We start from the raw sequence: 140,113 nt of genomic DNA, 5'->3' as shown, positions 1-140,113 counted from the left end.
ATATTAAATAAAATAAATTTGAGTTAATTTTGATAAGGGCATGGATGGTGGTTGCGGGACGGTGATAAGGGCGGGGAAGAGAGCGATCGAAGCAGGGGCAGGGGCTCTTCATGAAGGTTCTGCTGCAGGGAGTGAGTCGATGCACGGGGACCGGTTGGGGGTGTCTGAGAAGTTCTTGGAGACAACTCGTGAAGCAAAAATGGGTATACATGGGCTGACTATTGATGAGGGGGCAATTGGGAATAAGGTGGTCATGGAAGCAGATGAAGGAAAGTCCAGAGAGAGAGAGGACGACAGAATTTTTAAGGAAGCACAACTCAAGGAATCGGAGGTTACATGGAATCTGGCAGTGGAATCCGGCGCTGTGTTATATGATGAAGATGTGGATATTATGAGTATTTTACAAGCTGAGAATGCAAAGATAGCGGAGAAACGGAAGCTGGCGAAACAAAAAGAAAAGGCAAGAAGGAGTCGTCCAAAGAACAAATGTAAGGTGAGAAATAATTTGGTTAAATGATTGTGAGTTGTTGGAATATTAGGGGTTTGGGGGGAGACGGAAAACTGAGCATGATAAAAACATTAAAGAAGAAATATAATGTGAACATGTTAGGCTTAATTGAAACAAAAAAGGAGGTTATTTTGAAATATGATGTTGCCAGGATATGGGGAAGTAGTACTGTAGGATGGGAGTTTGTGGAATCTGTTGGGGCAGCTGGTGGGCTTCTGTTGATGTGGGATGATATGATGTTTCAAAAAAGTAATTGTTATAAAGGGGAGAGGTGGTTGTGCGTTGAAGGCGTGTTAACAAAAAATAACTTCCAGTGTGCCTATTGTTTGGTGTACGGGGCACATGGGAGGGAAGAAAAGCGGGTGGTATGGGAGGAATTGAGTTATATTGCGGGTTTGTGCCAGGTTCCTTTCTGTTTGTTGGGAGACTTTAATGAGATTTTACAAGTGGAGGATCGCAAAGGGGGGATGAGTTTGTCGGTCTCGGCGGAAGAGTTTAAAAGTTGGGTTCAAGACATGCAGCTAGTGGATTTACCCCTTACTGATAGGAAGTACACATGGTTCAGGGGCAGTCTTGTAGCAGAATAGATAGGGTGATGGTTAGTATTGAATGGGTGGAAGAATTCTCTGACATTAGGCTGAGAGGTGGTCCAAGGGGCTTGTCCGATCATTGCCCGTTAATTGTGGATGATACACGGGTAAGAGAGGGTCCTCGACCGTTTAGGAGTTTGGATTCCTGGTTTACACATGAGGGTTTTCTACTGACAGTAAAGAATGAATGGCGAAAATTGGGAGGTGCTCCGTTCCTTGGTAAACTGAAGGCCTTGACGACACCTTTGAGACAATGGCATAAGGATAATTTTGGTGATATGGATAATAGGATTATGAAGTTTGAGGATGAGATAAGGAAACTGGATGATCAGGTTAGTGAAGGAATCTATGATAATACAACGGAGGCTAGACGGAAGGCGTTGGTGAGATTTTGTGGAAAGTGGTACGTTAGGAAGGAAATCCAGTGGAAGCAGTTGTCTCGGTCCAAACATGCTAGGGATATGGACAGGAATACCCGGTATTTTCACAACATTGACTCAGCTAGAAGGCGGAATAACAGGATTGATGCTCTAATGATACATGGGAGACTTGTAAGGAATCAAGTAAGGATAAAGCATGCAATAAGGGGTTTCTACAAGGAGTTGTATCGGCAGGAGCCTGCTCCTAGGATTGGTGTACGGGATGGGTTGTTGAAGCAAATTGGTAGGGATGAGGCAGACGCCTTGGAGGTCCTCCCTTCTGTGGAGGAAATCAGGAAGGCAGTTTGGGATTGTGAGTCTTCTAAGGCCCCGGGTAGTGATGGGTATAACATGAATTTCATTAAGAAGTGCTGGGAAGAGATTGGTCAGGAGTTCACTGAGGCAGTCATGGATTTCTTCCAAAGGGCTAAGCTACCTACAGATGTAAATCTAACTTGGGTGACGCTGGCCCCAAAGTTTGTGGGGGCTAAAGAGATCAAGGATTTCCGTCCGATTAGCTTAGTGGGATGTGTGTATAAGGTGGTTTCGAAGGTATTAGTGAGAAGAATGAGAGCGGTTATGCCAGGTTTGGTGGGTGAGACTCAGACTGCATTTGTGAAAGGCAGAAAGATTCATGACGGTGCCCTCATCGCCTGTGAGACGGTCCATTGGCTGAAGTCACGAAGAAAGAAAGCGGCAATTATAAAGTTGGATTTTCATAAAGCTTATGATAGAGTCGGATGGAGTTTCGTGGATATAGTGTTAGAGAAAATGGGTTTTGGATAGCGTTGGAGGTTGTGGGTGAAGGAGTGTCTTACTACGGCCACTATGTCTGTACTGGTAAATGGGTCGCCATCCAAGCCGTTTAAAATGGAGCGAGGTCTCCGACAAGGGGATCCCCTCTCTCCATTTCTATTTGTGCTAGTAGTGGATGTGTTGCATCGGATGCTGAGAGAAGCTGTCAGGAATGGCCGCATTGATCCGCTGTTGGTTGGGGGAAAGAATATCGCATTGTCGCATTTACAATTTGCGGATGATACGATATTGTTTTGTCCCCCGGTGACAGAGACGATTGTGAATTACAAGAGACTGCTGCAGTGTTTTGAGTTGATGTCGGGGTTGAGCATCAATTTTGATAAATCAAATCTGATATCGGTGAATTGTGAGCAGGAGTGGATAGATCATGCGTGTGGTATATTGGGGTGCCAGCAAGCAGTATTACCAGTTAGGTATCTCGGGATTTCCTTGGGAGCAAATCCGCATATGGTGAAGACTTGGAAACCGGTAATAGATAAGGTGGAAGAGAAACTCAGCCTGTGGAAAGCAAAAGTATTAAACAAAGCGGGTAAGCTCGTGCTCATTAAATCAGTGCTAAATAGCCTTCCAATATATTACCTTAGTCTGTACAAAATGCCAAAGGCGGTTGCGGATAAGCTGATATCCTTGCAAATGAGATTTATGTGGTGTAAGGGGGATGGTAAAGAGGGTATCCCGTTAGTCAAGTGGGAGCTGGTTCAGGCGCCGAAAAAAGTTGGGGGCTTGGGGATTGGGGATGCAGTGCTTCGAAACACAGCACTCCTGTTTAAGTGGTGGTGGAGATTTTCAAAGGAGGAGTGCCCCTTGTGGAAAAAGATTGTCTGCTCGTGTAACAACCTGAACCCTGATATAATGCTAGTAAATCAGCAGCTACCGGTTAAAGGAGGACCCTGAAAAGACATTTGCCATTTGAATATTATAGAGCAGCGAATAAAAGACAAAATGCTGACTGGCATGGCGATGGAGGTAGGTAATGGAAGGAGCACTATGTTTTGGGAGGATAACTGGCTGCACGGTGGACCCTTGAAACTGGCGTTTCCAAGACTCTATTCTATTTCAAACCAACAAGGAGCTATGATAGGGGATTGTGGGTTTTGGAATGGACTCGATTGGATATGGAATTTCCAGTGGAGAAGGGAGTTGTTTCAATGGGAGATGGATCTTCTTGGCCAGTTTCATGAGAGGTTAAGGCCGGTGAAGTTGGCAGCTGATGCAGAGGATAAGCTGGTATGGAAGTTTGAGAGTAAAGAGGTATTTTCTACCAGATCTGTTGTACAGATACTTCAATCAGAGATTCTGTCAGATGAGATAACGAGCTACAGCTTTACAAGTTCAGTATGGCGAGGAGTGGTGCCTTTGAGAATTGAGCTTTTTGGATGGTTCGTGCTTGTTGGTCGAGTGAATACCAAAGAGAGATTGAGTAGGCTAGGCGTTATTATGCCCAATGATAATATCTGTGTTCTTTGTAAGAAAGAGGTAGAATCGGTCAAACATTTGTTTCTTCTATGTGACCTCACATGGCAGGTGTGGTGCAGTTGGCTGAGGAGATTTGGGGAGGATTGGGCTATTCCTGGCACCATTAGGGAACTGTTTGAGAGTTGGACTGGTAGGCATAAGCAAAAACAGGAGCAGAAAAGGTGGCTTATTGGGTTTTTCACAGTGATCTGGAATGTCTGGGTGGAACGTAATGCGAGGATCTTCAATAATAAAGAAGCAGGTGTTGACATAGTAATAAAGCGGACATTTCTGAGCTATGAAGAATGGACCGATAGTGATCCTTTCGGTAGTTGACAGGAGTTGTATATTTCTATGTAGCACTTGTTATTAGAGTCCATTGCTCCACTATTCTGTGTTGAGCTTATTTTGTTTCAAAAAAAAAATTTGATTACTTTTTTTTGTTATTAAATATTTTTGATAATTTAATTAAGAAAATGTAAAACTAACACTTCTAATAAAAAATTTGGATTAAAATAGCACAATCTTATCAACCGAATTAAGTGCACCACCTTATGAATTGCCCAAATTTCATTGGTACATAGAAATAGAAATCGTATATCGTATATTTAAAATTAAAATTGAGTTATATTACATTTGTATTAATTAATAAAATATTTCAGCCATTAACCTCTACTTTTTATTTACCAACAATTAATAAGTCAAATATTAAGGATCATTTTGATACATGTATCTATTTTGTGTCTTTTATGTTTTCAATATTTTGTAAAAAAAAAAAAAAGAATTAAAAAATAAAAACCAAGCAAAGTTTTGAGAAAGAGCACGTGAGATTTGTTATTGGTGTTTGTGTGTTAGGGACTTTGATTTCATTTTGGACTGAGATTTCAAAGACATTGGCTTTGTTAATTTCAAACCAAACACAACATCACGCCTCAGCTACCAACCTTCCTAACACCAATTTGTTGTTCATTGACCATATTAACCTTCAAATAATACTTTTTTCTTTTATCAAACTAAAAATTCCTTCTAAACAAAAAAATTGTGAAAAATAATATGATGGAGTAATTTTTCTGAACTAAGAGAGAAAATAAATTGAAATTAATAATTTATAAGTATATTATTATTATTAACTATTTCTCGGATTTAAATCATTAATTTTATGAGAGATGATAGAAATTAGTTACTATTAACGATTTCTTAGAAAAAAAAAACAAAAATATAATTTGTAAGTATAATCATATATAGTATATTTTATTTTAATTTGAGTTTTTTACTAGTGTATTCCTATACTTAAAGTCATGTAAACCAAAAAAAAAATAAAATATTAATTTAATTAATGAATAAAGTTTGGAAAACTAATTTAAACATGTTTCCATTATTTTATTCTCAATACATATTATATAATAAATTTAAAGTCTAGTTTTCATAGGCTAGTTTTTTTGTATATTAAAAAAATTTTGGTGTAATATTCAATTATTGAATTTTATGGTATTTTTTAAAATTGTGGAAGTAGAACATACATCCTCCCTTATATTGATAATACGCTCCCTTTGAAAAATATCAATACAAGAGGGACGTATTGTCCTCCCATAATTTTCAGATTTGTGGTGTTTTAATTTTTTTTTGTTGATAACCACAAATATAAGGGTAGATTTGTGGTTTTAATTTTTTTTTAAATACAAATATGAGGGTCAGATTTGAGTTTTTTATTTTAAATTTTTTTGAATATACAAATTTGTAATTCTATGAAATCTGACCCTCAAATTTTTTACTTTCCCAAATCTGAGGGTTCGATTTGTTATTTAAAATTAAAAAAAAAATTAATTTGTATTTAAGAAAAATACACCAATTATTCTGATGAATTATACACAATTTTTTTTATATAAAAAAAAATTAGCCTGAATATTACACCAAAATTTTTTCAATATGTAAAAAAATAAATGGTTTTCATATTCCAAGGCATTTTTATAGATATTCCAAGGTATTATTACTTAATTATTATTTTTATTATTAAAAAAAGGTATTATTCATTATTTCCCTATTAAAAACCTATTAATTTTTCAACAATGCTAATTGTGTAGCTGCTCTTGTTTTCTCGTCTTTCCAGTGATTTAGTTTCACATTAAGCCCTTCAAGATCTCAGAGGTCAAAGGGCCATAACAATCGAAGCTCCTAAAAGAGACATTCTCAATTCTCATTTATATATAAACCCTGACACTCATAATAGGGTGTCTCCAATTCTGTTTTTGTTTCCTTCTTTTCTTTTTTCCCTTAAATTCTCAGCACCCCATTAAGATTCCCGTCAGAAAGTTTTGATTTTTAATCTTAATTTTTAATTAACGAGAATGATTTGCTCTTTGAGACAACCTAGTATAGGGATCACTGGTTCTGATGTTGTGTTGAGGCAAAAACACGCAACCCCATTTCAAGCATGTTCATTTTTACCTCCTTTGGCGTTGAAGAAAAAACCCCAGAAACATGTTGTTTCGGTGAACAAACCACTGCACGTTGCTTCTGTTAGTGTTGGGAATTTTGGGTCAGTGAAGGATTTGGAGGGTTTTGGAAAGAGAGAGAGTGATGATTTGGTGAAGTGTGGTGCATATGAGGCAGATAGATCAGAGATTGAAGCAGCTGGTCCATCAGAGGCTGCAAAGAAGGTGAAGATTGGGATATACTTTGCAACATGGTGGGCTTTGAATGTTGTGTTCAATATATATAACAAGAAGGTGTTGAATGCATACCCTTACCCTTGGCTCACATCAACACTTTCACTTGCTTGTGGCTCTCTCATGATGTTGATCTCTTGGGCCACAGGGATTGCTGAATCCCCTAAGACTGATCTTGAGTTTTGGAAGACTTTGTTACCTGTAAGTGTTTTTGATTTCATTTTCTTTGTTTTGTTTTGTTTTGTTTGTTTAGAAAAATGAATTGATAGCTTTGTTTTTGTTTGCTCTATATGCTTTTTGATTGATGTGAAGGAAAATAAGTAATAAAGTAGAGGAAATTATGTTCATTCACAACATGCAGCTGAAATTAAGTTGAGTTTAATATGATAGCTTTGTTTTTGTTTGCTTTCATGTCCTTTTTGATTGATGTGAGGGAAAGTAGATAGTAAAGTAGAGAAAATTTATGTTCATTTACACCATGCAGCTGAATTAAGTTGAGTTTAATATGAGATTTTGGTTTATTTATTAGCAAATTTAAAAGGTCTTGGCTTTTGTCCTTTTTACATATTTTGTGTATCATTTTGAATGGATGGAAGTAGATGGTTAACTGATCTTTGATGGTTTTCCTTCAGGTTGCTGTTGCACACACAATAGGACATGTCGCGGCGACTGTTAGTATGTCGAAAGTTGCAGTGTCTTTTACACATATCATCAAGAGTGGTGAACCTGCTTTTAGTGTCTTGGTTTCCAGATTTCTCCTTGGTGAGACCTTTCCCGTGCCGGTCTATCTATCTTTGATTCCAATTATTGGTGGATGTGCACTTGCCGCTGTTACCGAGCTCAATTTCAATATGACTGGTAATGAGAGATTTTCTTTGGAAGAACATTTTGCTAGCTACATTCTATTTCTTTGTCTAGTTGTTGAGAACAACAATAAGACTAATATAGGACAAAGAAATGGACTTTAACTTCGAATTTGACCCGATAAGAAGCAAATGTATTTAACTAAATTTGGTGATGGTGATATTCACTTGTTTTCAGTTCTTGCTTTGGTTAATTCTGCATTTAGAAGAGGTTGTTTGTGCAATACTCTGCTGACTTTGATTTTGATGAATCTTTTCTTTCAGGTTTCATGGGGGCTATGATATCAAATTTGGCATTTGTGTTCCGTAATATCTTTTCGAAGAAGGGCATGAAAGGAAAGTCTGTCAGTGGAATGAATTACTACGCATGCTTATCTATTTTATCCCTTGCACTTCTCACACCATTCGCAATAGCCGTCGAAGGGCCGCAGATGTGGGCAGCTGGATGGCAAATAGCACTCTCTCAAATCGGACCCCAATTCATATGGTAATTACAAGATTTTCCTCACTCTAGCTTAGTTTTCTTTAAGATATGTTAGTTTGCACAATAATGCATTTAGCTTATCTTTGATCTTGCATCTTATTTGTAACTAAAGATAAACGATAAATTTTTAATGCAAATAAGTATGATGGTAGTGTATCTCATTAATGCATATAAGGTTTTAGAACTTCTAGTGATTTCTTGAGTATTCGTTTTTTATTGAATTGTCTTTCTATTCTAAAATCTTCTTTACTTTTCTTCTTGTCGCTAAAATGTATGGCTGATAATTGTACACAATAGGTGGGTAGCAGCTCAAAGTGTGTTCTACCATCTGTACAACCAAGTGTCATACATGTCTTTGGATGAGATCTCGCCCTTGACATTTAGCATTGGAAACACCATGAAACGTATTTCAGTCATAGTTTCTTCCATCATTATCTTCCATACACCAGTTCAACCTGTCAATGCTCTTGGAGCTGCGATAGCTGTCCTCGGAACCTTCTTATATTCACAGGTATTTTTATCTGTTATTCTTTTGTTGTAAAATTATGGGTGTTGCACCTTGAATTTCTTGCCTTGTACTATTTTGAAGCTTTGTGATTGTTTTATTAGTAGTTGGACTTTGAATTTCTACCTAACTCCGATATGTGTAACTTTCAGTCTTTCAATTCAACCTACTTTCATTTACATCAAGTCAATTGTAACCTAAGTTAGTTTACCTTTAGAGCTTTTCCACCAAATATAAGAGAATATGCTTTGGCCTTTGGAGCATCTATGATATATTTAAAAGTAGTTGACATGTGGGACCTTGGAAAATAATGAAAAAGAAAAAGAGAGAAAAAGAATGATGGTGACCATAAATAAATAGAATATTGACTAAGATGACATGTTTGGGTTAGATTATACGTAACATTCTTTTGGAAAATAATAATTTTGTTTGGTGGTATTCTCATTCCTGTCATTCTATTTTTTTCCAGGCAAAACAATAGACTTGTGGGACGAAAAATTTCTGAGGATTTGTTTGTTATTGTTGATCATGCTCAATTTCTCAGCTGGAGACAGAAGTTTGATTTCGGAATATGAATTTTTGCAAGACTAGGATGATCTAGTTGTGAGCGCATCTTTGTAGATAATAAAAATAAGAATATTTGTTGAGGAAACACCACACGAATGAGTAGTTCTTCTCTTTGTAATTTTGTTTCTTAATTTTAAAAATGCAAGGAGTGGAAGAAATAAAATGTTCATATTCTTGAGGATGGTTTCTCAAAACAATGTTTTATGAGAAGAAGCATCAATAATTATGATGAGTATGATCAATTTGATGGTGTTTTTTTATGATTTATGAGGTTTCATTAAAGTTAGGTAATGCTTAGAATTTAAAAATGCATTTTGAGCTTTTCATTTTGTATGTCCCTTGACCTTTACTTGTGACTTGAGCTTTTAGCTTTGTGCAGTGAGAAAGTGATTCTCTACCTTTCAAAAGGACATGTTCCACCTTTGGCAAGTGAATAATAAAATTAACTACTAGTATAAGATGCATGATGAAATATAAAATATACATTTAAATTGAGTTAAATAAGATATATATTTGTATAATAGTGGTTGATTTTAATGTACAAATAGCATTTTTAATTATTTTATTAGCAGATTATTAACTATAAAAAGTTTATCCCTTAACAAATTTGACTATACAAATAACAAACAAATTTGTCGCTTGATCAAAAGTTAAAAAAAAAAAGCTTTTCTTTAGGATTAGAGAGGGATATGAACATATAAATAAAGACAACTAATAAGTGATGTAAGAAGAAATATTATCTAAAATCTTTACAAGTATTGAATTCAAATAAATAAATACTTTTCCTTCATCGTTAAAGAAGAGTTTATAATTCTTAAATTGACTATGTTATGCATACACTAATATCAACCATCAAAATCAGCCACCAATATAAAATATATATTAAAATACAAATATACATCAAAAGTAAATTAAACAACATATGTATTTATATACATACATTGGTGGCTGATTTTGGTGTACGAATAACATTTTTGTTTTTAATATATTCAACCAACCATCTAAGCTAAACCTAACAAAATAAAAATACGTTAGGCGGATTGGGATTTAAGCATCCTTTATCACAACAAAATTGACCACTTTGCTTAACTAGAATGAAAGCATAAAATTGTGCACATACATATACTTTGATTAGAATTTTCCTCAAAAGAATAAGGAAAGAAAAAAATTTGTTCAAAGAGTGTGAAAGGAGAGGGGTGAACCAGTTCAGCAGAGATTAAGATGTTGCATCCACAAAGGAATTTCCATGAGATTTTGTAGGCAGTTGGACAAACAGCAACAGATATGCATGGAGCTAGTAACCAAAACTTGAGTCAAATAGTCATCTATAAAACATGATTCTTTCATATTCATGAAAGAGTGATGCTATTTGAAAATCACAAACTTAGCATCAGGTCGGTTTCTGTTTTCATTTTCTATTTTTATTTTTAGTATTTTGTGAAGGAAAAATTGAAAATAGTGAAAACAGACCGGATTAAATACAAATTATGATCAATTGGACAATTAAAAAGAGTTTCTTTTTGCAAAATCTTGGCTATTGGTTTTGAGTGTGAAAAGAAGTGGAGAAAATAAGAGAAGATATAAGGGTATGTATATATGCATGGTTGCTCACTTCACATGAGCATGAAAGATAGTTTTCACAAGCTATTCTTTTAAGAGATTGCAAACTGTTTTCCACAAAACTCAACCATGCCAAGCATGGATAGGAATGAATCATTTGTAAGAGGAAATAGAAGCGTGTGAACTCATTTCAGCTAAAATTATTGTGAGTGACTATGGTTTATATGGGAATTTGTTGTGGATGATAATTTAGAGGTTGAGTTGAACCTCCCAAGGAAAATTTTTTGTTGTAGATAAGGTTTCAAACAATACTAGCCAGAAAATAACATATTTATCTGCAAAAAAATCCCTAATTAATTTGGAACACATAAATTTTCTCAGTTCATGGAATGGTCCTGCAGTTTTGGTGACTATTATTTTATTTTTTGGGGAATATATAGCCCTTGTTGAGAAAATTGGGAAAATAATTAGTATTAAGCATTTCTATCACATGGGGAAAAAGGGATATTTATAATTAATTTTGAAAATTAAAAAGATATAGAAACAAAACAAACCTTTGTTTTTCTCACATTATGTTCAAACATGTCTCATTATAATTTCACCAAACATGCTAAAATGAGTTCACTGAGTGTGCACCCCATCAAACCTAACATAGACAAGGTTGTTTAACCCTTTAGCTCCCAAAAAATTGAGTTTAATTATGTGCTAAGAAGATCTATTTTACACCATTTTCCAACCTTATATGCTGATATCAAATTCATCAAACAATTCAATGGTATAAGAAGATTCAGAAGAGTCCATGAAAGACTTTGATTGCATCTAACATTGAAAGTAGTTCATTACACACATTATAGCCATAGTCCTATGATGAAAATATATCGATATATATGAACGTTTTTAACTATAACTTGGATTTAACGAGAAAATTGAACCAATTCAATAACTATAAGTATGAAAAATGAAGCCCATTTCAGAAGCTAAACCATTGGTCTACAGAACAACGCGACACTTTCAAACCTTCAAGTACTTGATGGCGGTATGAACATCCTTGTCACCTCTGCCACTGAAGTTAACCACAACTTTGGCGCCATTAGGAAGAGTTGGACACACTTTCTCCAGATAGGCCAAAGCATGAGATGTCTCTAGAGCCGGAATTATGCCTTCGAGACGCGAAACTCTCTTGAAAGCTACAAACAAAAAGCATCCAAAGGTAAGATACTAAAACAAGATTTAACAACAATAACATCTAACCATACAATCAATTTTCTATGTTAGAAAGAATGAGAGAGAACTGGAGAGGGAGTAGAAATCAAGAATATTGTTTGTATAAGAAATCGAGGTTGTAAGATCACTGTGAAGTCGTCAAGTTCCAGAATAATATAGATAAAAACAATGAGAATATAAACTATTTACCAAAATCATGTTGATATTGATATAAACTGCTTAGGACACATCATTATAGGCAAGTCAAGATTACTGAAATAATAATAATATATGTTCGGAACAAGTGACCAAAAAATGAATTAGCATTCTCATGAAATAATTTCAACTAATGAACTAACAATCATAGTGTAAGCCAAAGCAAACGGGGAAAGAGAGAAATATTTTTCGAGGAATGCTAGGGAGCCAGCAATTTTTGTGATTTGTAGCCATCAAATAGCCATCAAGATGGTTTTAATGGTGTGAGATTGGTGTAAGATTTCATCTAATGGCTCACTTTTCTTTGCTGGTTACATGCTGGCCAGAATTTAACAAAGTTACTGGCCCCTAGACTTTTCCATATTTTTCATACGTAGTTGTGTAACAATTTGTTGGATGAAGCAAGAAGCTCATGCTATCATACCTTCTAGTGCTTCTTCATCAGTGATGCTATAATATTCAGCGCGCCCAATATCTTTCAAAAAGCTATGTTCCGGTCCTACACCAGGGTAGTCCAAGCTGCACAGAATATTTTCGAGACATGATTACACAAATCTGAGTTGATATAAGGAAACTTATAACACGATATGAGTCAAATGAATTACCCTGCACTAATTGAGTGAGGCTCGACAATTTGTCCATCATCATCCTGCAGCAGATAACTCATAGCTCCATGCAGAACCCCAACTTCTCCCTTTGTTAATGTCGCAGCATGCTTGCCACTGTCCAAGCCAAATCCAGCAGCTTCCACGCCAATTAGTCTAACGTCTTTGTCATCGACAAATTCATGGAAAAGTCCCATGGCATTTGAACCTCCTCCGACACATGCAATCAGAACATCCGGTTTCCCTCCCCATTTTTCCAATGCTTGTTTTCTGGTTTCCTTGCCAATCACGGCATGGAACTCTCTTACCATCATTGGATATGGATGCGGCCCAGCAACCGAACCCAAAATATAATGAGTTGTCTCCACATTTGTCACCCAATCCCTTATAGCCTCTGATGTAGCATCCTTAAGTGTGGCAGTTCCAGAATGAACCGGTCTCACCTGTATTACATGATATACTATTAAAATAAAACCAACGAATCAATTGCGTTTTCAAATGTACATCGACCTTACATTCAATACATAGCAACAAAGTATGGACACATTATGCTCACATCACAACACCTTACCCGATGAAAACAGTGCAATGTATCAATCATAACTTTTTCTTTATTCGTAAATGATTTGACACAGCATCTAAATCTATTTTAGTCAAATATAGTTAATTATAATAATATGGGGTTGAAGCTTTTTCTTTGCTTACAGAATTCTCATTTCACTTTCTTGTACTGTCCAAACCTATAGTTCAGTGCTTGCCATGCCACATCATGCATCCATTAATGTCAATACAAAAAATCATCTCCAGAACACGGCATATATCAGGAGTAAAATTTTATCAAGAACAAAGTCATGAACATCGACAAGCTAGTTTAATTTTTGTTCAAATTCAGCAGCAACTTCAGCCAATTTGCAAAAAGTTCATCGGCACATTAGGAACAACTGTCTTTTCATGCATAAATAATTATAAATGCTATATCAGAAAATCTTTACATCAAGTTCTAAAATTTGATATGCAAAAAAGATACCTGATTTTCACATGATAAAATTAGTTCAGCTTATGATTGCAATTATGTAGCTAAATAGAAGAGTATTTTATCCAGAGTCAAGTTCTAAAGATGAAATAAGTCAATCCTGAAATGATATTATCACAAGAATCAAGATATATATAAACAGATTGGAAGCCATTCATCAGAAATGCAAAAATACAAACGCACAATTCATATATGATATAGAGAACAATTAACACAAGCACATTTTTGTCTTCAGCAGACAATCATTCTACTCATACAAAATCATGGAGAACAATAAACACAAGAACATCATACTCTAACAAGAAGAAATCTTTTTGTATCCTTTGCATTTTCATCAAACGAGGAAATCTCTAAGAACAGGATATTTTTCCCAGAGAATAGAACATAGGATATATCTAACTGAATTAATGTAACAACAGTAATAACTAATATACCTCAGCACCGAGAAGACGCATTCTGAAGACATTCAGAGCCTGCCTTTCCATGTCCTGTGCCCCCATATAAACAATGCATTCCAAACCAAATCGAGCGCATACAGTAGCAGTTGCGACACCATGCTGACCAGCTCCAGTTTCAGCAATAATTCGTTTTTTCCCCAAACACTTGGCAAGCAAAGCTTGAGCAACAGCATTATTGATCTTATGAGCACCAGTGTGATTAAGATCTTCCCTCTTTAGGTAAATATGAGGCCCTTCACCATTCGCCCTCTTATAATGCTCTGTCAACCTTTCTGCAAAATAAAGAGGACTCTCTCGACCAACATAATCTCTAAGAATACCAGCCAGCTCTTTCTGCAATTTAAAATATCAACCTCATAAGATTTCCATTATATCTCTTATAGGAAATTAAACTGTGGTTGTTGAAGAGACAAAGAAAGATTTTTTTCTCTCTCTCAGTGGAGTTCCAAGTGCATAGTTCTATTTGGAATCGAAGAAACCAAAACCTAGATGTATTAAGGAATAATTGATATTCATACACTTTCAAATTGGCAGAAAAATAGTCAAATGCCAAAATTTGAAGAAACATCAGAAAGGAAAAGGAAAAGAAACAATTAAGATAGCACTTTAAAACATTAAAACATAGCTCTACCATCAGTGCTACATTCCAACAAGCACCTTGTGTGCAAAATTAAAAAATAATAATAATAAAAAAGATAAAAACACTATAACACTCCATCAGTTTCAAAATATCTGCCACTTTGGAATTTTGGTACATTCAAAACTCCATGTATCTTAATATAATTCATATCCAGAATTTCAGATACATTAAGTTATCAATGTACCAAAAACAAGTTATCAGCATAATCCCACCTTGAAAAATAAGAAGCATCTGTAACTAAATCCAATGAAAAAGCATCACAGAACATCAAAAATCAAACAAACAAATAAATGGTATTTCATATACAAACCAAATAACAAAACAATCATCAACAGAACAAACAACCTGAAAATCTTCATCAGCAGAAAGGGAATGAAATGCAGCCTCAAGCTCGGTGAGGGCATGGATTAGAGTCTCAGGGACATATTTCCCACCAAACTTTCCAAACCTCCCAAGGGAATCTGGTCTCTGAAAGAGAACTGACCCATTAGAGAGCTTTGACTGCTCCTCCAATGGCAGAACAGAAGGGTCCCTGGTGAGAGAGCAAGAGATATAAGAGGAGGCTTTGGAACCTGAAGCTGAAGAAGAAGAAGAAGAAAAAGATGCAAACTTTGAAAAGTTTAAGGTGGAATGGGAAGTGGGTTGTGATTCTCTGGTAATGGGAAACAACCTTGAAGAAGAGCTTGTGATGGAGGAAGCCATGGTTTTGAAGATTTTCTGAGAACTGAGAATGGTTTTTTGGGTATTTGGAATTTATATATGGTTTGTGTGAGATTTGATGATTTTGTATGTAATGGAGAGCCAAGGTCAGAGGCATATATAATACAAAAATTAATTAACTTTCTAATTTCTACATCACAATTTATTTACCTTTTTTTTCTTGGATAGATCACAAAAATTATTTATAAATAAAAAATTTGTTTATTATATTTAAAAATTTTATTTATTTAACAAATTTGCTTTAAAAATGAAGAGTATTTTATTAGTCTAACATAATTTTTTGTATTCTTATTATTAGTATAAAAGTTAGAGTAAATCACACAAATAAATTAAATAGAATTAATATTACACAAATATCTTAAAATAAAATAGTTTACTTGTATGTCCGATTTTATTTTTATGAAATCAACTAAATTCGATTAATACTTTTTTAATATAAATCGAATCTAATTGATATTTTTGTAGTATATACATGTAAATCAAATCTAATTGATTTAATTTAGTGCTAATATAGATTATTGACATCTAGTTTATTTATTTTATATAAATTTTAAAACATAAATGTTAATAAAAAAATATTCTTTATTTGGATTCAAATAAAATATAAAAAAATTAAAACAAATAAAAATAGAAATTCAACTTTTGTATTTTAGTTTAAATTTAAAAAAATTTACATTTTTATAAACTTATAAATGTAAAACAAAATATTAAACAATTTCTGAAAATTCATTAAAAATCATCATTTGACTCATTAGTATCTAAAAAATTATTATTAGCCCTTGAAAGTAGAATAAGAGTTAAAACTTAATGTTTTCAGAAGTAACAGATAGTTATATTATATATAATGCTAATTATATTTATACAATATATAATTTAAAAAAAATTAAAATACCATATAATTAAATTATCATTTTATTTGTAAAATTAATATAAAACTTATTGTTTTGATGACATTTTTTTAACTTAAACTTAAATTTTTTAGAATATAAAATCATCAAAGCATAAAAAATTTATACTTATTAACTAGATTCGATTTAATTAATATGAGATATATAGTAAATCGAATCTAATTGATTTAATTTATATTAAAAAAATAATTTACATAGATTTATTTTAAGATATACATATAAACTAATTCACTTTAGAACATTAATGTATTTTTAATCTTCAAATAATTTGATAGTGTGAATTATCCAAAAAAATTATTCCCAACCTTTTTTTCCTAAATAATTTTGATGATTAATTCATTTGTACATCTAAATAAACTGTAATTATTTAAAAATTTAATTTTAATATATTATTTATATAAAATAATTATTAATCATACATGTAAATTCAATTATATTTCGTTAGGTAAACAAAAAAAATTATTTTTTATATTAATTATATAAATAATTATTTAAAAAACAAATATAATTCATCAGCGATATAAATTCGTTTTACAATGTTCAAATATCAAAATTCAACTTTTTATTTAAACAGTAATTTAAGTTCTTCTATCTTTCAACACATATGGAAGTAAAATTATACTAGGTTCAGCAATATCACAAATCACAACCAATGATGATTGAAAACAAGAAATACAACCGTCGGAAAAAAAATAAAAAATAAAAAAAAAAGAAGAAGAAGAAGATGAAGAGATGGAAGAAAATAAAAACATTGAATATGATAGATTCTGCTGATCTACTCCCTTTAATAATAATAGGTGTAAAAATCCTTCTGTTTTCATTTTTTGCTCAAATATATGAAAATAAATAATCATATTTTAAAAGTACTTAAAATAAAATATTTTAAAATTAATTTATACTCATCAAAATTAAAAAATGTAATATAATTTTATATATTAATTAATTTCTAAAATAAACTGTTATATTTATATTTATTATATTATTTTCAATTTTAAAATATATTTTATCAAACATAATTATCATTATTTGTATTTATTAAAAATTATTTTTAATTTGATTTATCAAGTAGATATTATAATTTTAAAAAATTATTTTTCAAAAACTAACTTGTATAAACTGTTTTTAAAAGATAAAAATTTTACCAAACTAAATTTATATCTTTCCAATGAAAATATATTCATAATTAAATTAAAAACTACTTTATTTCTCAAATAATAATTGCTATATTGACAAACGCAAAAAAGGATTAACGTATATAAAAGAAAGGTTATCTTTAGATATATGAATTTTATAGAATTTTATTAATGTAAAAACTATCTGCTTACGGATTTAATCTTTGTATATAATAATAATAATAATATATTTAGTTGTCTATTATATTGGATAAACTATTAAACTTAATAATCTGCTATTTAAAAATCCTATAAATGAAAAATGTTGAATAATAATCCGAAACTCTTGTATCTTCATAGTAATTAAAAAATGAATATCATTGTTGAATTTTGATGGTATATTAATTATTTTGTTGCCTATAATTGCTTTGCCTTCTATATTTAAATCGTTACCAAGATACATCGAACACGAACAGGTTCTGATATGTTCAAGCCTTTTATGTTTTATCTACGTAAGAAAATATAATTTCATTCACTCTTTTGTTAATATATGTAACTTTTTTTATTATTACTTTGTGTTTTTTTTTCTAAAGATAGTAAATTATATTTTATTAATTATTGAAAAATAAAATATAAAAATATCTAAAAGTAAGACAGCATAATAAAAGGTAAAAATTTTTAGAAACTATACTGAAGATATTCATTTAACGGTGCATAGTCGAAAAACGAAGAATAATCTTAAAAAAAAAGGAATGATAAATCAAATTGAATGAAACTAAATTTTTTTTTTTCTTTTTTACAACAACAACAATAATCTTTATCATTGTCTCCTCATACTTTCTCTAATAATAATAATAATAATAATAAGATTTCCCCAAAAAAAAAAAAAAAGAAAAGTTCGTTTCCACTTTCCAATATTCAAATATGAAATTACTGGTCAAAGGATCAAAATAAGTATCATCTTAATCAGTACTAATTACTAAACGGGAATATTATTATATTATTATACTGTTATAAAAAAAAAGGAATTATTTAAGATAACAGGTTTGATTATTTTTATTGTCAAATATGCGATTATTTTGTTAAAAATACATAAAATATGTATGAATATATAATTATATAATTATTAATTTAATAACTGATTTTTAAAATTTAATAAAGTTTTTTTAATAAAAGAATAAAATAAGTAGTGCATCAATTATCAGTTATATAAACGCAAAATCAATAAATCAGATTCATAGAACAAGAATTTCACTTATTTAATCTGCCATATTTAAAATTTAAAATCGCTAGAGTCTATATAGATAGGGTGCTTCTGTTCTTCAGTCTGTCCAACTTTAATTCAGTCTTTGTGGCGGCTCACTTCAACACGAGTTGCACGACGTACTATACATGGTTTCAAGTCTTTCAACTTTCTTACTTTTTATTTTTGATATTGAGTTAACAATTATAATTTTTTTTAAACGTTAATATTAGAAAAAAAAAATAGAATTTGTCTTATTTAGTATCCATTAATTATTACAATTAATAAATAATAAATAAAGTAAGTTATGACTATTTTTAACTAAATTTTTTTATTATCAAATATTTTTATTTTTTAAATTATAAATTATTAGGATATTAATTTTACAGAAAAACTCTATCTCTATGTAATTTTTTTATCTAAACTATCCAAATAACTTCAATCAGACGCGCCTCCCCAACTCTCTTACGCGTTTGTTATACACGCATCTCATATAATATAAACCTTGTTCTCTTCTCGCATTTTCGTTCTTCTTCTTCTCTCTTCTTCTTCTTCGACCTAATAAAATTCGTCGTTCTCCTCTATTTGCATTTTTCTTTTCTGTTTGCATTTTTCATTATTGATCTGCATTGAATTCAACGTAATCAGCTCCGTCGTTCTTCTTCTTCTTCGTTTTCTTCTTTGATCTACACTTCTAAATGGAAACAATGAATGATTCAACTTCAAATCAGTTGAATGAGGTTATTACGTTGAGACAGCTATGAATGATTGCTGCATGCTATCACAACAATCTTAAACAGTTAATAAAGTAAAAGGAGGCCACCGAACCGAACAACATTCATTTGGTGAATCAAAATCACAAAGGCCATCGAACCGAACAATGTTCATATAGTGAATAAATGGTGATCAACTTTCAATCAACAAGAATAGTATTTCTCCTCCTCTTCCTCCTCCTCCTTCTTCTTTCAAATTCGCGCACGTAGGTTATTCTTCTTCTTCTTTCGTTATAATCATCACCAACAACACCAACATTTTGCTCGGTTAAGTGGAGTTACTCATTTTGATTCACTTGATTGTTAATGTATTTAGTTGAGTCCTTGTGCATGCAGAAATATTTTTCTTACTGATTGAATGTTTATCACGTTTTATTCAGCACATGATTGGTGTTCGATTCAGTGGTGTTGGTCATTTCAGTTCATCTGATTGTTATGTGTTCAATTGACTTCTTTTGCATGGAAAAATGCTATATCTTGATGATTGAATGTTTATGACGTTTTATTCAGCACATGAATGTTGCTCAGTTCAGTGGAGTCGCTCATTTTGATTTACTTGATTGTTAGTGTGTTCAATTGAGTCTTTGTGAATGTAAAAATATTTTTCTTTGATGATTAAATGTTTATGACGTTTTATTCAGCACATGAATGATGTTCGGTTCAGTGGAGTTGGCAATTTCGGTTTATTTCTATTCTACACAATTTAAAATTCTTCCTCCTCACCTTCTAGTACTTATTCACCAGAGAGAGAAAGAGGAAAAGACAAAAAAATACAGCAGCAATAACAACAAAAGAATGAAGATAAGGAGAAAACGCGTGAAGAAGAAGGCGAAAAAGAAAGAGGAGAACGAGGAGGAGGAGGAAGACGAATCTTTGTTGCTGTTTTCGTTCCTTTCTGGTTGTTCCTTGCCAAATCTTCTTACGATTTTTCTCCAGTAGTGGTTTTCGCAAAGAACGTGACTAAAGTTTGAATGATTTTGAGAGAGATTCGAAGAGAATGAGCGATTTTGTATTGATGAAAAAGTAACGTTTTTTCATAATGAGCGCAAAATAACAAAAGGTTTTTGAATGCGTGTTTTCACTCGTCATTAACGTGTGTGACTCTATTTAGACTTGAACCAACTTGGTTACATGGTTACATGAATGTGTAGCGCGCCCCTTAATTTTAAATGTAAAACACTAAAACGGTTTAATTTGGATGTAAAAATTGAACCCTTTAATTTTTGAAAAATACAAAAATTATCTAATTTTTAAGATACCAAAATCGAATCCTTTAAATCTAAAATTAGACTCTCTAATTTCTATTTAAAAAAATAAAAAAATTAAGTTACACAAATCGAATCTTACTATTTTGGTATTTTTTATAATTTTAAAAAATACTAAAAATTATAATATTAAAATATATCACTCATTTAATTTTTATGGAAAAAAAACATAAATTCACAACTTAATAAAAAGGAGGAGGATTATAGTGTTGAATTTGGCATGTCATAAACACGTTTTACTTCTGAGTTTAAAACACACAAAGTTAAATACAAAAATAATAATATTAAGAGTAAATGTCTTTTTAGTTTTTAACTATTTATTCGAATGATAAAATAATTTTTTATAATTTAAAAATTCATATCCAATTTTTAACAAATCATCGTTTACAGATATTACTTAAACTAATTATTTAAATAGTTGAAGACTGATTAAATCAATTACTTGAATGATTAAGGACCAAATACAAAATTTTAAATTATTGAGAGTCGCTGTATCTTTTCCACAAATGATTAAAGAGGAATTTTATATTTTTTATATAATCTTCCTCAATAATATAAACACGTATTTTAGAGCACATATTAGTTAAAATTTTTAAAAAATTCAAACTTATTATATTCTCTAGACAAAATTTTTTTAGGATATCTTTTACCTGAATCTATAAATAAAAATAATGTAAAAGTGAGATTAAATATATCTATTACTAACAATAACAACAAAGTTTATATCCTATCATTACATTCTAACATTATGTATCATGTCTAAAATTGTTTATACATAGATATTTTTATCATGTTATATATAGTTTAAGTTTTTCTATAACTCTCGTTACTTTTCTAGTTTTCTGTCTCTCTTTAAACTTCACTTAATTAAATATTCTGTCGATCTTTTTTCACATATCTAAGTTATTTAAGATTTTGCCGTCTTGTTAACAATAGGTGGTATTTTAACATTTTATATCATTATCCAAATCATCCATTATAGCATTTTCAATTTTTCATTTTGATCATTATAAACTTATGCCAATACTTATCTTTTGCATATAGCATAACTTTCTTAATAGCAGTGTGATAAAATTTATTATTTTAAAGGTATTTTTGGTCATTTGTAAATCATCCCAATTTTACCATTTTGACAAATTCGCTTGAATCATGATTTACATTTTTCGTGACTTTTTTTCATTTTCCTAAATAATACACTCAAAATACTTGCACCGCTTTATTTGGGAGAGTATTTTTCAAATTTACACTTCCCTATTAATATTTTCCCAACCACTTATTGCAACTTGCATTCTATAGATTTTGTCTATTTTCGCTTTATGGACAAGTCATACACCTCTAAAATTTTCTCCACAAATTTAATTTTAAATTTAAATTTTCTCTTGGTCCCCTGCAAAGACTATGTCAATTACAAAAAATATACACCACCATACGTGTTTTCATAATAGTTGTCTCATTATATATGTCGTCAATTGCATGAACATATGCAACCTTTATTTTCCAAAATCTTTCAAAAAACAAGTTAATAATTATCAGAGTAAATATTCAACTTGGTCTTTGTCTATTTTTACGAAAGACAAAGCGATTTCTGTCAAAAAAAAAAGGGACACTTCGACCCTCAACTTTTTTATTTTGGAACAACACGATTCTTCTGTTAAAAAATTCGTTAAATAATAACAAAAATTAGTTTTGTGGGAGTTTTATTTGTATTTTGTGGGGGTGTTAAACCTCCACAAAATTCTTTTCAATAATATAACCAACTAACCAATTATTACCACTACTACTACCTTCTTTATCCTCGTTATTATCACTCCTACCTCTATTATTTTTATTGTTTTATCATCATCATTATTTCCTCTACCGTCATCATCATCAATATCAATATTATCAATATTAAAGTTCTCTTCTTTTATTTCTTAGTCGATGTTATTTTTTTCATTTAAAATGTATTTGTACTACAATTACTTTTTTTTGCGGCATCATTTTCATCAATAGTTTTTCTTCACATAACCACCATTGGTAAAGGAATTTTTCAAAAATAAACTTATTAATAGTTTGTGGAGGTTTGAAAATACAAATAAAACCCCATCAAACTAATTTTTATTATTATTTAATGAATTTTTTAACAGAAAAATCGTATTGTCCCAAAATAAAAAAGTTGAGAATCGAAGTATCATTTTTTTTGACAAAGATCGCTTTATCCTTCATGAAAATGGACAAGAACCAAATTGGGTGTTTACTCTAATTATCATATGTAGATCTTTTTTGTTATTCTAATACCTCTATCATTTGACTTAATAAATATATAGCCTTGATGATAGCTTTACCCAACATAAAACCAAACTAATTCTTTGAAATCTATATCTCCGGTCGCAAATTCTATTCTACCACCTTTCGTAATTTCATGATCTGATTCATGAACTTAATTCCTTTGTAATATATTTAAAATTATCAATAGATATATAATATATAATTATAATTAAATAAAATAATATATCCAAATTTAATAATTTTACGCAATTCATTTATCTTACGAATGAATTCTTTTAGAGAAATTGAAAAAAAAAAGTACACAATTAATTCGCTAATAAATATAATAAGACCACTAGCAGTTAATATATTAAGATACATCACAAACAGGGACCACCCTCATTTTATCTTATTATAACTATGGAGACATTCCAAACTTAGTAAATGAAAAACAATTGGCAAACTACTAATGAAATAAGTTAAACGCAAAAAATTAGCCAAAAATAACCAAAATTTATCTTATTTAATATTCATTAACAATTAGTAAATGCTAAATACAAGTTCTGATTTTTTTTTGTCTCCCTAACATTACCATTAATTAAAAATTCCCAACCCAAGTTCAGCTGAAACACGAGGAAGGCAGGAACAAATCAAATCTACGAGAAAATATCTTAAATACCCTCTTCTATTTTTTCCTATTCTTTTCTTTTTTGTTCTTTTGTTTCCATTCAAAAAGTAGAAACCAACTTATTAGGCTAATCAATGTTGACATTGCGTCATTGCCTATGGATGTAACATGACATTGAGGTCGAGACATGAGAATATCTTGCACTCAGAAAGTGATAGCAGCAAGTCACGTTTTCAAGGGTACAAAATTCTCATGTTAGCCCTGGGGCCTCAAGATGATTGTGTATAGTACAAAGTGTGCAATATACAATGTGTCCATACCCAGAAATAGAAAAATATCCAATCTGTCTTGTATTAATATCTAGGGGACTTGTAGAAAACTGACCTAAAAGCTTCTGAAAAGTGAGAATACACAAATCTAGGGCATAACTTAGACGAACTCTGATGGTTCGATGTTGCTTTTACTTGCTTCAGATGGAGCGGATTTGGAGGTTAATACAATTACTGAACTGAGTTCTCATGTAGTAATACGTATTCTCGGCTGAAACAGTAGAACAAATATGTTAAGAAGCATTCAGTCAATCATAACAGGAAGTATTAAGGAACAGCAATTCACAATTGCATTAGCATTATGAGAAATAAAATCATTATATATCGTCCATTGGTGAGGGTGGTCAGAAAATTTATTGCAATAACATTCCTCCATTTCCTCTGTAGTCTCTTTAGAACCACTTCCATACTAGAGGCTTAACTTTCACAATCAATAACAGGCATTCCTAAAATTGGATGATTAAACCTTTTATATGAAGGGAGCCATAAAAATTAAGTTCTTCTTTTGAATGGTAAGTGCGGAAACATTTGCTGAACGTTCATATTAAATCATAGAAGAAACATTCCTAACCCTGCCTAATAATTTTTAATCAAGGCCACAAAATATGTTGCATTTTTAACATCATTTAGAACAATGAAAACCTGTCCACTGAAAAAAAAAAAAACGTACTTGCTACTCACCTACTATTACCGAATTTAATGGTGTCCTTCTCCCTAAGTTCATAATAACGTTGTGGTTCAATGGGACTATCCTGCAGAAGCAGAGGGCAACAGATAGATTCAACAGAAATCTAATTTAACTAATTAATTGCTATCACAAAAAATGAACACACAAGGAGAAATTATCGAACGCATTCAATGGCCACTCACATTTACGAAAGTTTTGTTTGTGCTTCCGAGGTCCATTACATAAGGCCTAGTGCAGTTCATGTACCCATTAGATTTCAGGTATGCAGAAACCAAAGTGAAAAATAAAATAAAATAAAATAAAAAATAAAAATGCATTACCTTATTTGCTTTGATATTAAGCCATCAGGTTGCTCCTTTTCAACTTGCCTAAGAAAGGAAAATGAAAGGGAAAAAATTAACACAATCTGGATTAAAATGTAAAGCACCAACAAAATAAACAACTCCATGAGGTTGCTTAAAAGATAAAACAATGAAATACCGGAATTGAATAACAGCATGTTGCTTGCTGCAAGAAGGATGATCTGTAGGGATGTCAGCAACCCTTCTTTCCCTTCCAAAAAGGTAACAACTTTGACGATGGATGTAAAGGGGCTCTGTCAATCACATACATTTTGTTTAGTAAAAATATGTACAAACAGATAAAAGTGTCTGCTCACAGACATCATTGAAGATTTTTGCTTTAGCACAAGAAGAATAGATAAAGCATGATCAAAACTCAGAGAAATTACTAGATAAACTATGAAAATTGTACAAATGAAATCATAGATTGAATAGAAATACAACAATGTATAAGTAAAAAAAGGGAAGCAGGTAGAGGAGCTGTCTAATTATGAAAAGCTCACCCCAATAGCTATGATAATAGATACTAATATAATAAATTACAAAGACAAATATATAGTAATAGTAGTCGTGATTTTTTCTTAAAAAAAGGGTAGTAAGTAAAAGCAAATACTTAATGGTCTTAAGCAAGCAAGAAGGGCTTATTCTTATAAGTAAAGCATATTTCTACACGTTAAAATTTTTTTTTTGTGGGGGGGGTAGCAGGGCTAGGGACATGAGAAAATTGTATTAAGAATAATATAAAATAAGTGCAGAAGTTATGCAGACTAACCATTGAGGACTTCACCATTCTTGAAAACATAAAGCCTCCATTTAATGTCAGGTTTTCGAGCCTCTGGCGGTTCATTGAACAACAAAGTAACACCTGACCAAGCACTACCATTTAGCATATATTGAAAATGAATAACAAAACTACTTAAAAATAAATTGATATTCATCACAGTGCACAGTGAAAAATAATGGGTCTCTCACCTCTGAATCGATTCGTTTCAGCCGCAAGCTTCCCAGATAGTTCAAATGAAGGTTTTTGCTGCAAAAGGCAGAGGATTTCAGAAACCAACCAGAATGAATCACTCAAAACCTATTCTTTATCCTCCCTTGAAACTAGAAAATATGATTTACGGATAATGTGTGACCCTATCTCTCAAGAACTAGCTTTTGGGGGTGGACTTGAGGGTTCCCCACTCTCGCATATCATCTTCCTTCTATTGCAATGCAACTTGATTATATATAGACAGTGAGAATGCCCAAACATACGTTACAGTAATGGTTATGGCAGATTATAATGATCGTTAAACCTTCGGTTTTGACTAACCTTGCATTAGAATTGGTATCAGGAAGAGAAAGTGGCTGTATTACTGTCATAGGAACATTGGCAATATGCCTAGAACTAGAAGAACTGCACTAATTAACTTAAGAGTGAGAGCTCCTCTAGTGGCTAATTTACTGCAAATAATTAACCACACCTAACTAACCCTTCTCCCCTTTATTTTTAGTCATTGATCCTAACTAATAGGGTCTTAACACGTTGGTTAAGTTTGACTCCTCTAAGACAATCTAAATGGGCGAACAAAAAGAAAAAAAGATAGCATTTGGAAGAACATTTGTAACACAGCATCACCTCAATTCTCGCCAGATTTGCAAAACAGAACTCTCAAAAATCATAGCATGCCTCAACAGCTTGAAGATCAACAACAAAATACAGGACAGAAAATGTCCCAAAAGTTAACTTGGATTAAAGGGTTCTTAACTCTATCCCACGGACACAACGAAGATACACAAGACTACAAAAGTATTAGAGGCATGAGATTCCTACCCAACGAAAAAAAGAAGCACATCATTACCTTTGTTTTTTCTTCCAGAGCCTCCTCAGCAGCCTTCATTTTTGAAATAGAATCATCCTCATCATTCCTGCCAAAATAGCCATCAACCTGGCATCACAAGCTTCCCCAACAATCCCCAATATATTTGAAAACATTGCATTCAAATAGAAAGAGAAAGAAGCAGAGAATATAAGGACAAACCAGAAGACAAGAAAATACTAATGTCATTTTAGATTTTCCTATCACTAATCTGGCATTTTCAACATCATTCAAGTCAATGTGCAGAAATTCCTAAACTCAAGAAACATACATTTTTAATCCATAATCTTATCTATCCAATGCTAAATGTTACAAACAACCAACAATAACATGTCATATCTTGCCACATGCCACAGATAAATCAATGACACTGGGCCACCAGAAGTATAGTGTTTGATAAATGCCAATCCAGCCCCTTGCACTGCATTTCAATGTAGTGATCACTAGGAGAAAAAACCCCACCCAGGAATGATAACTTCAGATTTAGATGGTTGTTCAATTATTTTATAAATTTATGCAACAGCTACCACCTTCCCACAACTCTCCAACTTATCAAACTTTGAGTACACTACATCTATACAGGAAAGCTGCCTTTCTGAAATGCATTTCTACAAAGCTAGATTTGGCACAGGTTGAAGGAGAATCATCACTCCAGGATGCATGAATAGAACTCTCATTAAAAGATTTGGCTTCAATGAAACTAAAATAACATCAAATAGCATGAACACCACCAAGATCAGCAACACGTCAATATAGAGTTCAAAGTTCGAACAGCAGCTTACATCTGTTCAGCTCCTCTTATGTTAGTCACCTGCAAGCATTAAACAGCAGTCCAAATAAGCATCAAGCTGGAGAATATTTAATCTGAAAAAAGCAGGAATGGAGAGAGCATAATAATGGGGAAATAAATGCCAAATGTTTGGAAGAACAAATAATTAAAAATTTTGGAGAACCAAGTGGGGAAACAATAGCCCTGAAAGAGAAACAAGACAATGGAATTTGGAAGTAACACTTCAATGCTAAACTCAGCACACAAAAACTGTTTGCGCTTGAATCCTAAATGTTATCTCTAAACAGTCATATTGACTTGATTAAACCTCCCACCTCACCCTAGGAATACCTCAGGAACATAACTATTAAACATTATACTCTCTGAGAACTAAGATAGAAAGAAGTTAAATAATTATAAATTCCTCTTTTCCCCTATCAGCGTGAAACAAGGATAGGAGATGTTTAAACAAAAAATGCAACAAATAAATTAATCTTTGAATGAAAACAAACACCAGTAGTCCAGTACGCAAGAGTATAGTTCTATACTGTCATGTTTCCACATGACTAGCACCTCATCAGTCCATCAATTGTCATTTCCAACAAAGTATTAAGACTGTGACTTCACCTGTCACCCTTATCAACAAAAGTTCACAATTTGAATATACTATTCACATAATTATCATGCTTATCATCACTTATCTATCAACTGAAATGACTGAAATGCAACATTATAGCCTCCAGCCCTCCACCAACCCAATACTTCACAAACTTCATCTTAAATCATGTACAATCTTCAACACAACATATACCATACAATTGTCCATGTCATTGCACAAGACAACATGATAAGAGCTCTCAATCTCTCATAACATCCTAATTGGAACTATTCCCCTAAGAATCAAAGATTTGGATAAAACTGTTGTTATTTTAACAATCATATACTGCATTAAACATCTCCTCAAAGCCACCTGCCTAACCTTTGAACACACTCTAGGATCCTAAGGTTCAAAGGCACTTTAAATTAACATACCCTAATTCAAATTCCACGTGCATTAGCAAAGTCTCCTACTCTCCTAGTCACTTAAAAGTCAGAAAGCTTTGTTTGCCAACTAATTCAAGCTCTACCCCTCAAACCTTCAAAACTGCTTCAACAAATCATCTACGCTCGTCTTAGTACACCATGCTTGCAGTTCCAATCCAACATTCATGATTTCATGCCATCTCTTCCATCAAAGCCAATCATACACTAATATTATGTTCCAACTAATGTGGTGATAACACTTGCACGGTTACACTAAAGAATATAAATCCCAAAACAGGAATCCAATCATAAACTCAGAAAATAACAGAAAGGAACACAATACCATTTCCTGACCTACATCCAAATTCTTCAAATTCCAACAGCATACAAGAGATTTTAAGTAAAATAGAAATTAACAGGAACATGAAGCAATATATTAAACATAGGGTTGGATATCACCGGACACCTCATCACGAGGCTTTGCAGAGTCGTGACGGCGATGTTGGGAAGGCGGAGACTGCGACCGGTGGTGCCTGTTCCGACCATTGCGCTCTTGCTCCGGCGACCTCTCGTGCCTAGACCTCGACCTCCTTCCGTTCCTTCCGTCGGCATCTCCATCGCCGCGGTCATCGGCTTCCCTCCTCTTCTCCTTCTTCCGCTCCGCCACCTCCCTCTCGGAACGCCTACCTCTTCCGCTTTCGCCATGGCTCTTCTCGCTCTCACGTTCCAATTGAGCTTTCTTCAATCGCTTTGTCCTCGGCGATGGAGAACGAGAGCGAGACCGGGATCGAGGAGGAGGATCCGGGGAACCGGAACTGGTTCGAGCCTGTTTTTCTGCGTAACGGTGTTTGGTGTCTCGCTGAGGCGGCGGAGAGATGCTTCGGTGGCTCCGGTGGCGGCGAGAGGAAGGAGAATGGTGATGGTTTGTGGAAGAGGAGTGACGGCCCATGGTTGTGAGCGTGGTGGTGACCGCAGAGGATCTCGAGAGTTCCAGTAGAGAAACTCTAACTAACTAACTTACTAACTAACAAACTGAAACCGAAACTGCCACTGTACTGCATTGCTGGTTTTCTTTTTAATTTTGAATTTATTTTGATTTGTGAATGCTTCCTTCTTCCTTGTAGCGGTGAAGATTCAAGTTCAGTTTAGGGTTTATCAGCTTCAACACTGAGTGGCGATTTTTCAGTAATAAATAAAATAAATTGATTATTTACTCAAATGTGGTTTTTTAGATGAATACACATTTTTGTTATTAATTTATTATTATTAACGAAATAAATAATACAAATATAAATATAAATAGGTATTTTAAGAAAATATAAACATTTTTTTAATGTCTCAAAAATCTAAAAAATAGGATCAACGTTTTCTCCAACATGTTTTAACAAAAAAATTGTGTGTATGTTATAAGAACTTTTTATATTTATTTTATAATTTTTTTGTATTTTTATTTTTTAATAAAATAACTTTTTGAAACTTAATTAAAAACCAATTCCACCGGTAACCAAAAGGGTCCTGCTAATTCCTGTTAACTTCTATTAGGCCGGACTCCAGATCTCATTTAAAAAAATATATATGTCTAATCATCTATAGTAAACCTAATTCACCCCCAATTACTACTAGTAACTATAATTAACTCTATCTTTCACCGTTCAAGAACAGCCTCATCCTCCAACTCCGATGGCTGCCCCTTTCCAACCTCCCTCCTCCATTCTTGGATGCGTTTCCATCGCCGACGTCAACAGTGGTTAGTGCCGCCCGCCTTTCGTCGGCAAGTAACCATTGGTCTTTGGAAGTGTATCTGAGTGCCGCCATTGCTGTACAAGACACCTCTTGTACAAGACACATGCATAAGAAGACACTTCCTATACAAGATAGATTCACAAAAGACACTTCTGTTTAAAAGACACATCCACAAAAGATACTTTCATTAGAAGACACATGTATAAAAAGACACTTGCTAAAGACACATGCATAAAAAGACACTTCCATTAGAAGAACATTCAGAACCCACATTAATGGATGATGCATTCGTGGGTATAGATCCTCTCAATTGTTAAAAAAAATTGAGTGTAAAGTGTGATCTTTAACCTTCCATTGCTCTCTCTCTCATATTTATTTTACTTATAAAATTAATTGTGAAAGATCACACTTTACTTCCTCAATTGTTAAAAAAAATAGAAAGGATTCATTCCCATGCATTCGTTCCTTCTTCTCCAAATATACGTTCCATCGACGAAGTCGTCGAAGGATGCGGGACTTTTGTTCGCGGCTTCGGAACGACGTCGAGGAATACGCGTTCAATGGCAATCGAGTGATGAAGCACGCACGAGTTTTCGTGATAACAGGTTTCACCGTTACGAAACGACAACGCACCAATGAACCGGCGACGCAGCAGTAATTGCGGCTGGAACCGCAACGCACCACAGCGGCGGCAAATCGACACCTGGCAAGAAAGATGACCGCAACCTACAATATAAAAGCTTCTGCCGGAGCAAAACAGTCACGCACCAAGGAGCCGGTGACATGGTGGTTGTGCAGTTGTGACGGGAGCGCGCTGCAGCGGCAGCAAAGCGGCGCTGTTGGCGAGAAAGAAGATGTCGTGATGATAGGGGGGAGACGGACGCTGATCACAGTGACTTTGCGGACGGTTATTCAACACAATCTTTATTATTCAAATTTATTAAAATAATTTAAAATTATTAATTGAGTCGTCAAAAATGGACAAATTGACTATTGGTATCCAATACTTTTCTATTAAAAAAATATTTATTCACCTAACAAAATGTCATTCTTATATACTTATCATCCCTTTCTATCAAAAATAAAAAATCAAAACCCTAACAAAAAATATACTTAAATATTGGATAACTAAACCATTACACAAACTTAAGTTACTATTTTTTTAGTGATTGAGTTTTTTCTTTTGGAATCCCGCTATGGAGACAATGAGAAATCTTGATAATGGGTACAATGTGTTAGTTATTTAGCCCAATAGAAATAAATAATAAAAATCACTCTACAAATTATTTAAATTCAAAAAATCTTATTCAATTATTTCACATCAAATTTCAAATTTTAAATCCACCAATTTCAAATTTCAAATTATTAAAAAATCTAATTAGTTATTTTAAAAAAATAACCATATGAAATCTTAATTTACAAAGCATTTCACTCTAATACTCTCTTCTTTTTCAACCGGCGGCCACCCCACCTTCATCAATAATCATCCTATTTCACCATCGCTGCTTGGCTTGCCACACGCCACTCACCCTTAGTAAAAATAACCATCCACTTAAGAATAAAAATAATCATTCTCATACCTAATGAATTGAACATCCAACATATTTTAATTATATATAACTAAATTCAATCTAATCAAAATAATCATCTACATAAAATTAAAATAACCATCCGCATACCTACTAAAATGACCATCTTAAATTGACCATTAAAATAGAAGAAGAAGGAGATGAATAAATAAAAGAAACAACTGTGATCATCCAACAATTTATTTTTTATTAAAAAAAAAAGAGAAAATGTATAATTTGACACATGAGTCTTATGATTTGATGTAACTATAAAACTGGATAAACAAAAAAAAAGCTTGAACATAGGAGAAGACATGAGTGAGAATCAAAAGTAAGCGAAGACATGAGTGAGAATCAAAAGTAAGCAATTGAGTATTTGATTTGATATTGCCTTTAAACACGCATGCGTTACATCTACCATACTCACACAATTAATTCAAACAGTGACGTCATTGAGTTTTTGGCGACATATGCCAGAACCCGTGATGGCGTCGGCGGCACAGTCGGCCGGAGGTTGCAGCGGCGGAGGTTGCTGTCCATGATGATGGCTGCCGCGCGAAAACAGCAGCAGAGGATGATGCGCGTCAGGCTAACCGGCGGAGGTGGAGACGGTGTTAGTGGAAATAACCGTACGTAGTGTGAATGAATTTAAATACTAATCCTAATTTTTCAAAATTTAAAACTTGAAATTAAATAATTAATAATATATTTTTAGTTTTAGTTTTATTTTTCTTTTTTAATTCTATTGCGCACATTGTATACTAAAATCATTGTCTCGCGTACTTTCTCTTTTCAATAACCCTATCTTCAAGACCTATACAATTTGCTCTTAAAAGTTAAATATAGGTGTTTATAATTTATGTCACATATTATCATTTAATTTTAAAAAAGATAAATTTTTAAAAACTAAATTAACATACGTCTAATTTTTTAGAAATTATTTTGACCATTAATACGTTAAAATTGCTCAATTAAACCCCAAAAAAAATGTACATAAATTGGTTCACCATGAGTGTTGAAAATTCAAAAGCAAAAAGGATCTTTGTCAATGCAATCTACCTTTCTATTTCTCATGTTTTTACTCAGCTCCTTCTATACCTCCTATAAGTTAAACTTGAATGGCTATGCTTTTAACCTTAGCCATTGCAATGGAACATTGAGGTAGAAATGAGGGTGGAAGAGAATTCAGTCACACCCATCTCACCTTCTAAGATTTAGTCAAAGTAGCCTCATGAGAACAAAAAATGTCACCCGGACATAACAACCATATCATAGAAGACTGTATCAACTACTCTCATCTACCACTAGACGAGAATATATCGATACAGTCTCCTAAAATTGTTATGTCCAAATAACATTTTTCGAGAGGATATGTAATTTACTCCTAACAAGAGTGGTTACTATGTAAGGTGAGAGTGTTGGCGAATCATGTTTTTTCTTTTCTTTTCTTTTCACTTGATGTTGTTGTTGTTTTCCTCTATGCAACTATTTACATTAGCAAAAAAACATATTTCAGAAATCAATAATGGGCTCTCCCAAAGTCAAGTTTCTTTCTACTGTCCATGGCAAGTTAAAGAGCTTGGCCATTATGAACTTGAAGATTTTGTTCACATTAATGTTGTGAGTTGCACTTGAGAAGAAAAGGGTAGCTTTCATTGCCCTTGCATAAGCCCTAGCCTGAATCAAGAAAATAAATGCACTATTATCACCAAGTTAAAGTTGAACTAAAAGTTTCAAAAACAAATAAACAAAATGTTAAATAAGTTTTTTCATTTTATTTGGTTGCCTACGGTATCCCCCAATCCGATCCGACAGGTCAAAGACTTATCCGTCGCAAATCTAAGCTCCATTTAAGGGTCTATCGCTGGCCAATGGGTTGTTACATGTACAAGACGGAATTCGAACCCTCGACACTTACTTAAGCGAGTGAGTGAACTGACACTCAACCAACCTAAGTTGGCTAAACTATACATTTTTTCCGTACTAATCTCTAAATTAATTTGTATGTTGACGATAATAAGAACCAACTTAACCTATTTTTGAAAATTTTTGGACCGAAACTAAATTAATAATAAATAGAAAGACACAAACCACAAATTAGGACTAGAAACTTCATAAACCCATAAATAAATAAATAAATGAAAATAATATTTCAAATCAGTCTCTAAGAAATTTTGTGTCAAACACTATAGTTTCCGGCAAAATTTAATTACAAAATCAATCTCCAAAATTTTATTTCAAAAACAAATTAATCCTCACATCAAATTATTTGTCTACATAAAAAGACTAATCGAATAATTTTAGCGATGCAGACTCATTCACATTATCCAACTAAAAATTTTTCCAAAACCAATTTGGGATATTTATTATTCATAAATAAATAAAGCTAAGGCATATATAGAAAGTGACACTTTATCTAAAGGAGTAAATAGGGGAGCATTGGATATTGCTTTAATCAATAAGTAGGAGTGTAGGACCCAAATTTTAGAAGCATAACGCGGAAATATGGCAATCAATGAGTGTTATGTTTGCATCATATCATATATGCATTTATTTTAGAAAATGTCAAGACAAAGAAATCAATCACTGGCACAACATAAGTGATTAAGAGGATAGAAAGAAAACGGAAATGTTCAGTAACAAAAAAAAATAGCCAAAAACAGTCAGAACTTGTCTTATTTAGTATTCATTAATAATTAATGAATACTAAATAAGGCAAGTTCTGTTTTTTTTTTTTTTTCAGTCTCTCTAGCATAACCGGAAATAAAATGTATGGATTATCTTCTACTTTTGCATAAGGTGCAATAAATAATTAGTTATTTACCTGTGTTACAATGGTCCATTGCACATTAGGGGGAAGTTTAACAAAATCATCAAATTTGGTTCCTATTAGAATGGGAATTGCAGTCTGCAAGTGGAAAAAAAAATGGACTTCAAAAACTTCAAATTTGAATGATTGAATGGTATATGACATATAGAACAATGGAAAAATTTCAAGTGTACCGGAAAACACCGGTGTTCCAGTTGTTTTAACCGTTGATTTCAATTAATATATATTATATATATTTTTTATAATTCAGATTAACGGTTAAAATAACTGGAACACCGGTGTTCCTGGTATACCTGAAACTCTTCCTAGAACAATTACTAGATAAATCACCTTTATGCCTTTTTATCAACAAATCAGCACCTTTAATTTCTTTGTATAGTTTTTATGACAAATTGAAGTCGATTATTGATCATAATGGTAAATTAAAGTTCCATCTTTTATGAACAGAAATGCATGTATGAAGTGTTTTCTTTTGTACCCTTTTAAAAGCTTTTCCATGTAAAAAGCATTTGGAGCCAAAGTTTAATGAGTGATGATACCAATTTATTGATTTCACCAACAATTAATCCAACTAAATTTGAAACAATAGTTTAAGAATTCAATTTGAATGCAGTGTCAGTATAAAGAATTTTTTACACAGACAACCAATCGTGTATTGACACATCAGCAAAAGGAACTACTTTTCAAACCCACAACTTAAAAAAATCTAAAAGCATAAATCTGATTGAATAACAAGTGTATCAAATTAAACTTATAGTTTAGGAAAATTTTCAAGTGTGCCGTCATACCGGTGTTTCAGTAATTTTTAACCGTTGATGTTAATTATAAAAAATATATATAATATATATAATTAAGATCAACGGTTAAAAATTACTGATACACCGGTATGACGATACACTTGAAAATCTTCCTATAGTTTAAGCCATTCTTAAAAAACTAATGTTTTGGTACCTGATTCCACTTTCTTGCTTCACTATACCATCCAACAACACTGCAAAACAAACCCCAAAAAGTGCAAAAACTCAAAACTCATTTCTGCAATTGTTACTAAAAAATCCCAGTAGAAAACCTAACAGATAGATAGATTATGAACCTACCTATTTAGTGTGGATCTACTTGTGAGATCAAACATAATCAAAATTGCATTTGCATCTTTACAAGCCATGGGAATTTGATCCAATGACCCTTTGTCACCTACATATATAGACCATAAAATAACTTTCAATCAAGACCCTCAAAATCCAAAAAGAGTTTAATTGCAAGTCAAACCCTTAATGAGATATTTGTGTTAAAAAACAAAAAATTTCAAAATAAATAAATAAAATATGAATTAAAAGATAGAGAGAAAGAGATAAGGAGGGAAATTGAACCAAATCATCATCACCTGCAACATCCCATATACTAAACAAAATTCTAGCTCCATTAACAGATAAAGTTTTGTCCATCAGATTAAGTCCCTTCATATTCAAGCTCCTCTTTTCTTGCTCATCCCCTACATACTTGATCTGAATGAAAAAAAAAAAAAAAATTACTTTCTTAAATTCTTACTCACTATAAATTAAGAGGGTAACTAAAAATCAATATCTTTATTTGTTTTAATTTACCCCAAAAAACAAAAACATTAAAAATTTAAACTTTTTACTAAAACAAATGAAACCCAAAATTATTCCAATGAAAAAAACATGCAACCGCAGCAAAAACAAAAAAAAAATTTACTTTCTTAATTCCTACTCACTATAGATGAAGAGGATAGCCAAAAATCAATATTTTTAATGGTTTTAATTTACCCCAAAAAATAAAAACATTAAAAATTTAAACTTTTTTACTAAAACAAATGAAACCCAGAATTTAAAAAAGAAAAAAAAATTAGAAAAGTGTTCTTAAGATATATATATACATAGTTACATACCACAAAGCTAGTTTTTCCAATATGGCAATCACCAAACAAACTAATCTTGAGATTCACCAAATCAGAATCTGAGTCATACCCACCACCACCACAGCTCCTTCTTGTCCCCTGCATGATCCCCTCACCTCCGTCGTCGTCCACCGGAGACTCACGGCGGAGGGAAAGTCTCTGGTAACGTGAAGAAGAAGGAGGTCTTGGTGGTGAACTTAGAGAGCAAGACAAGATCCTGTCCCAAACAAAGTGGAAGCATAAACGACCAACAAAGGAGACTTTATTGAAGAAGAAGCTCCATTGAAGTTCGATTGTGTTTCTGAGCTGAGTCATGGTCGTTGCTGTGTCGTGTGTTTTGGTTCTTGTTCTTCTGGATTTTTGTCTCAGACTCAGAGAAGGTCGTAGCTCCATTTTTTCTTCTTTTTTTTTTTTGGGTTTTTCAGTTTCTTCTCCTTGTTTTGGGTCCCATTATTGTTGTTAAGTAGGCATAGATTCTTATTATGCCGCCCAATATGTTAGAACTTAGAATTAGAACTTAGAAAAGTAGTCTAATGAGGATTTGATTCTAAATTTCCAAGTCTACGTCTTCTTTTAGGTAGCGTTTGTTTTGAGGGACTGACATAGAGATTGGAAAATTGAAATTTAGTATTATGTTTGTTAGTTCAGAGATTGGTACTAAAATTTTTGTTTCTGTTCTCAAAATTTTAGTAGTTCAGTACTTCTAAAAAGTAGACATAGGAGACTAAAATTTTTAGAGATAAAAACTGAAACTTTAATAACATTTTTATACTTAAAATACATTCATTTCAATTAATTAATTTCAATTTTATTCTTTGTACAAATTAAATTAAAATTTCATTCTTATTTCAATTTCTGTCTCCTACTTTTTACCAAACAAAAATACTAAAATTTATTTCAATATCTGTCTCTTAGTCTCTGTCTCTCAATCTTAGTTTTTCTATCTCTGTCTCTCTACCAAACGCTACCCTTATAAGTATTGTATTAGTTGCACACACAAAATTAGTTATTAAATTAATTAATAATAATAAAAATATATTAAAAATTATATAATAAATATTTATATAAAAATATGTAATAATTAATTTAATAATTGAATTTTAATATACACATAATATTTTTATTTTTATAACGGTACTAATAATATGGAATGATCACCCTTTTATATTTATAACAAGTTATATAAATAATATAATTAAGTTTTATATTAAAAATTTAAAATGTAATTAGATTTATTTTATAATTGAAACAAAAATATTAATATTAAATTATATTTTTTGTATTTATAAAAAAAATTGATCATGTTATTATGAGAAAATGTGATATTTTATTACAACAAATTTAATTATTTTAGAAGATAATAATTATTACTTTATTAAAAAAAATTAAAATAATACTTATATATATATATAATGATTTAGTAATAAATTTTAGTATTTATACAATGTTTTTATAATGTCAAGATACCAATAGTGAAATACAACGACTAATCTCAATTAATTCTGTGTTGACTAGTTGGAATTTCAATATGTGGAATGTTTTGAAGGTTTTTTCTTATTTAAGTTGATAATTATTGAAGTTAATCCAAATATATATATATATAAAGAGAACAAACTATTATTTTGACTTTCAAATTTTGTAGTTTTTAAAATAAATAAATAATATTGTATCCTCCTAAACTAACTTCATCCGACAAAATTAAAATGTTAAACATAATTATATGATAACTTAAAATTTGTTATTGAAGTATTTTAAAATAACTTCCTCCATAAGCATGCATGTTTTTAATGTATAATAAGACCGAAACAAATACATACAATAGTTTGATGAGCTTTATTTTCTTCGATGTCTTCGAGGCTTCCATTGTGTTATTCTAATGGATGAAAATAATAGATTTTATTTTATAAAGTACAATGAGACAAGTCTTGTGGAAACCAATGTCACTTCTTCAGTCCTTCCTATCACCTTCCATGGCCAAGTGGGAAGACCACATGTCCACATCTTGTGGGGGAAAAAAAAGAAATACAAACCCATGCATGTATTAATTAATTTAGATTGGATAAATAAATAAAGATTTAATTATTCTCTCTATCTGTATAATTTATTGAATTTTTAATTAAATTTTTATATATTTTTTTTAATTAAGTCTTTATATCATATTAAATTTTGTAACTAAGTGTTTACCGTGACAAAAAATTAAAAACGTTACAGAATATTCTATTAAATTATACAGAATATTCAATTAAATGTTAGGTATATTCGTTTTGTTTAATGAAATATTCCATTAATTCTATCATGTTTGTTACGGTAGGGACTTAATTATAAAATTTTATATGATATAAAGACTCAATTAAAAAAAATGTATACAAATATAATTAAAAATTAAGTGAAATTATAGTGATTAACAGAATAATTAAATCATAAATAAACTAACTTAAATTAATCGAATAATCAACTTATTCGTCCACTTAAATAAATGTCGAGATTTGAATTTTAGTTCTTTGCCTAATAGTGGGCAACCAAAAAAAGATTGGATAAATAATTGAGATTATATATATTACGTCCTCCTAATTTACATTATATTTTATTAATAAGCATAAGGAAATGTGTAAACTCAAAACAAAAATATTATACATAATAAGTAGGACATGCAATTAAAAGGCTATATATTTCCAAGACTTTTATCTCATTTTAATTAAAATGTTAACAAATGAATAATTATTTTATTTTAGTATGAAATATATTTTTATTTGTGATATGTTACATGCTGTTGTTGTTATCACCATTAATGTCTAATGAATCAAAATAAATTCAGTTTCTCAACAGAGCCTTTTCACTAAAAAAAATGGCGATTTTAAATGTGTGTGTTATTTTTTATAATGTATTTTTTAACTATACTCTATATTATCAGAATCGAACCGATAATTGAACTGATCAGACTACTAGATTATTGAGTTATTGATTCAATTGGTGGGTTACTGGTTGAACTGATTAACCCGGTATTATATAAATAAAAAATAAAAAATAATAAAAAATTTAAAGTTAAAATTTAAAATACAAAATTTTAAAAAATAAAAATAAAAATAAAACCAGAAATATAAAATAATTAACATGTCCTCTTGTAAAAAATAAAAATAAAATGCTACGCCAATTTCTTGTAAAAAATACAAATAAAATGCCAAATAAAATTTTTTGCAACTATATTTTAAAACTATATTTTTTATACTTCTTGTAAAAAATAAAAATAAAATGCTACGCCAATTTCTTGATATATATAATTTTTTTTATAATATGAATTAATAAATATTCTCTCGTCAGAAATAGCTCTGACAAAATAAAAATAATTCCACTTAGTTACAAGTAATTATTATGTGATCTCTGTCGTTTATAATAATTGAGTAAGATTAGGATGCAGATAAATATTATCCTAAGTCATCAACTAACAGCAATTATGTGTACAAAAATGTTTGTGCAAGGTGTTGATGGCACATGTTGACAAACAGAATAAAGAAAGTGAAAAGCACACGGATTTCAAAATTGAATGATGCTATTCACAAACCATTTAGTACGTGTAAACTGTTTAGTATACTTGAGTGCTAGTATTGTTCTTTGCATATTGACTTTATTTGATCTATGGATAATTGGATGTTATTTTTTGGAAAGTTAAGTTAACTTTGAAAGTTAGGTTTTGTGATGTGGAATTGTGTTCACAAAATTCTATAAGACATGTCAGATGTATGAAAATGCAATATAGGATATTTATATGATTTAATTACTTAAATAATCTTCATAGTTTTATTAAATTTTTAATTAAACTTTTATACTGTTTTTAATTTTGTAATTAAATTTTTTTATATAAAAAATATTAAAATTAATAGTATATCACAAAAAATATGTGATATAAAATTTAATTAAATTTTTAACTATGTATACTTTTAATTTATGAAAAAATATTTAACTCTAATAATTTTTACACTAAAAAAAACCTAATTATAACAGTATACGAAACTAATTAAAAAAATATAAAAACTTAATTATAAATTTGATAAAATTATAAGAGCAATAAAATAATTAAATTTATTTATATTTAAATGATACTCTATCAACCTCATTTATCAATGTCAAAAAAATAATAGATTTTATTCCACTCCTTGGTGGTGATCCTCTAAGCAATCATTGAATCAACATCTTGAATTGAAAGACATTCACATGGCATGCATTTTTTTCATATCATGAAAAAAATATATATATTTATGGCAAATTATACTCCATCTCTAAAATTTAACTTGATCTTTGTCTATTTTTAATAACAAACATTGATCTTGCTCTCATCAAACAATCCATTCAATACTTCTATATTTTATAAAATATAAAACTAAATGTCCTTTTAAACAAAACACTATCCTCCTTTAAAAGAGAATTTAGAGAAGGTCAATGTCACACGCACAAATAGGAAGCGGTTGCAACTAATGCATAAAACCTCAAGAGATATGAATAGAGTTAAGTTTTAAAGGGTCCATCAAAATGATGGGATATACTAAAATAGTCTCAAGATTCAATTATACCAATTACGTCCTTGAAATTTGTAAAAGTACATTATGTTAATCCCTCAACCCTTTTCTATCAAGTGACTCATCAAGTCGTTAGAAAATAACATAGTGCATTTTGACAATATCAGATACGTAATTGATGCATTAGAATCTTAGAGACATTTTAGCGCACACGATCAATCTCAAAGACTACTTCAGGACTTAACTCGAGATGAGTGTAATTAGTAGTCTAAGCTTAGTCATGAGTTTATAGATACTAAAGACTGATATGGATTAAATGCTTAATTGCTTGTGATAAATGGCTAAAATAATACCAAACTAGCACAGTTCAAGAGTTATCATAGTCTGAAAAACTATGCTGGCTGAACTAGCATGGAATGGAAACAAACTACTCATCATGCTCTTTGCACTGAAAAATTAACAATGAAATCTTTGATTTCATCACTAGCCCTATCTAGCGCCGTTCGACCATCGGCGTCTTTTACATCGTATTTCGCTCCGGCTCGCAGGAGTTCCTCGATTTTAGGCTTGTCACCTTCTGAGGAAGCTAAGAGCAGTAGGATGTCCACAGGGTGGATGTTTTGGTTTAGAAGAGCCTCCATTTTATCATATGTTCCTTCAACCGCAAGCATCCCCATATAATTGAAATACTGTAAAAATGTATTATGATATGAATATCAAGTTTCTTACTAGTGTAAAAGAATCCTAAAAGCATTTCTCAATCACACACAATTTCTGTTTCAAAACTGTTTTTTAGAGTCAAAAGTGGTACACCCTAAGTCCAATAGTAACTAGGCTCTAATTAGAATTAGAGCTATAATGGGTTATTAGGGATTAATTTCTTGATTAGGTCTATAAATATATGGACTACCCTAATGTCTTATCAATGGAGATTGAAACTTTAATAATATTTCTTTTCAAAAATACCCTCATTTGATTTTTCAAATCCCAAATCTACCCCTTAATATCCATATTTATTTTAAACTAAACATAGTACCGAGACATAACTCAGTCCAATACATTTTACACCAAACACAATACAGAGACTTAGTTTAGTCTCTGTCTCCTAGTCTCATTCTCCCTTACAAACGCAGCCTAAGGGCATTCTCTTGTGGAGTCATGGACCGACTCAAAGAGGGGTCTAACACAAACCTATGAATATCCGAAATCCACTAAACTCTAACTAATCTTAGCACTAGATTTCCATCTAAAGTACTCAAATCTGAGTCCTTATTTAAGGGACCAGGTGCCGAATAACTTGCAATTACCAAAGATGGTGCTTCCAAAAATGAATTCACAAAACACAATTAAGAATATGACAGTCAACAAACATTAAAGAAGGTGGAAAAGCATATTAACAGCATATTCAGTAATAGTGTTGTCCTAATTATAAACTCAGAAAGGTATTAAAACCATTCGAAATAGTAGAACAAAGGAAATAGCGACGAAATGGCATCGAGTTAAACATCAAGATCTTCCAGTGTAGAGATAGTAGCTGGCCCTGATTCTGATTTCTGAAGTCCTTACAAAAAATATATATGTATACTCAAATGCAGAATTGAAGAGAGAAGATTCTAAACAAAGTTGCAATGTTTTTATTGGATTTACCATTCATGTGCCTTTAAGGCTTTACCTAATAGCTTAAGCTTTTGAGAAAAATTGTTTCATGGAAACCATGCATATCTTATCTTTACTCACTGTATGTAAGTCATCTTAACAGAAATTTGACAGAACTATGCAGTGATTAAGATGCAAAATTTTCAAACAAGAAGTCATCATATATATTATATCCCAAATATGTATGATATAAAGTGTCATCTAACATTCTCACTGCAGAGTGATTTTATCTTTTTATTGTTTATTATCACAATGTAAACCAACAAATCCATTTTTATTGTGATCTAAAAAATGGTGCTTTTAGTTTGCATTTTCATTCTTTTCTGTGTTTCATTATCAGTGTTTTTGTTTGTTTAAATTTTCACTTCTACCATTTCTAACATTCAAAAGGATACAATCTTTCATGGTCGGAAATGGCTATTTACTCTTCACAAAATCATGACATCAGAAAACACTGAAAATCAAAATAAAAAAAACAAAAATTTTCAATCTTTTATGTGCATTGCCACAACAATTATCATCATATTGGACCAAGTTTACTCAAGTTTCTCTTTTGCTTGTTATATGACATTGAAATTGGATTAAAACTGGCATCATTATTTATTACACAAATGACATAAAAAATTGGATAAAAGTGTATATAGAAATGAAATGAGATGAGAACCTGTTCAACATCATCTCTATCAAAATCATCACGGCTCTGGCTACCATAAATTCCAGCACCTTCAGCATCAACACCATTCTTACCAAACTTGAACCAGCATGTGGATTTGGAACCATTGGAGGGTCCAATCATAATAATAGCAGAGTTTGTGACTCTCAACCATCCAACCCTTTTTCTGCTTCCAAGAAACTCACAACAACCCAACCTGTTTGTGGAAGCCAAACAGGACTTAGACTTAGAAGAAGAAGAAGAAGAAGTGGTAATGGGTTGGTGGGTGATGCATGTGATAGAAGCCATTGCTGTGTTCAAAGTTTGTCTCAAGAACTAGTTTCACTTCTTCTGAGTGTGTTATCCATCCACATGTCAGAAACTGAGAGAATCACCAACAATCAAATGATGTTTTTTTTTTTTTGTTTTTGGGATTGATGTGAAAAAAATAATTTTGGGCCCTTCACATTTGATTGGTTTTAGTATCTGAATCCATAGTTTTTGTTTAGATTTTTGTGCAGCCTTAAAACTATTATTTGGGCCAAAAGATCTTTTGTACTTTTTTTTTTTCCTCTTTATCTGAATCTCAAAAATGAGTCACACATGGACACATCACTAAGCTGGCATATTTGTACTTTCCAATAAATATAATAATAAAAATAAATAATGGTTTGATTATTATTGGCTATAAAAAGTGCAAGATATAATCACTTGTTAGACACATGCACACCACTGATTTTTCTATAAAGAATGCAAATAGCAGTTGTTTTGTCCTTCATAGTACTTTACATAACTACACTGACGATGTTTATTTATAAGTACGAGATACTATTTTTGTTTTTTTCAAAGATAAGAGATTCGAATCCGCAACCTCTTAATTGAGTATGGGGAGATTATGCCATTTGAACTATTACTCATAGACAAGTACGAGATACTAATTAGAGATATAGAAATATAAAATTATATTTGATAAATAAGATATAAATAAAGATATTATATATAGATATATTAAATTAGTATATTTTATATTTATTTTAATAAAAAAATACAGCAATATTAGTAACAGACATAACTTTTTTATTTTTTTTATATTTTTTTATTAATTTTTTATAATAATTTTTTTATTATTATATTTTTTTCAAATTTTTTAAATAAAAAAATTAATTAAATTAAATTTTTATAATTTATTTTTATTTATTATCAAATAAAATATAAAATATTAATTTTTGTATTTATATATTTTATGTCTTATTTTCAGTATCTTGTCTTGTTTTATTTTTAAAACTAAACGTAGGCTAAATGATTATGTGTTTACATATGCAACTACAAACCACTAATTGATCCAATCTACTCCTACTTGAAATTGTAATTCTTTAACTTCAGCGACAAAATTATGCAAAAATATTACACTAAACATTCTTATACATTATAAACCAATAATGTTATATGTATATTAAAAATTAATTTTCAATTAGCTACCGTCTAAATACATATTTGGCATCTTATAAATTTTTTATTATATTAATGTAAAAAAGTTTAATTATTCATCTATCAAATGTTTCATTATTCTGATAGTTAATTATTTAGTTGAAAAAAATACATAAATAAATATATAATGCCTGAATTGGCGGATGAATTTTAGTATTGGAAAAGTCTACGGACCAGCAACTTTATTAAATTCTGGCCAATATGTAATCAGCAAAAGAAAAGTGAATAATCTCACACCATTGGATGAAATCTCACACCGTTAAAAATATCATTAATGACTACTTAATGGCTACAAATCACAGAAGTTGCTGGCCCCTAATACTCCTCTTTAGTATATATGAAGTGTTTTTTATTATAAATCTAGACATAAACTTTCATTGTATTTTGTAAATTATGACACTAGCACCTGTTTTGGAAGCAATGTGTTGCCACAAAGTTATATAATTCAGATTGCCACAACTTATGAACATAACTTGGCAAGTTCATATGAAACTAAATGTTACCAAACCTAAGAAAATGCCTTACAATCTGCATGCTCCACCCTTCCTCAATCAGAAGACTCTTCATTCTCCTTTACACAACAGAAATTGCTGAATTTCCTCCTTACAAAATTATAGGCACCATAGGAATATTTGGGTTTCTTAGAAAGCAAGAAATCAAGTACTTTAGCCGGCTCGAATCACATCAATCAGTATTGGTCTCAGACAAAGTGTTGCAAGCTTCTCTATCAGACAAATTGGGGCTTCAACTTTTAGACAATGCTCTCCGAAAGCTTTGAGAATCCGAGCTTCTTGAGCGAATTCGATATAGGATTACCCCAAGCTTTATTGGGATGGCCACATTTAATGTCCACCACTTCAACAATGTTGGATCTCTTCTTGTTATTTCTATGCTTAATCGAAGTTCTCTCTGCCGGAAAACCATCCGAATTTAGCATTGGTATTCGATGTCTATTATGCCTACCATTGAGTCTTGTTTTCGTGGCAATCCCAGAGCTTCCGCTGCTGCTGGCTTCATCTAATGACTTCCTTGGTTGTAGTTGTTTCCCAGGATTTCCGGCTGCAACCGAAGTAGACAGTTGTTGAGGCTTACTTAGCGAAGAAGGTATCTGCTGGTTTGGTGCAGCAGAGTTTTGATCCAATTCTTTCATCATCAGTGAACTGATTGTGCCTGTAGTTCCTACTTTGATTAGTTCTTCTCCATTCTTGATCTTGATACCTTCCATTGATTGTGCCTTATCTTCTTCCTGTTAGCTTCAATAAAAGATCCAAAATGCTCAATGTTTTTGAAATGGAGATTCCCACTTCACTGTCCTGCTATGATCAGATTTTTCACTAAATTAGTAAGTAATTAGAATAATCAATTTTACAATGTAAGATTGAAAATAAAGTGCTATAACAAGAACCAATGATTGGTTTGTTCATGTGATCTATACTTGTTTCCCTTAACTAAGTCTTGAATTCGAGTATTGTGTAATGTGTTTAGAAAAAAGGGCAAAGTTTTACTCCATAGCCGACACCAGCCCGACTCGAATCAAATTAGTCGATTTTGATAAGTCGTTGTTCAAGCCATAGAATTAGCTACAGGTACAATTATCAAAGGCTGCCTACAACCTACCATTTCATCCTTTGGTGTGACCTTTTCCCGGACCTGCGTTAACATGGAATGCTTGTGCCCAGGCTGCAGTTCTTTTTTTCTTTTTTAATCTATCATATTACTGGTCATACGCGATTGGATAGAATAAGGAACGAAGATATAAGAGAGAGAGAGTTGGAGTAACACCTATGGTGAAAAAGATGGTAGAATCGCCTATCAGGTGGTTTGGACATATGAGAAGAAGACCGACAGAGCACCGAGTCAGGAAGGTGGATGAGATGGAAGATGGACAAGAGGTGAAAGGCAGAGGAAGACCTAGAAAGACCATCCATGAGGTGGTCAAATGAGATCTACATGTAAACGGTCTCTCTGTAGACATGATACATGATAGAACTCAATGGCGTCATTTGATTTATGTAGCCGACCCCACCAACAACAAAGCCTTGTCCCACTAGGTAGGGTCGGCTACATGATCAAACGACGCTATTGAGGCCTATCATGTATCACCTCTGCCACACTTAACTACTACATCTTTTTTTTTTTCTTTTAAATACAAACCAAGGATAAGCAAACCAATTTTCCGGAAACACCAAAACTTAATGAACTAAGCAGAAAAAAAAAAAGATAAGATTTATTTCAGAATGCATGATGTTCTTACTACAACCATACATAATATGAGGCTGAGAGTAATATCAACAACTTATTATCTTTAAGCAACTGAGTCCAAAGTGAAAAAGAAAAGGGGAAATAACAAATTTTAAAGAAAAATGAAATAAAAAGGAAATGCAACTGATCCAGAAAGCAGAAAAACACTACAATCACAAAAGATAAAAAAAAAACCTACAAGCAATGCAAAACCACTAACTTCAACTTAATCAAATAGCTTCAAATTATTACACAGCAGAAATGTCATAAATTTTTAGATGCAGAATGTAATACAGTTAATAAGATTCAAAGGAAAATGAAAAGAAAGCTAGGTTATGTTACCTACAAGCATTGCAGTTCAGAAATTCACAGCTCCATGGTTTCAAAGTTGCAGATTTGAAACAAACCCAGATAATATTTTTCTCAACATTATTATAAAGTTGTAATCTTTTTTGCAAAATCCTGTGTGCTTAGGGAAGTTGGCATTAAATGCAAGAATGTGAAACTTCCCTTTGTTTTAGGCAACTTTTTTTTGGACCACATAGGCTCCAAACAAAAATATTATTTATTTATTTATTTATTTAAGAAGAGTTTTAAGTGCATTTTTGTTTCAATTGTTTTAACAGTTGATTTAAATTATAAAAAATATATATAATATATATTAATTGAAACCAACGGTTAAAACAACTGAAATACCGATATTTTCAATATACTTAAAAATTTTCCATTTATTTATATTAATTTACTTAAAAGTTTAAAATTCAACTAAACAGACAAAATCATATCTAATCCTCCAACTTTGGACAAAAGTTTTGTCATTATTTTTCATTTTGAACCCTGTCGGGTTCATTGTAGGTGTGGTACGGCGAGGTTAATTTTCAAATCAAATTTCCACGTGCTTTTAATTTTTTTTTAATCATTTTAATTTGAGCTCTCTTATTCATCTTCAGAGCACAAAAAGCGATTGAAAGATAGTAATTGCTATGGCCTGAGAATAGAAGAGGATTTTATATTGTTGCTGAATATTTTTTTATTAGACTTTTTAATACAACTACTTAAAGTGTATAATAAAAATTAATCATTATTAAACAAATTATCATCATAAAATATATATTAAAAATGGTGATAATATATAATGTATCCACACCCAACTAAACTATATTCAAATGGCTCGATAACATCAATATTATGAGTTAAAAATAAATTAGAATTTACATCCTAACACAATTAAGTCTACATATAGCTTGGGTTAATCATGGAGAGTTAAAAGTTGGATAGAAAAATATTTCGTTTAATAGAAATTAGTGAATAACATGTTGAAAGCAATTGATAATTCGATATAATTAATAGATAATAGTTTTTTTTTTCTTTCAAATTTTTAGTTCATCATTGGATAAGGATATTTACTTTTAGTTTCATTAGGTGGGGATGAGAACAGAATTTGTATTTTAAAATTGGTCTTGAGAATGAAGAAAAGAGAGAAGATTTTGAGTGATTCATCATAGCCAATTAGCCATAACACTCATAACTAATTAGTTTTTCTCCAACAATTTGAGTTGAGGAAAAACTGAAAAACCAATAATAATAAGTGATTTTTCTATCAAACTACCCCCCTTTTTTGCTTTTGATATTATATTTTATGTGAATGAAACCACAATCAACATGTTATAGTCTCCTATTTTTTTTATTATTGTCTTGTTTTTGTTTTTATTCTTATTTTTTTGTCCAACCATGAGATTATAATTGTTTCAGATGTAAAATGGATAGATTTCTCATCCCAACAAATATGACACGTTTCTTTAATGCAGATTACATATTTTAAGAAACCGATTGTTACATGCGATGTTCTCCCAAACTAAATTAAAACTAGTGTTGCTTATGATAATTAATATCGTGATATTACATGCGATGTTCTACTAGGAATATGAGATATCATTAAACATATCATGTGAGCTTTAATATCTCATGAAGTTTTGTGTGCAGTTAGTAACATGGTTGATATAAGTTAGTAACATGGTTGATATAAATTAGTGGACATTATATTCAACAAACGGATTTTTTTGTGTCAAGAAAATTAGAGTATATACCCAAATAGATTCCTAAGAAATTGTGTCTGGACGTTTTCATCCTCAATTTACAAAAATAAAACATATAAATCCCTGCTATAGTCAGAACCGTTGTTTTTACTTGGACAAATAGGTCCTATGATGAAATGGCCTATATGTCTTACTTTTGTAAAGTTCAAGAACCTCTGTAATAAAAATTTCTTAGGGACGAAAACGTCCGATGTAAATTTTCTTAGGGACCTATTTAGGTATATACTAGAAAATTATTAACTTTTATATACATTGTAATATCTGTTATCCATAATTCCAAACAAAAGATCAAACTAATAGTTCAAATCAAATCCATTTGACTCCTACCTTATCATTCCAAGTACTATAAATATTTAGCAATGAATAATCTCTATTCATAAATTTAGAATTCGATTCTTGAATTACAAAATTGAGCAACTATAAATATTTAGCTATAAACCACAACTCAAATTGGGTCATGAATGAAGTTCACATGATACAACAATCGAAACTCACAAAAGGGTATGGGAGATGTGATTGTTAACTTCTCACATTGATTATCCACCAGTCACCATGGTAACACAAAATCACCAAAAGGCAACAATTAAAACTCACAGGTGGTAGGAGCTGCTCATTTAATCACCTCCATTGGTGACTGGATATGGTACAAGTCTTATGCCTTTGCACCCATGTCAGATTAACAATAAGGTCTTGCATTGCAGGTGCATTTTCATTCCATGAACACATTTTTAATAAGGATCGTTAGCCTCAAACTACCTGCGCTTGTACCTGAAAAAGAATTTGAATGAGATATTGAAAGCAAGTATAAATCAGGATACAGAAAAACTACCAACGTTAGAAAGAAGTTAATACTTTATGACTCAACCAAGATGAAACTAATCAGATGTAAGATATGGGATTGATTTGAGTAAATACCTTGACTTGCTCTTGAACGAACTCTTAGATTTCTTTCCTGCTCCAGCACCTCTTCTTTTCGGCTTTTTGTCCTTCATGTCAGCCTGGAATAGCTCCTGCATCTCCTGTGTCCTTGAAGACGACTTACGTGAAGGACGATCGGTATTCTTTTTGTTCTTCTTCACGATCTTGCCTGAATCCATTGCCTTCTTGACAGCCTTCACTGCTTTTGCTCGTCGATAAGCGACATCAACAAGTGAAAGTCCACCCTTTTCTTTCTTATTTGCCCCCTTAGCCTGCAGTTCATGTATTAAAGTTCAACAGAGGTTAAGGAATACGAATTAAATTACAACCTTAAATGCAAACAGGAAGTGCATACTTCTGGTTTGTCATCATCTCCTTCATCTTCCAACATCTCTCTAGCCGCTTCCAATTTTCTACGCTTCTTTCTCGGCAAATTTTTCTGCATTGGTTAAAAATCCATGCAATTACTGAATAATGCATGGAAACAAGTTTGAATATATATCCTAATAGGTACAATAATAAAAAAGCTGCATGCAAAATAGGGGGTCCCCTCTTACCTCTCGCTCTCGCTTCCTCTTTTCCTTCATTTTGAGGTCTTCGGCTTCCTGAGCACTTATTACCTTTCCAGAACTCTTGTCGTTATTAATAGATGCCTGATAAGAAACAATTTAATAGAAGGGAAAGAGCCAACCCTATTAAAATGCATTATAATGACCTCACAAAAAAGGGAAAACTAATTGCTTGTAATTTGAGGAATATCACAACAATGAAACAAGAAATTTTACCTTTGCTGCCTTTGCAGCAACCTTCTTTTCTGTCTCTGTTACAAACCAGGTTCTTTTGGGGCGGGAAAAGATCTCTTCCTTATGAGCAATCAAGTTTTCAGCCTGCCCATTTTATAAGAGCATGATTATATTTGAATGGTAAATCTTAGGAATGAGAAAATGCAGTGTGTGAATGGAAGGTTCAAAGCCACATAATACAATACTACTATTAGGAAGTACTATTTCTTAAACAATAATGTGAAGTGAACACACAGAATTGTAATCCAAGGCATCCCAAAACTCCAAGCAAACAAAACAACGAATCGCTGATCTATACCTTTGTGGCCTCCATTTCAGCTTTTCTTAGGGCTCTTTCTTCCCTGGACCCCAAAAAGAAGAAAATTTGAGAACTTGAGATGTAAAAATACAGTACAGTAGTTAAAATAAGAGAACCATTAACAATCAAAAACCTCTCTTCTTCAAGTACTTCTGCAATTTGATCCTCCAATTGCTCAATTATATGAGACCATTTATGTATGGATTGTTCGGCTACAATTCGGCTCTTCAGCTTTGAACCAGCTCTCTTTGCCTAATCAATTGAAAACCAGCGTTAACAGAAAGATTATAAAAAGGATAATAAAAATCACTGACTTTCTTTTTACTCTTTTAGTTTCTACTTCAATTTTGTCTAAGCAAAGAATCAGTAAGGTATTCAACTAGGAACATCCAAATAACTAGTATTAAGATCACGCATCAGCTTGCATAACTATACTATCTTAAAAGACATGAAGAAATTATGAAACTAAGCTGAAAAAGGGGAGTAAAAAATTAACAATCATGGGAAAGAAACTCACAATTGCTTTTAGAAGTGACCGGTCATTATCAGTCACAAATGTGACGGCGCATCCTTCTCGGCCAGCTCTTGCTGTACGACCCACTCGATGAACATAGCTTCAGAATAAATGTATTGATTAAAGTTAACAGGAGACACAGAGAGAGAATAAAATGATGTTAAAGGCAAGACCATTAGACCAGCATGAGATATTGTAATAAGTAACAATTAAGGTAAGCGAAACAAACTGAAGGATGGAAATCGAGAGTTGTAACACATGAAACGTCAAAATTTTATTCATCAAAAGCAGAGTTGACAACAACATGAATCACAGACTCTACCTGGTAAGATCGCGAGGACATGCATAGTTGATAACTGTTTGAACACCTATGATGTCAAGGCCCTATAAGTAAAATACGTTGACAGGGGTCAAATATATATCCAAAATTCCAAAGGAAAAAGCTAATAAGACACTATGACAACTTTGGATGTTTCTATCTAACTGAAGCAAGTTCACTATCCTTATGTGTCCCAATATAAAGGGTACAGACAAGGCAACGGAATGATTAATACTAATGTGGCACTAATAGCCAAATAAAAGAAAAATGAACTTTAATTGATTCTTACACGAGCAGCCACATCAGTTGCAATCAAAAAGTCAACTTCTTGCTTCCTGAATTGTTCCAAAGCCTATCAATCATAAGCAAAAAAATCTTAGCATAACACAAATATAAATATTAAGCAAACCTTACTGCCAATTTATTAATTTAAGAAACATACTTCAAGGCGCTGGGCTTGAGTAAGATTTCCATGAAGCTCAGCAGCTTTCAGACCAGCTAATCCAAATATAATCTTCAACCTATGTGCAGCTTGCTTTGTTCCACTGTACATAGAGATGATAGATAATCAACAAGTTAGAGAAAATAAGACTAGCAGAATGAAGTCAGTGCAAATGAAGGAGCTAGGACGTATACTTAAATCTAAAAGGTGGGAATAGAGATTTTTGGCTTATTTTTTCATAAACATGTTCCAAATGGAGGAAGAACCATCATTTATACATTGAAATAACTGAATGGATGACTAATCACCAGTGGTTCACACATCACACACAGTAACTATTAATCTACATATGGATAATGTCACTTTAGAGCAGCCTTCTCCATTGATATGAATACTGGAGAAGCAAATTCAACGCCAGATTACAGTCAATATCGCTAACAATTAAATAAACTACATGTACCAAGAAAACTATTATTCAAATAAGCAGGGAAAATGAATATAACCTGAAGATGATAACTTTAGAAGTAAAAGTTTTGGAGCACATTGCAAGAAGAACTGCTTCCTGATTTGCTTCACGCAATCTTCGTATCCTAACCACCCTGAAAAAGAAAAACAACAGTTAACTTTAAGGGTCTCCACTCTCCACTCAAATATAAAACTGTGCTAACTTGAAATGAGTTAACTTGAAATGAGTTTCACATGATAAATTGATAATTTGCATAATCAGTATTAGGGGGAAAATAATATATTCCACAGGAGCATGAATATGACATATAGAGCCAACTACCATAGTATAGAGTACAGAAGTGGATGGAAATGAATGATGAAATTATTATTAAATATAAAGGGAAAGAAAATGAAGAAATTACTCCTCAGTCAAGGCTGCAGGCCGTTTAGCAGATGGATCAGCAGAAAGACGCACGGGTTTTGTTAGGGACAACTTAATAAGGTCATCAACCTCCTCAGTCATTGTTGCTGAAAATAGCATTGTCTGCCTTTTCTTGGGACACATGCGAACCTATTAAATAACCAACTGTTTTGACATTTTCTTCCAAAAACTGAAAGCAATTAAAATTTAAAACAATATTTGGATTTAGTGATCATTGCATTGTTGATCCTAGTAAAACATACAAGTTCATGAATTTCAGCACTAAATCCAAGCTCTAAAAGACGATCCGCCTCATCAAGGATTAGCACAGCAAGATCATCCAAATCCACTGACATAGAATTACGTAAATGGTCTATCATACGTCCTGGGGTAGCAACAACAATGTCTGGCATTGATCTCAAAGCAGCTTCTTGCACCTAGAAAAAACAAATGACCGCTTCTAAGGTATAATAGCAAAGTACACAGTTTTCCTCACCAACTAACTCTATAATAGGGAAATATTTAAAAACAATAAAAAGGCATATTGCGTTATCCTCCTGCAGACATAATTAGAAACATACAAAGGCAAAACGTGAAAAAAGCACCAAAAATGAAATCATTAACTATTTGGTTATCAAATGCATTGCAGAATTACATGTCTTTTATATTAACGTAATACACTTCCAGCAGTGTAGCAGGAAAGAAACTCTCAGTTGAAATCCATAATTGATTATTCATGTCAAACTAACAGGAATGGCCCATGACATTTTTCAGAATTATACAAAAAGCAACCAGGCTATTGATATTTTTCCAAACAGGTACCTCAACATCTGCAGGAGTGCAGATGACCTCTATTTGCCCTAACAGTAAGCATATGAAATTACAACATCATGAAGAAACCAGAATCAAACCTTCGTTGACAAACCCCCAACAACCAGGCAACATCTAATATCAGTAAATTGAGCAAGCTTCTCTATCATACTGTGAACTCTGCCAAAAAAATCAGGAATAAATATATTTAGAAAGATTACATATGTATATTAAAAAAGGTGCTACCATATTTTACATCTATAACCTTCTACCACAAGTACTTGATTCATTATAATTAACTAAACTGATGATTTTTTAACAAACTACAAAGCATGCCCTTAGCCTTAATATGAGAATTTATGAGATCGTATTTAATATTACAAGAGAAACCACTTCATTATATGAATACATTTGTCATTTGATGACGGAAAACCAAAAGCAATGTTCACTTCGATCCATCTAGTTACAAAAGTGGTCCATAAACAAATACGAAAATACTTACTGTACTGCTAACTCTCTGGTTGGTGTAAGAATAAGGACCCTTATTGCATGCATGCGTTTAGGACGGAACAACAACCTCTCTAATGTGGGAAGTGCAAATGCAGCTGTCTGCATTAAAACACAGACGATACAACTCAGTTACCAAGAAAAGAAAAGTGGATAGTGTCAGAAGGTAACAATCATCCCAAGAACAGAAAAAGAAGCACTACCTTTCCTGACCCAGTAATGGCACTTCCACATATATCACGACCATTCAACGCCAATGGTATACAAGCTGCCTACCATCATTCAAACCCAAGAACAAAGTAAATTTTTCTAGTGTTCGACAAAGCATGAAATCATACAACAAATAAAAGTGACGATAGTTGGCTACTTGCACATGTTTTATACTTGGAAACTGTTCACACATCAAAGTCTAAGGTTGATTCATCTAGAGATTCTAAGACCATTCAAAATAGAGTTGCAAACATACAACCGCACAATGGATTATGATGAATTTATGAGTGTAAGTATATGCAAGCCTCGCAAGAGTAAATTAGTAACAAAAACCACATAATCAAAATGTAAAGATTCAAAGACAAACAATAACACAAGGTAAAAGCAAACCTGAATTGGCGTTGGTTTAGCATACCCCAAGGCCTCACAAGCCCTGAGCAAAGGCCGTGACAAATGAAGCTGCAAGAACGAATCCGCATGGAAAGATGCTCCATCAGAAGGAGCGAAAAAGGACTTGCTATCACCCGCATTGCCCTCCTCTTCATCTTCTTCATCTGGTCTATAATCTTCCTAAACAAGTCCAATCAATTAAAAAAGAAAACACAAACAAATAAGTTCCTTTTTTCAATCAAATATTAAAAACAATTTAAACAAATTTAAACAAATAAGCACTTATTTTTCTGTCATGATTCAACTTGAACCTATAAGACAATATCTTGAAACAAGGAATTAAAAATAAAGAGCATCTTATTCTGCCATGAATCAGCTAAATAAGCTAGTGAGAAAGTTGTCCTTGAAACGTTCATTTAAATAATGAAAAAAAAAAGTGTGAGCTAGTTTTACCTGTTTATCAGGTTCGGAATCTGATGAGTCGTCAACGTCGTTGTTTTGCGAAGGAACCGCGAGAGGTGTTGAGCGCTGTTTTAATGCTTTGGAGATTTTTTCATCAACGGAGGTTGTACTCCGGCGAGCGTGCTCCTCCGCAACTGACTCAGTGTACTTGGCGAAGTCCCACGGAGACTGTGTTTTCTTCTTCTTCTTCTCCTTTGAGATTCTAGAAGCTTCTTGTTCGTCTTCTTCTTCTTCTTCTCCTTCTGATTCTTCCGGTTCGGATCCTGGTTCTGATTCTGGTTCGGATGCTTCTTCTTCTTCGGAGTGTTCGATCTCTTCGTCGCTTTGGGGTTCGAATAAGAAGGGAGCCATTGTGTTTATGGTTCAAGTTTTACGGGTTCGGTACTTTCGTTCCTTTTGCCGCTACGAAGAAGAAGAAGAAGAAGAAGACAGGGTTTAGAAAGGGTTCTTATTCTTTCCTCCTTCTCTTAATCGATGGGAATTCTTGTTTATTGGGCCGGGTCGGGTTGAATGACAAAAAAGTGTATGATCTTGTTAGGCCCAATAGATACGTTGGTTGGATCTAAGTAATGGAATCTTTTATCTTTTATATTAAACTAAACCGAGGTTAATTTGTTTCTGGGCCCTCTTCTAAATCTAAATTCTAAAAGAGAGTATTTAGGTAATATAGTAGACAAACGGGCCCATCAAAAGATACCTAAAATTTCCTCATATCCCTTCCCTTGCAATTCACATAAACAAAAGGGAAAAAATATTATTGAAAAAGAATTCCAAAGCAAAGATTACAATTATAATGTTGATGGTGATGATAACTAAGCCCAAACAAATGTTATATTCTTTGATATATATGCTAGTAAACTAATCACTAAAAATAATAAATTTGATAAATTAATTAACTAATTACTATTATTATAAAATAATTTTACATAAATAATTAATGGTGTATTATTGTATCTAATTAATTTTTAAATTTATTATTTAAAAAATAATTAGAGAAAAAGTCTATTAGCAATAATAAACTCATTATTAGTGAAACAGAAGAATATAAGATATAGTAAGTAAGTATATTGTAAAAATGAATTTAAAATGAAACAGTTCTAAAGATTTGTTTATTCAAAATGATGTCTCTCTTAACTGTTATGATGATCATTTTTTTCAAAAAAACTCAAGCTTGTATCTTTTTTCCCTCACTCAGGTCACGCTCATCTTCGCCTTCTTCTTCATGTTCCTAGATCTAGAATAACGGTTGAGCTTTTCCTTTCACTCTCACCAAAGCAACCTAACGCACCCTCCAAAAAATCTGAAACTCCATTCACCAACATTGCATTTGAAACTAGACACAAAAACAATGAGTTCCCAGACTCATACTCGAACCTCTAAACCCACAACAAAACCCTCTCAACAACAACACTCTTCATCAAAAACACCACAATCACACTCACACTCTTCTTCAACGCCTTCAACAACAACAACAAATGCTTCGTCTCTATCTACCCACCTTGCTATGGTGGAACTCAAGCAGAGGATCCTAACTTCCATTTCCAAGCTCTCGGACCGAGACACACACCAGATCGCAATCGAAGACCTCGAAAAGACCATTTTGACCCTCTCCCCTGAATCAATTCCAATGATACTCAACTCCCTATACGACGCCGCATCAGCTGACCCTAAACCCGCCGTCAAGAAAGACTCTCTCCGCCTCCTCACCTTTGTTTGCGCTTCCCATCCCGACGCCGCCGTCCCTCACCTTACGAAGATCCTCGCTGCCGTCGTTCGCCGCCTCAAGGACGCTGATTCCGGCATCCGTGAGGCGTGCCGTGAGGCAGTTGGAGCACTTGCCGCTCAGTATTTGAGAGGAGGAAGCAATGGCAATGGTAATGGTGGTGGTGATAATGGTGCTGGAGCTGGTTCGGTTGTGGCGTTGTTTGTGAGGCCGTTGTTTGAGGCGATGGGAGAGCAGAACAAGGGAGTTCAGGCTGGTGCCGCGGCTTGTTTGGCGAAGATGGTGGAATCCGCCGGCGGCGATGGTGGTGGTGGTGGGGCGCTGGTGCCGGCGTTCCAGAAGATTTGTCCAAGGATCTGTAAGCTGCTTGGAAGCCCTAATTTCTTGGCGAAGGCTGCAATCTTGCCTGTTGTTTCCAGCTTGTCACAGGTTTGCCACATTGCCTCTTTTGAGTTTTGAGCCATTGTTTTTAGATGAACTTGGAATAAAATGAAATGAAATGGTCTAGGTGAATGTGTTGATTGATCTAAATTGTGGAGTTTGGAGTGCGTTTTTGTTGTCCCTCAACCCTGTTTTTGAAAATTGGTATAAATAACTTGGATTTAATTGCTTGTATGCAATAATGGTTTATGATAGAATGCAATGGTCTCATTTGATTCTTGAATCTGAACTTAGATAGTGGCGAAATGGCTTAGTTTAGTAGTAGCTGTAGTTGTTGGTCAATTGTGTTTGGAACTTACGGTTTATATTTTAAGGCTGACATTCAGCTATAGACCAAAGGGTATGTTTGGGCAGATAGGCGAGAATGTAGTGTTTATTTGTTATACTTGATTCATAGGATTATATAAAACTGAAAAAATTTTGTTAGACATTCAGTTTGACATGGCCGTATGAGACTTGTGTTTGGAATGGGGTTTTATGAACTGCACTGGAAGATTTGGCGCCATTGTTTATCAGCTTTAGCTGGATGAAGTAGAGATCAGTGCAAAAAATATTCATATTCTTTTATTTTGGATCTGTCAATTTCTTGTTGCATTTGTCCAACTTTTCAGTGCTGTTTTAATTCTGTCCTTGTCTTCATTTAATGAAATTGAATAAACAAACTATACTTTTATGCTAGTAAAAGACGAGAAGAGATCTAGTACGAAACCTGAGCAGTAATTGAGTTTTGATTGCAGGTTGGAGCAATTACACCACAAAGCTTGGAACACTTGCTTCCTAGCATTCATGACTGCCTTACCAGTACTGATTGGGCAACACGTAAAGCAGCGGCTGACGCATTAAGTTCCTTGGCTCTGCACTCTAGGGGTTTGGTTGCCGATGGAGCAGCATCTACGGTAGCAGTACTGGAGGATTGCCGGTTTGACAAGGTATTTGAGTGAAATTTCTTATCATAACTTGTTGAACTTGCTTCTTGGTATCCCATTTCTTCTCTCTCTCCTCTCTCTGAAGATCAGAACAGAAGATCCACGCTATCATTGCTTACATTTTTTTTTTCTTTAAAAAAGATAAAAAATTTCTAGGAAGGAAATCTTTTAATAATGACATGGACACATGTTGCCCTCAAACCAATACAGGAGCTTATAAAATAGATTTTTTCCATTGACTTTATTTTATTGCTGGAATTCTATTGTGTCTTCTTTAAATATCATGAAATGAATAATGTATTGCCCACAGAAAGTTTATAGTAATTAGTAAATGTCGTGTTACTGGGCTAGCAGGTGTCAGTTATGATAGTATTATGTATGCCTCTTGTATGTATGCGGCTGAGGGTTATTTGTCCAAGCATGGTAGAATAGCTGATGCATTTCTTTTTCTGTTTTTTCATAATATATTGTGTATGTAAATAACATTTTCCTGATATTCAGATAAAACCTGTGAGAGACAGCATGACGGAGGCATTGCAATTGTGGAAAAATATTGCAGGGAAAGGAGATGGATCCCCTGATGATTCAAAGCCTGTATCTGGTGGTAGGTATATGTGGATTGTCTGCCAGAATCTATTTTTTAGTCACTTTGTCTTTGTTCACCTTACTGACAACTGTTTTTGTGCTTTAGATGGTGACAAATCTAGTGCATCTCCTTTACCAGAAACAAGTGCAAAATTAAATCTTGGGGACAGGAAGATTGATCCTTCAGCAAAGGAGTCGCCCGCAGGTACTTCAGATGTGGATTCCACTGGCAAAGCAAAAGCAGCTGGCATCTCAGAGAAAGCGGTTGTAATATTAAAAAAGAAAGCACCTGCCTTAAGTGATAAAGAATTAAACCCAGAATTTTTCCAGAAACTTGAAAGAAGGGGTTCGGATGATTTGCCAGTGGAAGTAGTTCTTCCTCGGAGAGGTCTCAATTCTTCAAGCTCAAACAATGAGGAGGAATCTGGGGCTAATGCTAAAGATTCAAAAGAGAGAAACATCCCCAATCACATGTTAGACAGAGGCAATGATAGAAATTCCAAACAACATAGTTTTGATGATTTTGCACCTGATAAGAGGATGAATGCAAAAGAACTGAGGGCAAAAGCATTTGATACTGATGATAGAACTGAAATTGATCAAAGGGAGGGTTCTTCAAATCTTGCCGGTCAATCAGAAGTATCCTTCTCCAATAACAGGGGAAACTGGTTGGCCATCCAGAGGCAGCTACTGCAGCTAGAAAGGCAACAGGTTCATTTGATGAACATGCTGCAGGTATGGTCTACATGGCCTAAAAATATATATATAGTTCTGGCATATGTTATTTTTAAGTGATAAATGTTTTAAAACTTTGCAGGATTTCATGGGTGGATCTCATGATGGCATGGTGACACTAGAGAACAGAGTTCGAGGTCTAGAAAGAATTGTTGAAGACATGTCACGTGATTTATCGATATCATCTGGTCGTAGAGGTAGTAACTTCACAGGGTTTGAGGGGTCCAGTAGGCCTTCTAGCAAGTATAATGGTTTTAATGACTATTCCACTGCTAAATATGGAAGAGGTGGTGATGGACGTACTCCATTTAGCGAAAGATTTTCTCAAGCAGATGGAAATGCATTAGGTATGAGGGGAAGAGGGCCATCTTGGAGATCTGACACGTCTGAGGGATGGGATTTTCCTGGGTATGGTGCTTCCAGAAATGGGCAGATTTCCACACGGAGGGCTTTTGGTGGTAGTTCTGTTGATGCGAGATCACCAAAATCAGTTCCTGAAGGTGATCAAGGGGGCAGCAGGAGAGCTTGGGATAAAGCAGCACTGCCCATTCGGCTTGGAGAGGGGCCTTCTGCAAGAAGTGTCTGGCAAGCTTCCAAGGATGAAGCTACCTTGGAAGCGATTCGAGTTGCTGGGGAGGACAATGGAACAGCTCGAGCAACAAGAGTTGCAATCCCCGAAATGACTGCAGAAGCTATGGCTGATGACAATGTTGGACAAGATAGGGATGCCATCTGGACTTCTTGGAGCAATGCAATGCATGCCCTTCAAGTGGGTGATATTGATTCGGCCTTCGCAGAAGTGTTATCCACTGCAGATGATCTTTTGCTTGTAAAACTTATGGATAGAACGGGTCCTGTAATTGACCAACTTTCAAATGAGATTGCATGTGAGATTATGCCTGCCATCGGACAATTCTTGCTGGACCAGAACCTGCATGATATCTGTTTCTCTTGGATTCAACAGGTATGACTTCTGTTTAGATTACCTTTCTTTGAGCCAGAATATGCAAAGTTGCTAGTCGTAAGAACTTTTCTCCCCTCATTTAAAATAAGAAAATAAACACACTTTCCACTTCCCAAATTTAGTAGGTAGGGACAGATGATATAGGAGTCCTGAGTAGTTTTCCAGAGCCTAAACTGGTGGATCTATCTTCTTTAGAAAAATAATTTTAACAATAAAATACCATTATCTGTGGATTTCACTAACTAATTTATAATTATTTAGAAATTCAAGAAGCGCCACAAGATCAAATCTCATGATGATTTTATGTGACGGTTAAAATGTCATATTTAGGCTGAAAACAGTTCTGCCTCTGCTTTACTTCTATCTGCTTTATTTCTTTCATTGAGGCTTAAATATTGATTTCATTGTCATAATTCAGTTGTTGGAGATAGTGTTCGATAATGGTCCCGAAACCTTTGGGATTCCAATGGAAGTTAAGAAAGAGCTCTTACTGAATTTGCATGAAGCTTCCTCAGCTGACACAGCTGAGGAATGGGAAGGTATGCCACCAGATCAACTTCTATTGCAGTTGGCCTCGGCCTGGGAAATCGATCTGCAGCAGCATGACAAATAGAGAGCATACAATGTTATCTGTTAAATTCTATCATAAGTTGACTTTTGAATTGGAGTGATTTCCTCGAGTCTCCACCGGAAAAAAAAACCAGCATTACAATGGAACCTATTGATGCTATATTTCTTTGAGTTTAGTTAATGAGAGAATTTGTTAAAGTTTTGAAAATAGTAAGTTTTCATGGAAGAAATAAACTTTTTAGGCATATGATAAGCTATATTTGGTTATCGGATATATCATTACAAAGAGGGTAGTGTTTGGTGGTGAAGAGGTGCTCAACTAGGCTACTTAAAAGCATTGTATAAAATATAAATCGAGACAGATGAACAGATCTTTTCATGTAATTATTATTATTTGTTGTGGAATTTCTCTTGGACTACATACACTTATCTCAGTTGCAGTGTTCATAAGATTGAAACCCTAAAATGTGAGCATTAGTCTGCGGTTAGAATCTGGCTGCAAAATCTTTTAATTATCTACCAAATCTTTTACAAATATGCCTAATGTGTTAAACATAATATGGAACATTTGTAGATTAAAGCTTTTTAAGCTTTTTAAACCAATTTTCTGCCTTTTTTAACCTATTAAAACTTCATTCTTTTTTTTTTATCTGGTTTTATTTTAATTTTTCAATTTATGTGTTTGTTGAGTATTTATCGAAAACCAAGCTTTAACATGACATTTTCATTTTTATGAATATATTTATATTGTTGTTTCTTAAATTTATTAGGAAAAATGGTAAACAAACAAAGACAATTAGAACCAAAGCAAGAACTAATTAGCCTAAGACAATACGGATCACACTCATAATTTGTAAAAGATAACAATTCAGTAAATGTCATTCTCTATATACAATACAAATGATACAGTTTACATGAAGATCCGATATACGCCATATTTGTACATTTAAAAACAGTAATAAGAAGTAAGAACAGCTAGCTAATGCAGTTGATATAGGCATCTTTGCTTCATTTTTTCCAAGTTAAAAGCTGATTACTCACGTTATCTTCATGTGAAAATAATAGGTAAAAACCGTTAAATGATTTGATATATTTGACTAAATTATCATCTAATGGTTTTCACCTATTATTTTTGTATGAAAACAACTCCATATGGATAGCCACCAAGTTAAAACCCAATTCTTTTGCATCACCAAAACAACACAGCAGAACTACAGTCACAAAGATCTTCCTAGAAATCAATGAAGGGCATATATAAAGGCATTGCCTCCATAGATCTTTAGATTACAAATTTACAAATCACCAATAGAACCTTAACAGAAAATACTCCCTGAAGGTTTAACACCTCTCTCCCAAAACAAGCCATGGATTTGTTAACAAAGGGTGCAAAGTTATCCCACCACACCGCCAACGCCTGACCTTCTATTTCCCGGCATACCAGTTTTGAGCACACTTGGCGTCCACAGAGAGGCCGACTTTAAGAATATTCTTGCCATTAAAGGGCTTTGACATGCATTCAACCACTATGGCTTTCGCAACCTCAGCCGACTCTGTTGGCCCTTCCAATATGACTTCATCATGAACCTGCTTCGTCATTACACATGCTTGAGCATATATATGGAACAAGAAAGTTTATAACCAAATCTTACAAAACTAGATGAATGGATTCTTCTTCATTATAGCAATCCAATACTAAAAACGTCGTCGATTTTCTCATGTTATTCGACGAAAGAATCCATAACCTAACTTAACCAATCCCATTTTCTTCAACATAAGTAGAATATATTATTATAATTTTTAAAAAATCGAAACTCAAATTGATGAAACTACTTGAAAAGAACTTAATAAAAAGATATAAGCACATACTGTTGTACAAAAAAGGGAGAATATTCAAGAAATAAACACTAACCTGTAGAAGTAACTTCCATCCAAGGTCCTTCAACTGTTCATTATTCCAAATTTGTAACATAGCACACATGGCAACATCTGCTGCACTACCCTGTTGCATTCAACAAATAAAGAAAAGTAAGAAGAGAAAGCTCCGTAGATAGAGATCGATCAGTACGCGTTTCAAGAGTATTATAACTGGTCTTCAAACTTGAAAGTATAGTAGAGTACTACAGCATTGATGCATTTTTAGAGAATTAAGGACCTGCACTGGAGTATTAATAGCTGCTCGCTCGATGTGACCTTTCTGATAGTTGGTAGCTTGGTCAACCGAAGGGAACCGACGACATCGCCCAAGCAATGTGTAAACACAACTAGACTCGAGAGCTTCTTTCTTACGTTCCTCTTGCCATTTCAGCACCTCTTTTCGATCATTGTACCAAAGGTCAACTGTTTTCTTCGCTTCTTTCACAGAAACCTAAGAAAAATATGTGCAATCTTGTTAAGATAATCAAACCACTCACCCCATGTAAATCCTTTACAGTAAGTCAGAGTTTGGGGTACCTTCCAATCCTTAGAAAGCCCGATTGGCGTCTTTCCATATGCAATCGAGAAGTTAAGCATTTTAGCTTTCCTTCTTTCAGAAGCAAAGGCATCCTGAAATGAAATATGTCAAAATAAATCCAATAAGTCAAAATGAAATGCAAGGTTATTAGCATCGACATGTTGAAAGTCGATTTACCTTCAGGAGTGGAACTGGGGGTTTGTCTTCACCAGGCTGAGGATGCCACTCAAGAAGCACTTGCTTCTCGTTAACTGCATCACAAATATACGGGTACATATTCATTGCAGTTCTTGAATGGAAATCTCCGCCAGCTTCAAAGGCTTCCAACATGCTCTTACAGTTAGCAAGATGTGCAAGGATCCTAAGTTCCAACTGAAAAAAAAGAAAGAGAAACCTACATCAGTTGAATGAATTTTCTTCTTGTTTGTTGAATTATAATGGGAACGTAAACTACTAACCTGACCGTAATCAGCAACTATGAGAGAATTCCCAGGAGCAGCTATGAATGCTTGACGAATTTTGTAACGGTCCTTTTCCAGAGCGGGTTGATTCTGATTACGAATTATATGTGAGTCGGATTAAACATGTTGCATTAAGAAAGCCAATGCTCAAACTAGTCCATGAGATATCCATATTTGAATGTTGGTTCAAATATTCATAATGCATCTACCTAATTCTAAGCTCAAATTATTGTAATAAATTTGCTGAGAATGCAACAAAACCAAATAGCCAACAGCTAAGTGTTGTCCCACTAGGTGACATCGACTATATGAATCAAACGATACTAAAACGACCTATCATATATAAAATATAAAACATTTAAAAAGAATCTTGTAAGTCTAGGGAGTGGAGTTAGAAGAACCTGCAGACTCGGCCTTCTTGCTGATAAGCGTCCTGTCTCGGTATTGATATTTATGGAACAATGAATACGGTGGTCCTTTCCTAATATATTGCGTCCCTGCGACGGAAAACAAATGAAGCTAATGCATAGAAGATATAAAAAATAAATAAAAAATAACAATTGTTCCAAAAGAGTTCAAGATACACATACAATCTATGAATGCTATGATATACCATCCTCTCGAAGATATGCAAAAACAAATATGTACTAGCCTTCGGATACATTTGAAACAACTTTTACTGGGATAATTTGATAAACAAAACCAGACTAGCAAAAGAAAACAATACAAAAATTTTGTAAGAAAAAAGAGAAATTACCTGCAAGGGAAGGATGAAGTTAGAAATCAGAGAATCAATTGAACAGACTTCACATAAAGAAGCAATTGCATGGCAGGCTTCTCTCCCTTCTTCCATTGTTGGAAAAGCAGCAAGGGCTGTTCCGTAAGCAGATTTTTCTATTTCTACAGGTTTAACTTCAGTTTGATAAGAATTTCGAAAATCATCATCAAGTTCCAAGTCACAATCGTCATCAAAGACATCAAAGTCATATTCCGCAGAAACTTTGCCAGCCAAGACCTTCAAAGCATCACCACTAACTGAGGGCCAACCACTACTCGTGTACATCTCAGTCCGCAGGGGATAGCCAATGCTAGTCAACTTAATATCACGATATTTTGTTGGAGTCTTCTTTCCTTCTTCAATCACTTTATCAACATTGGGAATTTTGAAAATCCGCTCAGTCGGGATCATCTCGTCATGGTTTCTCCTGTAACGGATAAGCAGCAATGAGACAATGAATTTTACTAATGTATATAATTTAACCAGTTGATTGCAAACAGCAAAGAATAAAAAAGAAATGCAAATATTTTCTCCTCCAACAGATGAGTCAGAGAATAAGTTTGGAGTGACTTCTATTCTATGGAAGAGTAATGACACCAAATTTACATGAATGTAAAAGGTAGAAAGCAGACTTTAGAGAGCATGGAAGTAATAATTTTATAGATTTCAATTGAATTATTTCAAGAATTCAAGCTAAGAAGAATGAGGTAAAAGCAGTTATGCCCCAAAATAAGAAACTAAGGAATAGAAAATTTGACACAATTATGATGATATTAACAAAACAAAGATCTCTTGGTTCTTCAAAACTTAACTGTATGAGAAAAATTTTCAAGATCCAAATTCTCATTTTATAAGGTAGAAAAAGTGCTGCACAAGAGATTTATATAATGTGCACCTGTTAACCGTGCCACCAAAGAGCAGTATCCGCAACTGTACATCACTCCCCACATTCATATACTTGGCATCAGGGCAATATCTAGATGCCCATTTTCGGAATCTATTAACAGCGGCCTCTTGCTGTGCTTTAGCCACTTTTTCAATCTCTTGAAGATGAAACTGATCAACTAGCACTCCCTCAGATTCCATTTTCACTAGAAGCTCACCGAATGGCTGCCAATATTCCTTATAGAAATCATACATAGTTTTATTTGAAACACATACTCCATCGAATTTCCAAGGCATATCCGATAGATGATTCTTTAGACTCTCATAAAGCTTTAGAGTGCTTCTAGCATCCAAGGATGAGTAACATATCCAAGGTATACGTTCATCTCTTTGAAGCACTTCAACGGGAGCAATATTAATGATTTTACCCTCTGAACCATCTTTCTTCACCTTTTTCTGACCAAATATAGTTTTCATTGACACCTTACCAATCAAATCCTTTTCACAAGTCAGCGTAGTCCTAGACATGACCTCTTTGTCACCTGTAAGTGCTTCAAGAGAATAACCACCGACCCAACGTCTTGATGAATCCCACAGTCGTGCCATGTGCATTGTGTCAGCATAAAATCCAGAAACCTTAAATCCGTAGTTCTCTATAACATGACAATCAAAGCTATAGTTATGCCAGACCTACAAAAAGCACCATTGACTTAGACATTTCAAAATTTATTTTCAACATAAGTCACAAAGCCAATGTGAGTTTGTGATGCAAGATCTGTTGTATCAATTTTTTATGGAATGAAAAATGCTTCACTAAAAAGGCATGAACCCTTCTACATGAAACATGAAAAGATAAAGAAGAACAATCGTTTCACCAATTACTTAGTTCATTACAGAACAAGGGATGAACACTTGCAAGGCTGAAAATTTCTTCACATGGTTCATCAATAAGAGTAGAGGCGCACGGACTGCACTCACTTGAACAAGAGGATCTGATATCACATCAAGGATCAATTTATCTTTAAACTTGGGCTATCGGATGGGAAAAGGTATGGTTTTATCTCTCTAAAAGAATCATTTACACAGGTGAAATCAAGCCATTAAGGCTTACGAGGTGCTACATGTCGAGAAGAGTAATAGGGTAAAGAATATAGACAGAAGGCAGGACAATATGAAAGAAAAGTTCACCTTTTTTATGGACGGATCTTTAAAAAACTTCGCAAATTTATCAAAAATCTCTTGGCCCCCACCATCAAGAACATCTACCCAGATACAGGATTTTCCACCTCCAAAATCAGCTTCTGGTCCTGAATATATACTGAAGCATATTATCTCTCCATGATCTACAGGTGTTTCTTGCTTGACATCTATCTTGGCCACCTATGAACCGAGAAAAAGAAAATATTATGTGCCTAAAAATTGTGAATACAAATTGCCAAGAAACTCGTACAATTTTTAATGTGCAATGAATTGAAGAAAGATTATAATAAAATGATAGGAAAATTTCCAATGAATTTATGTTCAGAGTATACAGGTGTTAGAAAAAGATGAAATCATGAACACCACTGCAACCAGGGAACGACCATAACAAAAGTTAGCACAGTCAAGGTTTATACCTCAGTATCACAAGCATGAATAAGATGCCTGTAATTTACTGTAAGCATCTTTGCTACTTTCTCTGCAAGAGAAATGTTATCAACAACCAATATATCTTCGTAGATACTACAAAGCTTGTCTTTAAGTTTCGATTTAGTGGTACGATATTCCTGTCTAGTAGATGTTGTGTTAGCTGCAGCCTTCGCAGTTGTATCCAAGCCATGATTGCCGTTAATTATAGGAACAGCCGCTTCAGCTGTATCAAGTGAAGATACGATCGACTGGGTGCAAAATTCTTCAGTGTCTACAAAAACATTTGAATTGTTCAACACAGAAGGCGAGGCAGGTCCACCGCGACCCTGTAGCTCAATATTGCACCTCAAATTCTTCGGAACAGCCTCAAAATCATTGGAAGATAATGTATTAGATTCATAACTAGAATTGCTCTGGTGAAACCTGTTCAGTCCATTGCATATCATTTTACTTTCCTGTATCTTATTTGTTGCCTCTTCCCACGCCTTTCTACTACGAGCACATATTTTGCTATCAGCAGAAATTCCGGACAATCTCGGATTCCAAGAAGCCAAACCAGCCGTTGACGCAGTTGAAAATTTCCTTGATGAAATATTAACTGGAATCTTGTGTAGAAAATTATGGTTATACTCCATACTGTTACATTTATTCGACCCAAAATTCCCTCTCTTCTTACAGTATGAGTCTTTCAGAGAGTTCCTATATGAAGTGCTGATTTGGAGAATATTGTTTTTTCTCCTGTTCATATCATACAAAGAAAAAAAAAGTTACCAATAAATACAATGTAATAGCCTATTCAACTCTTCAGTTTATCACGAAGAAGTTGCAAGACAATAACAATCACCTAGGGCAAACAAAACAATACCAAAAACCGGTAATGAAACTGGAAATTAGAGATTGCATAACACCACAAAGAAAAACAGAAAACCAGATTGATTTTCCAAACTTGAACTCTTGAAATTCACCATTGACTCTCTTAAAGATTCAAATTGAAAAGAGAAACCAATCAAAGCCAGAAAATAAAAAGATATTTCAGCTCAATAGTAGTCCAAAACAGACCAAATGCTTCCATGAATTCAATTCAACTAATCCACTTCCTAAGAAGAGATAATAAACAAAAACAAATAACCAACACAACTCAACATTCTATGCACACCACTCACACAAACCAACACAATGCACAAGACTACTACCTAGTGCAATGTTTAGAAATTAGAACAGAAACTTCCCACCTCTAATTCACAAGCTAGCAGCATTAGACTCACCCTATGTTCTATACATTATTCAGCAATCATAAGAACAATATTAATAGTGGGAAAAAGAAAACCAGGAATATTAAGCAAACAAACAAACAAACAAACAAACAAACAAACAAACAAACAGAAAGAAAAACAGATGTGACTTTCCATTTTCTATCAAAATCCCAACATTACATTGACAGAGAAAATTCCTTTTTTTTCAGTATTATAATAATTTGAAGATACCGAATGGGGAAAAGATGAGAACTTTGGTAATGAACCTGTTGTGGTGTGACTGAGAAGCAAAGAAGGAGAGAGCAACACGGAAGCAAGAAGGGCAATATGGTCTTATCAAAGGGGTTCTGTGAGTTGAGAGCCCCATAGCCATAACAACAGCTACTTCAACAACAAACCACTCTCAACTCAAGCTATAACCTTGTGGTTTGAAGCAGTGGCAAAAAGGGTAAATATGGGAGTGTTAAAGGGTTATTTGAGGTGAAAGAGGGAAGAAAAATAGAAGAGAAGAGAAACAGAGGGTTTTGTGAGTGGAGGCCATAAACCCTGCTTCTTCACTTTCAACCGGAAAACAGAGAGAGAGAGAGAGAGAGAGAGAGAATGAAGAAAAAAAAATAAGGCTAATAAACGGAATATTCACGGTCAACGTGTTTCTTGTACTCTCTCTTTTGGGAAGTAAATTATTAGTATTATTATTAGAGATATTCTTTGGGAAGTAATTTTTAATATATTTTATTATTATTATTATTTAATCAGTATAAATATTAAATTATTTTTAATAAATAAATTTTATTAATTTATATATATATATTGAAAAATATAAATATAAATTATATTAATTTATGTGTATAAATTTTGATAAATATAAATATAAATTATATATTTTTTATGTATAAAATTTTTATAAATATGAGTGAAAATTTTCTAAAGATAGGAGTGAGATTCAAAAAGTTATAACTCGTTAGTAAATATAAGTGTAATTTATTAATGTGAATCTGGAGGCAGAGATACAAATAAACGGATCAAGATTCTGAAAATCGGTTCGAAGAACAATTTTTCAGATTTTCCACCAGATTTTCTACCAGCCACTGGTGAACTAGGGAATCTGCATTAATAAAATAGTTTGATAACAATCCTAAATACAATCTCAAATGGGAAGAAATTCACATTTTCTCTAATTTAAAGTTTCGTCACAACCCACAACCACAACCACAACCAAAGCCAGTGAAGACTCGGACATATCCGATTTAAGCGATCGAGGCAAATGTAGCAACAAGAGCCTGATTAACGGCATTGTGAGCAACCACAAGAACAGACCTGCTATCATGTGCTAAGATTTTAGTCCAGCAGTTCCTAGCATGTTCCCATAGCTCTCTCACTGGATAATGACCATCGATGATGAAATTCGCAGCATCCAGCATCCAACACGTTCCCATATTTAAACTCATTGTGCTATTTTACAAATGTCTTCATATTCTACAGCTTTGAGTACCCTGCCATCATAGGCACCTTTCTCTATCTGCAGCTTTGCACAAAAATGATGGTGGAACAGAGCTGCACGATAATGAGGGTGGCTTCAAAGCTCGTTTCGGCGACGGCGGCGGGAGATGGACGGAGATGAGGGAGTGAGATTGATGACGGAGAGAGGAAGGAGGAGCTCGAGGGTGATGGGAGGGATGGGTTCACGTTTAGCCGTTGTGTGGAGCTAAGTTGCTGGGTTGGGTAATTGGCTAGGGCATCCCAGCAAAACGATGGCGTCTTGCACGCACAGTGAGACAAATGAGAGAGATCGAAGAGCAGAGAGAGACAGAGAGATGATAGGAAGAGGAGAGAAGATGAAGAAGATTGAAACTTTCAGAGGCGTGAACCAGAAGGTTTCTGAACCCAAATAAAGAACAATTTTGATTTTTTGTTTTTTTAATATGTTTTTGTTTTGTTGTTTCAATTATTTGAAACTATAAAATTAGAATTAATTGAATTCTAAAATTTGATTAATTTAAAAGGATATTTTTGTTTAATCAAATAAAGGAAGGATGTTTAAGTCTTTTTATAAAATTAAATAAATAAATGTTTTTTTTATTTAATTAAAAAGGTGTTTTAGTAAAAGTTGTGATATACTATATATTTAAAAAAAAAAAAATTAAATGCTGACGTGGAAAATAAATTTCACACATCTTATTGTTATTTGTCTATATTTTAAACATATCGGTACGTATAAATTTATTATCGTACCATAGCAAACATCTAGTATCAAAATGAAATTCTATATTAAATACGTTTTTTTTAGGAGATTCGAGCGTGTGTGTTTTGATCAAAGTGTTAGGGCATGATATAATTGTGTGTGGGTGTGTAATAGGGATTATAAATTTACAAGTATTATAGGCATGCTGAAATACGAAGAATTATATATGTTTGTTATGAAATAGACAAATGAAATTTATTATATGATAATAACTGCCTCATAGATGATGAACAATGTTAATAGTAGTCTATCATAAATTATCTTTTTTATTATTGTTATTTTATTATTAATCTATATAGACTAAAAAAAATATGACACCAAAAAAAATATCTAGAACTATAAACGAATTCTTACACAATCCACATGTAGGGGTTTAAAAAAAAAATAGGTTTGCTTTGACTCCAATCAACGGTAATAAAAATTGTTAATATGACATTCACGATATTATAGAATGGTTTCGTCTCTTCTAAAAATTGTATTTCCTTTCACTATTCTTTGTTTCTTTTAACATCGTCATTATTATCGTTGTCGTCATTGTCACTATTATTATTAATATCTTTCTCTTCATCTTTGTCTCCGTTTTCGTCTTGGATTTTATTCTTATTATTATCACCATCGTCGCCATTTTCATCGTCATTCGAGTTGTTGTCTCCACTAAAATCGCCACCTTGAGTACAATTGTCATTTAAGGAAGCGTCTCCATCCACCTTCTTGGTTGCTAAAAAGGAAAGAGCAGTAACCACATCACTGATCCATGGCCTTGTTTCAGCTTCCTCTTGAAGACACATTGCTGCTATTGCTAGAGCTTGGTACAAACCCTTTATGGGGTATTTATTTTCTAGCAATGGATCTGCTATTTGTACAAATTTTCTTCTGTCTCTTAGAAGTGGTTGTGCCTGAAAATATATGAGCACAATCAATCACTCAATGTTAAATCCTCAAAAAAAAAAAATTTTGTGAAGAGTATAATTAAATAAAGAGTGAAGATTCTCACTAAATTTATACAAAATGTGTGCATTGTACATTATCTTTTTTTTACCTATCTCTTATATCAGAAATGTTAGGAAGACAAAAAAAACAATCAAAATTTGTTTTATTTAACATTCATTAATTGTCGCGATAATTAATGAATACTAAATAAAGTAAGTTCTGACTGTTTTTGACTAATTTTCTTTGATTACCAAACATTTCTGTTCTTATAAAAAAAATCAATTTTACTCTTGATTAAAAAAGAATCTTCATCTTAGCATATCCATATAAATATTGATAGCTAATAGAAAAAAAGTTTCAAAACATACCCAAAGGACTAAGTTTGCTTCCTCTGTTTTTCGCGAATTATCAATGACTCTTCTTCCTGTGATCATTTCCAAGAACACAACTCCAAAACTATAAACATCTGATTTTATAGTCAATTGTCCTGTGGATGCATACTCGGGTGCGCAATAGCCATAGGTTCCCATGACCCTTGTGGATACTTGTGCCATTTCATCACCAAGTATACCAACTTTGGCGAGTCCAAAATCAGATAGTTTTGGATTGAAATTTTCGTCTAAAAGAATATTTGATGCTTTAAAATCACGGTATATTACCGGAGGATTTGCTATTTCGTGCAAGTATTCGAGTCCTTTCGCTGCACCTTCTGCAATTTTTATTCTAGTTTGCCAATCCAATGGTGTTCTGTCTGGATCGATGTCTGAAAAATGAAAATCATATAATATAATACATATTTAGATGATAATTAATTTCTAATTTTAGTGTTAGCATCTTACTAAAATAGAATAATAATTGAAATTAATTTTTGATATGCAAGAATTATATTTACTTACCAAGTAAATGATCCTCTAAAGAACCATTAACCATGTATTCATACACCAAAATCCTTTGTTCACCTTCAGCACAATAACCTACCAAGTTGACAAGGTTAGGGTGTTTCAAAAGACTCAAAACCAAAACCTCAACAAAAAATTCCCTATTCCCTTGAAATCCATTCCTGTCAAGTTGCTTCACAGCAACAACCTACATTACAACACACAACACTTTAGAACGCTATAAATCGAACGATCGTTCATTAATAACAATCAGATTAACGAAATTGGTATATCAAAAAAATTAGTATATTCGAACATAAACTATGTTCGAATACATTAATTTTCAGATATACCAATTATTATCGAATGAAAGGAGTAACACAATAATTTTTAAAGTTGAAGTAATTACTTGATCTGTGCTTTTAAGGTATCCTTTGTAAACCCTACCAAAGCCTCCTTCACCAATCACATTGGAAGGGTGAAAGTTTTGAGTTGCAGCACAAAGTTCTCTAAATGAAAAAGCTTTTGAGGTAATATTCCCTTTTCCAAGTCTTGCTATCTCCTCTATAAATTTTCTCTTGCCACTATCTACAACACAAAATTTGTTCAGATTTTCAGCAAATTTTTTTATGAAAATATTTGGTAAACAAAGAAAATCAACCAAAAACAGTCATAACTTGCCTTATTTAGTATTCGTTAATTGTTACGACAATAAATGAATGCTAAATAAGACAAGTTTTTAGCTGTTTTTTTTGTCTCTCTAGCATTACCCATTTTTTTATAAGTAATATATGTGAATTTGTGGTATTATCTAACATTTAATTTAATATAAAGCACAAGAAATGATACATTAATTTGCATGTGATGATGTGAAAATAGGAGATACATTATTAATTGCTGAATCCCCTAAACCCCTCAAAGCCCATGAATAAGAAACTAAAAAAATAATAATAAAAAATTTGTTGAATAATTAGAAAGATTAATTAAAATTTATTACCAGTTTTAAAAGACATGTTGGCAAATGCTGCAAGAGTTTTTCCTCCATGGTAATCCCCAATGCTTCTCCTTAATGACCTCTTAATCCTTGGGTCTGATGTATTACACCATGCAAAGCAACTCATTTTTTTTGTACCAAGAAAAAAAATTATTTTGATTAAAAAAAAATACCAACTTCCCAATAGAATTTCAAACTTGGAGGACTTGTTCTTGGCAGAGGAAATAAACTTGATGGATTTTGTTAATCCATAATATTTCTCCAAAAACATTCACTCTTTAAAATCCAGTGCTATGGAAATTAAACAATGTACACAACAAATTCATGAGTTCCCCAAAAAGTTTGTTATGTATGTCTTTGGAATCAAAACCTTGAACAAGAAAATACCAAGTTGATTTGTCTGGATTTTGAGAGAATCTATGTAGTTCCAACTTGGTTTTTTCTCTTTTGCTTTGTCATTATTCTAAAGCCCTATTTGAAATTTTTTTAAGGAAAACAAAAAGACTTGGTCAAGTTTGCTAAAAGTGACTTAATTTTTGTTTAATTATGGTTCCATTATCTGTCACCTAAATGTATGATTTTCATAAATATATCTTATTAGACATATTCAGGCTAAAAATAAATAATGCTAATAACTGTGCTAACCAATTTTTTTAATATATATATTTTTGGGTTTGTATATCAAACTGGCATAAACTATTATAATAACTTGATTTTAATTAGAAGTTTCGTGTAAAACACGAACTAGATTTCTGAATTTTTAGTCACGAATTTAAAATAGAGAAGAAGAGGTGGAGTTCTCCTTAAACCAAAGCTCTTGCAATGCTTGGGAGTGAGATTTTTGAAAGGTGCGGTGGCATTTTTTTTAAAGACATTATATGTGGCATTAATTTTGGTGTTAATCATTAAAAAAAAAAAAAAACATGATACTATGAAGATTGAAGATGTTTTAAATGAGTCATATCACCAAATTTTATTTTAATAGGTTGTTGAAGGACAAAGATCATATTCCAACGTTTGAGACTTATTTAAACGAATGAATTTTCGATTAATCCAAGTTGATTTATATCACTAAATTTTTCATGCTCAGAAAACTATTACACTTGAATAATTTGATAAACTATCCTAACAAACTCTATAAAAATATGCATTTAAGCATTTTTTAAATAAATAAATTATTTATTGATATGTGTTTTTAAAATATGTATAATTTGTATTAAATTGTTTATAAAAATTTAAAATTTGGAATCGATATAATTCAGTTTGAAAAAACGAGAAGTTAAAATTATTAAACTTCAAAATATTTAAAATTTAGATAATGTATAATTTAAGTGACAAAATTTTAAAATTTAAAATTTGGATGAGATATAAATCATACAATTTAAGTCAATAATTTGAGTCAAATTAGATTAAATAATTAATTCAAATTTAATTGATACAATATAAATCGTAATTTTTTAATATTAATTTTATTTTCTTTATTTTTTTTCTAATAAATTAAGATCTGAATATTGATTATATTTCAATTTTGTTTGAAACTCCATTCCTACTAGCCCAAATAATTTCATTTATAATTTCATCTATAACAGAGTAACATAATAATTAGTAATTAGTAGTAGGTACTAAGTTGATCCACTGAGCATTTTCTTAGGTATCATTACAGATCAAAATCCTCTAAAATAAGAAAATTGGTAAAGTGATAAAATAAAAAGTTAATCACTCTTAAATTAAAATAGTAGCCCACATATCTCGTAAAAATTACAAAATTAATGATGATTAATCCTTTATTTTATTACTTTATCAACTCCCTCACTAATTTAGAGATAGGATTCAAATTCCAGTGACACACATGCTAGTTGCTGCTCCATAGAAATTGGAACTCATAAATCCACATGTGTAAAAGTTGTGTTGGCTAAATCCAAATCCAAATCTAACCTCAACCTCTGCTTGTGTTGGAGCAAGAAATAAAGAAAGAGTAGTAGAGTAGTAGTGGCTAATATTATCTTTTCCTTGTGAGTCACAAAATTCCATTCTCCTATCATCTGAATCTCTTTTGAGCCACTTGTTTCTCTCTTTCTTTTGTCCACTCTCTTTCTCTCTCTCTCTCGTTCTAATTCTTGAATTCCCTTAGAAGCTTTTCAATAAGTAAAAGCATGCACCATCCCTCATTGGATACATAACAATACTCTTTTTTTCTTTTTCTTATCTCTCTAACAAGTTTTGGATATTCCCATTCTTTTCCTTCTCTGCTGCACCCCCTTTTGACTTAATTGTTAGTAATGTGAATTATTCTGATGGCTTCATTTTTCAAAATTAGTTCATGTATGAATTTTTGTTTTCCCTTTTTATGTAATGTAATTGTCCAAGTATGTGTTGGTTAATCTGATTATAGCTTCGTTTATTCCATGTAACCAACTTTTTTAAGTCTAGCTTTCTAAGAACATGCTATAACTTCGAGGTCACGGGTTCAAATCTCGAAAAGATTCTCTCTACTGAGTTAGAATCTTGTGCACCAGACTATCCTTTTATTGATATGACATGCTTTTGCAGATGGGAGACGTGGCGAAGGACCTCACGGCGGGGACGGTGGGAGGGGCGGCGCAGCTAATATGCGGCCACCCCTTCGACACCATCAAGGTAAAGCTGCAGAGCCAGCCTACGCCAGTACCCGGTCAGTCTCCAAAGTATTCAGGTGCAATTGATGCTGTGAAGAAGACAGTAGCAGCTGAAGGTCCAAGAGGCTTGTACAAAGGTATGGGGGCCCCACTTGCAACCGTTGCAGCCTTCAATGCCGTGCTGTTTACGGTTAGAGGACAGATGGAAGCATTGGTCAGGACCCAACCTGGTGCTCCCCTCTCAGTTAGCCAGCAGTTTGTTTGCGGCGCCGGCGCCGGCGTTGCTGTTTCCTTCCTTGCTTGCCCCACTGAACTTGTCAAATGCAGGTTCTTCAATCTCATTTTCTCCGTTTGTAAGACTTAATTTTTAGGTGAATGCTATTCTATCATCTCTAAAAGAACATGTAAGTTACTCCTTTTCTGATGTGTCATATTTTAATTGGATGTTACTTTAATCTCATGAGAGTTAATAATATCTTTGGAAGACGGTGACGGCCTAACAGAAGAAGAAAATGAAATATCCAATAAGACGGTGATACTTAGGAGGCACAATGACGATGACAAATGAGTAGGGAGGAGTAAACACAATTAGAGAGAGTTGGAGAAGGTAACTCAATTTAAAATAAACACCCAATTAAAATATGACACATCAAAAAAGATAACTTACATATTACTTTAGAGAGGGTAGGATACCATTCACCCGTCCATCCTACTTAACTAACATTTTAAAATATATGTTCATCTGATAAGGCTGCAAGCACAAAGCGCACTTGCTGGGACCGGAACAGCGGCGGTGGCTGCCGTGAAGTACGGAGGACCAATGGACGTGGCGAGGCAAGTTCTAAGATCAGAAGGCGGCATGAGAGGGCTTTTCAAAGGTTTGATTCCGACCATGGGCCGCGAGATACCGGGAAACGCCATAATGTTTGGTGTCTATGAAGCAATCAAGCAAATGCTTGCAGGGGGCCCTGACACTTCCGGACTAGGCAGAGGATCTCTGATTCTAGCCGGCGGCGTGGCCGGAGCCTCCTTTTGGTTCTTGGTGTATCCAACCGACGTTGTTAAGAGTGTGATCCAAGTTGATGATTACAAGAACCCAAAGTTTTCTGGCTCCTTTGATGCTTTTAGAAAGATTCAAGCTTCCGAAGGTTTAAAAGGCCTTTATAAGGGTTTCGGCCCGGCCATGGCGCGAAGCGTTCCGGCCAACGCCGCCTGCTTCTTGGCATATGAGATGACAAGATCAGCTCTTGGATGATATTCAATTCTCATGTTTCTTGTTCTTTAAGTTATTAGCCAAACACAAGTTCATGTTCTCTTATTTGCTTTAACAAATTAAAGGAATCATTATTCTTTTAGAAGTAGTGACAAATATTTTTTTTAGAATAATTTGATCTATTTGCAGTCTATTATGCATTACGAATAAATCTATTTAAAAAAAAAAATGAACAGTCCTATGATTCATGGAGTTCATCTCTCATCAATGTTAATTAAATAGATAGTATGTCACCATAAAAGGCAATTATAACTAGGTGAGTCTATGGTGGGCAGACCAAAACAGTGTCTATGGTGTATTTTGAAATGGAAATGTTTGGTAACTAAAGAAAATCGGCCAAAAACAGCCATAACTTGCCTTATTTAACATTCATTAATTGTTGCGATAATTAATTAATGCTAAATAAGACAAGTTCTGACTATTTTTTTTGTCTACCTAACATTTTGAAATTGGTTTCAAACTTTGCTTTGCTAGTAAAGGAATATCAAACAAAAGGATGAAAACTACTAATTAAGTTAGTGTCTCCCCTAATTTAATTTTACTGCCCCCAAAAATGAGTTTATCCTTATCAGCTTCTTATCGTTAAATGCTATATCAGTTTTGCAATTTTTATTTAACCATAAATTATTGCAGAATTTGTACTTTTTAAAATTAAAAAAAAAAAAGTGAGCTACAAAATAAGTTTCTAACATCATTGTTACATTTTAATTATAAAAAAATCTATTAAAATGGTTTGATTTTCACATATCTCTTTACAAATTAATTTAAAGATTATTGTTTGTGAAATACGATGGAAAACAGGATTATAAGGATTTTTTTTCTTATGAATCAATATATTCTTAAAAAAAAGTTGATAATAAAATAATAAAATAAAAAATTAATTACTCTTAAATTAAGATAATAACATATACTTTTGATGGAAATTGTAAAATTAGTGATAATTAACTTCTCATTTTGTTATTTTACTAAATTTTTTACCTTAAAATATTTAAATTTTTTTATATATAAAAAAATCATTATTTCTTAAAAAACAATTACACGTGTTTTTTGTAATTGAATCCAATTTTATTTATAATTAATATAAGAAAATTTTGTACTAACACGGATTTTTTAGGTTTTTCAATTCAAATTTTAAAGAACTATTTCGTTTTTTTAAATTTCATAATTAAAAAAATCTATCAATCTAATCCTAAAATAAATAAAACTCCCCTTCTTTATGTTTTTTTTTCTCTCTACATTGCCCTCTCCACCTTAGTTTTTAATTCATTTCTAAAAATCAGATTTATTCTTTGCTCAACCTATTTTTTGGACATTCAACTATTTTTTAAAATAAATGTTTTTGTCCACTCACACTTTAGCCGGCCCATGTCGCAGCCATTTTTTTTAAGTCAAAATTCCTTCACTGCTCCTGCAATAAACCTCACAAACTTAAAGCGCTCAACACTAAGAGACCCTTTTGACGCGTGAATTTGGATCGTTTAAATTTTGAATTTTTATTTTAGAGAGTAAAGTATGATCTTTTATTTTTGAATAATTTTTTTTTTATGTTTTTTTTTTGTCCTACCTATAAAATAAATGATAAAATATCATATTTTACCCTCTAAAATAAAATTCAAAATTTAAAAGATTTAAATCTTTAACGCATAGTTGATGCATTTATAGATAAAACGCACCACTTACCACATGTCAATATGTCATTAACCAGTCAAATATCAGTCATACTTAATCACCTAAAATTATGCCACCAGAAAACTCACCTTATAACTATGTATAAAAATGGTGTTCTTAACTGTGAGGGAGGTATTGTATGTCCTAAAAAGTGTAATTGAAACTAAAGATTAACTCTCTTCATTTATAACCACACAGAGACTGTACATCAAAGATTTAATCAGAACCAATTGAATATATTATCTTTAATATTAAAGAATAAAATTGGAGTGAGAACCTTTATGAATAATTTTGATGTGTGAAATTATAGATCCTACCATACACATCCTAAGGGTATTCTAGTTAGGGTTGATTGATTGTAATAATGTGTACATGCTTGTTAAGAAACTTTCGATCAAGAACAAATTAGAACTCATTAAAGATGATACATGATCAAAGAGAGTTTAGAGTAATATAATAATTGAGTTGTTTTTATATGACTTTAAAATTATCGTTTAATCGTAAAAATAATCACTCATGTAATTGTTAGATTAGACTTTATATATTACACGAGTATAACTCTTCTTCGAATTTTGTATTAACGCGAAATGCTTGTGAACGGAGAATATGTCTTACCTTTAAAGATGTTACTTGTGATCTATCATGAGTACTATATATAATAGGAAAATTTTCAAGTGTACCATCATACTGGTGTTTCACTGATTTTTAACCGTTATCTTAATTATAAAAAATATATATAATATATATAATTAAGATCAACGGTTAAAAATTACTGTAATACCGATACGACGGTACATTTGAAAACTTTTCTATATAATATATGTAAAAGTAAAATTGGTCGTCTACTTTTTTTTTTAGTAAAGTGACAATTGGATTGTTAAAGATTTTAATTTTGAATTAATTAGTTCTTAAAGAAAAAAAATATTAATTTAATCTTTTAAGATAGCAAACGATAAATACGTTATGTATCGTCATGTAGATAACAAATTTTAAAATAAAATTATACCTGTTTTAGTAGAATTTATGAAAGATAAAAAAGTAAAAAATAGTTGATAAAAGTTATATGAAAATCTAAAATATAATAAATATTTCATTATTTAAAACTATATTGTTTCCATATTCGTATGGCAGCAATGGGATGTACACTACTGTAAATAACTAAATACATGGACAATTCAATTTCGTTTCATATTATCTATTGATGGAATGATATATATGTTCACTATTTACTATCATTAAAAACCTAATTAGTACTTTTCTTTCTTCAAGATAGGGATGGCAAAATTCCCCGAGACGCGGGGATCCCTGCGGGGACTGCCCCGAATGGGGATCCGATTGTGGGGAATTTTCCCCGCGGGGATGGGGATGGGGGACAAAATTTCCCCGAAGCAGGCGCGGGGACCCGAGCGGGGATCCCTGCCCCGTCCCCGCTATTCCCCGAAGTTTATGAATTCCTTGAATTATCCTTAATAGTTTATTTCTCATATATGTTTTTTAGTCATTTCTTACACACACATATATATAGAAACCCAAAACTCCTAATCTTTATTTGCATAACCTCTCTTCAATTCAGAGATCCCTAAAGCTGTCCATACTCCATCCAACCTCTCTGCAGCCACCCCCTCGTCACCCTTCTCACCGCATCGTCACACCTCACCGTGCCATCATTCTTACCGCGTCGTAATTTCTATTTGCGGCGTTCCTTTAAGTAATTCTTCCGTCGTGTCTATTCTCCTCTCTGTTGTCGCGTCTCCCACCTTGTCCACTGCTTTTTTCTTTAGCTCGTCGTTGCGTCTCCCCATTGCGTTATTTCAAAAGAAGTCACCATCGTGTTATTTAGACTTTTTGTATAAAATCTTGCAGTTTTTGTATAAGATAGATACTTGTAGCTCTATTAATATGAAAATTAAAAATTTGTTAGAACTATTATGTAGATGGGGAATGGGGTCCCCGCGGGGAATGGGGCTCCGTGGGGAATGGGGATGGGGAGCAATTTTCCCCCACGGCGGGGAATGGGGCGGGGATGGGGAGTAAATCTAAGGGCGGGGATGGGGAGTAGGGAGGCATCTCCCGCCCCCGCCCTGCCCCATTGACATCCCTACTTCAAGAGCTAATTAATCCGACGAAATTGAAATATTTAAAGATGTAATTGTCATTCAATTTTTTTTTTCTTTAGGAGAAAAAAAGCTCTGTCATATTCATTTACAAAACCAATCTATGATGAAATGTTTAGAAGTTATTGTAGTTAAAACTAATTGTGTTCTTTAAACTTTATAAGTATTCTTATCTTCAATAAAAACACTTCAACACTAGACACCATTTCATACAATACACAATTCTACAAAGTTTTGTCTCCAGTTTCTTTTATTTATATCCCAAGCTCTTAAAATTTTTTTTTTTAGACATACACACTCTCACACACACATTTTCACTCATACACACTAATTTAACTATAGCTGAAAATCGATCCTGGATGTGGCTAACTATGAGGCAAATAAATTTGCCACTCACACACTGCCTGAAGCTCTTAAGAGTTTAAGACACTTTTTGTTGTCACACATGACATGGACACATTATTTTTTCATAAGTATCATTTTGACCACTATACCCAATAATTTTTAGTATAGGTCTCAATTTCAAAGTTTTCATAACAAAATTATACGATAGAGTTTGTTTTGAGATACTGAGATGGAAATTAGGAGATTGAGATTCAGTATTATATTTGTTGATTCAAAGATTGGTACTAAAATTTTTGTTTCTAAAATTTCAGTATTTCAATACCTCTAAAAAATTAGGACATAGAAGACTGAAATTTGTAGAGACGGAGACTAAAATTTTAATAACATTTTATATCTAAAATATTTCTATTTCAATTAATTAATTCCAACTTTATCTTTTGTGCAAATTAAATTAGAACTTCATTCTTATTTCAATCTATGTCTCTCATTCTACACTAAACACAATACTAAAACTTATTTCACTCTCTATCTCTCAGTCTTTGTCTATCAGTCTCAGTTTTTCAGTTTCTATCTCTCTTCTAAATGCTAACTACATACATCTTAAAAAAATTTCACCTAAAAGAATTTATTCTCCAATAAGGAAGTTAATAATAATTTATTTCACCACCAATAACATTTTTAATACAGAACTTGTCCTTGATTCCTATCAATCACACTTTCTCCAATGGTCATGGAATTAGATGCTGAATACCCCTCTAAAATTTATGCTAGAATAATTTTAGTTACCTATGTACTCAAACAAATATTCAATATTATTATTCATGCATTTACCTACTAAAGTATATATAAATATGACTAGGAATGACAATTTTTCCTAGCAAGACGGATATTCGTGAAGATTTATTCGCCGAGAGATAGGTTTGGGGGCCAATTTCTTCTAGTGGAGGCGGAGAACGGGTATCCGTTTAGTAAACGGGGTAGGACGGGAGTAGAGATACCCACCTTGTGGATACCCGTTTAATACCCATAAATATCAATTTACCAAAATATCTCCGGTATATACATATATTTTTAACAAACTCTATTCCAATTTCCCATTTCACTCACGCTCTTTGCCCGAGCCTTACTCTCAGATCCTTTCTTCATCACTGCCGCCACCTCCGTTGCTCACTTCCTAGACTCGTAGGCGAGCTCTTCCTCCTTCGGCGATGTCGCCTCAACTTTCCTCTTCCTTTTTCCCCTTTTCTTATCAAGTTCTGTCTTCCCTTTTCCCCTTTTCTCATCAAAGCTCCTCTTCGCACATCATCCCTCCTCCTTCTCGTTAGATCATCAGCGCCACAGATGTGCCCATCGTCGTCTCTGCCATAGATTTGTGCGTCGCTATCTGCGCATCGTCGATTTTCTATCGCCGTCTACTCCATCTCCGGGTCTGCTCCTCGCCACTGCTGACTGCAACTGCCTCGTCATCTACAGATTTGTGTGTTTTAATTTTTTTTTTTAAATCTATTGTTAATCTGCATTGTTATGAAATCTGCATTATATAAATGATAGATCTGGGATTTTTTAAATTGTTCTTAAATCTGTATTGTTAATCTGCATTGTTATAAAATTTGTATTGTTTTTGAAATTTGAGTTCTTTAAATTTTTTAATTTTTTTTAAGAAAGATCCGTGGAAATATCCGCGAAAAATGGATATCTAGCGGCTATCGGGTATCCATTACTCGTCGCGGATACAGGGCAGAGACGAGAGACTTTTTAGAACCATGGAACGGGAATATCTCCGTCCTCACCGAGATCCGTTGCCATCCCTAAATATGACATTAGAGCTTACAAACGTTAGAAAAAACTTAATGACATCAATAATGGACTTTGATGAAAATGATGAAAATTTTTTAGAATCAATCCAATAGTTGTTCAAGATAACCACTAATGATGAAACTTTGAAAGTTAACGATATTTCATCAAATCCAATTTGACCTTTACTGTGGGGCGGGGGGACCTCACCATCGTATTATATATAGCGTATGTATTTTTTAACCTTGATATCATAGTTTTTGCATTTTTTTTTCAAATTAATGGTACGTTTTATTTGTATTTTTATTTTTTTTAATTTCATAAAAAAAAGAAGTGAAAATAAAAAATAAATTTTTGTTGTTTTTGCTATTTTTTCTTTTCTCTTTATAAAAAATCTTTGAAACAAAAAATACTAAAAATAAAAACAACAAATATAACCTAGGCATACGTACTAAGATGGCGTGTATTTAGCATTTATACTATATTTTTCATAACATAGAAATTTTATTTTGACAACTCTACTAATTATCTAAAGTTATTTATAGTAACAATATGAAAAAAATGTATTTTTTATTATAAAATAATCATCTTTATCTTTTGTAATTTTCTCTCACTTTATTATTATAAAAAACTTTTAGATATATCATATAGAGTCGTCAAAATATTTTTATTCATAGCTCTCACTTAATCCGACATGTTAGTATTTAATAGGAAAAAAAAAAACTATCAATAGAAATCAAAATAAACAAAAAAATTATAAGTTTTCATTTTAAATAAGGATCAAGCACATCATAATATATAATTAGGGATCTAGATGGATAGATGAAATGTATAGATAGAGTATCACAAAAGGGTAGTAAGCTTTGCTTAGATGGAAAATAAAAAATGTGTGGCATGGTGTCACTTCCTAACTTTTTTTCTCTTATATTTATTATAAAAATATTAGATGACCAACAGGATTTATTAATAAAACTAAAATATTTAGTATCAATTAAGATTTTTAATTTTTAATTATTATATACAATTTTTTAAATAATAAATATATATTGAGGAAAAAAACTTAAAAAGTTGTAATACTTTTATACCATATATAGTTTGTAAAAGCGTCTAATATTTGTATTATTTTATACAAGGTGATGCCTGATAAAATAAATAAAATTATTGTATTATTTATAACAAATTTTAATATTACATCTGTTCTAGTCATTTTAGATTTTGAAAGTAATTTAGTTTCAACAGATATTATATTTTTGCGATTTCTAAACCACAAACATGTGTCCTACTCCATAATAATAATAATAATCTCTCTCTTACATTGAATGATTGAGATTGGTTTTATATAAAATAAATCATACTCATATTATTTTAGTAGGATGTTATGTATTATGTTTTGAAATAGACAAAGTGATCAAATTATTTATCAACAACTCATGTTGCATTGTTTTGGTTTTCGGTGATGAGGAATAATATAATCAAATTAAATTATGATAAGATTTTTTTTTTTTTTTTACGATATTTTTGAGAGTTTTACTTAAGAGTTTATTATTTATTATTGATCAATAAATTACTATACACATTAAATAATATTTAAATTTTTAATACTTGTTAATTACTTAAATAGACGAATTATTTAAATTTTTTATACTTATTAATTAATTAAAAGAAAAGGATATGGAACCAAAATGTGACCAGTCAAAAAATAAACAAAACCGCTTAATTAAAATTACTTTTTGAATAATATGTTTGAAAATCGCTCCTGAGATCACAGAGCACAAACTAAAACCTAATTTTTTATAGAATCCAAATACATTTTGGCTAATTTTTAACTAATATACTTTTAGTTTTCTAATTATTCTTTTAATTAAATAAACGAGTGAATTGATAACTCAACCAATTCAAATTGATCAATGATAGAACCTACTTCATTTACATCTATTTCCTTTGTATATGATATCCAATTGAGCAATCAATGTGGTTGCAATTATTATATATTGTGGGGTCCATATTAAATATTAGCGGTGAAGAACGCCCCAAATGCTATGATGAGAGGTGCATGGAATTGGAAATGTGTAATCAAGATTATTATTCCAATAGAGGTAAGTTATAAGCTAAATTAGGTATCATTTTTATTAATTAGGTTAAATGATTAGTGAACACAATCAGAATGTTTTTATGCTTTGTAAACACGCACGGATGCAAAATGGAGTGTATGTGACAAAAACCAACCAACTAACATGCTTTTTGGAAATATTATTTTCAATATATATATATATATATGCTACTTTTAAAAAATAAAAAAAATGCGAAATAATTAAATCACGTAGCGTGAGTAATTAATATGAATATGTGATATAATTGACACAACTAGAACTAGTACAACCTCTCCGGAGCGAATCTTCTTCAGTAAAAAAAAACTGAATATATGGTATGTAGTATTTAATCTAATTATTAATTATTTTCTCTCTTATTTATTTTTTGTCTCATTTAGAGAATTAAAAATGAGAGATTACACTGAATTATTAAGTGTTAAAAAAACTGAAGAAGATCCATTTTTCAACCTCTTCCAATCTAGTAATACTCGCAAAACAAGGACTAAAAAACATTTTGGTATAGAAAAATGTTTAATTTTGGAAAAAAAAAGTTAATGTCTTAATTTATTTATTCTAAAAATGTAAGTTAATAAATGAGATAAAATTTTGTGTATATGTTTTTTTTTTTTTATCTTATATTGATTTTTTTCTTTTAAGAATCAACGTATGTAACAAATTAAAAACTAAACTATAATTTTTTTCGAAAAAACTTATATATATATATATATATATATATATATATAAGAACTACTTATTTAAAAAATTTATACCGAAAGAATTAAAGACACGTAAATGATTATAATCAACACAAATAAAATCTTAATTTTGACGTTAAAAGGTTGATTCAATTTTGACGTTAAAAGTTTATATTGTATTTTTATATATTTAAATATTTATTTTTTTTTGAAAAAATTTATTATTTTATTTATAAAATATTTTATTATTATTTTGTTGTAAGAAATTTAATTATTTTGTTAAAAAAATTAATTATTTTAGTGATTGATTTTACATATGAATAAATTTAACTATCCATATATTATGGTTGTATTAAACTAATCTATGTAAGTGTGACTTCATGCCTCAATAATGTAAGTGACAAATGTGTCCTAGCTAAACACTGTATTTTAATTAAACCATTAAAATAATACAAATTGGTAAATATTTAGAGTGCGTTTAGTTTGTGTTTTTTTTTTATTTTTAATATTTTTTTTTGAATTAAAATACAAAAATATTAAAAATAAAAATAAAAATAAAAAATACAAACTAAACACACTCTTAATTTCTCATAATTAAAAAAAAATTCTTCCGATCAAAATTAAATCCTAATAAAATTATATTCCTTAATCCATAAGTCATGTTTTGTGTTCATTCATTTTTTTTCCATAGTCCATATATATCCCGAAAAAAAAATTTTTGTTTTTCTTTTATATAAAAAGCAAAACCTAAAGAAATGACAAAGTCGCATTCCATTTTCCATTGGAACATTATATTTTGCAAGTATGCCAGAGGCCCCATTCTTCTAAAATAAAACACCAACCAACAAAATTAATTTCTCTTTTTCTTTTTTATCTTTTAGTCTTCTAGACAAAATCACCATTTAGTCCTCCGAAATGTATGGTCTTGATAATTCAATTTTTTATTCTTGAATGCATATATTATCCTTTAAATATAAACAACACTTGATAAAATTTCTCAATATCCCTTCAATTGTTTAGCTTTCGAAATATTTTTATATTTTATCATATATTATTTATTTCTAAAGAACTGCAAACATATTTTTCTTAAAACTAAATCATTAATATTCTAATCTTTAAAAGCTAAATCAGCTTTCTTTTGAATATTTTTTTTTGGTGTAGTGTTCTAGTAATATTGATTAACATAATCAATATATTATAATACTACTACTACCAAAAGAATAAAATAAGACTATCTTAAATAAAAAATATATATTGAAAATAATTTAAATAACGGATAAAATATATTTTTTATTTGTGAAGTTTGTTAAAAATTTTTAAAAATATTTTTATTTTTTTATTTTAATTTTATATTAAAAAAATTTTATTTGTATTAAATATATCTCTAACGATTAATTTTTGAAAAAATTTAAAATTAATTTAGTAATAATTTTATAAGAACAATTAACACAAATAAATCAGACATAATTATTATGTATTATTGTTAAATTTATCTTAAATTTTTTAAAAATTGAGCTATTAAGAATATATTTAATACAAATTAAAAATTTATAGAATAAAATTTAAACAAAATAAAATGTATAAATTTTTTTAAATTTTTTTTACAAATTTCAGGAATAAAAAGCACAAATATATTGTGATTAATTTTTTTATACATGTAATATTTTTTTATATAAAACCCTTTTCCTTATAATATCTTTAATCAGTATTGCAACATTTTTTTAAAAAAAATAAGAAGTTAGTTAAAACTTAAAACTACTTGTTAAATATACTAAAAATAAAAAACTTGACTCTTTAATATATTTTTTTCCCTTGTGTGTTGCCAAACCTTTTAATGAAAGAAAAGTTAATTTGATTTGACCCCTTTTTATCACATTTATAATTTGTTTATTTCCCATCGCTATCCACACACTCACTCTCTCTCTCTCTCTCTCTCTCTCTCTCTCTCTGAGAGGAAGAAGCAATGGAAGAAGAAACACAAACTCACACAAACATAAATCACGCAACCCCCGAACCCGAACCCGATACACCGACCCATCACGACCTCGCTCTCCCCGCAGGTCTCACCCAAGAAGAATTCGAAACCCTAAAACCCTCAATCGCCACGCACCACACATACCCACTCTCCACCACGCGCCGCCAGTGCTCCTCCCTCCTCGCGCAGCGCATCCACGCGCCGCCGCACGCCGTCTGGTCCATCCTCCGCCGCTTCGACAAGCCCCAATCCTACAAGCACTTCATCAAGTCTTGCCACGTCAGCGAAGACTTCCAGCTCGCCGTAGGCTGCACCCGCTACGTCGACGTCATATCCGGTTTACCGGCTAACACCAGTACCGAGAGGCTCGACGTGTTGGACGATGACCGACACGTCATCGGGTTCACTATTGTTGGGGGTGAGCACCGCTTGAGGAATTACCGGTCAGTTACTAGCGTTCACGGGTTCGAACATGATGGGAAGATCTGGACCGTTGTTTTGGAGTCGTACGTTGTGGACGTTCCAGAAGGGAACACCGAAGAGGATACTCGTCTGTTCTCGGATACAGTCGTTAAGCTAAACCTCCAGAAACTCGCGTCTGTCACCGAAGGGAAGATCACCGACGGTGACGGTAAGTAACACTTTGAGTAATTATAAAAAAAAAATATTCATGTTATGGAGTAAGGGGGAAAAAAGGAAAAAACAAGTAAAAAAGGTTCCATTGGTAATACGTTATTGGGGGGAATTATTTTTCTTTGTTTACTATTTTTGGGGAGTCATTTTGGTTTATGATTAAAATTTTTTCCCTTTGTTGTTGTTGTAATTTTGGGTTTTAATTTTTTTTTTGGATATTCACGTTAAATTGTAATTGTCTTGATGTGAAGTTAATAATTAAAAATGGTTAGACTAATAATATTTAAATATCAATTTTATATAAAAATAACTACAATCATCCATGTATGTTTATTTTTAGCTTTGGTGGATTTGACTAGGATGCTCTTTCCCATGTTGGAACTTGATTCTTGTCTTAAAATAGAGAGAGAAAAAAAAAGTAAAAAAAATGGGGTTATTTTTTACTAGGAAAGGAAATGATAATAAAGTATTTATTTATTTTGATCATTTAATGAACTGAACTTGTATAAATGCATTTGAATGTGTATTTTAGATATTATTATGGTAAAAAGTGTCCTTTTTTTTTCAATTAAATACACAATCATAATGTTTTATTAATACCTCTTATTAGTAATTAGTAATGTAATTTTTCTTACCAGTGTAGTTTAATAATTGCAAGATAGCTAGAAAGTAGACAAGAGTTCTGTTCCACTGAATGAATGTCTTTTGGATTTGAAGGGCACTTTGGTCAACACATGTTGAGGCATCAAGTGTTGACTTATTATGGTCTATGGACCATGATCCATGATACTGATATTGATATGTTTCTACGAATAACCACTGTGTTGAAATAATGTGATATGATATGATTACAGGGCTTCCTTGTTAGTTCAATTTATATTTTTTTTTTCATTATTTATGTTATCTTTCTAGTTATTGCCGTTTCTCCCTAAGAAGATGCCCAATAAGATCTTCTTTATGCCTTGTTCTTCATTGGTGGAGAAATTTAAAATTGGGGAATATTATGGCCAGCCAAAAATTCTTGGAAAGTTATAGTTTCTACTTTGGGATGATGGAGTATTTGAGTCATTCAGTGTAAGAAAATGATGGCTAATAAAATGCCTAGTTCTAGATCTATAAATATAGGAAATTCAAAACTCAACTACTAAATTAGTTATATATATATATATATATATATATATATATATATATATATATATATATTTCAATTATTAAAATATTAAAATCTATTAGAATAGAATAATTAAATTTGCAATAAATAATAGTTAAATTTATTTATGATAGTATAATAAAAAATTTTATGAGATGTCAAATATATATATATATAGTGATTCATTTTTAGTGTGCATATATATATATGTATTAGTATTATTTAATAGTGTAAAAAAATGTATACTGATTTTTAATTTAGGAGTAATTGAATTAAATATCTTATTGATATGACAATAATAATGATAATAATATAATGGTCGTATAAACTTTTTACTGGTACATACAAATTAAATCTTTAGTAAATGTGCTTTGTTTATATAATAAAAATAACAAAGGTTGTTGTTCATATTCTAAGGTCAGACCCAATAAAGACACAAGGTTTACTTTAAGGGATGGTTTTTATCGGATACCCAACCTCTTTGAGAGATAAGAGATCGGACATGACGAAAGGAACCGATTTGTACTTATCTAAATAAGTAACTGTCTCTCCAAATCTCTCATACTATTTCTATTTCATCTAGAAGATAAGATCTCAACAAATTCATACTATATAAGATAAGATAGAGCTACTGCCTCTAGGGAGGTTATCAAACTTTACTATAAACATACTGGTACCCTCAGGTATAACTTATGTTCTACTCTACTAAAAATCTACTTAAAACCCTTGCTAACTTAAGCATCGGAGTCCCTTGCAGGTACTACCCCCACCTTCTCAAGAGGAACTCGGACATGTTGCACATTAACACCAAAAAGATCGGGCGCTGTCATCACAAGAGATCTGGACCTCACGTTCAGACCCAAACCAACGTTTCAGGTAACCCTCGGAACATTGGCGTCGTTGCCGGGGACCTAGAATTCATCCCATAGTGATGGCGGACAACTAGCACGAAGACGGCTACACAGCATCTGAATCCGAAGACGAGTCCCAACTAGAGAGCAACGCCATTATACTGCCTCCTCCACCTCAAGCACAGGGCCCCCAAGGGGAAGGGCCATCGGCCAACCCTAACCCAACGAGGATCCATTCGGAAATCCATCATCCCGAAGAAGAAGAACTTCCACAAACCGCTGAAATACTGGGTCTCGTCCGAGGCCAAAGAAAATTCCCGACTAAGGGAACCTCTTCCTCTGCCAAATTTGCCCTACCAAGCCCGAGAGATGGAGAAGGGAAGCTGGCTGCTAATTGGAAAGGACCCTATAAAATAGTAGAGATCTTAGGCAAAGGTTACTACAAAGTGTCCGACCTCCAAGGGCGAGAGCTCCCGAGGTCCTAACACGCATGTAACCTAAGAAGGTACTACAGCTAAGCAGTGAACCTTGTGCAGAGGTGCACTCTTTTTTCCCGATCTCAGGGTTTTTAATGAGGCACCAGCACGGGGGTTAGGGGCACTCAATCCCCTTGCACATAGATTTCTGTAAAGGAGTTTTTTATTTTACTAATAAAAATTCATATTTCTTTCATTCCTATTTTTCCAAAAGTTTCCTACTTAAGACGCATTAATTTAAGCTCGACAAAATGCAAAAAATTATTGTCCGACCTAAACCTGGTCGGCAAGATGAAGCGATGAGGTGCAAGTTAATGTAAGAAGTTATATAAACAACTCGTATGAAGCGATCTCAATGTGATCGGATAAAAAACGAGTTGTAAAAATAACTTGATAAAGGCCGATTACTCGAAGTCGAACCTATGAAAGGAAACTCAACATCTCAAAAGGCCTATCTCTATTTTAAAGGCAAAAAAGTTTTTTCGAAAAACACAAGAGCAATTTGAGCACTATTTATAAGAGTTACAAAGAACAAACGTTTAAATTTTCAAACGGGTCAAAAACCCAACCTCCATAGAAAGGAGCACCCGACGTCTAAGCAGAAGCCACAGAATGCTCGAACCCAACCTATGTAAAGATCAAGACTCAAGCAGAGGCACTGTTCATACCCTGACCAAAATTATAAAGCCAGACCCAATAAAGACACAAGGCCCACCTTAAAGGATGGCCTCTATCGGATACCCGACCTCTTTGAGAGGTCGGACACGAAGAAAGGGACTGGCTTGTACTTATCTAAATAAGTAACTGTCTTCCCAAATATCTCCTACTATCTCTATCTCATCTAGAAGATTATATCTCAACAAACTCCTAAGATATAAGATAAGATAGAACTATCGCCACCAAGGAGGTCATCAAACTCTATTATAAATACACTGGCACTCTCCAGGTATAACTCATGTTCTACTCTACTAAAAACTTGTTTAAAACCCTTGCTAACTTAAGTATCAGAGTCTCTTGCAGGTACCACTCCCACTTCCTCACGAGAAACTTGGATAGGCAGCACCTCGACACCAAAAAGGTCGGACGCTGTCATCACAAGGGATCTGGACCTCACGTTCAAGCCCAAACCAACATTTCAGGTAACTTTTGGGATAGTTGTAAAGGTAGATAATATATAAATAAAGATGAACTTAAAAGAAAAAGAAAATGTAGTTTCGAATAGCTAGATTAAATATGCAATTCTGTGAATGAAATTTGTTAGCAAGATGAGAGAGAGGAATAGAAAAAAAATTTGTGTCTATTCAAGTTGTTGTGAAGTGATACAATATAGAAGAGTATTTGTAAGTGCTAAAAGAATTAAAATAATAAAAACGTAATATTTTATAATAAACATTTAAATATATTAAATAATTTTAATGAAACAAAATTGAGATGGTGGAAGTTTGAATATATTATCAAAGATAAGAGTGACAAATTTTTTTTAAAGATGATTTACCATATATGGCTGTTATAAGGAAGAAAAATTTAAAGTAGAGGACAAAGGCATGTTGAAAAAAGCGAGATGAAGAAAAATGCAATGGCTTTTAGTTTTAACACTAATTATATTTTGAGTGAATATTCAATTTGATTTTCAATAATTAGCTTAAATGCGTTTTTGGTCTCAACAAAAAACTTGTTCTTATTACTTTGGTTCTCGTATTTTTTTTTATCTAGTAAAATTTAAAAATGATATTTTTTAGTCTATGTTGTTAGTCCTATGCCCCACAGCTATATATTCCATTTTCTTTAGAATCTTTTAATGACCTAATATTATATACATCACAAAAATGAAAATAAAAATAATTATTTCGTCAATTTCCAACCACACAACAAATCCAATGGATGACAACTAAGTGGTCTATAGTCTATACTCTATGGCGTGTATTTTTTTGTCCCAAAAATTGAGACACTTTTTTATTTGGGCCCAATCTTGTTAACTTGAGAATTAACGACGGTGGCCCACTAAATGAGTTGCCAGATTTTTGTATGCATTTTGGTCCCTGAGTCCATTTTGTTTTAGGTTTAATTACTCTCTTGTTCCATATAGTTTTACGAAATATTCAATTAGGTTCTTATACTTCTTTTTTTTTAATTGAGTCCTTACACTAATTTTTTTTTAATTGGATCCCTATACTTTTTTTTTTCTTTTTATTTAGGTTCCTACACTAATTTTTTTATTTTTAGTTGGGTCCCTATAAAATTAAGCCGATTACTACTAAGAGGGACCTAATTGAAAAAAAAAAATTGGTGCAGAGACTCAATTAAAAAGAAAAAAAGTATAGGAACCTAATTGAAAATTTCGCAAAACTATAAGGACCAACAAAGTAATTAAACCTTTCTTTTATCTTGTTAGGATAGAATTGATACGAATAAAATTTAAATGAAACGCTAACTAATTTGAGTTGGTCGAGTGGTTAAACTTACTCGTCTCACTTATTTTTTTTGTCATCACTATTTATTAGCCTCAATTAACATATTCTCTTTAATATTCTACCAAAATATGCCTCAATTAACATAACCTTTTATGTTTACTAGCACGTGATCTATTAGAATGGCAAATTCCCCTTCCCAAAAATGCTTATAACAAGAGAATATCCATCGTTCTAAAAATTATATGTATATATAAGCTTTCTTTTAGTATACATTTTAACTTGGAAAAAAATCTTATAGGTTTCTCATACATTATATAGTCATTTAATGTTATTGGATCTCTTAAATTTCTCATATTGTCAATATATATATTTTTTTGAATCCCTAAAGAGTGTGACGTCTTTTCTACTTAGAAAAACTCTAATTATAATTAGTTAAGAGTTGTGAGTTAATGATTTAGTTAGATTTAGTCATTCTATACCTTTTGGTTGTCATGTCCCAAAAACTAACCTTTTTTAATTTTAAAAATAAAAACATACATTGTTTGCTCTAAAATAATTATTGCATAATTTTTTTGTCAATTAAAACAAAATCTTGAATAGATGCTCCTATTGTCACATATGCATGATGATGTTATTTAATTTGGCTAATTAGATGAACTTACTTCTATGTGATTATATCTTTGAATTTTGTGATTTTTTTTTTGTCGAATTTATTTCAAGCTAAGTAAAAAGATCTTAATATCTTACATTGTTTTCTAGAATTTTTAAACTTCTACATTTTTAAGCAGAAGAAGATTTGTAAGTTTATTGCGTATCTACCATTTTACCAATGAGAAATCTTTAAAGTGAAGCATATTGTAAAAACATTATTTAACTAAGGATGATAAAAATATCCGACCAATGTGGAGTATAGAAGTTTTTTCATTGATGGATCAATTTAATATGTTTTATCGGTCAAATCGCACAATTAATAGTCCTAATTTGAAATATGCTAAAGATATTTATCTTCCTACTCATTATTCTTAAACATTTTTTGAATTATTAAATGGATATAAAATAAATTCTGATCTGTTTTAATTAATATTCTAAGACAACAATAATTATATCCATTTATATGTAATATTGATTATTTATTGCATTCATTATATTTTTTCCGTTAATTTATATAGTATTCAAGAGAATGTTTAAGATGAATAAAGTAATAATATATTTTTGCTTTTCCATAATATAATATCTTTGGTCTATTTCAAAAAATATATCTTCTGTTTTAAAATAACTGTATTTTAACTTTTTTGAAATATTAAAGAAATCAATGTACTTAAACATAAAGTAAGTCTAAATATATTAATTTTTAGTGTATAAAAAAAAGTCAAAGCGATATTTATTTTAAAATAAAATGAGTAATAATTAGAGGTGTTTATGGATCAAATCCAATCCGCATATCTGTGGTATTTATTCAAATTCGATAAAAAATTTACAGATATTAATTTGATCTGCATACTAATAGAATCGTATTCGAATTTTAGGTAGGTATCTACATATCCGTAAAAATAAATAAATAATTTTTTATATTTTATTTCAACTTAATAATTATCATATATGTTGTATTATTTAAAAAAAGTATATTTAATAATATTTTAAGGATAAACATATTGAAAAGAATATAAAAAAAGGGATTTTATTGATTTTTTTAATAAAAATAAACTTTTAAAAATATTTTTATGTTTTGTCGATATATCCGATATCCGATCCGATTATGTGGATCGGATCCAAATTTAAAAACTGTAAATATTAAATCTAATCCAATCCAATAATTTTAGTGCGAAATTTTGTCTATATTCAATCTAATTTGGTCCACCTTTACTTTTAGTAATAATTTCACAGGTAAGTAATAAATCAATCTAATCTAAAAAATGATAAAAGATCAATTTAAATGAGTCAAATAATCAACCCATATTTAATTCATTGTTAAGGATTCAAATCTCAATTTAAGCATTCAATAATCTATTGATTAAAGTTAAATTTTTAAATAGAATTTCAATCCATAACTAATTAATTCTTGATTTGCCTTAAAAAAAAGGAGAGAAAAATTAGGCCGGAAAGACATGAAGCACGAACATGCAAGTTGCCATGTTGGAGCATTATATGTTCCATTCAATAAAATCAAAGAAATATGCGAACGTGTAACACAAAAATTAAAGGGATAATTAATAATCATCCACTAGCTATCAATGGAGAAACAGAACAAGCTAAGTGGACGACAACTCTACCCTTTTTCCATCTCATCTTGCGTTCCCATGTTTCTTAGGCATTGAACTTCAGTCAATTTCCAACCTATAAATATAGGTGAAAACTCAGGTGCAGTCGACTTCACGTGAAGTTGATAGCTAAGAGTCGTTAGATGAAAATTTAATCAAATCAGTCAAATCATCTAACGTCTCTTAGTTATAAACTTCACGTGAAGTTGACTACACCTGAGTTTCCACCATAAATATAGAATTTTGTAAATTACGTAAAGAAATTAAAACTCTTACAATTTTATCTTAAAACAGTTATATATACATATGTTGGACATAACATAACTTAAAGAATTGACTTAAAGGTTTAGACATCAGAGAGCGTACTTTTTTGTTATATTTATTTTTACGGTAATATTTAAAAAAATAAAAAATAAAATAAAATGTATTTTATTTAATATTTATAAATTATTATTAGACAAATTTTAATTATTTTTAACTACTTTTTATATTACCAAATATTTCCGTTATTTTTATCAGAAGTTTGTATATATTGACTTCTTTTGTTTTTTTTTTTTTTATCTTAGCATGTTATTAATTATATATTATATTATATTATTGTCTTTTCATTCCCTCTATTCAGCAATCTTCCACTCTGTTCTCAAGATCTTGTGACTCTTGTGTATTTAAACACAAAAATATTTAATATGAAAACATTGTTCTATAAAGATTTAACCTCAACTGATATTCTTCATTTTAGGATTAAAAATTGTCCAATCTATTATTAAAATAAAAAAAAAGGATTTTCCATTATTCTATGATGAGATGAAAGAAAAGTGAGAACAAATTTTTTTTTTTATTCCTAACCAACTAATAAAGAGAAAGTCACAACACAAATAACTTAATTAGCATGAATGAGAATAATTATATTAAGGTGGTCAGAGGAGAATACTTATGATAATTTTATCTTTATATTTTATAAAAAAGGGATTTAAGTGTTAAGAAATAAATTCATTAAAAAATTAATTGACCAAAAATTAATTATTTACTGATAATATATTGTCAATATGATCAAATTTTTTGTTTTTATTTATAATTAAAAAGAATTAAATTTTGATACACCAACAATATAAAATACTTATATATATTTATTTATATATGTTCTTTTAAGTGACAAAGTTCGTTATTTTACACTAATATATATAAAAATTAAATCCTTAAAAAATAGTTAAATGGAAAAATTTTGAATAAAAATTTGTTTATATATTATTCTTTGACAATTGACATCATCTAAGAATAAAATTATTCTTTTAAATTCTATTTGTTAAATTTGATATCAGTTAATATGACCTTAATTTTTGTTAAATTTCCCTGTTACCATGAATAACCAACTAACCGTGGCATGACTTGGAGTTTTTCCCCCTCCATCTTCTGTATGCATGTTCTTATTAGTCATCAACATACATATGGCTGGTGTGGTATTAATAAAATATATAATAGTGTTAAGTGTGTAAAAAAAAAAAATGGCCACCAATTAATTACTGTGAAGAAAAATATATATTTATTAATGGTTTAACAACGCTCATTATTAGAGCAGTTGGCTGATGCATTCGCATCTTGAGTTGTTCTTCTTTTAAAATTTTATTCATAGACTAATAATTCTTGTTAGAAAAGTAATGATTTCATAATTTAAAGAACATTACTTTAAATTAGTTTAAATTCATTTGTTATAGTTGGGCCACTCTCAGAAGCCTTAATTTTCTCACCAAGTCCTCTAATTCTCCAAATACTTAAGTGATTAATTCAAGGCTCAACATAAACCCATGAAGGCAAGCATTAATCGCCAATTGTGGAGAAAATTAAAGGAGCTTATCTTAAAGGAAAGATTCTAGGAGAAAACTTAATTAATGAGATTTGATTTGACTTAGTTTCCTATTTTGAATTAGTTTTGAATTTTGAATTTGTTTAAGGGTTAATATAAAAAGAAGAGAAATCACATACGTGAAATTTTTTCTGCAGTTTTTACAATTCATAATTTTAGATTTTCTTTTTATCATGAGCAACTAATCTCCTCTTGTTAAGGTTAGAAATTCTGTTTATTATCATGGATTAATGTTCTTACTTGTCTATTCTTGAATTATGCATTGATGTTTTCTTAAGAATTTAGTTTTCGTTCTTCATCTCAAGGGTTTGAATATATTGAAAAATAACTTAAATCTAAATTAAATTCTATAAGTTTTTAGAAAAGATTATTTGATAGAATTAAGCTTGAAAACCTCTTCTCCCAATTCTAAAAGTTTTGAATTTAGTTTGATAAGTGACATTGAATCAATCAGGTTTAAATTTTAAGAATTGTGTGGCTTGTGAATCAGTATGTATGCTTAACCTCTTTGCATAATTAATTAATCGAGGAATTGACGATTTGTTAAGTTAAGAAAAATCGGATTCCCAAGAGATTGGAGTTCGGTTAATTAGGGTTCGCCGTAAGATAAATCTTTGCATGATTAAGGTAGATAGTGAAGCATTTTTCTTGAAGTTTTAAACATTTCCGACACCTTAACATTCCATTCATACTATTCTCTCAGCAATTTATAAATTGCTTTCATTTAATTTTCTGTTTTTTGTATTTGATATTACTGAAATCCTAAATTGTAATTGTTTAGTTAGAATATAATAATCGATTAACTCATGTGTGCTTAGTCTGTTAATCCTCGTGAAAACAATAATTCACTCCCGTGGTATTATTTGATACAATTTAGTGCACTTGTTGAATTGTAGTTTTGCAAAAATCTACATCATTAGCCAACCATCATTATCTATTTTGCGACGGTTTATTTTAAACTGCCATTATCTGACTTTAAAATCGTTACTATCTGTCAATTTTTAGAAAATTTGTTATGCTATTATAAATAAATTTGATTATTGGTATATTATATATTTAATTATTCTACTATAGCAAATTTGACTATTCAATTTAAAATATATATATATATATAAACAAATTTGGTGATTGATTTTTAATGTATATGTAAATTTTCGTTAATAAAATAATGTGTTGTTAGTTAATGAACAATGTTTCATTTTTTTTATGTTTTAATTTTTAATTCTCTTCATCTCTCTATAGTAGTGAAAGCAATAATATTGAAAAGATGAGTAAACTCGATCAAATTAGGATTTTGGGTGGGGGGAATGATAACAATGTGGAAAGCAATTTAAAATAAATGATGAAGTATAGTCATTAATAAAAAAGTAATAAATTAAATGACTGTTATCTATTAGTTAGTTAAATTTATTCAAATATTTACAAAAAATGTTATTATCTTTATTATAAATTTACTTAGCCAAATAATTTAAATTATTAATTAGATAAAGACACATGACTATCACAATTCACAATAGCCTCTTTTTTTAATTTGAAGGTGTTTATATCTTTTTTTATTTATATTTTGAATTTGTTATGCTAAAATTCGTTCTTTATTTTAAAAATGAAAAGAACAAAAAAGATCGAATAATATTAAAGTATTGAATCTCTTATAATATATCATAAAAGAGTTCAACTAAAAATTTATTCTTTTAATTAATATTAATTAATTTTTTAAAAAATTTTATTCTAAAATTATAATAAAAAATGAGTTAATGCTCCTTTTGTTTTTTTTTTTTTTTATAATACAGTAACGAAGCAATTTTTGCTATAAATACCCATGTTCTAATAAGGCTATAACATCAACGTGGGGTTTCAAAAATTTAAACTTTTTCCCATGGCAACCTCAAAGATTCTCATACTTGTTTTCTTTGTGATTTTGGGTTTCGGAATATGTTGTTCCGCTAGAACACTCCTTACTGTAGACGAAACCAACAACGATTTTGTTGGTGTAGATCTACACAGAGATGGTCATAAACATGGTGGTGATGGTGGAGGTGGTGGAAATGCTGGAGATTTTGGTAATGGTGGAAGAGGTGGAGGGGGTGGCAGCGGAGGCAGATTTGGGGATGGCGGAGATGGTGGAGGAGGTGGACGTGGTGGGTTTCATGGAGACGGCGGCACTGGTGGAGGTGGTGGCAATGGTGGCATTTATGGAGACGGTGGAGACGGTGGAGGAGGTGGACAGGGTGGGTTTTTTGGTGATGGTGGACGCGGCGGAGGAGGTGGAAATGGTGGGTATCATGGAGATGGTGGGGATGGTGGAAAAGGTGGTGGTGGTGGGTTTAATGGAAACGGAGGTACCGGTGGAAATGGAGGAAATGGTGGATTTGGCGGAGACGGTGGCGACGGCGGAGATGGTGGAAGCGGAGGAGATAGTGCAGTAGAGTCTGCAAGAGCTATACAACCATGGAAGAAGGGGGGAAATAGACTATATGGTGGTGGTGGCGGCGGCGGTGGCGGTGGCATAGGAGGCGGTGGTGGTAGATTATACCACCCTTGAAGCCTCTTTGGAACTTCAATATTCAGAAAATAATACATCACTCCTTCTCTCCTCTAATTAACCCTAATTAATAATAAATAATCATATAAGATATGATGGGTATGAGGTCATGAGGAATTGAGGATGTATATTATAAGGTTTTTAAGTTGTGACACTAATAATAATGTAATGTTTGATGTTAATGTAATGGTGCGGAAGACATGTACCTAATGTAAAATGTTTAATGCATGGCTCCATTACCCTTAATTTCTATTATTTGCTATTTTATATACGGTAAAAACTCAGTTGCAGTCGACTTAAAGTGAAGTTATATTTGAAAGTCGACTTAAAGTGAAGTTATATTTGAAAGCCGTTAGATGATTTGACTAATTTGGCTAAATTTTCATCTAATGGCTCTCGACTATCAAAAAATTTAAACAAGAAATTCAACTAAGCAAATGATTAGTGGAATTGAGTTTTCATTTAGCTTGATGAATTAGTTCTCATGTTGATTGGACTAAGAAGAAAATAGTTATTAGTTATAGATCTAAATAAGACAGTTTTTGTTTTGTTTTGCTTTCTTTAAATAACAAAAAAATAAAATAAAAAATAGAGTGGTCTAATAATTCTGTTATTACTTGATCACTAAGTAACTGATTCCTTTAGCCTACATACTAATTGTCACATTATATCAATCAATCATATTAATATTCATATCTCATATATATACTATTATTAGATATAAGATATAATTTTTATTAAAATTAAATTATAAGTCAATATAATATGTTACACCATACTATTTACACTTGTAATAATACCATAATAATTACTCAATAAACTTTTTATTCATTACCTCAAAATAAATTAAAAAACATAAACCAAAAGCTCCTATGGAGGAGGGGAATCAACAGAATTAAACTAACTTGGGCTCAAGTTAAGAGTTGGTTGAATCAGTTAATCAGTTAGATTAGTTGGAGAGTGCAATTAGGCAATAACTTAGTTATGAATATAATCGTATATAATAGACAACTACATGAATAAAAAGTTCAGTTTCACTTATAATTTTCTCTATTCATCATTCATACTCTTCACCTTCAATTCTCAATTTTCTTCAAGATCTTTGTAAGTGTTACTAAAGAGAAAGAAAAAACAAAAAAAAGCTTGAGAAGCAAGAAACTGAAGAAAACTACGACTGAATGATATTTGATTTGTGTTATACCCTAAGGTAGCGTTTGTTTTGAGGTACTGGGACAGAAACTGGGAGACTGAGACTCAGTATCATGTTTGTTGGTTCAGAGATTGATACTAAAATTTCTGTCTCTGTCCCTAAAAGTTAAGTATTTCAGTACCTCCAAAAAGTGGGACACAGGAGACTGAAATTTTTAAAGACGGAAACTGAAACTTTAATAACATTTTATACTTAAAATACTCTCATTTTAATTAATTAATTCCAATTTTATCCTTTGTACAAATTAAATTAGAGCTTCATTCTCGTTTCAATTTCTATCTCTCACTTTGCACCAAACAAAATACTGAGATTTATTTCAGTCTCTGTCTCTCAGTATCAATCTTTCAGTTTCTGTTTCTCTACCAAACGCTACCTAAATACATACATATACATAAGAGTATATTAATCAAAGATGTTAATGTTATATGATGTGAAGAGAATTCAAAGCTCTATACCTTTTAACACAAGTTTAAATTTTTAACCCAAGATTTTGAGTTATTTCATGATGAGTACTCTGTCATTTAATATATATTTGATAAAAGTGGATCCTTACTCCTTAGAGTAATATATATTATTATATTTTTATATCAAATACAATCAAAGAATTTTGCGTTCGTGAAACACAAAAAGGTTTTAATGATGATCAACATCAAATTCTAAAACGAAACAACCATGTTATTGGTCAATTCTGCTTCTTTTGGTCTACCTTCCATTTATATTTTTAAGTTTTATATATTAACCACAACTCTAAATTCTTCCACTACTATTTAAAAAAATTATTCTAATTCTTGAATTTGTTTGATTTCCACAATCTAAAACCATTTTATATTATTAGTGTATACTAATTTAATCATATATAGATAATGAATTATTGCAATTTTGATAATGATGAGTATATGAATATAATGAATGAGTGAGATGCCCACTAATAGATATTTATTTTACAATTTAATTTTAAACCATATGTATATTAATATAAAAAGGTTTTACATAAATATCTAAGTTAATTTCTATTATTATTATCACAGGAAGTAATGCTAAGGAACTAATTATTTTATTTATCTTAAATTCAAAATTTTAAATCATAAACTCTTAATTTTAAAATTAAAATTGACTAATGTTATTTAACTAAAAGTTAATTCTCTATCTTTTTTCTATCACAAAATTAAATATCTTTTAATTAAAACTCCTACAACAAACATATTTAATGAGATGATATTGTTAAAATTATTTTACACCATAAATATATCAAAATGATTTTTTTTAACTTTATTGTTCATAGTCATTTTATCGCACTTAATGGTTGGAATTCAGCAAAGAATAAAAAATATTATATTTTATTAATTAGTGTCCATCACTCCATTGCATTACCAAGATTTTCTATTTTGGAAGCCCACTTGTAACTGCCACAATTATACAAGGGTTTGAAAAAAAAACTAGAGACACCCTTCAAACATAAGGATTATATATATATATATATATATATATATATATATATATATATATATATATATATAAAATAGATTTTAGCTAGATTTCTCTTCCTTTCAACAAGACTTGTCAGTTTCTCAAGATGAATGAAGATAGAATTAAGATGAGGTGAATACTACAATGAAGATTTTATAATTGTCTTCATATAAATATATTTTTTTTTTATTCTTGAATGATGAATTGTATGATTAGATTTTGATATTTATAAAAATATTGTTTTTGTTTAAAATGTAACTAAATAAATAAACCACACTTTTAAACAAAACATTTTTATGAGAAGATATTTTTATCATTTTCATTTGAGTAGTTGCCTTAAGATTATTGTACCCTAAACTAGCCAAATCCAAAACAAGAAGCTATGTAAAAGTATGAGTTATTTTCATGCATCGTATAGCGTGTAACATAATTACATAAGTATGAATACATGAACATAAAGATGGTTTCTAATATTCTATTTTAATTTCATAGTGGTGCATAGGCCAGTAGTGTTAATGCGAACATAATACATAATATATCTGCGTCAGGTAGAGAATCATATCTAAATTACAAAACCTAGTACCTTATCAAAAGTCATGTTTAAATTTAATGATTTTTTTATGGAAAAATATAGGTAACTAACAATATTATTGAACAATGTGAATAATAAGGTTAAAAGAATAAATTAATCTTAAATTTAATCAGTAACATTAAATTAAAATATAGCGACTTTTTGTTGAAATAGGCCAATTTCAAAATTTATTGTTCATATTGTTCAATTAAATCATTAATTATCTAATATTGTCTTTTTTTTGTACTTAAGATTGATTTGACAACATATTCTCAAATAATTTATTTTCTTTGAATTAAATTTTCCCTATTTGTGCATGTGGTCAAGGAAGAATGAATTAAATTGGTTTACGGTGATGAGTTTATAATATTTTTTTAAAAATTATTATTATCTAATGAATTTATGCATATATAAGATAAGATTTAAATTCCTGACTCTTAAGTAGATTTTTGTTATAATTGCAATACTCATAAGAAAACCGAAATAAGAAAGTGAGCTCTTACATCAGTATCAACTACTGACACAAGCATAAAACTAAATACGGAGAGTAAATTAACTATTCTACCCATTCAAGTTCATTATTAATAAAGAATATATCTTTGTCATAATAATAATGATATTCGGGTTTTAGTTTAATTTTGGATATAAACAGAATAGTGTTAACAGGAGAATCAAACTCCCTATAAAATCTCTAATAAATAATAGAGGAAGTATAGGGGTCAACGAAGTATCTATACAATGTATATAATAGAGGTTTAAGAATGTTCAATTCAGTAGAATATCAGATGTTTATTATCGCTAGTACCTGAATAGTTATTCTGAATAGTATAAGTGTATTGTATTTAAGAAATTAATAATATTTTATCTTGAATGTTCATTTTTTAACTCATATTAGGTCAAATAAACAGCTCATTATACACATTGTACAAATACTCTATTTGGTCTGTAGCGAAATTTTAAATAATAACATTCAACATTGGAGAATAACAATACCTAGAAAAAGTTAAGTAAACGTGTAACACTAATCAAAATGAGATGCTACATACCTAACTTTTTTTCCCTTTCTGTTGATTGTATATGTATGTATGTGTTTCTTTTATATTTTAAACTTATTAAATTTTCAATCAATTTATGAAAGTAATAAAAAAAATAATTTATATAGATTCAATTTTTTATAAATATAAATTTTAAATTCTAAATCTTAAATTTATACCTTAAATTTTAACTTTAAACCCTAATTTTTCAAAAATAAAGGTTAAAAAAATAATTTTATAATAAAAATAGTTAATTTTAGCTACTCAAAATTGATTTTCTATATTTTTATTTTTATATAATTGTTTAATAATATTTATTTTTTAAATAATTATTTATATTGTTAATATAAAAATAAATAATTATTTTTACAAACTTTAACATTATGTAATAAAAAACACTTGTAAAATTGCACTACAATATATCAAAATTAATTTTTTTTATATGTCTATTAATAAATTAGGTCCTTTGTTCTATTTTATTCCTTCTTTCGTGCATAAAAAATTCTCCCTGAAAAAATTTAAAAAATAGTTATATTCTCTTTAATTATATTTATTCCACAAAGAGTTCTTTGAGTGAAGTAGAGTGTCCAAATGTGTTTTTTTTTTTTTTTCTTCCTATAAATATAGGCATCTCTTGTCATGAAACTAAGACATCAAATTTTGGGGTTTTCACTTTTCACAACACAAATACATTCCCATGGGAACCTCAAGGATTCTCTGCATTGTTTTCTTTGTGATTTTGGGTTTAGGAATATGTTCTGCTGCAAGAACACTCCTCACGCTCGGTGTAGAAGACCAGCAACTCAATGATCATGGAATCATCCATGGTCATGATATTGCTCTGGATCTACACCATAGGTGCCATAAACACCGTGGATGTAGGAGATCTTATTATGGCGGCGGAGATGGTGGAAACGGCGGAAATGGTGGAAACGGCGGAGGAGGTGGAAATGGTGGGTATAATAATGGCGATGGTGGAAATGGTGGACGTGGTGGAAACGGCGGAAACGGTGGACAGGGTGGGAACGGCGGAGGCGGCAGAAATTGTGGAAACGGTGGACATGGTGGAAATGGTGGAGGTGGTGGAAACGGCGGGTATAACGGAGATGGTGGAAATGGTGGAGGTGGTGGGAACGGTGGGTTTAATGGTGATGGTGGTAATGGTGGAAAAGGTGGAAGTGGTGGCTTTAATGGAGATGGTGGAGACGGCGGAATCGGTGGAAACGGTGGGTTTAATGGAGACGGTGGTAATGGTGGAACTGGCGGAAGCGGTGGAAAATTCGGAGATGGTGGAGATGGTGGGAAAGGTGGAAGTGGTGGGTTTAATGGAGATGGCGGAGACGGTGGAACCGGTGGAGGTGGTGGGGTTAATGGAGATGGTGGCAAAGGTGGAGGGGGTGGAAATGGCGGGATTAATGGAGATGGGGGAAATGGTGGAGGGGGTGGAAATGGTGGGGTTAATGGAGATGGCGGAGACGGTGGAAATGGTGGAAGTGGTGGTGTAGGTGGGAATGGCGGAGATGGAGGAAACGGCGGTGACGGCGGAGGTGGAGGATATGGAAATAGATATGTTATTTGGAAAACCAAAAGAGATAATATAGAAGAGAGTGAACATGTAAGATATGGAGGTAGGGGATCTCTTAGCTTTGGTGGCAAAGGAGGAGACGGTGGACACGGCGGAAACGGAATACACGGAGGTGGTGGTGGTGGAGGTGGCGGTGGAGGAGGAGGTGGAATAGGTGGTCAAAATGGTGGAAGAGGTGGAGATGGGGGAAGTGGTGGAGGTCATCACCCTTAAGCTAAGATATTATATGAGATGCTTCTATTTCAATTCAAAAATAATACATAGTGCTTTTTCATTATCCTAATAATATAATAAATAAATAACAATGGTAAAATTAGCCAAAGTATTTTCAATATTAAAAAAAAATTAGCCAAAATTTAGGGGGTGAGGAACTGAGGATGCTTTATATATGGAATTCAATGATATTGGTAAGTTATGTATGTTGATTGTCATTACATGCATGCATGAATGAATGAATGCAAAATATAAATGTGTAATGGTGTGGAAGACACATATTTCACCTTAGCTGAATGCTATGATTCCTACAGTTGCCTAATTTATAAAAAATATTAAAATAAATAATTTTTAAATATTTAATACTTAAGTACAATAAATTCGACACCAAGTTTAAAAGCAGAATAAATTTTGCCTTCGCTTTATTATCATCAGATGTTTGATACATGGCTCCATTGCTTTTATTCCATTTTTTTTTTCTTCTTAGTGATGGACAATAATAATGATATTTTTATTTTTAGGGTAAGACAATATGTGATGTAATGATTTTATGCTGATGTGTAATTAGTAAGTCAGCATTTCATCTTTTTTAATAACAATATATATTTCTAAACTTATTTCTAAAGTTGTGTAAGAATTCAATAAATAAATAAAACAAGAAAAAGTCTAATTAAATAACAATTTATTTAGAAAAATGCTAGGGCCAGCAATTTTTGTGATTTGTAGCCATCAAATAGCTATTAATGATGATTTTAATAGTATGAGATTAATGTGAGATTTCATCCAATAACTCACTTTTCTTTATTAGTTACATGCTGGTTAGAATTTAACAAAACTGCTGGTCCTCTAGACTTTTCTATTTATTTATTTATTCGCTTGATGAATATAAGTTATTATCTTTTCCAAGGTCTAATCTTCAATGATGAGGTTAGTCCACTAAATATTCCATCAACGGTGGTGCTGTTTCTTTAGTTCCTATATATATACCCATCATCTTCATGAACCTAAGGCATAAATCAACTAGGCTTTTCACAAACAAATAAACTCCGATCCGATGACAAGCCCAAAGTTTCTGATTCCCGTTGTTGTTTTCATACTAGTTTTTGGTGGCTTAGGAATATGTTGTGCCGCCAGAACACTCAATAATCATGGCGATGATGGTGTTGCTGCTCCACATCTCTTGAAAAATGGCCGAGTTCATGCTGATCGAGGAAGATGCCGGGATATTGATAGAGGAGTTAGTGTTGGGTACTGTGATAAAATAGGAAAAGGTTCTGGCGGCGGACAAGGTTATGCTGGTGGAGGTGGAAAAGGTGCTTCAACTGATGATCCCGGTGGAAATGGTGGAACAGGTGGAGATGGTGGTGGTGCTGGTGATGGAGGATATCGTGGCATAGGTGGAAAAGGAGGAGCTGGCGGAGACGGTGGTAATGGTGGAAACGGAGGAGACGGTGAAAACGGTGGAGATGGAATAAATGGAGGTGGTGGTGGGGGAGGTGGCGGCGGCGGAGGAGGTGGGATAGGTGGTGAAAGAGGTGAAGATGGGGGAAGTGGTGGTGGCGGCTATGGTTATCATCACCCTTAGACATGATAAGAAATAAATAATTAATAAATGATATTTGTACTACTCTTAATCTAAAATAAGTTTGACTATATATAAATCTTGTTTTAATTTGTAATTTATGTAAATTGATATAATGTTTGATTATTTTAGCAATAGTTCATTAATCTCTATAAAAGTGCAATTTTTTTTTAATTCCCTTAAGTTATTAATAACATTTTTGTCAATTTTTGTCAGTTTTTATTTATAATTGTGTTTAATAAAAATATTTTTGTTGATGTGTCTAATAAAAATATTTTTTTTATAATTGAGTATAATAGAAGTGTCTTTATAGATGTATTTTTTAGATGTATCTCTTTATAGATGTATTTAAAATATAATAATTAACTATTATTGACAATAAATTGACAGATAATCTATTGGTACCCTATACTTTTTTTTTTATTATATAAATAAACGTTCTTGTAGCTCACAAATCATAGTTCAAATAACATAACTTTTTTTATTTTCATTTAAAGATTTTAGGTTTGAATCTTATTCCTAATTTAAAAAAAAAAACATTCGTATATAATAATATAAACGAAAACTGTTATTTTTATATAAAATTGATAATTAAAAGTTATTAATTAATATAATTAAATTAAGTTATTTAACAATTTTTAATTATTATCTTCACATAAAAATAACTCCATATAAATTTTTATCGAAATATAAATGAATAATATTAAGAGACTATATATGTGTAGCTAAAAAAAAAAAGATAAATAACAAATAGAATCAAAGTGTGTTTAATGAAATCGCATGTATTTTAAATCCTCTAGTTGAATTTAAATTTGTTTCTACATACAAAACTTTGTGGAGTATTATTTTATTTTGTTTTTTTTTTTTATAATTTTGAATTTTAACTTATTTTCATTCTATGTACCCGGTAGAAATAAATATATAAAATATATGTTATAGTACTGATTTTGAAAATTTTATTATTAGTTTTTTTTTGAAGTTTTTTTATTATACAAAAATTTAATTATTAATTAAAATAATTATACATATATGAACAGAAAATTCTATTGTGAATTTTATTTTATTTTTATATTTTTACTACAAAGTAATTTTTATTTTTGTTAAAAAAACAATCCTTCTGCTAATTATATATTTAGCTTTAAGCAACATTTTAATAAGTTTCATATTAGGTGAATTATATTAGGTAAATTTGATTAAATTATATCTATAAATTATTAGTCACAACATATTTTTTTCGAGTTAAGTTTTAAAATAGTACTTAAAATTATACTGAGTCTTAAAGTAGTCTTTAAAATTAATAATTACTCAATTTTGTCCGTAAATTTGCACTCCAAAACTTCTACTAGTTCCTACAACGCTTTTCGTTCATCGGAACTTTAATTTGAAACGACGTCGTTTTGAAAAAAAACAAAAAAAAACAAAAAAAAAGGGGAGAAGACCTGTCCCCTTTCTTTTCCCCTTTTGCTTCTGCTTCTCCAACTTGTCGCCTTTCCACTTCTACTTCCCCAACCTGAGACCCTTTCTCTTCCCCTTCTCCTTTTCCAACCTGACGCTCTCTCCCTCCCTAACCACACACTCACACTCACAACACTAAACACACGGAGGTCTCCTCAACCCTCGCTGTCGCCGCCTCTTGTCGGCCTCCGTTTCAGTGCCGCACCGCTCATCTCCCTCCTCAACCTAGTCTCTCACATTCAAACACAGTGGAGGCAGAGGCAGAGCACAAAGTCTCAACCTTCTCTGTCATTGCCGCGTTGCTCCCCAGCCTCTATCTCGTCGTAGCGCCGCTCGCCAGCCTCCATCTCGTCGCCCCGCCGCTCGTCAACCCCTCTGCGTCAACACATCGTCTCGTTTCTTGCCGTCGCTGCTCGCTTTTGCCTTTCTCTCTAGTCTTCCTGTCACTGTTTGCGCATCGGCGATCTTCTTTTGTCTCTTCTCTGCCTCCCTCTACTTTCTTCTTCTCTCTTCTGGCTCAGTTCTCTCTCTCAGCTATGGTGAGTTTTTTTTTTTTTAGTTATTCAATCATTGTTCTTTAATATTCTGGGTGATTATTGCTGCTGATCATGTTTTAATATAACAATAATGATTGATTTTAGCTATTTTCTATTCTGTAATTATTATTGGTTTTTTTATTGTTGCTATTTTTTGTACTTGTTGCTGTTTAGGTTGATTGATGCTTGCTATTCAGGTTGATTGATTTTTTCTTATTGATGCTGATTTGTTTGTGATATTTTGTATTGCTGGTTTTTATTTTTGTGATCTATTGAAGAAGAAGAAGAATAGAGTTAAAGAATAAGGGATTATGGTTTTAAAAGGGGATTACTGTTTTTTTTTTTTTTAAATATAAAACGACGACGTTTTAATAGAAATTAATCCAACTTAGCTTTCCGATGAACAGAAAATATTTTAAGGACCACTATAAATCAGAGAGTATAATTTCGAGAATAAATTTAAGTAATTATTAACTTTAGAGATCACTTTAAAATTTAAGTGTAATTTTAGAGACTATTTTAATACTTAACTCTATTTTTTTCATAGTGATTATGATCTCTAAATCTCTTTCGAAAAAATACTAATAATTCTCACAAGTAATCAATACAACGCTAATAATTCTCCCAAGTAATCAGTACAACCCAGAAAGGCATGAAGCACAAACATCATGTTGGAGCATTATATTTCTCATGCAATAAAATCAAAGAACTATGCAAACATGCAATACAAAAGGGATAAGCATTTAATTCTCCATTATCGTGGGACAAGTTGGATATATAAAGGTCAACTCTACCTTTTTTCCATTTTGCCTCTTTTGGCCTATTTTCACCACTTTTTTCCCCTTCAATCTTGAACACAAATTTCGGTTTTTTTGATGGCGTTTGTTTTTAGAGATTGAAATTGAGATTAAAAGATTGAAACTTAGTATTATATTTAGTAAATTAAATATTAAAATTAAAATTTTAATTTTAAAATATAAAATTTTAATTGCTTAAATATTTTCAAAAAATAAGGATGCATAAGACTGAAATTTTTTAATATAGAAACTAAAATTTTAATAATATTTTTTTTTAAAATATATTTATTTAATTTTTTAAATTTTAAATTTATTTTTCAATTTTTATATTTATCTTAAACTAAATATAATATTAAAATATAATTAAATCAATACATTTTATACCAAATACAATTCAAAGACTTAATTTAATCTCTATCTCTTAATATCAATTTTTTTAATCTCGTCTCTATTTTAAACACAGTCTTTAATTTGTATTAATTATTTTTGCATCCAAATATAATTAGTTCTTTTATGTCTTTGTCCATATATTATGAGCCTCAAAATACTAACACTTAAAAGATTGTCTCACATCAAGAGGTAATACCTAAAAAAATTTAAAATCCTAGACTCTCATATCATTTAACAGTTAATTTCGTGGTGATATAATTCTCTTAAGATCTTCTAACTACTCATTATATTACTATTTTCATTGGGAGTTATCAAATAATGGCTATTGGCCACAATAGTCAAATACAGAAAACATAAATTAAATATTCAAATAAATAATTATCAAAATTTTTTTAATTTTCAGAACCCAAAATAGAGCAGCAGTATAGATAGATAATCCTAATAAATTATAATTTATAGAATATATTATGATTGATACATCATATATTACAATTATAAAAAAAATTAATAATTTTCAGAACCCAAAATAGAGCAGTATAGATAGATAATACTAATAAATTACAATTTATAGAATATATTATGATTGATACATCATGTATCTAAACATATAGTTGGTATTAATTTTGATTTTAATTTCATGCTAATTTGTCATTATAATTAAATTTAACTTATTCCTAACCTATAAATAACAATCTTTGTTGAATATCACACAAATAATATCTGATGAATATATAGTTTTCTAGAGAAAAAAATAAATATATACAGATTATAATTAATTCTAATATGGTGTGAGTCTTCATATCTACTTAGCTTGAATTATAATTTGTCCTACCATGACTCATTCTTGTTTAGTTTGTGTCTATTTATTCTGCTTCAATATTATTCTTGACTTTGCCACTTCTATTTGATAATCAAAAAATAATGTTTGGGAGTCAAAAAATTTTTTAGCTATTTTTTAAAAATTATTTTATTTATTTTAAAATTTAAATCCTAAATAATAAAATTTTAAATTTAAACATTAAATTATAAATTATAAATTTTATGTCTTTTCGAAATAAAAAATATAAAAAGCACAACACAATAATGGGTGTTGGAATAAAGAGAAAAAAAATGCATTATTCATTCTACAGAAACTCAGGTATTCTTAATTTTATGTGAAGGTAATATAGTTAAGAGTGTTAAATAATTTAAGAGATTTAACTAAATTATTATCTAATAATGACTCTTAGTTAATAACTTCATATTAAGTTAATTATACCTGTTCATTCCTTACATATCATGAGCTTAGTCCACTAAATATTTCATCAAGGGTAGGTGGTTGAGGAGATGGTTATCTTCTTCATTCTTTATATATATATATATATATATATATATATATATACCCATCTTCGCAACATTCATGAGCCTAATAAGGCATAAATAAAGTAGGGTTTTAATTTCAAAAATAAATTCCGATCCGATCCCATGATGATAACCCCAAAGTTTGTGATCACCGTTGTTTTCATGGTAGTTTCGACTTTAGGAATATGTGGTGCCGCCAGAACACTCTTCACCGATGACCATGGCCATCATGGTGTTGCTGCTACACATCCATCGAGAAACGGCCATAGACAGAAAGATCGCGGCGGAGGTAATGGAGGACATCAAGATGTGTATAATGACAGGGTTGGAAAAGGTGCAGGTGGTGGCAATGGTGGGTATGGCGGAGACGGCGGTAGAGAATCTGGAACCGGGTCTGGCTATGGTGGTGCTGGTGGAAACGGCGGAGGTGGAGCCGAGGGTGGGTTTGGTGGTGATGATGGACACGGCAGGTACGGTGGAAATGGTGGATATGATAATGGAGATGGTGGGAATGGTGGTGGGTTTACTGGAGATGGTGGATATGGTAGCATAGGTGGAAAAGGAGAAGATGGTGGAGACGGCGGAAATGGAATAAATTAAATGGAGGTGGTGGAAATGGTGGGTATTCCGGCGGTGGTGGTGCTGGGGGTGCCGGAGATGGAGGATATCGTGGCATAGGTGGTGGGAGAGGCAGCGGCGGTGGAGGAGGTGAGATAGATTGTGAAAGAGGTGAAGATGGAGGAAGTGGCGGCAGCTATGGTTATCACCCTTAGACACTGTATAATAAATAATTGATAAATGATATTTTGTATCACTCTAGATACAACATAAGTTTGATTTTTGTATATGATATGAGTTTGTTTCTTAATTTATGTAAATTGATGAGGTAAGTTCTAAAAATTCTTTCTGACATTAATTTTGTGTATTAAAATTGTTTTTAAGATTTTGTTCGGTTGCCGGGTTTCGAACGGGTCAGGTAAGTGGAGCAGGCGAAAAGATAAGGGAGATCTAGACCTGATTGATAAATGGACGGGTTTTCTGAGTTGTGGAGCTGGTGGGTGGAAGACGGAAACTTGGCGACATTCCGAGCAGTTGTGTTGGAGAGGGGGGAGCTACCTGCAATGATACTCCAACGTTCTTGTAGAGATCGTATAAGTGGCAGTGAGAGTAATGGGTTAGTGACGTACCTAGGAAGAGGGGTAGGATCCTCTCCTTATATACCCTGTTAGTAGGGCAGGTCCCACTAGATATAGATCTTTTTTCTAAAAGTTTCTTTGTCTAGCTGCCATGAGGCTGGCTGCTAGGGGGTGCTATTCCATACATTACTCGCAGTTCAGGTGGGCGATATCCGCCGGATCGGCCACTCGAGTCGGAACTCCTGATCACCTTGACGGGGCCAAAATAGATTTTAACTGAATAAATTATATTTTTGAGATTAATAAAAATGTATTAAGTTAATTATGAATTCAATTTTTTTAATGATAAATGATGTGAGGGTTTAATGATGTAGATCGTTAATGATACATGTTTAATAATTTGATCATGTGTAATAGTATAATGATATATTAATTAGTAATATATGACATATTAATTTAGACGGTTATTTCACAATACTATTGATCACGTATCAATTTGTGTCGCATATCACACCAGTTTATTGCAAATGTAATTTACGGGTTACATGCATGAATGCAAAATGGATGTAATGGTGTGAAGGACATATATATCAATTTATTATTATTGTAAAATGCTTTATGCATTATTCCATTTACTTTCGACTCTCATCAAAACATTATATATGCACATAACTAATTAAGGGAATTAAAAATCACTTAATTAAACAAATTAAAGCAATGGTGGAATTTAGCAAATGGTGATTTGGATTTTCAGTAAAAAAATAAAAAGTGAAAAGCGATCCATAAAATGAACGAGTAATCAAGTTTAGATGGGATAAGGCAGTTATTTTTCACCCTCAAAAAAGGATTCTAACAACTTCTGAAAGAGGAGATTTCAAAACAAAAAATAATTACTCCAAAATTAAGGATGCATTTAATTTATTTTTGGACGCACTGAAAAATTAAAAGGATCATGTGAAAAAAAAAAATAACAACAGACTACCTACAATTCAAGAGCTGAGGCCAAACCCAAATCCATTATCATCTGCATTTGTAACCTAATCCATTATTAACAAGTAGTCACTTCTGTCCAAAAAAAAAAAAAAAAAACAAGTAGTCACCCAAAACATCTGTATTGAATGATGCCTTTGGGGATTTTAAGCTTATTTATTAAAACGTTAAAGAATGCAAAGGAAAAAAAATAGAACTCCTATCTATGACAAATTAATTTTTGATTTGTGGGACTAAAAGATGGTACATAAAAAAAAATCATTAAAAAACTGTAATATTATATAACCAAATAAAAAAGGAAAATGAAAAGATAAGAAACAACTAATAAGCTTGATCCAAATGTACTAAAATCATCCAACAAAAAAATAAAATAAAATCATTGTCATTTTGTACAAGAAATATTAATCTTATTTGTTGGTATTCAACTTGATCCATTCTGGTTAGGTAAAATTGACAATCCAACTCAAAACGGATTAAGTTAAGAGCAGAACTGGTTGATTTGCGAATATAGTCAAATACAGATTTAGAACAAACCCTACCTAATCTACCCACACAATTATATGTATAAAATTAAAAATTATTATTATTATTATTATTATTATTATTATTATTATTATTATTATTATTATTATTATTATTATTATAAATTTTAATATGACTATACTATGGTGATTATGGTGATTATGCAAGTGTTATTAAAATTAAAGTCATATTTTTTTATATTTTAGTAATATTTTTTTTAAGTAATACTTTTTAAAAATATTGTTTAGCAATAAAAAAACGTTACTTTAATTTTAGCTATATTTTTTAAAATATTATAGTCATAATTGTCACGGTAATATATAGACATATTAAAATGATCCTCTATATATATATATATTAAAGTAAATGAAAGTTGAACTCATATATTCTTATTTTTAAATATTCATAGAACTACTAAACTAATCACTTCAATTGATATTAGAATAAGAACTTAACGACAGATTGATAATTATGTTATTTATAATTTTAACATGTATTTTATATGATTTATTTTGTTGTTTTTAATTTTAGTTTCGACTTAATTTTGTATGTAATTTCTGTTTTTATTAGTGTGTTTCTAAAATATAGATTGATTAAAGCATTTAATTGAAAAATTTAATTTTGTTGCGAGTAAGATCGGTTAGAAATAAGATCCAATAAATTAATGATATTCTTACTAAATAAGATCCAAATTAAAACTCAATAATGTATAGTGAGAATACGACTCTACATATTTCTTGCACTTGCCGTATAAAATCAAATAAATCTGCGCTTCATTGAAATTTGAGAGGCGTAAAGCAAAAAGGGCCAATCCCACTACCCGAGTTGGATAAAGAAAAAAAAAAAAAAATACTGTAATGTTAATTTGTTGCATATATGCTCATTTCTAAAAATTCCTTCCTATAATATTTTGCCTAACAAATTTCCTAAGCGGAGAAGGAGAACAGCTAATCTGCTATTTTATTTATTATTTTAATGAGTACTGTAATATTTATTTACTTGGAGTGCATTAATTTGGCCAATTATAAATATATATAATAAAATATTAAAAAGAAAAGAGTTTTACATTTTTTTCTTCTAAAAGTTTAAGGAGCCAGAGTTTGAGAGGATGTTTTTATATTAAAAAGAAAGAGTAAATAACTATATATTTCTGATTACGAAAAATTTAAACGTCGACAAAATTAATCATTAAAAAATAAAATTAAAATTATACCTATAAAAAATAAATTATGTTCAACAAAAATAATTAATTATTAATTTTTTATTGTTTTTATTAAAAAATTTAATTCCAATACCCAAATTACTCCATTCTCTTCCATTATCTTAAATCTTTTAAAATTTTTAACTCAAGTTTTTGTTACCAACAAAATCACTATCTCTTTTTCGCAAATTTTGAATACTACCATCACCACCACCATCACTGTCAACATCACCGTCAATACAACTCATCAATAAAATCGAGACAGAATGAGACAAAAAGAGATAAACTACTAAAAAAAGATAAACAAAGCCAGGAACAGTAACGAAGAGCAAAAATTATCAACGCCGATGTCTTCAAAAATCATTAAGCTCGGGAGAAGTGTTGCTTCCGTCATTGAAGCGGTTCTGCCGGAGACGGCGACAGAAGAAAGATGCTCTAGCTCTAACTCTGATATATTCCCGGCGTCTTCTTGTTGCAGCAATAGATCCGTTGTCAGAGAAATTGAAAGGTTATTATAGTTGTTAGAGAAATTGAATAAAAGCTATAACTCATTTCATTTTCTATATAAATTCTCTAAATTGAAAAAAGTAGTTATTATTTGAGCTTACAGATTTTTATTGAACTTTTGTTTTGTTTGCCCCTTACTTTGATTGTTTCTTCTTACTTTATTTTCCGTGATTCTCATGTTTGTGTGCGAAGCAGTCTTTTGGTGGCAAACTATTGAAGAGGATTGCAAGAAGAAAATCAATGGTTGCTAGCATAATTGTGTTTAGTTTATCTCTTTTGTTTTACTCTCTGTGATTTTGTTGTTAAACAGAGAGTTGAGTTGAAGAATTTGAAAGGTTAAAGATAATAGAAGAGATATGGTTATTATGGGTATTTTGATTAATTCTTTAATAAAAATAATAAAAAATTAATAATTGGTTATTTTTGTCGAAAATAATTCATCTTTGATGGATATAACTTTAATTTTATTCTTTTAGTTTTATCAACATTCGAATCTTTTGTGGTTAGAAATGATTATTTACTCGAAAAGAAAACTATAATGGATGTTTTTATATTGAAAAATAGATAGATCAAGTTCGTCTTTATTAAAATTTAATCGTTATTTTGAATAATAAAAACAATGAGGATTGAATTTTAAAGGGTGAATATCCAACCCAACTCCTAACAATTACTTCGAAAGAATAACGAGACCCTCAACAAAATAAAAAACACCCTTTTTTGGCTCCTAATCTTTATTTTTATGGGACTGATTAATCCTTGTGTCAATGATAAAAAATATTAATAGAGGGGCTAATTAGTTTCATAAAAATAAAGACTAGGAGTAAAAAAAAATATTTTTTAATTGAGGGCCTAATTATTTTTCGAAGTAATTGTTAGGGACTGTTTATAATTTTCCCGATTTTTTTTAAACCATATTGTTATAGATGGTTTGATATCACATTAAAAGTTATATCATTTAACATATTAAATTCTTAGATAAAAATACATATATAATTTTTTTTTTGTTTACAGTGTCTTTCAATTTAACAAGGCAAATATTAATTCATCGCGAATTTAAGTTCGATTTAAGGGTCTACCACTGATTAATTATCAATGAGTTACTACATGCACAAAATATAATTCTAACTCCCAATACTTACTTAAATAGATATATATATAATAATCGATGTATGAAGCTTTATCTTTGTAGCTAACAATCTCATTTTTTTGTGTCTATTCTTGTTGCCCCTATTAAATTGCTGTTAAAAATTAAACGGTCACGAGTTATTATATGTCATAAATAATTCAAGGGTTAAATATTTTTTTCGTTTCTAAAGTCTGATATAAAAATTAAAATTATTTTCGATTTTTTTTGTTATTAAAATCATTTTTAACGTTACAAAACGTTATAAAATCATTCTTTTATCCATAAACAATATTTTTTAGACAATTTTATTCTTGAACAAAAATAAAGAACTCTCTTCATCCTCACCACTGTCTCATCATCATCACCATGAACTACCATAACAACAAAATAAATCTGTCTATTCATCATCACCATAGTTACACCATAAATCTAACTATAAAATAAATCAACAATCCAGCAACAACAACATCCACAAAATTAGCAACAACATAAATTAAAAAAATTAAAAAGAAAGAACTCATGTATATGTTCTTTAAAAATAAAAAAAAATTAAAGGAAGAACAAAGAAGAGAGAAAGAAAGCCGTAATGTCTTCTCTTTTTTTTTTATTTGAAGAAACTTCTACTGGATGAAGTCTCTTTATTTTGTGATTCTTTAATTTGTGTGTGATTCAATCTTTGTTTATGTGATAATAGTGATGGTGATGGTGATGAGAAGAAGATGAGTGGGGTTAGTGTTAAGGGAGAGTAAGAGTTTGGGACAACAAGAGAGAGAAAGAAATTCGACGATGATGATAAAGAGAGTTAGGGGTTAGTGATGAGGGAGAGGAGACTGAAAGAAAGAGAGAAAAAGAAGCTCGATTATGATGATGAAGTCTGAAAGGGGGTTGGGAATTAGTGGGGAAGGGAAGGGTTTTTTATTTAGAGGATAAAATTGTCTAAAAAATGTGTTTATTGACAAAAAGATGATTTTATAACGTTTTATAACGTTGAAGATAATTTTAATAACAAAAAAAGTCGAGAACGATTTTGACTTTCACCCTAAACCTTAGGAACAGAAAAAATACTTAATCCATAATTCAACCACCTTAAGTAAAAGATAACTAGTATATAATAATGTTTGTTATATTTGATATATTGTATATAATATTTGGGATGAAATCCTTTTTCTTAAAATTTCAAAAAGTATCTCAATAATTTTTTAAAATTTTAAATAATATGTACGTAAATGATTCTATATATTATTTAAGATAAAAACTCACATACAATTATTTTTATGTAAAATTAATATTTAAGAACCATTAGATAATTTAACAAATTTAATTAAATAATTATTTAACAATTTTTAATTCTCAACTTCATGTAAAGACAATAGCACATGAGTCTTCACTATTATCTAACAATATTATATATTTAATTGCACCTATTTTGTATTTTTTGTGTTATCTATATATAATAAAACTAAACATATACTACTAAATTTTGCTATTTTAATTAATAAATTACAATAGTACCTAAAAAAACTGCCCAACAAACATGCTATTTTACTTAAACATACTAGTTTATCTAATTTTATTTTGATGGTCATAGGCCAAAAAAAGGTCCAAATAGTATCAATTTATCATTAGTATAAAAGATATGATAGCATATATTCACTACAAGAATAAAGCCGATTAACTACTACAAAAATTGTCGTAAAATCGTCGCTAATCTGACGCAAAATATGATTTGTGACGGATTAGCTACTGCCTAGCAACTAATGCTTTCCTCGCTAATTTCAAGTCGCAGATTAGTGAGACAAATACAATAGTCGCTAATTTATCGGAAAATTTTTTTAGCGACTGAATAGATAGTCGCAAATCCATCACTTTTATAAAAGCTAATTCCATAGAAGAAATAGACTAAAAGGTAGTCGCTAATTAGCAACAAACTCTACTACAGCAGAATCATCGCTAAATCCAAACTAACTTTGTAGACAAAATGGAATGCTTAGTTGACGCTAATTAGCAAGGAATTTTTCCGAATCTAATTTGTCGCAAATTGTCCGCTAATATAATCGCAAATCTGCCACATTTTCTAGCAAATCTACAGTTAATATTTGAAAATCCTTAATCAGATTTGTAGGAATTTTGTCGCTAAACTAAAACTATTCTAAATAAGAAAGTAGAGTTATGAAGTAATCACTAATTTGCTAGGAAATAATACGTAGTCAATTAGTTGTAATACTATCGCAAATATCATCGAAAATTCCTTTTAAACCAGTAACAAATCGATAGGTATCTCGCACTACAAAAACAGGCTTTTGCCACACTTTTAAAACGTGCAAAAGAAGTGTAGCAATATTTTTTCGCGCGCTTTTAAAGCATGCCGAAAAGTGGACATATAGCCACGCTTTTAGAAACATGCCGATTGAGTTGGTTTTGGCTACGCTTCGAAAGCGTGCCAATAGGAGACATACAACCACACTTTTGATGCGTGGCTTACTAGGTAGAACCTTTTGTCACGCATTCAAAGCGTGGCGTATTTCTTTGTCAAATTAAAAAAAGGGAGAAAATAAGAAAGTTTATAAAGAATTGATTTTTTATTGGTTTACATGAATTATTTACATGCTATAATTATAATTAAAAAAAATTACAATTCTATAACAAAACTAATAATTTAATTTACACACTACAAATGTAATGCAAATAAGCCAATAACAACCTCTGTTTCAAGCTAAAATATGGAGAAAAATGCTTGACCCATTTTTGGCAAATTTACCGAGAAATCATCAATTGAGTGTTGATTACCTCATCAGTTCTGCAAATTACAAAAAAGCAACACAGATCAATAAAAGAATGGGAAATCTTTTGTCTATACATGAGGTCATAGAATTATAAGGCAAACTAACCCATGATGCAGAACTCTACAAATGAATTCATAGAAGATGATCACCAAAGAAGTAGCAAGAAATTCAAAAAAGAAAAGGAAAGAAATTCATAATCATAAGGAATCCAACAGTCAAAATCAAGGCACTGCACTACACTACACAACATCATGTGATTCTTGTTTGATTATAATAGTTGACATGTAGACTTACTAATTGATCAGCAAGCATTAACACTGTCTTCAGTGTAAACTTCCTGTTGCAATAATTGAATAAATCTTCCAAGCTTGGTCCAAGAAGGTCAATAGCCATAATGTTGTAGTCTCCTTCAACTCCAAACCACTTTAGGTGGAGAATCCCAATTTCAATAAGGAACCAAATTGGATTACTCAAAAGAAAACATCATGATTATTTTATGAGAAACTTGGAGTCTTAATTATTTGATTTTACTATAAATGCATGATTTCAAAATTCATAGTTTTGATTGCATTAAGACTAGAAGATTCTGGACAACAATCATTTAAAATTTTCAAACTTGAGAAAGCAGAAACCATTTTTCAAGTGAAAATTTTCTATTAGGTAGTACCTAAGACTTTTAGCACAGACAATGCTGAAAAGAAATAGACGTATATATACTTACTCCCTTCTTGAAGAAGCACATATATTTGATTCATAATGAAGCTGTGGATGCTTTGTCTTCACAGATTCCTGAAAAATTTTGGAGGGTAGTAAGTTATCACGAAGAATTACACTATTATAAAGAATCAAAACACAGAAGAACGATGAACAATTCAAGACAAAATGGCATGTAAAAATTGAAGAAAAAATAAGCATGCATCCATAAAGCTTTAATGTGTCATTTCATTTTATATGCCACTTCATAACTCAGAGATCTTATCAATTCTACGTAACCTTAATAAGTATTGCTCTAATTATTGTCCTAAATTAAATGTAGATAGTAAGACAGACGAAATTTCCCATTTTTTAATGTTAAGTTCTTTAGATGTTTAGCAATAAATTATCTCAAAAGTCATGTATCCTAACTAGAATTCAAATATCTTTTTGGAAGAAATCTTGCTAATTCTTTTTTCTAATTTACTCTCCAGGTTTTTGAGGTCCCTGACAATCATATTGCTCAATGACTCACCCAGAATTTGCCTTATATATATATATATATATCAAACCGTCCACAAATTCACATGATTAAAAAAATCTGATCATTCCATATCTTTATTCATTCGTTTCTATCACTTTAAGCAACTCTACTTAGAATTGGAAGAAACATATTTTTAATGCTTAAAATTGAATGACATATGTCAAAGCCATTGTTTCAGACAACACCCAACTTGATTAAAAATGCACATATCAAAGAGATCAATTCTTTTAACCCTCAAGAAGAATGAGTAAGTAGGCTTTATTGAGTCATAATGTTTAAAAGAGACACTTTGGTTTTTACTTTTTACCAATCCCCTAAATAAGTTGTCAAGACAATTTCAATGCTTTCAATGGCATCCTCCAATGCCTCCAATCTTTTAATAGCCAATTTACAAACTGTATTTATACTATAAAACCTAAAGCTATAATCTTATTGTTCCTAAACTACATACATTATAATTTCTTTGACAAATGAACAATAAATTCTTCACACTTGGTTTCTAATTCTTATGCAATCAAAATAAGCACAAGATGCATAGTTGCAATTGCTACTATAAGCTTTGATCTAATAATATTGATGAGTCATAATGGGAGGTCTAGTTTCAGTTTACCTTCTTGTGCTTCAGTTGTGTTTGAGCTTCAATTAATGGTCGTGTGGGACCATGATGAGAGAAGGTTCTTGAACTGTGGGTCCTGTTTCACCAAACATCAAAGTTTGTAAATGCTCAGCTCTTACTACTTAACCCTTTCAAACAATCTTCAAACTCCTAAAATCATTGATTTCAAAAAAAAAAAAAAGAAATCTTATCCAGGTTGTTAAAGTTTCAACAAACCCTATTTAGCACAAACTCAGTAATCAAATAAATAAATAATTTCTCAGAAACAATCATCTGTTTACTCATTGCAAAAACATCAACATAAGCAAATTTCTTGTATACATCCTGAAAAGTTAAAATACAAAGATCATAAATACAGATATTTATTAATTAATCCTTGAACTATTAAACATAAGGTAAATCCAATAAAGATTGATATTAAACATTGTCAATCACTTTAACCCCAAAAAACTTTCACGGACAGAAACCCAAACTCAAAACTGACATCTAAATTTCCACAATGCAACAACTTAAAAGAAGTGGGAGTGAGCTTTGACGCCAAAAATAATAAATAAACGATAAAACTGATCAAAATTTCTTGAATTTGTAGAAACTTTGGGAACCATAGTTTCTGTTAGATCTATGGTTTATTTACCGAAAGCAATGTTGGCGGCAATAACGACATTGCGGAGGAGTCGGTGGGAAACAGTGGTGTAGAGCCTAAGAGCTGTTGCGGGGTTCGTCGGAGTGACAATGAGCGCTGCTGCGATGCCGCTGGCAGCGGCGGAGTCAGTAAGAGAGAGCTTCTTTCCTGCAAACCATGGAGAAAAGGACTGAGGATGGTAGAAAAGATCACTAACGATGGCGGAGAAGACGTCTGATGATGGAAGTAACGAACGGTGATAGCCGGGCAAAAATCGAAGATGGTGGTGTGGGGAAAAGGCTTGGGGTTGCTGGTTGCCGCCATGAGTGAGGGACTATTGGCCGTTACCGTGAACCGCCATGGTCAATGAGGAGCTTTTGACCGTCGGTGGCTACTGGCTAGGGTAGTATGCTCTCTGCTAGGGTTCAAATTTGGGAGAAGAGAAGAATGAGAGTGCTGCAGATGATTTTAGGGTTATGTTAAAAGATAAAAGGAGCTTATACGCAATTTTTAATTTGAAGCACCTGAAAAGGAAGCGCGCTGGCGCGTATTCGAGTGTTTTTAATTTTTAGAATTAAACATTTTTTAAAATTAATATAATTTGTTTTGTGTTTTGTGTTACTAATTTATTTATTTTTTTTGTTTTTAAATTTTTATTTTGAGTTTTTTTTTTGAAATTTAAATTTTAAAAAATCTTTTATAAGATAGATAAAATTTGTTTAATAAATACAAAAATATTTATGTAAATATTAATGATTTTGTATCAAAATAAATAAACTAAAATAATTTGTATTATTTTTTTAATTTAAAAATATTTCTATATTTTTTAATTTATATTTTTATAATCAAAATCTCATAAATTCAACTTAAATATACATTATTGGATACTTTGTATATAATAAAATTTATTTAAAATATAATTTATAGAGCAATATATATCATATAAATAAATAGTAAACAAATATTCGGCATTTTTTTTTGTTTGTTTGCACCAGGTATCCATCAGATCGGAAACCCAATGACTAATCTCTTGGGTATTGCAGAGGCAAAGTAGGCGAATCTCCCAAGCAAGCAAGTTCCATTCCCATTCTCCAGTGAGTATCGAACCCGGAAGAAATGGTTAAGGGACACAGACCCTCATCCATCTGTGCCAATTTGCGTTGGTATAAGTATTCGGCATTTGAATCTCATCTCGTGTATGTAATAATTTATTGGCTAATGACAAACTGTTAAATAAAACTCCAATTCATAATAGATTAATTCTTAACTTGTCAAGTTAAGGAATATCATGAAAAACAAAAAATAGTAAATATATATAATGAATGGACGACCACTTTAAAATATTTTATGATTTTTTAGTTTAATCTTAATATTTTAAAATCAAGCAAGACCCAGTTCGGATCATATAAACCAACTGGGTCACTAGTTTTTTTTAATTGAAAACTGTCTGGGTCAAACTGGTTTTTATTGGGTCGAAGCATAAGCAGTCTAACAAGTGGCTCGAAAATTAGATCTCAAATGATGATACAAATTGAAAATCTTTTAGACCAAATTGAAATAAAATAAAGTTTAGGACAATTTTTAAAATTTTTAATAAACTTTAAGAACAAGAAATATACTTTCTATTTTATTTTTTTTTTGCGACAAAAATATCAACTACTAAAAGAAGTAAACATTTCACGTTAAAAAACCTCTTAGAGTAGAATAATCAAACATTTTAAAATGTCATAATCAAACTTTTCAGGAGCACCAAAAATAGCCACCATAACATGTGTACACTTTTAAATGTATTATGATTATAAATTTGAACATAGATTAATTGTGTTATTTATGAAATTTGATTACATGTGTGAATTAAGTTTGGGTGTATTATTTATTAAATTTAATCATAAATATAAATATAGTCATTATATTATTATATATATTCCTAAATCTATTCTTATACATAGGTACATAGTTATCAAAATCGAACCGATAATTAACCCAGTTACATGACAGAATTATTGGGTTATTGGTTTAACTAGTGAGTCGTTGATTTACCGATTGACTCGGTCATAATTAAATAAAAATATAAAATTATAAAAACAAAATTAAAATTAGAAGTTAAAACTTAAAATGCATGTTTTCACAAATATATTAATAATAATCAAGTATCAATTCTTAGATATAATAACTTATGACACAAAAAGAGAAAATAAATTAGTCATTAATACAAAATACTTTTTCAATTTAAATGAACAACAGAAAAAAAATAACACAATCAGTATATCAATCTATGTTCATATATCATATGTTGTTACTTATTTGATCTTAAATTTGGTATCAATGTGAATTCATGTTTAAAAAGATAAAAAAAAAAATAAAAAAAAAATTCGTTCATAGCTTTACTATATAATACTAATTTATCACAAAAGTTAGCAAGGAGCATGTTGGTAGAGTGGCTAGGGTAGGGTGTTACAATCATAATGTTGTTAAGCGGTCGCTAATTCGTCACTAAATAAGCTTTTGATTAGTGACTCAATTGCGACCAGTTACTTCTAACATTTTCTCGGTTAGCATTGGATTTGTTATAACTCTGCGACGGATTTTCAACGAGATTAGCGAGTAATTTGCTACAAAATAGGTAGGATATAGCTTTTCTTTGCGACAATATTGCCGTTGCCAAGTCGCTCGCTAAATTAAACTTGCGACAATTTAGCGACAAAGGTATTTCGCTCGCTAATCAGCGACTTGAAATCAGCGAACGAAGTGTGTTGGTTATTAAATGGTCGCAAATTTCTCACTATTTAGGTCCTAGGCCTTCAATATCTGTATTTTCACTTTAGCGACTACTTAGCAAGGAACACTTCCCTAGCTGAATGATTTATCCGTTGCGACGAGTTAGCGACGACTATTTTCTGTCGCTATCCTAATTTTAAATTTTACAATATTATGTGACAAATTAGCGAGAAACTAGTCGCTCGCTAAAAATAAAAACTTTGGTGACAAATTAGCTAGGAAATTGTCCATCGCAAAATGCATTTCAAGTCTTTGTGACGGATTAGCTAGTAACATTATTCCTTACTAATTAGCCTTTTCGCACAAAGTTTATTTAGCGACGAACTAGTGTGTGAATTGTTTCTCGCTAATTGTATATCAAATACTTGCGACGAAATAGTGACAATAATATCCCTCGCTACTTTACTTCTATTCGATTGAACCCATAAGTGACTGATTTGCTAGAATATTGTCACTCGCTAATTAATTTGTGACAAATTAGCGATAAAATTTTTCTCGCTTTTTCTTTAGCTACAAAAGTCAATTTGCGAGAAACAAACTTACTCGTGAATCTCTCGCTAATCAGTCGCTTTGCTCAAGTTCGGATATTTTGTGACCGCTCATTAAATAATTTAATTATAAATACTGTTACCGATATAGTCATTTATGTTGCTTTCTTCTATCAATTTAAACTTTTAGAATAAATAATTTTATAATATGATATTAGAATTGTATATCCAAAAGGTTTAAAAATTATTCTTGATAAATTCTAAAAATAAAAAAATAACACAAGACAAATAAAAGAAAAAAAAATGCGTATGCAAAAATCAAGTAAACTTAAAAAAAGCTCTTATTTAAAAAGAATGTTAGAGATATAATCATTTATGTTACCTTCTCTTATTCATTTAAATTTTTAGAATGAATAGTTTTATGACAAATACTACAATTTTATCAATATATTAAAGTTATAAAAATATGAAAATTCTGTTATAAGTTGGTTTCGGAGAAGAAATTAAATCTATTATCAAATATATAATAGGAATTATTAAGAGGATTTGATGTGCAAATATTTTTTTATTTTCTTTATTATATAATTTATTATCTATTAATTATATAACGAAGATTGAGAGAGATTTGGTTTGTAATTTAAAAAAAAAAAATTTATTTTATATACATATTAAATAAATTTCTACTATTTCTTAAAGTTAAACCAAAGACTTCTTAATTGAAATATAAAATATTTATCATCATAATTAATTTCATACTTATTATTATTATTTATTAAATAAACATGCAAATTAATAAATTATTTATATAAAATAATAACAACATGGGATCGTGTGATGACATGATCCTTTTTACACTCTCAAAAGAGAATATTACAATAATTATAGGCTTACATAGGATGAACCTATATAGGTGTAGGACTTTTGCCACCCTTAACTGTCTACCACCTCACCAACCACCATCATCCACCACTGCCGACTTGAACAGTGAAATACTTAGCATGTTAATTTTTAGTTAGGGCTACCTTTTTTATTTTCATACATATTTATTCTATTTATATTATTTTAAGTTATTATTGTCCATGCATAATCATTATTTTAGGGCAACAAAGAATAAAAGTTCCATTGGTGCTCTTTATCAATCAAGAAATTTATGTGATTAATGCCTGGCTGGAAACCACTAAATAAATGCCAAAATCATAAAAGAGAATTTATTTGTAGTGGAATTCAGAATTCTCCTAGCTAGTGGCCAGAAAATCAAAAGGAAAAAAAAAAAAAAAACGCCGCAAAGAGGCATACACAATTGCACACTCTACAAACATTATTATAGGGATGAACGTGCGTTATAATCTATGATGCACGGAGACTGACACGGACACGGGACACGACACGATATGGGACACGTCGATACGTGAATTTTAAAATTTTACATGATACGGGGACACGCATATATATAAAATATAAAGTATTTTTTAGATAAATTGTAATGATATTTTGATATTTTATTGATATTAAAATATAAATTAAAATTTTTAATTATTTTTAATGTCTTATTTTAATTATATCAAGTATTTAAAATATTTTTTGTTTTAATAAATAATAATATATACTATATCTAAATTTATTTTAGGAATATATGTTAAGAATAAGACTGGACATGCGGACACGTGATGGTATTTAGGTGTGTCCAGACGTGTCTGGAGAAGAATTTTTTATTTTTTATTAAGACACGGTTGGACACAGCAGACACGCGTCTCGAACGAGTGTCGGTGAGTATCGTGTCCGACACGCGGACACGATAACTCAGCGAAATGTACCTGCTTCATAGGTTATAATGTAACATTTATATTGAGCAAGCCAAAAATAAAATAAAATAAAATAAAATAAAAAATCTTTGTACTTCGGATATATTGCATTGGGCAGTTATAATGTAACATTTATTTATACATGTTGTTCTTATGTTATGTTATCAAATATGGTTGACGTGAATTTAATTTGTACTATTGATGATTTGATTATCAGTATTTTTGTTTGAAATTTGTAAGCATTTTAAAAGTTTAAAATTTTTTAAAATATATCTTAATTTTAAAAAAGTAGTTGTGAAAAATAAAAAAAACTATGCATGTTGGATTTGATTATTAAGAAATTAGTCTTTTTTGTTTTGATTAGACAAATAATATAATATTTAAATTTTATTATTAAAAGATTGACTAATTCTATCCAAACATACTATAATTCTCTATTTTAGGGATTATTCATATTCCTTTAACATAGAACTATAGAAGACTTGGCCATGATTTCTGAAGATAATGAAGGAGGATATAGCTCATATATATGTGATAGAATATACCGTAAATATGGTTGAAATAAAAGAATAAAAAATAAAGATGTGTGAAAATTAAATTAGCACACTTTTACTATTCCCTCTTTTATTTAGTATATATGATAAAAAAAAGTTATCTTCTATACTATAAAACGAATATATACAAAAGAATTATATAGAAAAAAACTAGAGGTCAATACGAATTTGGTCGAATGAGATATGGCTAAAATTTTAATTTGATTTGCACTAAAATCATTTGATTCAATATCCGCAGTTTTTAAACTTTGATATGATTCGATCCACATATTTGTGGAAACATACGAATATTTTTAAAAGCTTATTTTTATTGAAAAAATTAATAAAATTTATTTTTCTAATCTTTTAAATATGTTTTCTCTTAAAATAATATTAAACATACTTCTCTTAAATAATAAAAATAAAATAATACATATATAATATTATTAGTTGAAATAAAATATAAAAAATATTTATTTATTTTTTTTTGCGGATATACAGGTCCGCGTATCCGATCTATTAGTGTGTGGATTGGATCAGATCGGATTTGATCTGATAATATTGCGGATCTATATTCACAATTTTTGAATCGAATTCGATTAAACACTGTGGATATGCGAATCGGATTTGATCCATCAACACCCCTAAAAAAACAATGCAAATATAATTTTTCTTTAATTTATACAGCAATATAATTTGTTAACTTATATCTTGATGTATCAAGACAGTTAGGTTTCTTCATTTGATTATTAATTACATTAACGAAAGTATGAGAATAACAATATAAAAAAAAAAATCCTCAATCATAATTCATAACTTATGTTAATCAATAAAGCATGATTTTGAGTTAAATACATTCATGAACACAAGAAGTTGCTTTTATAAAATGCTATGTGATTTTAGGTGCAATTTACATATTATATCGGTGTTAAATGTGAACACAATATATTTGTATGAGTGGGGAATAATCCATATCCAAAATTGAAAATAAGTACTTTTATCTATTTTTAATTTAATTTCTCTCTCATTGAAGTGAAGTAAGTGCTTTATTATCATATCATATATATTATGGGAAATTATCTTCAGATTTATAAAAAAACACAAGCTGATAAATTTTGGTTAGCGAAGTCAACAAAATATAATGGGTTACAGCAAAAGCACACGATATTGGGTCTCACGTTGCAAAGTGAGTATGTACTTGTATTGAACTAATTCACCAAGTTGTGGGGACAATATCATTGGAATTTAAATATTTTTTTATAAAAAATAATTACAATATTTTTATTATAAAAAATATTAAAATATTCTTTTATATATATATATATATATATATATATATATATATATATATATATATTAAAAATTTTAAATTTTAATTTTTTTATGTGTCATTATAAAGTTAAAATTTAAGATTTTTAAAATTAAAAAATATATATAATAAAAATATTTTAGTCATTTTTTATTAAAAAAAATATTAATTTAAATCGATTTAAAGTTTGGTTTACTAATTTTTTGACTAAATCAATTTGTATCATTTAATTTTGACAAAAATAATATAATTTAATTAATTATATATATTAAGTTTTAGTTAATAACAAACATTAAAAAAAAAAGACGTTTTAACCATTTTTATCAAAGCGTCTCCCTTAATAAAATATGGGAAATGTTAGGGAAACAATGAAAATTTTGAACAATATAAACAACCACCAATCAAATGAAAATACACTATACCCTAATTTAATGCTACTAATTAAATTTACTATTTTAACCCTATTAATTCACATTATTTATACATTGTTCAAAAATATTGTTAGTTACCTATACTTTTTCATAAATTATTTATTAGATTTAGAAGTTTAGCCAATATGACTTCATAAATGTGTCAGAAATGAACAATAATAATTTAAATTTATAAGAGGAATATTAAAATATTATCAGAATTGAAAAAATTAAATTAATAATTAAATAATAATAAAAAATAATAAATTCTGCCCTTCATATTTTTCTTTCTAAAATTCTATTTAATATTGTTAAATTTAAAATAATAAAGGATATGAGCTAATAAATTATCTTGTTTTCTAACTCTATGCATGTGCTTAGGCCAGTCATGCATACCCAAAATCTTTTCCTATATATACTCAACTTCTCAATGTAGGGTTTCATCGACAAGTGATCCAATGGCGAAGTCTAAGGTTCTAAGCATTGTTTTCTTTGTGTTGTTAGGTTTGGGAATATGTTCTGCCGCTAGAACACTCCTAAACTATGGTTCAGATCACTACATTGGTGGTTCTATCCATGGTGATATTGGTGGAGGAGGAGGTGGAGGATATGGTACTGTAGGTGGTTATGGAGGAGGAGCTGGTGGAGGAGAAGGTGCAGGTGGAGGATATGGTGGTGCTGGTGCTGGTGGACATGGTGGAGGAGGAGGAAGTGGAGGAGGTGGTGGTGCTGAAGGAGGTGGATACGGTGGAGGAGCTGGTAAGGGAGGTGGGGAAGGCTATGGTGGAGCAAGTGGAGGAGGTTACGCTGGTGGTGGTGGAGAAGGAGGAGGTGGTGGTGCAGGAGGTGGTGTTGCCGGGGGTGGATATGGAGGAGGAGCTGGCCATGGTAAGGGTGGTGGAGAAGGGTATGGTGGTGGGGAAGAAAATGGTGGAGGTTATGCTGGAGGCGGTGGTGGAGGTAGTGGTGGAGGAGGTGGTGCAGGGGGTAGCAGTGGTGGATATGGAGGAGGGGCAGGTAAAGGAGGTGGGGAAGGCTATGGTGAAGGTGGAGCAAATGGGGGTGGTTATGGCGGTGGTGTCGGAGGTGGTAGTGGTGGAGGAGGAGGAGGTGGTGCTGGAGGCTATGGAGGAGGCAAGGGAGGTGGAGCTGGTGGTGGATATGGTGGAGCACCTGGTGGAGGATATGGAGGCGGAGGAGGAAGTGGTGGAGGTGGTGGCGGCGGTGGCGGCGGTGCTGGTGGAGCACATGGGGGTGGATATGGTACTGGTGGAGGAGCCGGTGGAGGATATGGTGGTGGAGGTGCCAGTGGAGGTGGTGGAGGCGGTGGTTCTGGTGGTGGCTATGGTGGTGGTGGGGCACATGGAGGAGGATATGGTGGTGGTGCCGGTGGCGGAGAAGGTGGTGGCCACGGTGGATATAATTAAGCTCCTCTAACCATAGTATTAACAAGAATAAGGTATGAGTAGAGGATGCTTTAATATAAGAGAATATTACACTTCCTAAATGTAATTTACGTATTACATGCATGAATTCATCAAAATGGATGTAACGGTGTGAAGGACATATATATCAATTTATTATTCTAAAATGCTTAATGCATTATTCCATTTCCTTTCCACTCTCATCAAAACATTATACATATAGCACTTAACTAAACAAATTAAAGCAATGGTGATTTGGACTTTCCCTAAAAAAAATTAGAAAGTGAAAAGTAATCCATAATCAAGTTAAGATGATTTGATAAGATTCACATGTAATGGGAATTGTTCACATGCACAATATATAGTCACATTGGTTGAACATAAAAAGGAAGTTTTCGTTTGGGCAGGCTAATGAAATAATAATTATATTAGATCTTTCTCTAAATATTGCTTTACTTTTAAAATTATTCACACTTTTTAATTAATTGCATACAATAATACATGGACTACATATCGAAAGAAACCATGGCGTACCCTGCTACGCATAAAACAATAAGTATGCTGGCTGAAACTGTGCTTCATTTTTATCCGCTCTAGTAACCTGAAACAGTAATAATTCATTCATGCTTGTAGATATTTTTGTTGAATCACATGGTGAAAAATTCAAGGTGTAAAACAATCAACAACAATATCTAAGATTAGATTAAATTATGTTGTAAATCATGAATGATTGAGATGAATATCTAGGAAGAAGAGTTTGAAATAATAATTAACGAAATGATATCTACTATACCTGTGGATCATCCAACCTGTGCCAATTATTTTACATAGCAATAGTAATGCCCTGAATCTGGTGTTCCAGAATGCACAACAATTGCATATAGATCATATTTAAATATGGTAGCTACTCCAATGAAGATTTAATGATTATCATCATGTGAAGATACATCATTTTGACCATTGAATGATAGATTGTAGGGTTTGATTTTATTTGAAGTAAAAGTCTTACCTTTATTTAAAGTGTTGCTAAATAATTAAATTACACTTTTTAAACAAGGATCATCATGAGAAGATGTTTTTGGCATCTTTATAGGAACAGTTGCCTTTGAATATTACCTGTCACATATAAAAAGGTACAAAATCAGTAAGAACATGACAACATTCACAAAAAAACAAATAGTCAACTAGAAGAGTTTATAATATAATAAATCACAATTATTAAGCTTACATTTTCCTAATTCTGAGAGGTATAAGGCTGCAGATTCAAGTCAAATTTGTAATAGACATGTTTATCAATCTTTCTCGTAGTGTTATCTGTTTGTTCCTTGTTAACCTCTTCAAATGGAATACTCTATGCTGAGGTGTTTCATTGAACAAAAGTTGCTTCTCCTTGAAAACCTGTTCTCCACATTTATCACATTTAACCTTTTGATCATCAATCATTTCCACCCTGGTGAATGAATCAAGTGCACGCTCAATTGTTTCCACATCTTCTATCTCTAAACTCAAGTCAGTTAGCGGCTCCTATGTATTAAAAACATAACAATCATCAAAATAATGCATTAAAATTTATTCACAACCATAAAAGGGTCAAAAGCAATTACTATTTAATCAAAGTATTATATGATCATAGAGTATAAAGATAAAAATGCAATTTGGGGTGTTTGTAAGCATAACATCCAAATGCTATTTATATGATGATAGATTTTAAAGAGAAAATTGCATTCCAAGTGATCATACCAAAGTGAATTCTAACATACCTTATTAACAATTTTTCCTCCAAAGACTCTATCCACAGGATTAGCATCCTCATCTGCTAAACAGTTTTTAATCTTATCAAAGGTAGCATGCATGAATTCATGAGCATCATCCTACTTGTCCTTTTCAAAATTAGGTGAAAAAACTGTAAAAAGGGTAATCATTGATTCACAAACATCCCCAAAGAGTAATTTAACTAATCAACAACACGGTGAATGATAAAAAAAATAAAAAGGATTAAATACAGTATCCTAGTTTCCCAATTATTAAAATTCAATAGAAAAGAATAAATAAAAATTGAAAAAAATAAATAAAAAAGATACAGCTCAACTTGTCAACAAGCCTTGAAAATCACTCCCTAAAATCCCACATTATTTAAGACTTCAAAATCCAATAATAAAGATTGATTTTGCTACTACATGAACAATGCCATTGTTAGAGAATAAATTAGAATCAATATTAGATCAATTAATATCATTTATATTTATATAGCACATTTGTATATTAATTGTAGAATTGTATACTTTTATTATTCTGATTTTTTTAGTACTTATATATACCCTTTATACATTGTACTTTTTCACACAAACTGAATAATATACTAAAATTATGGTTCTGAAAATCGAACCGGACCGGTCAGTTTAACCGAATTAACCGGGAACCAGTCACCTAACCAGCCGAGTAAGGTTAGAAACTGTCTGGAAAAAACCAGTGAAAAAACCAGTCGAACCGGCAGTTAACCGGTGAACCGGGAGAACCATCCAGTTTTTTAGCGATTTTTTGTTTGAAAATAAAAGTGCTAAACGGCGTCGTTTTGTCTCTTTTTTTTTTTAAAAAAAGCACTAACTATACTAACACGGTAACCCACCAGTCCCCATTCCCTTCCTTCCAACCCATCAACACCCAATCCCAAATCTCTCACTCCCTAACCCTAGCACAGCAAACGCCGTCGCCATCGTCAGCCCCCAGCTCGTCGTGAAACCCCACCAGCCACCGTGAGCCCTTAGACGCCGCCACTCTTTTCTTCCTCACCTTCTTTGTGCTCGTCGCGAAGACCCACCAACCGCCGCTACTCTTCTCCTCCTCACCGTCTCTATGCTAGTCGTGAAGCCCGCCTCTGTGATCGTCGTCGTCGGCCTTGTTCTCGTCGCCGTCCCGGACGTCTTTGCTTGGCTTCTATCTCTTCAAGCTCGCTCTCTCTCCCTCTCCGATCTCACTCTGTCTCACACGAAACGCGAACGTCTCTGCTCGCTTGTCCTCCTAGCCGTCACCTCCGTTTAACTGCTCGGCCATCACCTCCTCTCGGACGGCTCTTTTGCTCGGCTGTCTTGTCTTCTCCAGTGAGCGCTCCTCCATTGCTTCTTCAGTCCTAATTTTTTTTCTGAAATTAATTATGATTAATATATACTTCTGAGTTAATTATTCTTGTTAATTTTTCTGGTTTTTGATAATTTTTTTTAAGTTAAATTTTTTTAAAATAATTTTGTTGATTGTTGATGGTAATTGTTAATTCTGGGTTAATTAGTTATTTTCTGAGTTAATTTTCTTCGCTGTTCATTGTTGTTAACAGAGCTGGATTATTGTTGTTGTTTTGTTCTAACCTCTGGTTAATTATTGTTGATTATTGGTAATTTCCTGAGTTATTTTTGTGTTATTTTTTCTAATTCTGAGTTAATTTACTAGTTGTTGGTTTGTTGCCTAGTGAAATTAGTTAAACTTAAAAAAAAACTTGGCTTGTTATATTGATTTTGATTTCTGAGCTTTGTTTTGTTATACTGATTCTGATTTTTGAGTTATTGATTCCTGATTTTTTCTAATTCTTTTAATTCTGAGTTGTTGATGGTACTTTGCTGGGAATGAATGTGACAATATGCAATTGAGATATTTGTGCTCTTCAACTAGATTTATCTCTGATTTGATATTGGAAGAAGAGTTTTTAATGGATGATCTTATTATGAATGAATGATCTTATTTTTAATTGAAGATATGTGTGTGTTTAATTGTTCAAGCCCATTGTTGGTCCAAACCTTATAACAAAACTTTGCTATGAACAAATTATCTTATTTTCAATGGATGCTGATTACTTGTGTGGTTTGTTTGTTACAGAAAGTACAAAAGGCTCTTTTGCAATTTGATGTCCACTCAAAATTTGCTTTTCAGTTTTTATTTTTTATTTTGAATGCTATATAGAATATTTTTTATTCTGGATTCTGTAATTCTAGATTTTTGAATGTTACATCAAATTTTGTAATATGGATTATCTTTATGATGGGAACAATGGAATACTTAATGATGATTATGATTACTAATGAGTAGTGTCTTTATTTAGTTGAAACCCTGTTTAATTTTTTAATGCTATATTCAGTTTTTGATTATATATTGATTTTTTTATAATTTTACTATATATTTAATTAAACCGGTTCGATCACGTTCGACCCCAATTGGACCATTGAACTATTGAACCAGTTACTTGATCGGTTCAATGACCGGTCCGGTTCTCACAACCTTGACTAAAACACTTTTTTTAGATTGCTCTCTTGCTTCTAACATGGTATCAAGAGCATAGGTGTTTTTTTTCTCTATGAATATTAGTTCATAGCTCCTTTGGTTTGTTCCCTCCGACAGTATTTTTGTCCGTGTTTTTTTATCTCTTCCAGATGCCTTGGTTTATCACCGTCGCCATCATTGTCTTCGTCTCGTCTTTTGTATACTTTTTGTCCGTGATTTTGGTGAGCTCTTTTCGATTTTGCTGTCTGTTTTCTCGTTTTCGACCCCGAATTTGCAGTTTTTCTCTCCTCTCTTTGATACTTATTTCTACTATTATGGAAAGGTTAGATGTTTTTGCTGCCACAGACAGAAAGGGTAAATTTTGTCAGAACTGTAACCGCTCTGGGCACCTCTTCTCAAAATGTCCTTCTGTTAAATGTCATAAATGTCAATAGAAAGGTCACATTAGCTACAACTGTCCACAAGTGTTCTACCATTACTGCAAGCTCTCGGGACATTTTATTACTGCTTGTCCTACTCGCCCACCACGTCCTGGTCACCTCAAGTATCATTCTTATTCCAGTTTCTCCAAGAATGTGTCTGCTTCTGCTGTTGCTGCTACTACTGAATCTACCACCTCTGCTCCTCTCAACCCGATTTCTGTCTGTCTCTCTGATATTGCATCTCTTCTTAAGCATCTTCTCTCCCTTTCTGGTAATACTCCTGCTGCTTTTTCGACTCCACCAGGTAATTCTAAATGGTATTTTGACTCCAGTTGCTTTAATCACATGTCTTCTTTGCGTAATCTTTTCTTGTCTTTGTCTACCACTACAAATGCACCTTCTGTCAATATTGTTAATAGTTCTCTCTTGCATGCAACACACAAGGGTTCTATCTCCCAGTCAACTCTCAATCTCCCTGATACTTATTATATTCCCAAATTGAACTTCAATCTTATTTCTGTTGGTCAACTTGTTGATCTCGATTTTGATGTCACTTTTTCCCTTTCTGGTTGTCGTGTACAGGATCGTCGGACAGAACAAATCATCGGGACTGGACGTAAGGTCAGAAGGTTGGTTGAATTTGAAAATCTTCATATTCCTCCTGTGCCAAATCTCTGTGCTGCTTCTTCTCTATCTACCCTTCACTTATGGCATCAACATCTTGCCCACAGCTCCTTAGAAAAATTTCATTCTCTTGTGTCTCAAGGTGCTTTAGGTCAGGTTCCTAATGAGTCTTTTGATTGCATTTCTTGTCAAATTGCCAAACAACCTGCTTTATTTTTTCATAATAATTCCTCTCTTGCTTGCTCTCCTTTTGATCTTATCCACTTTGATGTTTGGGGCCCCGCTCCCACCGGTTCTATCGGAGGAGCTCGATATTTTGTCGTTTTCATTGATGATTATTTACGCTTTACTTGGGTTTATTTGATGACTAATCACCATGAGTTGCCTCAAATTTATATTAACTTTGCCACTATGATTAAAACTCAGTTTTCCAAGGTCATTAATATTTTTCGATGCGATAATGCTATAGAATACCGTAATTCCAAACTTTTAACCTTTCTTGTAGAATAGGGTACTTTGTTTGAGTTTTCTTGTCCTGGTATGTCTCAACAAAATAGACGAGCTGAACGCAAGCACCGTCACATTCTTGACTATGTTCGTGCAATGCTTCTTTCTTCTTCGTGTCTTTAGTGTACTTAGGGTGAAGCTGTTCTTACTGCTGTTCATGTTATCAATAGACTTCCTTCTTCTGTTCTTGGTAACGTTATTTCCTTTGAGCATCTTTATCATACCTCTCCAGATTACAGTTCTCTTCGAGTTTTCAGTTGTGTCTGTTTTGTTCTTCTTCAGCCTCATGAACATAGTAAACTTGAACTCCGGGCTCGTATATGTTGTTTCCTTGGTTATGGCACTAGACACAAGGGTTATCATTGTTGGGATCCTCTCTCAAAACGTATTTGTATATCTCGTCATGTTGTCTTTTGGGAGCATCACATATTTTCTCGATTCTCCTCCTTTGAGTCTATTCCTCCTATTCAGTCACATTTTTTCACTAACCCCAATGTTGATCTTTTTCCTAGTGATGATTCTACAGGTTCTATCTCGAGTCACCCTCTACAGCCTCCTTTTCTTCCGCCTTCTCCATCTCCCGATGATTGCACACCGGGCGATGATCCTGCTTCTATCGTCATGCCTCCACCTTCTACTCGTTCTTCAAAGGTAAGAAATTCACCTCCTTATCTTCTTGATTATCATTGTTTTTCTACTATTCTTCATCAACATGAACCTAAGTCATTCAGAGTAGCCTCCACAAATTCAAATTGGCAACAAGCAATGCAAGAAGAAATACAGGCACCTGAAAAAGCACACACTTGGGATTTAGTTGATCCTCTTTCTAATAAGGAAGTTGTGGAAAGTAGATGGGTATACAAGATCAAGACTCACTCTGATGGTTCTATTGACCGTTATAAGGCACGATTGGTTGCTTAAGGTTGTACGCAAGAGTATGGTATTGACTCTGAAGAGACGTTTACTCCTGTTGCTCGTCTCACATTTGTTCGAGCTCTTCTTGCCATTGCTACAGTTAAAAAATGGTCTCTCAATCAGATGGACGTGAAGAATGCATTTCTTAATGGAGATTTAAAAAAGAAGGTCTATATGAAACCCCCTCCAGGTTATCCTTTTCCTTCTAGCAAAGTCTGTCTCCTTCGCAAAGCACTTTACGGTCTTAAGCAAGCTCCTCGTGAATGGTTTGACAAGTTCAGCACCACTATATGCAATTTCGGTTTCACTTGCAGCCCTCATGAAAATGCTCTCTTTATTCGTAAAAGTGAACGTGGGGTTGTTCTTCTGCTTTTGTATGTTGATGACATGATCATTACTAAAGATGATGTTGATGGTATCTCTCATATTAAAGTCTCCCTTTACCGTATTTTTGAGATGAAAGATCTTGGTTCTCTCAATTATTTTCATGGTCTCGAGGTTATATCTATAGATGATGGTATCTATCTCTCTCAAGCTAAGTATGCTTCGGATCTTCTTGCTCGAGCCGGTATTACAGATAGTCGTACTGAATCTACTCCTCTTGAGCCTAATGTTCGTTTTACTCCTATGGATGGTACTGTTTTGGATAATCCTACTCTTTATCGACAGTTAGTTGGAGGGCTAGTCTACTTAACTGTCACCCGACCAGAGATTGCCTATCCGGTTCATGTTCTTAGCCAGTTCTTGTCAGCTCCTCGTACTACTCACTATGCGACA

General features: G+C 31.7%; 16 protein-coding genes and 1 long non-coding RNA gene across 27 annotated transcripts; 8 read left to right on the top strand and 9 right to left on the bottom strand.

The window, feature by feature from the left end:
- Positions 1–5,850: 5,850 nt before the first annotated feature.
- LOC107632435 (glucose-6-phosphate/phosphate translocator 1, chloroplastic) lies at positions 5,851–9,115 on the top strand. 2 transcript variants are annotated; one of them, XM_016336145.3, is made up of 5 exons: positions 5,851–6,655; positions 7,087–7,312; positions 7,582–7,804; positions 8,099–8,312; positions 8,776–9,115. In XM_016336145.3, exons 1-5 carry the CDS (start codon positions 6,134–6,136, stop codon positions 8,785–8,787), a joined length of 1,197 nt encoding a protein of 398 aa, XP_016191631.1. In that variant the 5' UTR covers positions 5,851–6,133; the 3' UTR covers positions 8,788–9,115. The 2 variants fall into 2 exon arrangements, with proteins under 2 accessions (XP_016191631.1, XP_088356897.1); XM_088500771.1 differs by having other exon boundaries at positions 5,863–6,655; positions 8,099–9,115.
- Positions 9,116–11,206: 2,091 nt separating this feature from the next.
- LOC107632243 (tryptophan synthase beta chain 1) lies at positions 11,207–15,403 on the bottom strand. Its single transcript, XM_016335976.3, has 5 exons — positions 14,934–15,403; positions 13,925–14,281; positions 12,458–12,900; positions 12,277–12,371; positions 11,207–11,620 (listed from the first exon to the last, which is right to left on the bottom strand). The coding sequence occupies exons 1-5, from the start codon at positions 15,288–15,290 to the stop codon at positions 11,445–11,447; spliced, it is 1,428 nt and encodes a 475-aa protein (XP_016191462.1). The 5' UTR covers positions 15,291–15,403; the 3' UTR covers positions 11,207–11,444.
- Positions 15,404–23,714: 8,311 nt separating this feature from the next.
- Positions 23,715–29,704, bottom strand: DDL (SMAD/FHA domain-containing protein). Of its 2 annotated transcripts, none has more exons than XM_016336058.3 (10): positions 28,963–29,704; positions 27,487–27,515; positions 26,687–26,753; positions 25,815–25,872; positions 25,615–25,707; positions 24,982–25,096; positions 24,822–24,869; positions 24,684–24,729; positions 24,495–24,565; positions 23,715–24,024 (listed from the first exon to the last, which is right to left on the bottom strand). In XM_016336058.3, the coding sequence occupies exons 1-10, from the start codon at positions 29,443–29,445 to the stop codon at positions 23,985–23,987; spliced, it is 1,050 nt and encodes a 349-aa protein (XP_016191544.1). In that variant the 5' UTR covers positions 29,446–29,704; the 3' UTR covers positions 23,715–23,984. The 2 variants fall into 2 exon arrangements, with proteins under 2 accessions (XP_016191544.1, XP_088356899.1); XM_088500773.1 differs by having other exon boundaries at positions 28,956–29,650.
- A 3,052-nt stretch (positions 29,705–32,756) lies between these two features.
- LOC107632160 (septum-promoting GTP-binding protein 1) lies at positions 32,757–37,103 on the bottom strand. Its single transcript, XM_016335876.3, has 6 exons — positions 36,547–37,103; positions 36,022–36,142; positions 35,735–35,831; positions 35,589–35,628; positions 34,632–34,715; positions 32,757–33,484 (listed from the first exon to the last, which is right to left on the bottom strand). The coding sequence occupies exons 1-6, from the start codon at positions 36,946–36,948 to the stop codon at positions 33,320–33,322; spliced, it is 909 nt and encodes a 302-aa protein (XP_016191362.1). The 5' UTR covers positions 36,949–37,103; the 3' UTR covers positions 32,757–33,319.
- Positions 37,104–41,374: 4,271 nt separating this feature from the next.
- On the bottom strand, positions 41,375–43,821 carry GDC1 (Ankyrin repeat family protein). Its single transcript, XM_016335772.3, has 2 exons — positions 43,387–43,821; positions 41,375–41,755 (listed from the first exon to the last, which is right to left on the bottom strand). Exons 1-2 carry the CDS (start codon positions 43,681–43,683, stop codon positions 41,501–41,503), a joined length of 552 nt encoding a protein of 183 aa, XP_016191258.1. The 5' UTR covers positions 43,684–43,821; the 3' UTR covers positions 41,375–41,500.
- A 1,368-nt stretch (positions 43,822–45,189) lies between these two features.
- On the bottom strand, positions 45,190–47,587 carry LOC107631773 (uncharacterized). Of its 4 annotated transcripts, none has more exons than XM_016335508.3 (2): positions 47,450–47,587; positions 45,190–46,175 (listed from the first exon to the last, which is right to left on the bottom strand). In XM_016335508.3, the coding sequence occupies exon 2, from the start codon at positions 46,085–46,087 to the stop codon at positions 45,614–45,616; it is 474 nt and encodes a 157-aa protein (XP_016190994.1). In that variant the 5' UTR covers positions 46,088–46,175; positions 47,450–47,587; the 3' UTR covers positions 45,190–45,613. The 4 variants fall into 4 exon arrangements, with proteins under 4 accessions (XP_016190994.1, XP_016190844.1, XP_016191066.1 ...); XM_016335358.3 differs by having other exon boundaries at positions 47,446–47,581; XM_016335580.3 differs by having other exon boundaries at positions 45,190–46,178; positions 47,450–47,581.
- A 1,964-nt stretch (positions 47,588–49,551) lies between these two features.
- On the bottom strand, positions 49,552–56,179 carry LOC107631688 (DEA(D/H)-box RNA helicase family protein). Its single transcript, XM_016335246.3, has 19 exons — positions 55,732–56,179; positions 55,279–55,458; positions 54,882–54,950; positions 54,674–54,780; positions 54,273–54,351; positions 53,625–53,798; positions 53,363–53,511; positions 52,997–53,092; positions 52,494–52,596; positions 52,341–52,403; positions 52,055–52,116; positions 51,736–51,832; positions 51,352–51,470; positions 51,219–51,261; positions 50,903–51,004; positions 50,675–50,770; positions 50,473–50,556; positions 50,115–50,389; positions 49,552–49,967 (listed from the first exon to the last, which is right to left on the bottom strand). The coding sequence occupies exons 1-19, from the start codon at positions 56,089–56,091 to the stop codon at positions 49,952–49,954; spliced, it is 2,274 nt and encodes a 757-aa protein (XP_016190732.1). The 5' UTR covers positions 56,092–56,179; the 3' UTR covers positions 49,552–49,951.
- Positions 56,180–56,851: 672 nt separating this feature from the next.
- On the top strand, positions 56,852–62,105 carry LOC107631605 (microtubule-associated protein TORTIFOLIA1). Its single transcript, XM_016335136.3, has 6 exons — positions 56,852–57,892; positions 58,642–58,833; positions 59,332–59,434; positions 59,522–60,150; positions 60,233–61,114; positions 61,533–62,105. Exons 1-6 carry the CDS (start codon positions 57,089–57,091, stop codon positions 61,725–61,727), a joined length of 2,805 nt encoding a protein of 934 aa, XP_016190622.1. The 5' UTR covers positions 56,852–57,088; the 3' UTR covers positions 61,728–62,105.
- A 449-nt stretch (positions 62,106–62,554) lies between these two features.
- LOC107631514 (DNA polymerase I B, chloroplastic/mitochondrial) lies at positions 62,555–69,798 on the bottom strand. The gene is made up of 12 exons (XM_016335019.3): positions 69,409–69,798; positions 67,877–68,627; positions 67,449–67,640; positions 66,271–66,950; positions 65,355–65,802; positions 64,999–65,094; positions 64,595–64,687; positions 64,314–64,508; positions 64,136–64,228; positions 63,837–64,049; positions 63,594–63,683; positions 62,555–63,268 (listed from the first exon to the last, which is right to left on the bottom strand). Exons 1-12 carry the CDS (start codon positions 69,513–69,515, stop codon positions 63,107–63,109), a joined length of 3,120 nt encoding a protein of 1,039 aa, XP_016190505.1. The 5' UTR covers positions 69,516–69,798; the 3' UTR covers positions 62,555–63,106.
- A 1,965-nt stretch (positions 69,799–71,763) lies between these two features.
- LOC107643965 (putative serine/threonine-protein kinase PBL23) lies at positions 71,764–74,562 on the bottom strand. The gene is made up of 5 exons (XM_021109702.2): positions 74,190–74,562; positions 73,602–73,780; positions 73,211–73,400; positions 72,683–73,077; positions 71,764–72,280 (listed from the first exon to the last, which is right to left on the bottom strand). The coding sequence occupies exons 1-5, from the start codon at positions 74,455–74,457 to the stop codon at positions 71,873–71,875; spliced, it is 1,440 nt and encodes a 479-aa protein (XP_020965361.1). The 5' UTR covers positions 74,458–74,562; the 3' UTR covers positions 71,764–71,872.
- A 1,649-nt stretch (positions 74,563–76,211) lies between these two features.
- Positions 76,212–78,159, top strand: LOC107631308 (mitochondrial carnitine/acylcarnitine carrier-like protein). Of its 3 annotated transcripts, none has more exons than XM_088500770.1 (3): positions 76,212–76,508; positions 76,737–77,128; positions 77,552–78,159. In XM_088500770.1, the coding sequence occupies exons 2-3, from the start codon at positions 76,737–76,739 to the stop codon at positions 78,054–78,056; spliced, it is 897 nt and encodes a 298-aa protein (XP_088356896.1). In that variant the 5' UTR covers positions 76,212–76,508; the 3' UTR covers positions 78,057–78,159. The 3 variants fall into 3 exon arrangements, with proteins under 3 accessions (XP_088356896.1, XP_016190243.1, XP_016190317.1); XM_016334831.3 differs by having other exon boundaries at positions 76,213–76,458; XM_016334757.3 differs by having other exon boundaries at positions 76,212–77,128.
- Positions 78,160–88,647: 10,488 nt separating this feature from the next.
- LOC107631002 (abscisic acid receptor PYR1) lies at positions 88,648–92,061 on the top strand. Of its 4 annotated transcripts, none has more exons than XM_021109842.2 (2): positions 88,648–89,386; positions 91,296–92,061. In XM_021109842.2, the coding sequence occupies exons 1-2, from the start codon at positions 88,744–88,746 to the stop codon at positions 91,451–91,453; spliced, it is 801 nt and encodes a 266-aa protein (XP_020965501.1). In that variant the 5' UTR covers positions 88,648–88,743; the 3' UTR covers positions 91,454–92,061. The 4 variants fall into 4 exon arrangements, with proteins under 4 accessions (XP_020965501.1, XP_016189826.1, XP_016190125.1 ...); XM_016334340.3 differs by lacking the exon at positions 91,296–92,061 and adding an exon at positions 90,106–90,528 and having other exon boundaries at positions 88,649–89,386; XM_016334639.3 differs by lacking the exon at positions 91,296–92,061 and adding an exon at positions 90,032–90,151 and having other exon boundaries at positions 88,651–89,386.
- An 8,180-nt stretch (positions 92,062–100,241) lies between these two features.
- LOC107643955 (uncharacterized) lies at positions 100,242–101,183 on the top strand. The gene has a single exon (XM_088502374.1). It carries the CDS (start codon positions 100,272–100,274, stop codon positions 100,935–100,937), a length of 666 nt encoding a protein of 221 aa, XP_088358500.1. The 5' UTR covers positions 100,242–100,271; the 3' UTR covers positions 100,938–101,183.
- A 4,699-nt stretch (positions 101,184–105,882) lies between these two features.
- On the top strand, positions 105,883–107,380 carry LOC148575531 (uncharacterized). The gene has a single exon (XM_088500769.1). It carries the CDS (start codon positions 105,917–105,919, stop codon positions 107,015–107,017), a length of 1,101 nt encoding a protein of 366 aa, XP_088356895.1. The 5' UTR covers positions 105,883–105,916; the 3' UTR covers positions 107,018–107,380.
- Positions 107,381–108,014: 634 nt separating this feature from the next.
- Positions 108,015–108,793, top strand: LOC110266115 (uncharacterized). Its single transcript, XM_021110061.2, has one exon. The coding sequence runs from the start codon at positions 108,072–108,074 to the stop codon at positions 108,600–108,602; it is 531 nt and encodes a 176-aa protein (XP_020965720.2). The 5' UTR covers positions 108,015–108,071; the 3' UTR covers positions 108,603–108,793.
- A 12,367-nt stretch (positions 108,794–121,160) lies between these two features.
- LOC107630911 (uncharacterized) lies at positions 121,161–124,360 on the bottom strand. The gene is made up of 3 exons (XR_015902657.1): positions 123,871–124,360; positions 123,231–123,312; positions 121,161–122,172 (listed from the first exon to the last, which is right to left on the bottom strand). It is a non-coding gene; the product is annotated as an uncharacterized LOC107630911 (long non-coding RNA).
- A 7,217-nt stretch (positions 124,361–131,577) lies between these two features.
- Positions 131,578–132,769, top strand: LOC107630731 (uncharacterized). Its single transcript, XM_016333982.3, has one exon. It carries the CDS (start codon positions 131,637–131,639, stop codon positions 132,603–132,605), a length of 969 nt encoding a protein of 322 aa, XP_016189468.1. The 5' UTR covers positions 131,578–131,636; the 3' UTR covers positions 132,606–132,769.
- Positions 132,770–140,113: the final 7,344 nt, after the last annotated feature.

Source organism: Arachis ipaensis, chromosome B1 (assembly GCF_059453495.1).
Source record: "Arachis ipaensis isolate K30076 ecotype BB chromosome B1, ASM5945349v1, whole genome shotgun sequence".
In the NCBI taxonomy this organism is placed as follows: domain Eukaryota; kingdom Viridiplantae; phylum Streptophyta; class Magnoliopsida; order Fabales; family Fabaceae; genus Arachis; species Arachis ipaensis.
This window is presented reverse-complemented; position numbering and strand designations above follow the sequence as displayed.

What these genes read in the sequence shown, in the direction of transcription:
- LOC107632435 (XM_088500771.1), top strand. Translation starts at nt 6,134, where the DNA reads ATGATTTGCTCTTTGAGACAACCTAGTATAGGGATCACTGGTTCTGAT. An exon ending in TTTGGAAGACTTTGTTACCT is followed by an intron (nt 6,656 to 7,086) that starts GTAAGTGTTTTT and finishes GTTTTCCTTCAG; the next exon opens with GTTGCTGTTGCACACACAAT. An exon ending in GCTCAATTTCAATATGACTG is followed by an intron (nt 7,313 to 7,581) that starts GTAATGAGAGAT and finishes CTTTTCTTTCAG; the next exon opens with GTTTCATGGGGGCTATGATA.
- LOC107632243 (XM_016335976.3), bottom strand. Translation starts at nt 15,290, where the DNA reads ATGGCTTCCTCCATCACAAGCTCTTCTTCAAGGTTGTTTCCCATTACC. An exon ending in CTGCTGATGAAGATTTTCAG is followed by an intron (nt 14,282 to 14,933) that starts GTTGTTTGTTCT and finishes TTTAAATTGCAG; the next exon opens with AAAGAGCTGGCTGGTATTCT. An exon ending in TGATGAAGAAGCACTAGAAG is followed by an intron (nt 11,621 to 12,276) that starts GTATGATAGCAT and finishes TTTTGTTTGTAG; the next exon opens with CTTTCAAGAGAGTTTCGCGT.
- DDL (XM_016336058.3), bottom strand. Translation starts at nt 29,445, where the DNA reads ATGGGCCGTCACTCCTCTTCCACAAACCATCACCATTCTCCTTCCTCT. An exon ending in CTCTGGAAGAAAAAACAAAG is followed by an intron (nt 25,873 to 26,686) that starts GTAATGATGTGC and finishes TGCCTTTTGCAG; the next exon opens with CAAAAACCTTCATTTGAACT. An exon ending in GAATGGTGAAGTCCTCAATG is followed by an intron (nt 25,097 to 25,614) that starts GTTAGTCTGCAT and finishes TGTGATTGACAG; the next exon opens with AGCCCCTTTACATCCATCGT.
- LOC107632160 (XM_016335876.3), bottom strand. Translation starts at nt 36,948, where the DNA reads ATGGAGCTACGACCTTCTCTGAGTCTGAGACAAAAATCCAGAAGAACA. An exon ending in TTGGAAAAACTAGCTTTGTG is followed by an intron (nt 36,143 to 36,546) that starts GTATGTAACTAT and finishes TTTTTCATTCAG; the next exon opens with ATCAAGTATGTAGGGGATGA. An exon ending in TAGTATATGGGATGTTGCAG is followed by an intron (nt 35,832 to 36,021) that starts GTGATGATGATT and finishes CTATATATGTAG; the next exon opens with GTGACAAAGGGTCATTGGAT.
- GDC1 (XM_016335772.3), bottom strand. Translation starts at nt 43,683, where the DNA reads ATGGCTTCTATCACATGCATCACCCACCAACCCATTACCACTTCTTCT. An exon ending in ATAGAGATGATGTTGAACAG is followed by an intron (nt 41,756 to 43,386) that starts GTTCTCATCTCA and finishes ACATTTTTACAG; the next exon opens with TATTTCAATTATATGGGGAT.
- LOC107631773 (XM_016335508.3), bottom strand. Translation starts at nt 46,087, where the DNA reads ATGGAAGGTATCAAGATCAAGAATGGAGAAGAACTAATCAAAGTAGGA.
- LOC107631688 (XM_016335246.3), bottom strand. Translation starts at nt 56,091, where the DNA reads ATGGCTCCCTTCTTATTCGAACCCCAAAGCGACGAAGAGATCGAACAC. An exon ending in CTAAACCAACGCCAATTCAG is followed by an intron (nt 54,951 to 55,278) that starts GTTTGCTTTTAC and finishes GAATGATGGTAG; the next exon opens with GCAGCTTGTATACCATTGGC. An exon ending in GGTCACTTCTAAAAGCAATT is followed by an intron (nt 51,471 to 51,735) that starts GTGAGTTTCTTT and finishes TCAATTGATTAG; the next exon opens with GCAAAGAGAGCTGGTTCAAA.
- LOC107631605 (XM_016335136.3), top strand. Translation starts at nt 57,089, where the DNA reads ATGAGTTCCCAGACTCATACTCGAACCTCTAAACCCACAACAAAACCC. An exon ending in TTGTTTCCAGCTTGTCACAG is followed by an intron (nt 57,893 to 58,641) that starts GTTTGCCACATT and finishes TTTTGATTGCAG; the next exon opens with GTTGGAGCAATTACACCACA. An exon ending in TTCAAAGCCTGTATCTGGTG is followed by an intron (nt 59,435 to 59,521) that starts GTAGGTATATGT and finishes TTTGTGCTTTAG; the next exon opens with ATGGTGACAAATCTAGTGCA.
- LOC107631514 (XM_016335019.3), bottom strand. Translation starts at nt 69,515, where the DNA reads ATGGCTATGGGGCTCTCAACTCACAGAACCCCTTTGATAAGACCATAT. An exon ending in CAAGAAGGCCGAGTCTGCAG is followed by an intron (nt 64,688 to 64,998) that starts GTTCTTCTAACT and finishes ATTCGTAATCAG; the next exon opens with AATCAACCCGCTCTGGAAAA. An exon ending in CTATTAATACTCCAGTGCAG is followed by an intron (nt 63,684 to 63,836) that starts GTCCTTAATTCT and finishes TGAATGCAACAG; the next exon opens with GGTAGTGCAGCAGATGTTGC.
- LOC107643965 (XM_021109702.2), bottom strand. Translation starts at nt 74,457, where the DNA reads ATGTTTTTGGAGAAATATTATGGATTAACAAAATCCATCAAGTTTATT. An exon ending in CAACATGTCTTTTAAAACTG is followed by an intron (nt 73,781 to 74,189) that starts GTAATAAATTTT and finishes TTTGTGTTGTAG; the next exon opens with ATAGTGGCAAGAGAAAATTT. An exon ending in AAGCAAACTTAGTCCTTTGG is followed by an intron (nt 72,281 to 72,682) that starts GTATGTTTTGAA and finishes ATATATTTTCAG; the next exon opens with GCACAACCACTTCTAAGAGA.
- LOC107631308 (XM_016334757.3), top strand. Translation starts at nt 76,725, where the DNA reads ATGCTTTTGCAGATGGGAGACGTGGCGAAGGACCTCACGGCGGGGACG. An exon ending in ACTGAACTTGTCAAATGCAG is followed by an intron (nt 77,129 to 77,551) that starts GTTCTTCAATCT and finishes TCATCTGATAAG; the next exon opens with GCTGCAAGCACAAAGCGCAC.
- LOC107631002 (XM_021109842.2), top strand. Translation starts at nt 88,744, where the DNA reads ATGGAAGAAGAAACACAAACTCACACAAACATAAATCACGCAACCCCC. An exon ending in GAAGATCACCGACGGTGACG is followed by an intron (nt 89,387 to 91,295) that starts GTAAGTAACACT and finishes AGTCCCTTGCAG; the next exon opens with GTACTACCCCCACCTTCTCA.
- LOC107643955 (XM_088502374.1), top strand. Translation starts at nt 100,272, where the DNA reads ATGGCAACCTCAAAGATTCTCATACTTGTTTTCTTTGTGATTTTGGGT.
- LOC148575531 (XM_088500769.1), top strand. Translation starts at nt 105,917, where the DNA reads ATGGGAACCTCAAGGATTCTCTGCATTGTTTTCTTTGTGATTTTGGGT.
- LOC110266115 (XM_021110061.2), top strand. Translation starts at nt 108,072, where the DNA reads ATGACAAGCCCAAAGTTTCTGATTCCCGTTGTTGTTTTCATACTAGTT.
- LOC107630731 (XM_016333982.3), top strand. Translation starts at nt 131,637, where the DNA reads ATGGCGAAGTCTAAGGTTCTAAGCATTGTTTTCTTTGTGTTGTTAGGT.